The sequence below is a fragment of the Chenopodium quinoa genome, unplaced genomic scaffold, assembly GCF_001683475.1.
Source record: "Chenopodium quinoa cultivar QQ74 unplaced genomic scaffold, ASM168347v1, whole genome shotgun sequence".
NCBI classification, from domain to species: domain Eukaryota; kingdom Viridiplantae; phylum Streptophyta; class Magnoliopsida; order Caryophyllales; family Amaranthaceae; genus Chenopodium; species Chenopodium quinoa.
In genome coordinates, this window is record NW_018743021.1 from 1,947,253 (window position 1) to 2,059,644 (window position 112,392).

Sequence of the window (112,392 nt, forward strand, 5' to 3'; positions counted from 1 at the left end):
CTCTCCAGGCCAAACCTTCAAATTCATCCTAAAATGGCGACAACTCTATACTTCATATAGGAGTTGAGCTTGTAATCTTGTCATTGAATTGATACTCCTGAAATACACTCTTGTATGTACTTTGAATAAGTTTGCTCCTTTTCATTGTTGCCCAAAAACCTTTTAGACACTCTCCACTATAGAGCAAAAATGACTATTCGCTTTTCAATAGTGGTGGACGGATGATATTAGTCGTTGTCGTCGACGTGGTGGGTCATGTGGATCCGGCACCTAAAGACCTTATTCTTGGTATACACCAAGCTTTCTTGGTTGATCCGTTCCCTCAAAGTACGTAATGTTTGTGATAGCAAATGTTCATTTTAAAATGAGGGACCACGAATATGTACCTGGTCTCAAGACCAACCTTCAACAACTGCTTCTTGAATTACACCTTAGTGGAACTATAAATAAGTCAAATTTAAAATTTTAGGTTGTTGCCTGTTGGATGCACCCAACATATAGCTCTAGGTGTTAAGGCTCATTTTTGCCTAATAAAATTGGTCTTCTCTAATTTGCAATTGATTTTTCTTTTTTAATTTTTTATTCTATTGATTTGAATTAATAATTTTTTTTTTTTTTTTTGAAGAGAAGTAGCCCGAGGGCTAACTAGCTTTCATTAATAGGGAGGTCCAAAGACAACAAATTAACAATACAAGAAGGAAAATTATCAAACCAAAAACGACTACCAACCACCCAAGGCAAATGAGCAAGCTCATGTGCCACTTTATTACCCTCCCTACGAACAAAACTCCAAGAAACAAAATCAAGAGAAAGACAAACATGATAAATATCATCAAGGACAAGGTGAAAACAGCTACTACCCCTTTCTCGTGAATCCAAAGCGTTAATTAGGCCGAGGCAATCACTCTCCACAACTAGGCATTTATACCCACACTCCACCGCAGCTTGTAATCCCATAAGAAGCGCCTTAGCTTCAGCAATGACAGGCGCCCATTTCTCCTCCCCCATCCAGGTCATACACATCACAATTCACAGCAGCTCCATCCCCTCCACGAATTACAGCACCAGCGCAAGACCCAAGTCCCTCAACCACACCCCCATCAACATTTAGTTTCCATTCATTCCTTCGAGGAGGCTTCCAACGCTGTCTAGCAGCAGGGGCAGCACATCCACCCCCTTTCTCTTCCTTCCCACCCAACTCAACCATGAGCTTATTAACATAAGCCATAGAATCTTGCGGATTACAATACTCCCCCTCAAAAATCCACCTATTCCTCGCATTCCAAATCGCCAACATACTGTCATGAAAAAGCCATGACCCGATTTTGGCGATTTCTCAAGATAAGCCAAAGCCGCATCTCCAAAGCTACCATGCCCAACACCAAAGACATTCTCCAGCCCACTCTCATCCCATATAAGTCTCGCCACAATGCAGTCCCTCATACAATGGAGCTCGGTTTCCTCCTCCACTCCACACAACCCACACACCCTATCATCATTTTGAAGCCGCTTGCTTAACCCCACCTTCGTAGGAAGAGCACCACAACAAGCCCTCCAAAAGAATTGATTATTTTCAATATTCTTTTTGTTAAAGTTTTCTCAATATAAATTCCAAAAAAAAAAAAGAGCACTTATACTCCATATAAATTTACCTCAATTTGAGATTTGCTTTTAATTGTGCCATGTTTCTTTAATAATCGATGTAAATCTTTGATTGCAATTTTTTTTAATTTGGCATTACCTAAAATTATAAAATGGGATATCAATACAAAACAATATATCAAATCAAATTTACGAATACTCTCGTAAAAAAAATACGAATTACTAAATGGAAAGATTATTATTGTGAAACGAAAGAGCAGCCATCTTAAAAATTAAAAGAATTATCACCGTTGGTATTATTAGATTTGACGATCTTACGATTGACAATTTATTCGTCTCATTAATTTAAAGGTCTATTCTCTCCATCTTAATTTCCCTTTCTAATTTCCTTTTCTAATACGGAGGCCCAACATACGTTTTCAAGTTTTTTTTTTTCCTTTTGTTTTGTCTTTTAATAACTTTTACGCTCTCCTCCCTCTCTAAATTCTCCCTTTCCTCCATTGTAGCGCGTATTCTGAATCCTCCATTGAAGCGGCTTCTGAGCTTTCTCTCCTCCATTAAGCACCTTCTGAGGTTAGTTTTTTTTTTTTTTTTTTAATCAAATCATTGAATATCAATTTCCCAATCTAGGGTTTACCGTTCATTTAATTGTAAGTATAGTCAATTTAGGGTTCTTCTAAGCTGGATGATTGAACTTTCGGTTAAAGTAACTGATGTTATGATTTATTATCAATTTCTCATTCTAGGGTTTATCGTTTATAATCGTTCTTGCTAGAATTTTGTTATATGCAATTTACGTTGATATTCCTAAGCAAGAACAATTTAATGTGGATTTTTGTAGCTTAATTTGATGATAATTAAGCCAAATCTGGGTGCAAATGTGTTGTAGGCTGTTTCCTGTAAGCCTTAATTAGTTAATTGTAGGAAGGAACTATGAAAATGGACCTTTTCTCTGGTTCTCCCTGTACCTGAAGTCCTGAACTATGAAATTGTTAAGTGAACAATGGTGATGACAGTACCGACTTCTTCGTCGTTGAAAGAATACTTGGAACTATGAAATTAAAATACAATCCTTCTGTAGTTTTTGTTGGTATAGGAAACTGTTATTAAACCAACAGTAGTGATGGCAGCACTGAATTCTTCGTCGTTGAAAGAATACCTGAACTTTGAAAGTAAAATACAATCCTTATATAGGTTATTGTTGGTATTGGAAATTGTTATTTAGTGAGCGGTGGTGATAGAAGCACCGGCTTCTTTGCTGTTGAAAGAATACCTGAAGAAGTTTGAAAGTAAAATATAATCCTTATATTGGTTTATTTTTGGTTCAGGAAACAATTAAGTGAAAAGTGGTGATGGCAGCACCGGCTTCTTCGTCGTTGAAAGAATACCTGAAGAAGTATGAAAGTAATGCAGCAGAGGAGGAGAAGAAAAAGAAGAAGAAAAAGAAGAAATCTAAACCAGTTGCAGTAGCTGCTGGTGTACTTGTTGTGGATGAAGATCCTGTATGGCATAAGCCAGTTAGTTTTGATGAAGAGGAAGAGAATGATTCACCTGGTAAAATTTCCATGTCATAATGTATGTTTTCATGGACTATGACTCAATTTTTTTAGTTTCTGCCATATCGTATTTTCCCTAATTTGTTCTTTTTGGTTTTCATTTTGTAGATGAGAAGCCACAAGTTGATGAAGACATTGAATTTAAAAGGATGAAGAGGTTGGAGGAGCTTAGGGCTAGGCGTTCTTATAATGAAATTTCTGAAGATGGTAGTGGCTGGGTTCCAGTTTCTGATGCTCCTAAGAGCTCAACTACTCATGATTTATCTTCAGATATTTCTCCACCTCGTAATCGAAAAGCTAGGTTTGATACACCTTCTCCTGAGCCTGGCATGGATGCTTCAGATTCAGGTAGAGAAGTTACTGACCTGTCACCACCACGACAACGTCGCCAACGCAATGACAGTCCCTCGCCAGGACCTGATGATTTTGTTAGAGAAAGCTCTGATCTGTCACCACCTCGACAACGTAAAAAAAATAATGATTTTCCATCATCTAAGCATGTGTCAAAGTCCTTGGCTGCCGGTGAAGAAGTGGATTTATCACCACCACGCCAGCGTCGTAGACGTTATGATTCCCCCTCACCTGAGCGCAGGACCAAGGTTACAGATGCAAAACAGGACAGTGATATGTCCCCTCCGCGTCGGCGGGGACGAGTTCATGGCTCTCTTTCTCCCATGCCTCAGAAAATTTCTTCAGCTACTGGTGTAAGAGATTCTGGCTTGGATGATCTGTCTCCCCCTCGCCGTGAGTGCCCGGCTTCATCAAAACTAAAACGAGTTTCAGAGGATCTTTCACCTCCAAGGAAAATCCAGAAAGGGATTGATAAAAGGGGTCGCAGAGCAAATGGTGCTCAAGAGGAGTCTATTGAGTCAGACCTGTCTCCTCCTAGAAAAAGCAAACAACAGCAGAAAACAGGCTTGATTACTGGCAAAGATGTCAGTACGGAGATTGAAAAAATTAAAAAAGATGAATGGACGAGGTATAATACATCAATATATTTGGCTTCTTTATAAATTGTTGTTTCATGTCACTTGAGTGTTAAATTCTTGCTAGGTACATGTGTATAATTTTATTACTGTTGCTAAAACAATGTTTGCAGTTCAGCTGTTCAGACGGGAATGCTTTAGTCATATTCTCTATTTTTATTTTTGGGAATGGGTTGTTTTCTTGAGTGCTTGATATTCTCAGTTTTGGCTTATATCTCTCAAATATCAGTGACTTTATCTCATAAAATATGTACATATTTTTAGATTCAATGAGATGGATCCTTCTGCAAGTGGACGGGGTGCCGAGCCAGTGTATCGTTACAAGGGTTAGTGATCGATTACTGCCTTCGTTGCTCTAAGTTGTTATAGCTTCTGACCTAGGCTATATTTGTATGACATTTATATCATTATATGTTTGTAACTTAATGGCACTGAACACTATATTGCAGGAGAACGCATATCAAAGGATGAATACTTGAAGCTTACCAAGAAAAAAGAGAAGCCCAAGGTAGCTAAAAAAATTCTATAATGGCTTCTTTATGAGTAAATATTAGAGAGGAGTAATTACTATTACTGTGTTTTTTCTTATTTACCTATACTTATTGTGTTTACAAACTACATTTATTTTCCCATGTCAAGGTTTTCTGAAACTTTTTTATTTTTTTTATTTTTTATGCTTGATTTTCCTTTCTTTTATCTGCCCTTGCTCCTCTTTCATAAAAATTTCTTAAATTTTATCTTCTCTTCTTGGATTTTCACTTGACACTGCCCTCGCTTTTTATTCACTATTTGTTTTCTTGTTTTTGTCCACTTTCATTTTATCATGTTTATTTCTTTGTTTCATTTTTTGCGGACTGTTCCTTTTTGACGAAACTTGTCAGCCAACCCCAAATCATGTGGGACTCAGGCTTTGTTGTTGTAATAATTGCTATTGCTGGTTTTATGTTATTTCTTAGGTCTACATTAAGCACTAGATTCCTTCAAAAAAAAAAAAAAAAAAATATACTATGTAAAAGAACTCAAGCACTAGATTGTAATTTGTATATGCTATAGATTACTTGAGATGAGAGATTAATCCTGTTTAACAAGAATTATGTTCTGTCCTTTATTCATTGGTAGTTGCATGTGGTCATGTGTATGCCTAATATGGTTTTTGCTTCTGTGTCATAGTTTGTTCCTTGGGAGTTGGGGCCAAATCTATAGTCTAGCATTGGCAATTTCAGAACCCCATTTTTAGGCTACTGTTTTGAACAAATTGAATCTGAATGGTTTTACTAATAAATATATAGTCTAGCCAGTGTGCAGATGTGCTTCACCTTCTGACACAATCTTCTCCTAATCCTTTTTTTGGAGGCAGGGGTTTGGTAGCTTAATAATAAATGTGCCTAAGGTCTCTTACCATTTATAACTTGTGCTTGCTCTTCTTATGACTGTTCAAGCAATCATATTCTAGCAACTTCTTCAGTTTAATAGATGCACGGTCAATTATGAGTCACTTATAAATTTATAATTAATTTAATTAGGGAAGAGCTGCCCAAGTCGAGCTCCAAAGCGAAAGATTTTTCAGATTTTGGAGCTAACTTCTAATGCAATCCTTTTTTTTTTTTTCCTCTGGGTGTTGCACGGAGTTAGATTAAAACAATCTAATCCTTGCACAAAGCTTAGATCTAAAAAGGAGAAAGCCTTTAACGTGGTTGTGATAAGGAATGTTCTCTTCTTCCAATTTCATTAAAGCACAGTTGCAAGCTTATATACTTGAGCACCTTAATTAAGCAAGAGAAAGGAGCGTTGATTTGTGCGAATTGACTAGGAAACTTCCATTGAATCCCAAAATCCTATTTATGCAGTATGCACTAGAGAACCTTTTCATGATCCATTTTAGGAGTCTCTTCTTGACTATAGGGAAAGTTTAGCTTGTATCGCTTAAATTGCTATTTCAGCTTCTCAAATGCTTATTTATTATACTTTAGCATCCTAAGCAAGGGAAGGGAAATTTGATATTTGAGAATTGACTTGGAAACTTTACTGAATCCCAAAATCCTACTCATGCACAAGAGAACCTTGTCATGGTTCATCTTAGGAGTCTCTAAATGATAATAGGGATAATTTTCCATGTCAAAGTATGGTAACTTTAGATTTCATCCATGGATTGTAATCCTTAATTTTAACCTAAACCTTAGACTGCAGTCAGTAAAGCACTTGAAAAGTTGAAAGTTTTTCCTTAGTTGTTATAGTAGTCATTTGATAATTATGCATGTCCTTTTTATCATATGCTACAAAGTACAAACTTATTATTGGTTCAATTTCTTTGGATGGGAAGTCTTCAAATGAGAGACGCATGCCTTGTAAAATGAAAAGTTTGAAAGGCAATTTATTTGGTGGTATGGGAACTAAGGGGGTCTGTGGTCTGTCAATGATCACTTTCCCTTCGTCCTTGTAGTGTTGGAAAATATTTTGAATTCTAGGAAATATATATTAATGTGAGTATTTCTATAGGTGAGAAATCAAATTTTTTCCCACAAAAGAATAACCTGAAATGATTGTAACTCTAAAATTGACAAGAATGGGGCAAGCAAAATAATTTTTGGTCCACTCAGATATGCTCAATTCCTTGGTTAGGTTGCTGTAGTAATTTATCTGCCTCTTTCTCTGGATGAAATTTGCTCAAGATCCGGAATCCTGGATCTGTTACCGTGACGGTGAAACCCCTCTCTTTATAATTTGGATTATATATATATATGTATATATATATATGTATATTGTCATATTACTCTTTCTGAAATTCGTTCCTTATTTTTGACATTAATATAATAATATGAATTGACTGTTGTGTTTCTGTCTTTCTTCTCACTATATCCCCCACAATAGCCAATGCATTTTTTCTTTGATTCTGTCAGAAAAACAGTCCTAGCAATATTGATGCTTTTTTTCTTTGAATTTCTGTTGATTAGGAGGAGGAGAAGAAGCTGGAATGGGGCAAGGGCTTGGCTCAAAAACGTGAAGCTGAAGCTAGGCTTCTTGAAATGGAACTTGAGAAAGAAAAACCATTTGCACGGTCCAGGTAAAACTCAATTGGATGCTGATTTTTTTTATTGATAGCTGATAGGGATTACGTGTTTTGAATTTTTTTTTTCATTGTTTCATGTATACGACTACACTAAAATTTTGAGCTTTTCCCTTTTTTTTTGCTTGGGGACCGGAGAGGGTGGCGTTGTGGGGAGAGGGGGGTGTTGAGAATTTGTATTCTATATTTTGCAATTGTGTTTTCTGTTTGTGTGATCATGTCACCTTTGTCTACTACGGAGTACTAATTTAAATTGATGTATTAAAAATTTGACATACGAGAGGGATGAGAAGGAAGAATATATGACTTTATATTATGAAAGTGACTTATTGAATGTCAATGTCCCAAAGTAATATGCAAGGACATTTGAAATTGGACAGAGGTGAATATTATCTTGCAAAAAAAGTGACATATAAAGAATTTATAAAGAATTTTGTGTATCGCATAAGTTATGTTCTATTATGCGTACTTTTTAAAAATCTCACGTTGCTTTTTTTTGACAGAGATGATCCAGAACTCGATAGCCTGATGAAGGATAGACTTAGGTGGGGTGATCCAATGGCACATTTGGTCAAGGTTATGATCTGTTAGATTGTTATATGAAATTCTGTTGCTCTTGCAATCTCATGAAAAATCACTGACTGTTTTGATAAATTGCAGAAAAAACAATCCGACTTGCTCCTTTCAGACTTGGGAGATAGTGAAAAGATGAAGGAATCTGGTTTCATTATTCCCCAAGATATACCTAGTCACAGCTGGATCAAAAGGGGGCTTGACTATGAACCTAACAGATACGGCATCAAACCTGGGAGACATTGGGATGGAGTTAATCGTAGTACTGGTAAGTCTTGTTAATAAATCCTTGAAATTCTTTAGTTTCCTTAATTTATCAAGAAGAGTGAAGCTATCAATTGCTTTGCTACTTGATGTCACAGATCATTCGTTAACTAATTTGAAAGATAAGTCGCAATGTTCTCATCCTCTTTTCACTGCAATGTAGGATATGAAAAGCAGTTGTTCAAAAGAACAAATGAAAAACGCGCTACTGAGAAAGAAGCCTATTTGTGGTCTGTATCAGACATGTAAAGATGCATTAATGATGCAGAGGACACTGTACTGGTATGTGGAAGCGATGACACTGAAGAATTACATTCCCGGAGTTCTTTGATTCTGGAAGCTTCTTTTTCGACTTCTGAAGAATTGCAGTACTTTATTGCCTTGTAACTTGTAAGTTGTAAGTTGTAACTGTATTTTTTTTTTCCTGGATGTGATTGTGTAGGTTCGGTACTTGCCTAGCCTATCCTCTCCGGAAAACAAAGGAAATTGGTATGGGAGTTTTTGCAATCTTACTCCGAACTTTTTGATACTAATCTTTTCTCATAGTTCACTTCTAAATTTGGATCCTTTGGTGGAGTTGGATCAGACGTCTTTCAGAACAAATATATACTAACCTAGTCTAGAAAGTTGTGATGTTGATGATTCAAATTGTATTATTGTAAAAGAAAATATTATTTACGAACGATAATGTTATCATACATACAACAGAATCAGATTCAATAATGAACATGTAAGAGACTTACAATGGTAGTACAATGTATGAGAAAAAGAAATTTGCAAGTTTGAACAGAGTGTAAAATGTCACGCAACACACAGCATAAAAGTAAGGAGGGGATGACATTGATTATTGAGTATAACTATCCATTCCATGCAAATGAATACTCGTAGTTGTTTGTTATAGCTTTCTCTAAGAGATGCTCCAGCGATAGCGGCTCTGGTGAACCCCGGGCTTTGGTTTTGAAGCGAACATTTCTTTCTTTGGTGGTCGTGCTTGGGTGGTTTGAGAAAGGAGGATGAGCGCCACGAATAGCAGCATAAGGACAGTTGTTGCAAAATGAGCAAAACTAGTGTTCTTCATCATCTTTGATCTCTTCTTTGTGTGTTTATGAGTGAGAATGTGAGATTATAGGTTGAGGTAATTTTGGGTGATATTATCTCAGTGATGTTCTTTCAACTTGTAACGTACCCTTTATATACAGGATTTTATGTTTTTTAAAATTTATTTTAAAAGTTTAATCTGGCAAGTACTACTCTCTAATCCATATTTATCTTCCATTATATTCTTCCCATTTGAGTTCTCAAAAAAAAAAAAAAAAAAATCCTTCCCATTTGACTTTGACCAAATGTAAGTGTATAAAAGAAATTACTTCCTTTTGTTTTTACAAATAATTGCAACCCTTTAATCAGATACTAGGTTAAATCCCGTGCAATGCACGATTGTTAAATATTTTTTACTATTTTATTATAAATTTTTTAATATAATGACTTGAGTATTAAAAAATATAGAGTATATTAAAAATAAAAGCATGCAAGAGAAAATATTTTAAAAACATGTAATAGTTATAAACTTATAATGGATAGTTTAATCTTTTAGGAAAAGATTTATATTTTATAGTATAAAACAAACACAATTATGTCATAATTTATTTTTTCCTTAAGTAACAACAATTTATTTAGAAGGTACTTTTGGCGGGAAATTTTTTGATAATACGTTGACAAGTGTGTCTTAAGATTCGCTTTTAGTAGTATGTAATTGATTGATAGCAGGCTTTATTTGACTACGCACAACATTAAACATGGATAGTTATAATTATAGAGCAACTATGTTAGATCCCGTGCAATAATGCACGGTTGTTAAAGTTTCAATATATGTCATATTATATTATTATAAACTAAACTCTTGATATATTGATTTAGTACAATTAAAGCAATTTACATTTTAGCCAATCTTTATTTATCTTATTAAAAATTTAAATTAAATAAATTTTAACCAAAAAAAAAAAATCAAAACTAAAAGACACACCAGGAGACGACAAGTGTCATTGCTGGTGTGTCTTTTAGTATATAATATAATATAATAATTATTGATTGATTGATAGAAGTTTATTTTATTTTTTTAAAATGAAATTATGGAAATGTAAATGAAACTAATTCAACAACATTTAACTTGATAATATTTGCTTTCAATAAAAGTAAAAATTCGTGTTCAATTCAAACTGTACAAATTTATAATAGTTGCGCTGTAATAATCTTAAAATGAGGTGTATATTGGTATATATATGAATTGTATGACAGTATGAGTATAAGAATTGATGATAAGTATCCAACAAATTTGGTTGACAAAATGCCATCCAAATTCCAATTGCATTAGCAAATACTCTAGTAATTTAATTATGTGAATTTAAGAGAGGGTTTGATTAAAAAAAAAAAAAAAAAACGTAGTAAAATAATTCCAACTAGCCTTGATCACATGGAACAATGAAACCTTCAATTTGGTAGGTATATAAATGTTAATACATGAAAAAATCATGCTTTAATCGGTAGTATAATAGTGTTTAATTTGTGTTTAATATTTAAACTTATAAAAGCCGCATATATCATTCCCCATTGATTAAGAGACAAGTTTTGGTTTAAATATACCAATTGGAAGCTAATAAAAGTGGTAGATACAGATAAGGGTGAGAAACATTATGTATCTTACTAAGGTGATAAATGATAATCATGTTGATTAAGTAGAGAACATGCTACAACATTATGCAACAACACTCAAAGGAATAAATTATGTGTTCATCAAATGTCAAACTAATGCAATGCGACAAACAAGAAAAACTTAAATTAGGCGCTCATAAAATGTCAACTTAATTTGAGTGTTTTGCTTATAAATGTGGTCCATAAATATTTGTATCATTTTACGATATAATTACACCGAAAAAGTTGGGCAGAAACTTCATCCAGACCTGGAATTCTCCGTCCGATCAGCAGGAAGAGGCCATCATGCAATTACATTTTAAAAGTTCGACTTACTTATTATTCATTTAGTCAAAATAAAATAGCTTTGATCACATTTTATGACTTATACAATAGAAATAAATTAGCATGTGGGATCTTATTAGATTCCCCTTATTATAACTTTTCCTATCGCTTCATATTAACTTTTTATAATGTTCACTTAAATATGGACGAAAATATTCATGATTAAAGATGTTTATTGGAATTGCACATAGTAAGGGCCTGCTATAATAGACTGAAATCAGCTAAACTGAACTGAACTGAGCTGAACTCAACTGAATTGAAATGAATATTTTATAATAGAAGGAAATTGAGAACTGAACTAAAGTGAACTGAAAAATAAACGTATAAGAACAGGCCCTAAGTCGAACTTTCAGAAACAGAAGGAGTACATTATAAACCTAATTAAACCACCCACCTCTTCACAAACTCAGACAAGTTCATATTCATCAAATTAATCCAAGCTTAATCAAATTTATCATCTTAGGTAGCTAGCTAGGCTTTCTTCTTTCCTCATCCCATCGAAGCGATCGAGCTGTAATTCAAGGTCAACTCACAATATAAAACATGTGATCTAACGTCCAACTTAAGGACGACTAATTATTGAGCCCTATGATTCCGGCAACGATTCCGGCGACAATGGCGATCCATAATAATATTTACGGTATAGCTAGTATATTAAAAACCTTAAATGAAAATCAATAATTCATGCACTTAGGTAAAAAAAAAAAAACGTCTATAAATAGAGTGCAAATTATACAAAGGAAATACATCTTCATAACAAAAAAAATTTCAATATACACTCCCTATAAAATTACAAACACATAAAGAGATCGATAATGAAGAAGACTAACTTTTCAAAATTCGCGAAAACTATAATAATGTTAATAATTGGGCTTATTTTGCTTTCTGAAACCAAAAGCAGTGAAGCTTTTGCACGGCCGTGCATGTACGCGGATCAGAAGCCATGCAGCAAAGGCGACAAAGGCAACCGCTGGAGCATCTCGTAGATCAATCTATCAATTCAAACATCATATATAATATATGGAATGTATGGGACCTTTTATTTACTGTTTAATTTGTTGTAAGCATGTTTTTTTTTTTTTTTTGATGATGAACTCTTTATTTATCTCAAGAGTTAGAGTGGTTTATTTTATTCTACTCATTATCTCAAGAGTTAAGAGTGGTTTATTTTAATAACTTAAAGTCCATAATAAAACTAAAGTACGTATGTCACAGAGTTTATTTATTTGCATTTTATTCTCATCTTAATGAAGTTTTCATGCATGTTTAAAATACTCCGTTTGGATGATACTTCATTCGTAGTATGGTGTATAAATAAGTGCTATTTATGAATCAATAATGTCTATAATGTATGTTGTTTATTTGAATTTGGATCTCTTTATCCTTTATAATTCCTGGTTAGACACATAATAACTAGTGCTATTGAATGAGAATTTTTACCTCTCTCTACCTTTCTCACCTCCACATCATATTTTTGTTGAGCAAACATATAGTAATCGTTTGAAATATAACTACCACAATTTATTTTTAAAACTCGAAAGCTATAAATTGATGATTTTTAAATTATTTTTAATGGTAAAATTAATCAAAATTTATTTTTCTTATTTTAAGTATTCAATTTAAATACTAACACATTATTTTATTCTTTTAATTCTAATTATTTACTTGCATCAAAAAAAAATTCTAATTATTTACTCTTACGTATTTTATGCACAATTCATTATACATCCTTTCATAAACCCGGAAGGTTAAGGTCTTAAGGATAACTTAACAAGTGAGTTTCACACCCAACATGGTCTAGTGGGATTATTTTAATTTTTCACCATAGTCAATAACAAACCCTTCCCACTAACACCAACCTGCCCTAAAAAATAACACCAACCTTAGAACCTGAAACACGAACAATGCTTAATTTCATTTTAAATCGTCAATTCTAAATTAAATGTGGCAATTTAATTTATATACTAGTATATACAGATCAAAGCGAAAGAAAAACTTATTCATGTGATGTTATAATTAATGAATAGCCTTGTAGATTGTTGTTCTGCGAATATAACATACAATTATCATAAGCTTATTAAGAAACTAGCAATAGCTTAGGTATCAAAACTATTTTTCCTAAATTTCCTTACAAAAACTAGAATAAAATCTGTTACGAAAGTTTTCTAATACCTAACAAATTGCCTAGCAACATCTCCATCTCGCTTCCCATAAGGATTGCTTTCATTGAATCTCCCTTCAACTTTACGGCTCTTCTTCCTAAACTTCGAAGCATTGCTGTGTACGTTGAGATTTACCCTTGGTGGGCAAGACAAGCAGAATGAAGCAGCTACTGCCTGCAAAAGTGAACCAACATCTAATCTTGGTAAAATAGACAGCAGCAATAAGATCTATAGAAAACGCATTATCTGACAAACTGTTTGCCTCGTCTTTCATTCACATATTATATTACCATACAAAATGAAATTGAATTGGTCTTTAAACAGGATCAGCCCTATTCTAATAATACAAAAGAAAAAAGTATTACCTGTAGATCAAGTTTGTGTACATCAAACACATCTTTTATGGAATGTGAGCTATATGATGATATATAGGTCCTGAATGCGTCTTTAGCTGACTTGTTCAAGTAATAATTATTTGATACCAATTTCTCCTGCAAAATCCTACTATGTAAAATGGTGCTTTCATAATTCGGAAGGAAAAAAAAAAAAAACAGAAATAAGAAGATTTAGTACCAGAACCGACTGCACTTTTGCCAGCTTCTTTGTATCAAAATCATACTCTTTTACAGGAATCTTCTCACTCTGCATTATAATTTTACATATTGAGTTAGAAATAAGGGGCGAGATATACACGTAGAAACAAATTGATCCACTTAGCACAACCAACAAGTTTAACATAACTGAGCTTTAATCTGCAGTCAACACTCAGTGTAACAAAATATAAATCCAAATTATCTCACAAAGATTTATGAATACATTCATAAAGTTTTAAGTCCAAATTAAATACATACATCTGACTTCACTTTCATCATTGAAACTTCAAAGTGTAGTTTGTCGGCTATATTCATACCTTCAAATAACTAAGAAGCTGCAGCTCATCTGGAATAAGAAAAAGCAAAGCATTACCCTTTGCACCTTCCCCACGAGCTGTTCGTCCAACCCTATGAACATAATCCTAAAAGGGATAACATATCAGCTAACAAAATCACATAAAGCTCGCTATATTCAGGAGAGAGGGGGGGGGGGGGTCAAGTCGGTAATGTGAAATACCGTTGAGGCATTTGGAGGATCATACTGCACAATCCAATCCTACAAAAAGCCAAGAAAATAACAGACCATTCAGATAAAGGTGCCTTTGCTAACTTGCTGTACCAAAACCTGTATTCTGTTGAGATTACACTAATTAATGTAAAAACAGCATATAAGACACTAACCACACCAGGAATATCAAGTCCACGAGCAGCAACATCAGTGCAAAAAAGTATGCCTTTTTCTGCTTTGCTGAAGTCGTCAAATGTTGTAATTCTCTTGTTCTGCTTTTGTTTCCCATAATAATCAAAGCAGTCAATCTGAATATATTTGAAGAGTTCTGAATGGAATTTTACTGACATGCAGGAAGAAAAGAAAACCATGACTTTCTTAGTCAGATTCTTCTTCAGAAACGAATAGAGAAGGATAAGTCTCTTATCACTAGGAATAACACAATAGCCCTGCTGTAGTCCTTCATTGGTAACCTATGATAACCAGCATTGGATAAGTTATTCCATCATATAAGAACCAAGGATGACAGGTACAAATAATGGAACCATCAATTTACAGTTTTCACTTACCTTAGTCCTCCCTTCGTCAACATCAATGTAGATAGGACTAGACTTGAATGACAAGCGTGCAAGGTCCTCCACCTACATACCAAAATTATTATATCACTAACTCAGCACATATACACATAGTAGCCAGTTCTACTCAGTATTACATCTCCCTCTCTCCCCTAAACATGCCCCCTTTCCTGAACAGAAATACGGCAGAAATTACAAAAAATTGACAGCTACCTTCTGAGTTTGGGTGGCTGAAAAAAGAGATGTTTGCCGTTCCTGTATGCCAGAAAATTTTCAATCGAATAATTATTTCAGAAACTTCATGGCCTTGACAAAGACATAAAAGAGCATAAAATTTGGAATAACATATACAATTTCAAGAACCACAAAGTAGAAATCCGGCATCAAAAGACCCTAAACATCACAAAAGAGACAAAAGAAGATAATCCATCCAGAGCACAGTAAAATTCAAGCTCAATCATATCAACTGTTCATATCAGCTGTTCATACTAAATGAATACAATAACTTTTAAAACAAAAGAAATTTACTTTTGGATTACATACACTTCCAAATTATATAAGTAGCTACCTATGAGAGAGTAAAGTAAAATTATTAGTATTAAAGTTAACATTTACAACACATATCAAAATGTCACGTATTCTTAAACTCAATAATAGAGAGTATATTTGACGCTCATAACTAGCCCTTAGGCTGTGTATATCGTAGCATTAAATTTATCAAGGTAAACATTTGTTTATAAAGCACCAGCTTTCCATCTTCCAAAATGCTACAAGAACCACAAACTATCATACTTTCCAAATTTCCTTAATACGAAGTATCAAGGTAAACATTTGTTTATCAAGCACATTATCAGTATATCTGTAAAAAAAGTTAATTGAATACATATTACAGCCCTTTTTTCTGGACATAGAGTTTTAACCACACATGAAATATAAAAGGCATATTTCTGACCTTTGGCAAAATTTTTAGTATCTGCCTCATCTCTTCTTCAAAATTAGCCTCCAGAATCCTGTCAGCTTCATCAATCACCAAGCACTGCAAGCATAAATATATTAGAGATGACATTACCCTAGTAAATACAAGCATTATATGTAAGGAAATACCCACAATATAACTCCTCTTGTACCATGGTTTTGATCATCCATTCAGCAAATATGAAACCCGAGAAATGAGTATCAGGTTGAGTTTACATTCTTCATTATATTATATTCACTTAGGCTATGTTCAATTCAACTAATTTTAACAGATATTTGCTTATTCAAAATTGATCAAATCAGACCATACTTGCTTATTTGTGTTTGCTTATTGCGAAACATTATAATAGGAAGTTACACATTAATTCGATTCCAAAGAAGTCACATTTGATAAAAAAATTTTCTTAAGAAATAGTGTACAAATATTGTCAGAAATTAGTCAAATTAAGAAATCAAATCAGGATCAGATCATCAGATCTTAGAACAAATAAAGTTGGAAATACAACACAAAAAAAGCCATGTTTCAAGTAAAGTTTGATATAAATGCTACAAATCACCTTTAAATTTTTGTATATGAAGCCCTTAGTATTTTGAAGATGGTCAAGAAGGCGTCCGAGAGTTGCCACTAAAAGATTAACACCTTTGGCAAGTTTTTCTGCTTCTCTCCTTCGGGCTGCACCACCAATGACCAAGCCAAGGGTTTGTGAATGCTGCTTCAGAAGTTCTTTAGCAACAGCGTGTGACTGCATCATAAAGACAAAAAATAGTTCTGTGAGACTGCCCTTTAAAGCAGAGCAAACAAAAGGAAGCAAGTCCCGAGTTAAACCTGAATAGCAAGCTCCCTGGTTGGACAAATAACAACAACACCAAGACCATTACGAGGAGTAAAACGTGTCTGATGCAGCAATTCCACAGCTGGAATAAGAAAGGCAAGGGTTTTACCAGAACCAGTCCTTGCAGCTCCTAGCACATCTTTGCCTTCCAAGAGAGGAGGTATAGCTCTGGCTTGAATCTTCAAACATAGTAAAGCAAATAGCATTAGCTAACCGAGAAATACTAAATTCAAATTCCATCTATTGAAGTTGCATTTTGGGATTCTAAGGGTCTTGGTAGACCAATTTACAAGAAATTACAAAATCGATAATAAAAGCTTCAGAGCCACTTGTCCTTAGTTTTAAAGGGCGCAAGACACACCAAGGCGCAAGGCAGGCCTAGGAGGTACAATTTATTCATATAGAAAAGATATACGAAGTAATAGTTTCCAGGGTCATGTGATCAATAGCTAGGATTCTTCAAATCGAATTGCCTCTATGATAAAATTATAGGTCTTGGAGCCTTGTAGAGCTAACGCGCCATCTCTATAAATTCACTCACTAAGTACTTATCCATAGCTACCCCTTGACTAAATCTACACCCTCCCATTCTCAAATTATGTCACAAATTCATCATTAAGAACACAATATCCAAATTTAAGTTTTCGAAAGCAAATCACAACATAAATTACATACAACCCCTTTATTCAGAACCATTGGGATAATTAAATTCACTGATATATTTTTTGGAATTATAAATTTATAATTAGGTTGAAACTAAACAATGAATCAAAAACCAATGAGTATTATATACTCCTGGAGTACAATGGATCATGGTACTTCTTACAAATATGTTTGAGTTATTTTGTGTACACTTTTTGTTATTTTGCTTAAAAGTTGTGTTATTTACTTATTTTGTTACAACAATATGTTATTTACTTATTTACTTCAACCTCCATTCATGTCATTTTTAATTTACAAAGTAACAAGTACTTATTTATAAATAACATGTATATAAATTGAAATAATAATAAGTTTTACATCAAAATAACATTAGCAGCTTTGAGTTTAAAGAGAATCGAACACTTCAAGAGGTACTAAATTTCTTGACATGAACACATTTGAACCCTTAAAGGGCTTTAAATCAATTAATTTCTAAGAAACCCAGAAAATTAGAAGAAGAAAAGAGGAGAGAGAAAGTGTGTTTGATTTAGAATTGGAGTAGTGAGAGGAAGAGAGAGAGTGAGAGGTTGATTTTTGGGAAACCCAGAAAATTGGATGAAAAAGGGAAGAGAATGTGTGTGATTTTATGGGAGGAAGATGACTGAGAAAAAAAGACAAAATAACATACATTGATTTAAAAATAACATATATATATATATATAAATTGAAATAATAAGAAGCTAATATCAAAATAACATGAATTTATAAAATCTGGAGTACCATGTGCACGGTACTCCGGGAGTAAGATAGAAATTGCGTCAAACGAAGAGAACGAACCTGTGTCATGTTAGAGAAGCCGATATCCTTAATAGCAGTTTTAGTAGGGTCGGAAAGTGGTAGAGCAAAGAAAGATTCATCACTCATTATTCCAACCTCACCACTACTCCTTTTCTTTTCAACTTTCCCGCCATTATTTTCTCTTTCAACTTCTGCTTCTGATTCGTCGCCGTATGGCCGTTTCCGTCTTACCATTTTAGGGTTTTATCTGCAACACATTAACAACCAAAATTCACTCAAATTCAAATTTATCAAATTATATTACAAAAAGATATTTTGAATTGCAAAACTACAGCAAAGTTATATGATTGTAACCAAATTTTGATTCAATTATTGCACCAAACTCGAAAATCACATAATTTTAGAGAAATATTTTTAAATTATCAAATTAGGCTCATAAATTTCTTCTCTTGAAACATAATCTCTCTTTATGATCATTCATAAACTTAGTAATTCCAAATAAATTCGAAACCTAATTGTACTACAATAAATCCTAGATTGTGATGTTTATATTTTTTTTGTAACCAAATTTGATTCAATTATCAAATCAATTAAGCTCGAAAATCACATAATAATTATAGGGAGAAAAGGCAAGTTTAATTCAACTATACGGAGTAAAATTTTCTGGTTATGATCGTTCATAAACTTAGTAATTCCTGATTAATTCGAAACCCAAATTTACTACACTGACTCAACGATAAACCCTAGATTGTGAAATTGATATTCGATGATTAGGAAAAGAAACCACTTACAAGTTACAACAAGAAACAGAGACACCGAGAGAGGAGGACAAAGTATGTACTTACGTTCGTCCGTCTTTTTACTTTGGGTTCAACAATACTTAATTTTATTACACGACTATATTTATATTTACTTACGTTCGTCCGTCTTTTTACTTTGGGTTCAACAATACTTAATTTTATTACACGACTATATTTATATTTATGTATAGGCAATTACTAGCTACCACTACTGTCTGTGGTGTAAAAAATTAAGAACACATAAAAATAAATGAGCATTCAGTAATAAAAAATGAATACATTAAAAAAATTAAACATTCAGTATTTAAAAAGTGAACATGTTAAAAAAATGGTAATTCAATATAAAAAATAAACATGATAATCATAAAATTAATGGGCCACAACCTTAAAAATGAACATTTAGTGTAAAAATAATTATGAACAGGTAAAAATAATAATAATAATAAAAAAAGAACATTTGTTAATAAAAAATGAACATGTCAAAAATAATTATGAACATTAGTATATTAATAATGAACATTTATCATACAATAATAGAATAGCTAGACCACACCAAATAATAAAATGAACATTTCATAAAAATATATGAATATATTAAAAAAAAAACTTTTAGTATAAAAAAACGAAAACATGAAAAAAATTATTAACATTTAATATATTAAAAAATAAGCATGTTTTTCTTATATTCATATAAATTCAAATTCATTGTATATATTAACGGAAACTAAAGATAAAATGAATCATTAAAGTATGTTTAGTTTTTATGTACCAAATGTTCATTTTTAGTGTACTAAATGTTCAATTTTAAAGTACACCGTGTTCATTTTTTTCTAAAAATTATGCACAAATATTAGCAACTCAATCAAAAAACCGAAATTCATTATAACAAACAAATTAAAGATGCAACAATTCAAAAATTCATCACAAAAACTCATTAATTAAATTAATATTTATAAAATATTCAAATATTCAGTACTAGATTCATTAAAAAGTATATTAAAATTCATCAAAATGGGAAATTCACTAATTATAAAATCAGAAAAATCAATACAATTTTAGCCCAAATCTAACCTAATTAAAACAAATTAAAAATCAGCAATACAAAAACTAACCCGCATTGATGATCTCTTTTGAATAACAACCAAGTCCATAATATTATAGAAAATTGAGGAAAAAGAAAATGGTGATGGTCGCGACGAAGATGATAGAGAATGCTACAATGGTGAGGAATTGGATAATATTAAAAATAGGAGGATAAAGAAGTTTAAAAATTGAAGGAAAGTGAGGTAAGAAAAAAAATTTACTTATAAGCAGACCTGGGCACCGTGCCGGGCCGTGCCGCCGCGGGCCGTGCCTGGCGGGCCACGGGCTGGTTCGTGCCGTGCCGGTTGTGCCGGCGGGCCCAGGATTTCGTGCCGTGCCGTGCCGGCCATTTTCACAGGCCAGCCCACGGCACGGCACGGCCCTCGTGCCTGGCGGGCTCGTGCCGTGCCGGCCACGTGCCGGTCTGCGGGCTGGCAGCGGGCTGGTGCAGTTTTCAAATAATTTTTTATATATATATATATATATATATATATATATATATATATATATATATATGACAACATTATAAATTAATAAGTTTATAATGTATATAAGTTATAAAATTATAATTATAAGGTTATAACTTATAAGTTTATAACTTATAAGTTATAAGTTATTAAGTTATGAATTTTATAATTATAAGTTGAATATTTATGTTTTATAATTTGTATATTCAATATTTATATTTATATATTTACTTTATACTATTACTTTAAAATTTAATGTTTATGATTTATTAGTAATTGGTATAATTTTTTTTTTTAATATGAATTTACAAATTGTAACAAAACGGGGAAAAAAGGCAAATTGGACTTTAGATGTGAATAATGCGTACTTTATATTATTATTACTTGAGTTGAGAAAATTGTACAATGATAAAAATCATACAATGATGGTATTAAACAAAAATTGAAAAATGATAAAATTGATATTTTTAAAATCGTACAATATACAATAATTGTCTATTCTTCTTCTCCTTCTTCTTGCTCGTCTTCGTCTTCGTCTTCGCCTTCGCCTTCAAGGTCATCGGCTAGTTGCATAGATTGGGAACTAGCCGAACCCGAACCGGAAGCGGAGGTTCCTTCTTCGTTGTCGTTGTGGTCGTAAGAACGGTCTTGTGAGCGATTTTCCGCATCCAACCAATCTTTGAAACACACGCACATTTTTAGTGTTTCGGGTTTTAGACTTGTTCTTCTATCGTCTAAAACCCTTCCGGATGCGCTGAAAGCTCGTTCGGAGGCGACGGAGGAAACTTGGATAGCAAGAATGTCTCGTGCCATTGCCGCCAAAGTTGGATGCTTCGAGCTTTGTTGTTTCCACCATGCAAGGAGGTCGAGGCTGTTTATCTCATCGTCGTCCATGCCTTTGGTGAAGTCGTAACTCTGGTACATCTGCAACTCCGAGACGTCGCTTTGCGTTCTCCTGATTGATGAATCACCTGAAAACCTTGAAATCAAGTTAGTAGCTTGTGAAAATAAATGTTTGGCCTTCTTACTTACGTTTTTGGATGGTTGGGAAGACCCTAAGCGAGGAACGGTGCCATATTTGGCTTCATAGACTCTATATAAAGCAAAAAACTGATCCTTCACATTAGTCTTATAGTTTTCTACATCATCGTCAAGAAACATGCATTGAAAGTAAATGTCAACTAACATAAATGTGTTTTCATACTTTTGCCTAGGATCTAATATGGAAGCAAAAATATAAATCAAAGGAATCTCACTATAATATTTACGCCACTTTTTTTCCATTGCTGGAAGATACTGATCATAATCACTTTGATGGAGATGATCAGCGAAAAGTTGGGCGAGTAAGCATGCATTAGAAAGAAAGTTTTGAGCACAAGGATTGTAAATAGTAGAAAAACAATACGTCATGTTATATAATAACTGTAAAAATTGCATATATCTTTCACAGTTATTCCAATCATCATCATACAAAGCATTTTGTGGAAATTTTTGGTTGTAAAATAATGTTAACAGGCCCTTGTACTCAATTGCCTTTGTTAACATGTCATAGGTGGAATTCCACCTAGTTGGGAAATCGGTTCTAATTTTTATTACCCTTATCTTTTGTTGTTTTAGAAAAATCTTCCATTCTTGGTATCTCATGTTAGAGCTATTAATAGACATAATAGCATCTCTGATTTTGCTGTAGTATTGGCCAATTGCCCGAACTCCATCCTGTACACATAAGTTAAGTACATGGCAAACACATCTAGTATGAAGAGCTTCACCGTCTAATAGTACATCGGTTAAGTTTTGTTTGATAAGATTAGCTGTGTATGTCATAGAGGTTGCATTATCAAAAGTCATAGACATCATTTTATCTCGAAGGTTGTATTCGTCTATTGCTTGCATTAAATGGTGAGCAATGTTAATGCCGGTGTGTGGGTATTCCAGCATTTTGAAATGTATTATTCTTTTTTGTAACATCCATTGATCATCTACCCAATGGCAAGTCACACATAAATAGTGATATTTATAACCACTATCCCAAGAATCGGCTGTTAAAGATACTCTACAGTTAAGGTTACTCAATTCGGCTTGTAACCGGACTTTGTACTCTAGGAAATTTTTCATTGCGGCGGAACGAACGGTTTTCCTAGAGATTCTTTTATGTTGGGGTTGTAGTGCTTTGTTAATGTAGGTGTTGAATGCGTCACTTTCCGAGAAAAGAAAAGGTTGTTCGGCGTGTACTATCATTTTTCCTAGTTCATCCCTATCCCTCTCATAGTTGTATGTAAAGCCGTATGGATGGAATTGGGAAATTTTGGGCTGGGTTGGATCACTAGCTGGTTTTGCACAAGCTTTCATGTGTCTAGATAAGTGTCCCGTCCCGTTTTTGGTAACTGCCGTGAATACACTATTACATGTTTTACATTTTGCCCATTGTTCACCATCTTTACTTAGGACAAAATAACGCCATACCTCACTCCTTCGGTTTTTCAAAAGTAGCATCTCAGTTTCGGTTAACCATTCATGATGTGTGTGATGGTTAGTAGTGGGACTAGTGGGAGTGGCAGTAGAAGGGGTAGAACCGGAGGGAATTCAGGTACTTTCTTGGCTACCTTGGCTAGAACAATAGTTTTGTTGATCACCGATATAATTAGGTGGAAATTGGTATGGTGGTAGTGGAAATTGGTTTAGTGGTGGTGCTGGAAATCCCGACGTATTATATGGCTCATAGCCCGGGGGGAAGTAAATGGGGTCATTGGTTTGACTCGTAATTTAGGGGCTCGTTGTATTTGGTGGTTCCCTAGAACTACTACTACGGATAAGTCGGCCTTTCCCCCTAGACCTAGATGATGGGTTGTTCGATGCCATAATTAACAATTAATTTTTTGATAAAAAGTGGTTAACTATAATAATAATAATTAATAACAACAATTTTAACAATAAAAATATCAATAATAATAATTAATAACAACAACTATAACAATAACAATAACAAAAAAAATAAATAATAACAACAATTGTAACAATAATAATAATAATTAATAACAACAATTATAACAACAACAATAACAATTAACAACAATAATAATTAAACAAGATTATTCTAATAATAACAATAAAACAATAATAAATTTAAGATTAGTTTAGATCTTACAACCGTGCTTCAACGCTCCACTAATTACGATTACGAACTTTTTAATTTTTTCCGATATTAGGAAAATAATTAGAGAATTTAAGAGAATAATTAGAGAATTTAAGAAAATAAGGATTATTAGAGATTTAGAGAATATAAGAGATAAGAAGAAGAGATTGTGATTTTGTGATTTGGGAATGAAATGGAGGTGAGTATTTATAGAATTTTTGGGGAGCAAATTGGCAAAAAACTAGCCGTTTTTTAGCCGTTTTTTTGGCTTATTAAGGAGCTAGAATAAACGGTAACATTACCGTTGGCCCGTGGGCCGTTCCGGGCCGTGCCTGCGGGCCGGCACGACGGGCCAGCACGGCGGGCCATGGCCGTGCTCGTGCCGGGCCGTGCCTGGGAATTCTCAACCCTGTCCGTGGCACGGGAGTTGAACTTCGTGCCGTGCTTGAATTCGGGCCGTGCCGGGCTGCGCCGAACGGCGGGCCGTGCCGGGCGGCACGCGGGCCAACCCGGCCCGTGCCGAGGTTTACTTATAAGGGAAGAAAAAAGAAGAGGAGAGAGAAAAATTAGAATGGAGAAGAAAACAAAGAGAGAAAATTAATGGAGGTTGTTTCGGGGTTTCCTGATGTCCTGCGGGAGAGTTACAATTCCGAGACTGGAACCGGACGCCTGTACCTGCAAAATAACGGAGACTCCTGAGAGCTCCGCCTCCAACGGTCAAGTTAGTACCTGATTAAGGAGTAATTAATACGGAAATTAAAGTAATAAGGTCTCTCTAGGTGAGAGTGCTTAGTGTTGGTAATCTGCTTTGTTAGCGAGATCAGCCGGTTATTACTGTGTGTAATTAATGTATTTTTTATCTTGTCTCTTTCTTTCTGTCCGTCTTGTTTGTCTGTCCTTTTTCCTCTTAATGAGGATTAAGAGGAGTATTTATAGTCTTGAGAAGCGTGCCACTCTCTAGGTTTAGGGTAAACCTAGGGCTGATCGGGCCTCTAAACAGGATTGGGCCTTGGTGGCCGGTTTTCCCATTTGGCATGGGTGGACACGTGGCGTGTCTCAATTGGTCCGCAGAGGACGAATCTGTGATTGACACGTGGCAGGCTCCTATTGGCCTACGTGAAGGACACGTGGCGGAACCTGGTTGGTCCACTTGTCAGAAGGTGATTGGAGGATAAAAATCCCCTAATCATTTGCCCCTCACAGGTGGCACGTGACTGGTCACGTGTCGCCTGTGACAGGTGTCGCATGGTGACAGGCGACGGCCTGCTACAGGTGTCACTTTGCAAACGGCCGAGAGATTTTCCCGCCCATATTTTGAATTTGGAAGCGACCCTTCGCCTTCTCACTTTGCCTATATAAGGAAGTGCTGACTTCGGTCATTTTCACATTTGAGCTTTGCGAGAACATTCGGACCCCTGAACTTGCTCTGACATTTCGGACATTTTCTGCCTACCGCCTGTTCTGACAAGCCGACTGACCCGGATTTCCAGAACTTCATCAACCGTCACTCGTTCAGGTAACTCAGTTCTCTTACTCTTAATTTTCTTTTTATTTTTTGAAATGGCACCACGGAAGCACACGACACGACCTAAGTTAGTGATCAGCCGGTCACCGGGGACGGCTGAATCTAGGACTAGGAGTGCCGCCTGCCCTTTTCTGGACCCATCTTTGCCCTTTATACAAAGTCCGACTGTATCTGTGTCTATGCAGAACGTGATGGCCAGAACAAAGAAGACTGCTAGGATCTCAAACTCGGACGGCTCCTCCCAAAGGGTGCCTGACAAATACTCTGTTTTTTCACGCCTTGTTTACTTGGGATTTTTACTAACTTTGCTGTTTATTTCTTGCAGCTGACGCCATGAGTAAAATAACAGCATCCAAGACTGCGGCGGCCATGTTGCGGGCCTCTCTCATGAAGCAGTCTTACGCCGACTCCCCCAACAAGGGGGCACCCTTGGTAAGCTTCGAAAACTCTTCCTCTTTGAGTTGTCTTATGCATATACTAACTCTTTTTGTTTTCAGTCTGGCACTCCAAGGGCTTCTTCCTCGCAACAGCCGGACCCCAAGGCCCGGAGGACGACTGTTGCAAGTTCTCCTGGGTCTTCCAGGAAAACTGTGGCGGCTGAGAAGCAGCCGGCCACTTCTTCAAAAACCCCGGCGGGGCCGCCTAGAAGTATGGACACACTTGTAAAAACTCACCCTTGCTTCCTTCTTGACTAGGTCTAACTTGTTTTTTTTTCGCTTAATGCAGCCGGCCCTCCGGGGCTTGACTTGGTTGAGGTAGCCAAGTCCATGGTTAAAGTAGTTCCTCCATCTGAAAGGGAGGCGGTCAGGGGTGCCGGCACCCTTGACCTTGATGGGATTTCAGGGATCCTTGCTGAGGTATACTTAGCATATTTTTGAGTTTTTGAGTTCCAGGACGCCTGTTATCTTTTTGTTTGAAAGCTGACGCCTGTTTTTCTTTGTACTTAGGCCCTGCTCCGAGTCAACAGCCTTCGCAAGCCGATTGATCGGAAAAACAAAGAGGTAAAGGCCGCAAAAGCTATGGCCGCCTCCAGCTGTGATAAGGCAATGTTTCAGATTGCCCAAAATGAAGTACTGACCATTGATCTTCTTTATTATCAGGCGCAGGCTACCGCAGCTGTTCGGGCTCAGTTAGAGGCGGCCCAAAAGAAGGTTGACGAGCTGGAGGCGACCGTCACAAACCTTAAGGCCGAGCTGAAGCCTCTTCGCCAAAAAATGCACTCTTACGAAGCCATGGAGAAATCTTTGGCCAACGTAAAAGAACGCCTGGTGAACCAAGAGAAGAGTCTTACCCAAGAGCTCTCGGAAAAGGCCGAGCAAGAGAAGAAAGAGCTCGTCCGAGAGATGGTGGAAGACTCCGCTCAAATCCAGCGCATGACCTGGGAACGACTGTTCCCCAGTGCCGACTTTGCCTCCTGGGAAAGAACGTACCGCCAGTGTTCGGAAACATATAATCAACAGATCCTGGCGGCTGCTGAAGACGAGGCATTGGAAGGTGCGTTGGAGGAGGAAGAGCCGGTTGTGGCGCTTGTGCCACTTGGGGGTAAGGCATCAAAAGAGGGTGCAGCTAAAGCCGAGTCCAGCAAGAAGAGTGCTGACCAGGCGGCAGCTGCTGATACTGAACTGCCCCCTTCTTAAGCTTTAAGTATTTTTTCCACGGCCTGCGTGCCGTTTGCTTTGTAATTACCCGGCCAGGGGGCCGGGGTTTTGAATATTCTGCTGGTCCTTAATGACCGGCTCATTTTTAATCAAAATTTTTTAATCAAGTATTCCATATCTAATATCCCTTTGTTCACAAGACCGACTGTTGTGTATGGCCGAACGTTAAGACAGGTACAAATAGTAAGTACGCCGCCTATGCCCCTGGACGACTGGTTGTCTGTTTCCAGGATAGACGATTAGTCGGCCACTTATTCAATCGGTATTCGAACTATTTATTCAATTGGTCTGACCAAGTAAATAGTATTACCTAGTCGTCAAGGAATTAAGTAGGATAACAAGCGGCGGGTGCCGGTTGTTTCCCTTTATTGCCAATGTTGGCTTTTAACTCGTGAGTTGTTAACCTAGCAAGAGTAGTGGTTGAGAGCCCCTGATTGTTAAAAGCAGGCGGACGACTCATACCTTTTAGGCTCCATACTAAGTTTGAGTGACTATTAAGTTAACATAAGAGTTACTTAGTCTTCGTCACAATCTAGATTGAGTAGTAGAGGTACCAGGCGACGGGGGCCGGCTGATCCTCTTGATTTGCCAATGTTTGTTGGCTATTAACTCAATAGGTTACCTAGTAGGAATGGGGTTTGAGTGCCCTTGTTTGTTTAAAACAGGCGGACGACTCAAACTATTTAGGTTCCATACCAAGTTTGAAGGAGTGACTATGAGTTAACGTTGGAGTTACTCAGTCGCCGCCACTTATGTTTGAGAAGTAGAGGTACCAGGCAGCGTAGGCCGGCTAGTCCCCTTGATTCGCCAATGTTTGTTGGCTATTAACTCAATAGGTACCCCCTGCATTTATCCCAAGTAATACAGGCGGTCATCTGACTCAGATGTCAACTGCTACCACTGGTTTGGTCAGTGATAGAGTTATCCTTGTCTCAAAAACGGCTACGTGGTTGCCCTTGGGGACAGTCGTATAGGTGCCGTGTAGTTAGTTTATAGAACAATGTTCCACCCAAAAGGGAGCTGCTCTCTGCGAAGAATTTCATCCGGAGGGATGCCGTCGGACGCCTGCTATGATGTTGGGACAGGTCGTATTAGATTTGTAAATTGATCAGGTGGCTTGGCGCCTGGTCTGATCATTCGGCCGGTGGCCTTGGTAAGTTCTTGGTGAACGTAGGTGCTAAGTCAAAGAAGGGTAGCCGCCTGTTAGGCACAGGGTCGGCCAGGCCCTAATCTTTTTAGCTAAGTATTGTGAGTAAAATACTCAATGGAGAGTAGCCGACTGTAAAGGAACAGGCGGCATGCCCCTCTGAAGATAGAGTGAAAAAACTCAATGGAGAGTAGCCGACTGTAAAGGAACAGACGACATGCCCCTCGTAATACAAAATTGAATAGTAAGTGCAAGCTTTATTAAGTAGCTCTTTACTTTACATCCTTCAGAAGAAATATTTTTTGAGGTTATCTACATTCCAAGTTCGAGGCAACGGTTGTCCGTCTGGTGATTCCAGACGGTAGGTACCGTCCCTGACTTCCTCATAGATTCGGTAGGGTCCTTCCCAGTTGGGAGTTAGTTTGCCAGACTCATTAGCCCTACCAACTGCTTCCATTTTTCTAAGTACAAAGTCCCCTACTTTGAGTGGACGCCTGTGTACTTTTTTGTTGTATGATCTAGTCATTCTCAGGCGATAGATCTCATGGCGCAAGACAGCATTGCCCCTCTTTTCAGGAAGTGAGTCTAATGCCAGGCGCATGGCTTCCCAGTTTGCCTCTTCGTCATATAACATTACTCGAAGAGTCGGCTCGTAGTGTTCTATTGGAAGAACAGCTTCCGCACCATAAGTTAGGAGGAATGGAGTTTCTCCAGTCGCCCCTTTTTCAGTCGTCCTAATGGCCCAGAGAACATGTGGTAGTTCATCCGCCCATAGGCCGCCTGCTCGTTCAATCTTTTTCTTGAGACCGTCTGAGATGATTTTATTAAAGGCTTCTACCTGGCCGTTTGCTTGTGGACGGCCGACAGATGCAAAGTAGTTTGCAATTCCTTGGTCACCCAACCAGCTTTTGAGAACAGGCGTCTCAAATTGGGGACCATTATCAAAAACCATAGACATGGGAACCCCAAACCGAGTGATTACGTTTTTCCAAATGAATGAAATTACATCTTTCGTCTTTATTCCCTTTACAGCTTCCGCCTCTACCCATTTAGTGAAGTAGTCAACGGCAACAAGTATATACCTTCTGCCGCCTGTAGCAGGCGTATATGGACCCAGAATGTCCATGCCCCACTTAGCAAACGGTAGTGGGCTGTGAATAGTAGTGAGGTCAGTAGCCGGACGGTGAATTAATTTGCCAAACCTTTGGCACTTGTCACATTTTTTCACCATCTCCATAGCATCAGCTTCTAAGGTAGGCCAGAAGTAGCCCTGGCGCCTTGCCCGTTGAGCAAGCGTCCTTCCACCTATATGTGAAGCACAGTAACCAGAGTGGAGATCGTCTAGTATCTCTCGTCCCTTTTCAGGAGTAACACACTTTAAGAAGGGTTGTAGGTACCCCCTTTTGTGAAGTTCTCCCTTTATAATTTCAAAATTGGTGGCTCGTCTTTTCAGTGCTGCCGCCTGTTGAGGATCATCCGGCAGTGTACCGTTTGTCAGATATGCCCTGATTGAATCCATCCAGTTTGAGCTTCTGTCTAGGATTCCAATAGGGTTTTCCTCGATGCTTCTCTTCTCCATTACTTCCCAAAAAACAGTTCGAGGAGTATCAGAGGAGGCGGATGATGCTAACTTTGACAGTGCATCCGCCTGGTTGTTTTCTGATCTCGGCACTTGGATCAGATGGAAATCCTCAAGGGAGCCGACTGCTTGTCGGACCGCCTGTAAATACTTGATCATGGCCGGATGGGTTGCTTCGTATTCGCCATTGTACTGACTGACTATCAATTGTGAATCTGAACAGGCGTCTATTTTTCTTGCCCCTGCCGCCTTGCACATGCGGATCCCGGCTAATAAAGCTTCATATTCTGCCTCATTGTTTGAAGCCTGAAAACTGAAGCGTAGAGCATACTCAAACCTGTCGCCCTCTGGAGATTGACATACGACGCCTGCTCCACAACCATTTGAAGTAGAGCTTCCGTCCACATATACCTTCCAGACTTGGTCTGGAACTTGAGAGTCAGGAGGACGAGTCATCTCTACAATAAAGTCAGCAAAGGCTTGCCCCTTCACTGCTTTTCTAGGCTCGAAAGTAACTTCGAGGCTCTGAATTTCTATGGCCCATTTGATCATCCGTCCTGACGACTCCATGATGGTAAGGGGCCGTTTGATTGGTTGGTCAGTATACACGACGACTGCATGTGCCAAAAAGTAGGGCTTCAATTTTTTAACAGCCATGAAGAGTGCAAGACCAAATTTCTCCACTAGGGGATACCTCAACTCGGCATTTTTCAGTACGTGACTGACAAAGTAGACCGGGAGCTGACAGCCGTCCCTTTCAGCAAGGAGCACAGCGCTTAATGCATGATCAGAGACGGCCAGGTACATGTAGAGATCCTCTTTGGGCAAAGGGCTGACCAGCCTCGGCAAGGAATGCAAGTGAACTTTTAATTTCTGGAAGGCGGCCTCAGCATCCGGCCCCCATTCAAACCTTGCCTTTTTCTTAATTGCCTGGAAAAAGTATAGGCATTTGTCGCCTGATCGGCTTAGGAATCTCCCCAAGGCCGCCAGACAACCTGTTAATTTCTGAACCTCTCGGACGGTACGGGGCGACTGCATGTCGATGACCGCCTGTACCTTCTCAGGGTTCGCCTCTATTCCTCTCTGATTGATAAGGAATCCGAGAAATTTCCCAGACTCAACTCCAAATACACATTTCTTGGGATTGAGCATGACATGGTGCCGCCTGAGTGTGGCGAAAGTTTCTCGGAGGTCCGACAGATGATCTGTCTGAAGTTTAAATTTGACAATCATATCATCAATATATGCCTCGACATTTCTCCCAAGTTGATCAAAGAACACAGTGTTTATCATACGTTGGAAGGTGGCCGGGGCATTCTTAAGACCAAACGGCATGACCGTGTAACAGTATAACCCCTGATCAGTGACGAAGGCCGTCTTCTCCTGATCTTTCTTCCACAAAGGAATTTGATGGAAACCAGAGTAGGCGTCCATAAAGCTCATCAAAGCATGGCCGGCTGTTGAGTCGACCAGGCTATCAATTTTAGGCAGAGGGTAACTGTCTTTGGGGCACGCCTTATTCAAGTCTGTGTAGTCTACACACATTCGCCAGGTACCATTCGGCTTTTTAACAAGAACCACATTTGCAACCCAGTCTGGGAAGTAACACTGCCGAATGAACCCTGCATCAAGTAATTTTTTAACTTCGGCGGCTGCCGCCTGACTTCTTTCTTCGCCATGGTTCCGCTTCTTTTGCCGTACCGGCTTCTTTTTCGGATCCACAGCAAGTTTATGTACCGCCAGATCAGGACTAATGCCTGGCATTTCATGGACTTCAAATGCAAAGATGTCCTTGTATTCTTTCAACAGGTTGTGAAGGTCGTCACCAAGGTTTCTCAGAGCAGTCGTCCCAACTTTGACTGTTTGGTCAGGACGTGAGTCGTCTAATATCAGGTCCGCATGCTCACCAGCCGGCTGAGGGCGGAACTCATCCGGCCGCTCCTCTGCCAATGATTGCTATTTTCTTGTTTTTCTTGCGGACTCTGTCTGGTACGCCTTTCTCTTTTTGTCGCCTGTTTCTTGAACAGGCGCACTCTCCTTGACTTTGTCAAGGTCTGTTTTTCCTCCACTTGACCCAGTGGCCATAACAGCGGGCTTGACATCCGAGAGATAACACTCTCGGGCCATCCTCTGATCTCCCCTTAGGGAGCCGACTGTTCCATTATCCCTCTCAAACTTAAGCAGCATAAGAGACGGGATTATAACAGCCTTGGAATTATTCAGGGTTGGTCGACCCAGAATCATGTTGTAGGCCGAGAGTTCCTCTACTACTAGGAACCGGACTACCATGTGTCGTCCTTCCCCTTTTTCGCCCAGGCGAATGGGTAAATCCACTCGTCCCAGTGGGTGGACGACTCCTCCTCCAAACCCTATTAAAGGGTGAGAGGCCGGATGTATGCAGTCCGTCTGATATTTCAGTTTTGACAGACATTTGCTGCTGATGAGATCTGAGGAGCTCCCGGTATCTATGAGGATTCGGCCAACCCTCTGGTTGGCCACTTTACATTCAATAACGAGAGGGTCGTCATGCGGCCCCCTTACCCCTCCTAGATCCTCTTCAGTGATAACAATCTCAGGAAAAGTATATTTGGACGGCCGTTCTTGGTGAACGGAATTTACATCTAACCGCCTTATATTATCTTTGTTGCCCCTAATAGTGGGGCCGCCTCCTGAGAAGCCGCCTGCAATGGTGTAGACGACTGCATCATCAGTGTCGGAACTGTCGGCCTGTTGATTCTTTTTGGCCGACTGCTTTTTTGAGGAGGTGTTCCCCGTAGATTTCTTGACATAAGTGTCAAGATCACCTTGCTCAGCCAAGCGGTCTAGGTACCGCATGAGACTGATGCAGTCATTGGTGTGATGACCAACGTCATCATGATAAGCACAAATTTTGTCTTGGTTCCGGTTGCTTGCAGAACCCTTCATGGGGAGCGGCTTCTCAATTGAGAACCGTCCCTTTATTTCTTTTAGGATAAACTGGTTATCCTTGTTAAACACATACTTTGGGGAGTATGGTTTGAATTCTTTTTTCTTCTTCTGGGCCGGCTGTTTAGAGGAATCAGCCGCCCAGACCTCTTTTCTTTTCTCCTCTTTGTTAGACGACTGTTTCTGTCGTCCTTCTCTTTTGTCGAACCTTTTCCCGTCCGACTGTTTTATCGTACACAGATCAGTCGCCTGTATATAGGCTTCTGCTTCAATCAAGGCCTCTTGAAGAGTCGCCACCCTTTTTCGAACTAAGTCAAATTTGAAGGTAGACCCGTCTTTGAGACCTCTAAAAAAGTCAGTATAAGCTACCTCATCCGGTAACCCTTGAATCTGTATTCTCATCAGGTTGAACCGCCTGATGTAAGAACGAAGCCCCTCCTTCTCACCCTGCTGAATTGTTCCCAAATCAAGGGTTGTTTTCTTCGCAGGGATGTTCATGGCGAAGTTGGAGGCAAACAAGTAAGCAAGCGTCCTGAAGCTGTTTACACAACCAGTCGGCAGGTTGCCGAACCATTGCTGTGCGATTCCCTTGAGAGTCGCTGGGAAACACTTGCACCAAGTGGGATCATCCAACCCTTGAAGGTACATCAGGTTGGTGAATGCCATCAGATGGTCCTCTGGGTTAGTAGTGCCGTCATAGGCGCCTACTAGTACATTTTTTACTTTGGCCGGCTGAGCGGCTTCAGTAATTTCCTTGGAGAAGGCCGACGGCTGTTCACCAAGTCTAAGCAACCGTAGCTGCCAGTCCATAGGTTGGACGTTTTTTGCTGCAGGTCCACCAAATGGAGGTGGCTGCATAAAATACTGTTGTTGCGGTACAAACGGTGGGTTTGGTACCGCCTGGTCGCTATGAAAACCTGACTGACGGGAGGTGCCGCCTGACTGACTCTCATGATACGACTGGGTATGCCTCATCGAGGTATTTTGTAAACTTTCTTGAAAATTTGAAGTAGAGGCCGACTCTGACAGTCGGTCACTCTTCTTCTGTTCTAACAGCAGACGAGCGTCTGTGTATGTTTTCTTCGACCCGTCCGCCTGAATGTGACGAACAGGTTTCATATTTCCCGTAGGATAACGGAATTTTGTGAAATCAAGAGCAAGTGGCTCCCGCTTCCTGGATTTAGGATGAGGAGTCGCCTCTCGCCCTTGAACTGGCTTCCTCTTCAGTGAAGTGGAAGGTTTTTTGGCCGACTGTTCTCTGACTGAAGCAGGCGGCTGTTTGTTGATCAATTCTTGAATCTCTCCCTTGAAGCCCCTCATGAAGGTCATGAGTTCGTTCCTTGTGATGGGAGCAGACCCATCAGTCGGCTGTTGCCGAGCAGGCTGGGCGCCTGCTGGCTCGCTTCCTGTTTGAAGATGCTCCCGTTCCCTCCTTTCGGTATGACGGGTACGTCGGGCCCTTAGGGTCCCGTCTGGAGCTGTATGAGTTTCAACTTCAAATTCACTTTCGGTATCATGGTCCGACTGAACTTGAGGGTCGTCTAGGGGACGCCTCTCTTCAGGAGTCGGTACAGACTTGGATGCCATCTCAGAAGTACTCTCCCCACAGACGGCGCCAAATGTTTCGGGGTTTCCTGATGTCCTGCGGGAGAGTTACAATTCCGAGACTGGAACCGGACGCCTGTACCTGCAAAATAACGGAGACTCCTGAGAGCTCCGCCTCCAACGGTCAAGTTAGTACCTGATTAAGGAGTAATTAATACGGAAATTAAAGTAATAAGGTCTCTCTAGGTGAGAGTGCTTAGTGTTGGTAATCTGCTTTGTTAGCGAGATCAGCCGGTTATTACTGTGTGTAATTAATGTATTTTTTATCTTGTCTCTTTCTTTCTGTCCGTCTTGTTTGTCTGTCCTTTTTCCTCTTAATGAGGATTAAGAGGAGTATTTATAGTCTTGAGAAGCGTGCCACTCTCTAGGTTTAGGGTAAACCTAGGGCTGATCGGGCCTCTAAACAGGATTGGGCCTTGGTGGCCGGTTTTCCCATTTGGCATGGGTGGACACGTGGCGTGTCTCAATTGGTCCGCAGAGGACGAATCTGTGATTGACACGTGGCAGGCTCCTATTGGCCTACGTGAAGGACACGTGGCGGAACCTGGTTGGTCCACTTGTCAGAAGGTGATTGGAGGATAAAAATCCCCTAATCAGAGGTAAAGAAGAAGAAAGAGAAAGAGGTAAATATTAAGAGGGGAGAAGAATGAGATAGAGAATTAATGGAGGTAAGGAAGAAGAAGAGAGAGGGGGGTAAATATAAATAGGAGAAAAAAACGTATGTTCGTTTTTAAGTACTATATGTTCATATATAGGGTTGTTGCAGCTAGCTTAGCTACGTAAGTGTGTAGCTAAGAACCTGTGATATATAGGGAATAACCGAATAAATATTAGCCTTGTCTAGACTTTGTATCTAGGTTGTGGGCTTCGGCTATTCTACTCTTTTCGTGTCGTATTGGGGCTTTTATTGAACTAAGCTGAAGTGATTGGAGCTGAACTGAACTGAACTGATTGGAGCTGAATTGAACTGAACTGAATAGAGCGAAAATAAATATTATATGAGAGAAGGAAATTAGAAGCTGAATTGAAATGATTGGAGTTGAACTGAACTAATTAGAGCTGAATGAACTAAACTGAAATTAAGCTAAAATGAACCGACCATTAATCGTAATAATAGGTATTATACAAAATTTTAGGGAATATTTATAGGATAGGAATCATAGGGTTAATTTTTTAATATAAAATATAGTTCGTAGGAATATACTACCTCTGTTTCATATTATTTGCAACAATTAAACATTTTTCCTTTCTACTTTATGTAATGTGTTAGATTTTGGTAATTTAGTGTTTTCTTGATGGATTTTTTTAGCCCTAAAGGCATAAGAGCTAATAATGAATGCTTTTTAAAATTCAGACATAAGAAGAAATTAAAATTCAGATATAAGAAGGAATTAATATTTTATAGTTAGTTTAATTACTATGAAACACACGTTGATTTTGTAAATGTAATGTTATGTGTACTCCGTAATTCCGTATACGTTTAGCCTTTTATAATATACTTATAATTTCTTTAATTCAATCGGAGTTATTTTTTTTTTCAATTTCTGTGTTATTTAGTATTATTATGATATAAATTTTTTGAGAACATGTTATTATGATATAAATTGAATGTACTTGTTTAATTTGCCGTCTTGGAACTTATAATTAGTGTAGAATTAGTATAAACTTACTACTTGAGTTTCATTAATCAATCAAAACCAATATATATACAATGCTCACCCTAGAATTACCAACAAAAATTTAACAAGGCTCTGAATCCTTTGATACCATATATAATTAGTATAAACTTACGGCTTGAGTTTCATTAATCAATCAAAACCAATATATATATACGATGCTCACCCTAGAATTACCTTAACCTAGGTAACTAGAGATTAGGAAACAATATAAAAGATAACCCCAAATAACTCCCAAAATATCCCATAAAATATATCCTCAATAATTAGTAGACTTCTACAACTTTATGACATTATGTATTTTTCCATTGACAAACTTTGGCGTGACAATTAAAATTTGGATTGTGTTGATGGGAGCTCTACAAGCAGGTGCTGATGTGAGCGTGATTGAGATATTTGGAGAGGGTGGTGGTGACAACCAAGCACAATGATGATGTATGTGCAATACATTTGGGTGTTTCAGGCTGGTGGTTCTTTCACAGTTACTAGGAATATTAATGGACAACCTTTAGGCAGGGGTACTAAGATCACCCTCTTCATCAAGGATGACCTGGTATAATTTCCATACCAATCTTTTGAACTATTAATTGGTTTTATGTGTATGATTTTACTATGGTTTTGGCTAGTCGAAATTACCGAGGATGATCGACTAACCAATCATATGTTTATTATGGTTGTTGGGTATGATTCAAATTTTATAAGCCTAATATTTTGGTGGAGTATTGCGCATATTCTAGAGGCTTCCGGAATCTCTAGAATAATATCCTAATTGAATGTTCTAGAATATTATTGACATTGGAAGCTATTAGCTAGAATATAATACATGGTTCGTGAATTTTCTAGAACGTTATGGATCCAAGAATGATGGAGGAATTTCTAGAATATTCCGTCCATTTCCTCCAAGCTCCATCATAAGTCAGGGTCATTCAATCATTGTATACAACAAAACACAAGAAGCCATACCACACATAAGTCTTCCTACATACTACACCAAGCCATACCACACATAAGTCTTCCTACATACTACACCTCCTGTACTATTTACCTTCTTTACGACTCCACTATTCCTACTTTGTAATACTCTTTTGTGAGTAATATAGAGAGAGTCATATTGTAATATAAACACCTCCTTGTACTATTTACTTTCTTTACGACTCCACTATTCCTACTTTGTAATACTCTTTTGTGAGTAATATAGAGAGAGTCATATTGTAATATAAACCCTTGTATTCTCCTATTTTTAAATAGTGGAAGAAAAGTGTTCGTCGTAACATAGAATCGTGCGTTCATTTATATTAATTATTTTGTCAATTATCAATTCAATTTATACTTCTCAATCAAACATATCTTCACTACCACTGAACAAAAGGAATTGGAACTAACAAAAGTGTAGGTGGAGGGTATCGATCATATAAGAGAACTTTGCATAATCTCCAATTGTTTATAATTGTGTAGGCCATCAGAAAATTTGCTGATGTTAATCCTCTCCCAGATCCACCTATTTGCGAATCCCCCTGATGTTGCAGAATGGCCTTCAAAAGGAAATGTGTCAACTAAAACAAAACTTCCTAAAAAGGAATACGTGTCAACTAAAAAGAAACGGAGGTAGTATATTACTAAAATTATCAATTTATAATTAGGGGCGTTGAAGTAGACGAAGAAGTAGAATCACAAAGCCGAAAATTGCTAAAAGAAAAGGAGATCATCATTTATGAGGAATAGGTTGGGGGAATTGAAACAACTAACTGATAAGACATATCGTACAGATGAGGCGCCAGGAGTTTGGAGAAACATTAGATCATGTAATTGTTCATAAGAGACAATATGACAAACCAGTTGTGTTTCTACGCAAATTTGAAAATCAGCCTGTGTTGTTAGACATTCCGAAGAGTAGCATTACATCTAAAAAAAGGGTTGATCAGATAATTCATTTCTATAGAGCCTCCCATGGAAGCAAAGAGCCCTATGATGGTGGGGAATCTCCCTTAGACCCATGGTTTGACTACATCATTTCATATAAAGATCAGAGCTAGAATATAGAGGGGGAGAGGTTGAATATGGTGTTGTTGTCGAGGAACAAGTGATTGAGGAAGAAGTGGATGAGGAAGATAGAGACGAATGGGATGCATTTACTCAGAATCTCAAGTATATAAATGTTCTACCACTGCACAATCAGGAGCAGGAGCAGGAGCAGGCGTTCAAGTTTCCAATGGCAAAATGAAGACGCATTGTATAGATTCATCTACATAATCTTACTTTAGCCACTTTTAACTAACAAATTAATGACTTGGTACAGATATAAAACGGATTGTTTATACCTATTATAATATAGTATAGTTTTCGTAACTTGTTGAACAGGCTGCTTCACATTTATCAATACACTTTTCATTCTTGAAAAGTATGGATGTAGTAACAGATCTCCTACAATAGGGAATGCAGAAATATCAGTTGCACATTCTCCATATTGATTTTAATTAGACACAAAAAGGGCATAAAACTCGATCTGTACTTGATTAGTAAGTTAATAATTCAAATTACATTGTTTTGATACAAGTAGTTTGTATTTATACAAAATGGTCAACTTTTGGTGTGCAGTCTCTTAGATTTGGTTTTATCGTGTGTTTTTCAGAAAAATATCTCTGAATTATTCAACAATAAACGTTAATAGATTTAAGAGGAAAACGACAACAATCTTTGGAACTGATTTCATTCTCTGGCCAGGACAAGATTGATGGAAATTACAAAGGTCTTCTACTGGGAAAGGGATTGTGATAGAAGTTATAAAGCATGAACATCATTTATATCATCAAGAGTGCAGTTTTTCACATCAAGAATTAGTTTTAAAGCATCTTGCTTTGGTAAAACACATTATTTACTTTATTATCACACTAATCTTTGGAGGTTTTTGAAAGGGTTCCTTGTGATTGTAGCTACCAAAGGATGATGACAGAGAATCTGCAGAACGGGTCTCACATCCTGTTGGGTTGGAGTGGACAACATTCCGTGGTTAGGTTCAAAGATATTAGCATGGTCAGGCATTCGTATTTGAGAGCTTTAAGTGTATTTATGTGTGGTTTGTGATTACCAAGAAAACAACTTTGGGACTACATAATACATATAGAGATAACGAGCTACATCAATCCTTCTGCTTTTTATATGTATGACCTTTGAAAGCTGTAATTCTTATAGTCTTGTTAATTTTACACAAGCCTTGCCTTCTCTTATCTACAACTCTAAAGCTCACCTCGTAAATGTTTAGTACAGTATAAGCTATATACTTGACAACTTTAAATTAATGAACTTCATCCCACTATGTCTTTGTATGCTTTGCTGCACAAGTTTGCAATTGAAAAAAAGGCGCCTAAAATGTTTGAATTCAACTGACACCAAATGGATAGTTGCTCGTATGTTAGTAGCAAAATATTGATTTATACTTCGTGTTTTATTAAAAAAAAAAAAAAAAAAAAAAAAGTTTCATATTGCAATTCCAATAAAACCAATCATCTCTAATAAATTCAAATAAGTTCGATTAGACCATTAGAACAAGGGAGTAGCAAAATCAGTCACATTCCCGCCAAACCTAAAAAAATGACCGTTAAGAAAAACCTCTTCAAACCCATAACTTCCTTTACCTTCCTTTCTCCCCAAAAACGCCTCAAATTTCATCAATTTCCCCCCAAACTCTCATCCTCAAAACTCTGGTCCAATCTCAAATTTGGATTTTCCCCAGAAATCAATTTTGATGATAGAGAACAATACAAATTAAATCTAAACCACCCAATTCTCCAGAAAGTAGATTCATGTTCCAATCTTGCTCAATTTCATCAAACTCAAGCTCAGCTTATCATCTTAGGCCTCCTTAATCACCCTCTCGCCGCAAGCCGGGCTGTGAAGAAGCTCTGTTTTCTTCCTTATGGGTTATACCAAGCTGTTTCGCTTCTGGAAAAGATTGATCAAGTTGATGCTTTTATGTGTAATACCATTATTAGAGGTTTTTTGAATCAGGGTTACCCAGAAAGTGGTCTTGCATTTTATTATGATTATGTGATTGGTGGGTGTGTTTTGCCAAATCATTTTACTTTTCCGCTGATTATTAGGGTTTGTGTTGATGTTGGGGAGGGTGTAGAAGGAGAAAAGGCGCATTGCCGGGTTTTGAAGTCTGGGTTTGGGTTGGATTTGTTTGTTAGGAATTCGTTGATTAGAATGTACTCGGTTTTTGGAAAGATGTGGGATGCAGATAAGGTGTTTGATGAAAGTTCTGAGTGTGATATTGTGACTTGGAATACAATGATTGATGGGTATGTGAAGAATGGGCAGGTGGGTCTTGCCCGCAATCTGTTTGATGAAATGCCTGAGAGAGATGTCTTTACTTGGAACTCAATGCTTGCTGGGTATGTTGGGGTGGGAGATATGGAGTCGGCAGTGGAGATTTTTGGGGCAATGCCTCACAGAGATGTTGTTTCTTGGAATTGTTTGATTGACGGGTGCGCTAGAACGGGGGATATCTCGGCTGCTCGTGAATGTTTCAAACGTATGCCTGACCGTAATGTGGTGACCTGGAATTCCATGTTGGCCCTTTGTGTGAGGTGTAAGGAGTATGATGAGTGTGTGACATTGTTTGATAGAATGATACAAGGAGATGCTCAGCCTAATGAGGCTACTCTTGTAAGTGTGCTAACAGCATGTGGCTATTTATGTAAGCTGGATTTGGGTAAGTGGGTCCATCACTATATAGAAAGTAATAGGAGGATTAAACCTGATATTTTGCTTTCTACAGCTCTGTTGACTATGTATGCTAAGTGTGGGGATATGGACATGGCTAAAGTTGTCTTTGATGGTATGCCAAAGAAGAGTGTCGTGTCGTGGAACTCGATGATTATGGGCTATGGCTCGCATGGTCTTGTAGACAAAGCCCTTGAAATGTTTCAAGAGCTGGAGAATAGTAAGCAAATACCTAATGATGCCACTTTTGTATGTGTTTTAGCCGCCTGTGCCCATTCAGGCAAGGTCTTGGAGGGCTGGTGGTATTTTGATATCATGAATAGAGTTTACAAGATTGAGCCGAAGGTTGAGCACTATGGTTGCATGGTTGATCTTCTTGGGAGGGCTGGTCTGCTCAAAGACACAGAAGACCTCGTGAGGGATATGCATGTGAAGGGAGGACCTGCTTTATGGGGAGCCTTACTCTCATCTTGTCATACCCATTCGAATATACAGCTTGGGGAGTTTGTTGGGAAGTGGCTGGTTGAGCAAGAACCTGAAGACATTGGGGCTTATCTGTTATTATCAAACATATATGCTTCCCAAGGGCGATGGGAAGATGTCGATACAGTGAGGAGACTTATAAAGGAGAAAGGTTTGCACAAAGAAGCAGGGTACAGCAAGACCTATTTTGGACTGGGCGAACTAGATTACTCTAAAAAAGACGGATCCCTTCATAGAAGAACTATGATTCATTCAATGTTGAGACAAATGAGTTCTCAAGTGAAGCTGTCTGGAATTAGCACGGCAGACTTGTGTAATACAGACTCTAATGCTGAAACCAAAGAGTGAAGGGACCATGATGGTGTCAAGGCATTGGCAAAGAACTCCTTGGAACAGGTACTTTTGTGGGGAAGCAGTCCTAAAGAAAATTGATAGTAGACTTGTTATATTCGTTCTTTGTGCAAACCTTTCTCCTGATAATGTTGGCTCACATAGACAATAGACTTGAAATTGCATATGATTCAGATATCGGATTATTATAGACTTGTTTCTTCAAAAATATTTTGCTTTAATAATCATGATGCAATTCACCCCACCTATGTAAAATATGTATTAGTGGAAGTATTGTCAACTATATTGAAATAATATAACATAGCTTTCAACACTTTTAACCCTCTAGATTTTGCTATTCTTACCTTAAATTTCTGGCTGTACAGTAATTTTGAAATGATATTATCTTAATCTTATTGTAAAGCCAGTCTGTGTTTCAAATTTATTTGCATTCATATTCTGCTATGTCTCCTGCTTCATTAATCTATATCTATTTACCAAATTATGTTAGTTGGCGTTAGCAAAGTTCCTTCGCTTGTGTGCTTCACATGTTGACTGGAATTCATTTGGTCCACCTGAAATTACTTCAACTGATTTGATCTGATCATCTTTCTAATCTGATCTAGTTCTAGATTCGTGAAATCCAAATATTATTTTCAGAGTTAGTATTCTGATTGAACACAAATATTGTAGTGATGTTGGTTTTTATTTTGGCAACAGTGATGGTTTTGATGTATATTAGTTGGCATGTTTTATAACAATCCAAAATTGCTTGTAATAAATTAAATTTGTAATAAATTAAATTTGGTGCATGAGTGATGATCTCTGCTTTGTAAGATGTTAAGCTAATAAGGGGGCTTAGCATTATTATAAGAAATAGTATCTTGAAACTCAAGATTTTATTAGTCATTGAATGTAATGATGGATTGAAGTTTATAGCCTAAGCTTCAATCTATTGAAAAATAATTCCAACATAAAATAATCTATAGTATATATAGAGCCTATTTTCATTGCAAATCTGATTAATGCAGGATACTTTTTCCTTTTAGCTCACTTGTACTCCAGAGTCATATATGGCTTCTGATTTCCAATCTTGAGGTATATTATTGACGGGAACAACCCAGGTATCATCTGCGTAATCACCATCACTGAACAACATTCTTATGGACAATGGTCCACTTGGTGGAGAAGTACTTGTCCACACAGCTCCATGATCCCGTTGCAGTAACTTGCAGGTAAAATTTTGTGTCTGCACATATCAAATTCATGTTAATACCTGATTCCTCAGCCTTTTATCTGTATTTTGTAGTCCTAAATATGGTGTAATAGAATCACTAGATAATTGATTAGAAGATAGAAAAGGTAAAATAAGCTGAGGTGAATTTTTTCAATGGATAATAGAATTGAGACCTCGCATAGTTGCACAGCAGTGATGTCCTTTTCTCCTTGTTGGTAATAGATAGCAAAAGCTAGATAACTAGGGTAGTTGCTGCTCTCGTCAATCTTGAATGTTATGTTTTTACCTGGGTAGCTGCATGAAATCCTGTTTTGAAGAGAGAGGTTTTGTTAAGTCATTTGAAGTTCTAATATAGCAATCCCCAAATTTAAGTAGACAGGGGATTGCAACTAGTAACGGGAAACTCTTTTTTTTTTTCAAATTTAAATTGTCTATAAAGAAATGTAAATTGTTTATAAAGAACTGTTATAACTGAAAAGCTTTTTAATAAAATACCGTTGATACTCTATGTCCACTACACCAAGGGATCTCAAAGATGCAGCTGCATCTGTTGTTTGAGCCATCTTGCTAAAAGCATGCTCACTGAGAATAAAATCAGTATGCTGTTGGTGCATTTTACCTATAGAAATAACAGTTGCAAGAATAAAGAGTTTGTAAAAAGAGTTGGAAAAAATTAGATTGTGGAAGCTTTCCTTGTGTCATCTGGTATAGTAATTTAGTTACCTACCTGATAGCAAGCACCACAACCTACTCCATCACGGTAGAGTTCTGATGCAGTTGATACATCTCCTCCATTGACTGTTGCTCCAAATGCCCCGAACCCACAAGCTCCATCTGCATTACATTTAAAAGATATAGTCAATTCATTTGTCATATCTAAACTGCTGGAATGTAATTATAAAATTAAAACATATATTTGACAGCATAATATTCTTGCATATACTCACTATCTGTTCCCTGTGCATCAGAGTTTGGATAATATGATGCACGCGAGTGAACAAAACAGTCGCTACAGTTTTGAGCATTAGCTACACTTATCAGGAGAAGCAAGCAAATTGAAAGATAAAGCAAATTTTGCAATGAAAAAGCCATCTTGAGACAGTTACAGAGACGATAATGAGAGTAAGATCAAGAGAAGACGTGTTAGTTGGTGAATGAGGATTATGTGATAAGCGCGACAGTATTTATAGACTACCAAAGCAAACAAGGCTTCCCTTTAGAGGTTGGTAAGATCGTAAAAACTTTTGACAGTCAATATGAATAGTAAATTATCAACCTGAATATAAAATTTTTATTTGTTGTAACTAGTTGAATGCTTTTGACCCAACATCCCTCTTAGACTTCAGACTTTCCTTGAATCAGATGACGTTAACAAAACAACTCTTGATTCCTTAGCCTCCTTCCTTTCACATGTTAAAACTTTTCTTTGCAAGCTTATCTTGTGCCTTGATTGGCTGTCAATTTCGACGTGCAATGCATCGTGCAATGCTTTCATCAGTATAGTGATATGATTTGATCTATACATTAGACTTGGAATCTGGCCATCATATATTTGTTAGAATTAGAATATGAAGTCTTATTGGCTTGGAAATTGAAGTATACATTATTTCAATTTTCAATTTTTATAAATTGTAAAGTATCTATCAGTTAGGCACTTCTGCACTAGTGCTTCAACTGGTCCCTGTGGGCTGTAACCCAGGGACCTGCTTTCTTCCATGAGGAAATTGCTCTGAAATGAACGATCCTTTTATCCTGCTTTATATTACACATTTGTTGAACATTCAAGCTCTCCTTTATCTAAAATCGCGTCAAAGATGGAGTAAGATGTGAGCCGCCAATAGATAATTTTTTGAGCCCTTTTCATGCATACCTTTAATTAGTTGTTAATTAACCTGAAGAGATGATAGGATCTTTTCATACCACTAAAATACTAGACATAACAACATGATGTATGTAAAGTATGGAAATGAAGAATAAACAAATGGTTACCGTTGCTTAGAAATGATTAACAAAAACGCTATTTTAAGAGAATGCAACAACTCAATTTGATGTCAACATCTTTAGTGATAATGGGGAATAGTGGCCTGGACCAATGTAGCTAGTATATCCATTATCCTAGTATTTGCCTAACATTGAGAATCAGACAATCAGTGGGCAAATTTGGTTAGCCTAGCCCTGACTTGAAAGCAAGAACAATTGAGTGTGAATACCGACATAAGGGGTTGAATCCCCGACTTTATGAGTCGATTGGTATATGGGAATAAAAACTTGATATACTACCTCAGTTTCTTCTTATTTGCAACAAAAGAAATATATTTTATATCTCATAAATAAATAAATAAATAATATCCTAAAATGAAATCAAAACTTCCAACCACATGCTCATTGTCCACATTCCAAACAATCAAATACCACAACATAGAATAATTGGTGTGACGAAGGATATGAAAATGTACCAACAAAAATGTTAAATTCAAAACCAAAACAATATGATAGATCTATCTAATAATGTACAAAGTACTTGTAATAATTCCCTTAAAATAAATAAAAAAAAAATTAAAAAAAAAAATATAACACTTGTACTTAATTGAGGGGCTCTGCTTTTTAGTTTTTACTTTGTCCTATTGCAAGAAAGTTAATTGAGGGGTGAGAGGAATATATCCCATCAAATAGAAATTGGGGTGATGGCGTGATGCTCCAACCAATTGGGAATTGAAATCTAACGCTTGATTTTGTTGGATGCTTTAACAATTTGGTATCATAATGTTAGGAGGCCAAAATTTGAAAATTAGATAATACACCCGGGTGCACCATACACTTATGGTGCACCCGAGTAACAAAAAAGGCGGAAATAACATATAGTGTTTGATAAAGAACATACATATGTTTGACAAAAAACATACCTTTAATATGTTCTTTGAGTGTGATTAGTGTATTTTTTAAATAAAATTATACGAAGTATGTTCTTTACATTATAACTTATGTTATTTAACATATGTTGATAAACATATACCAGTATGTTTTTTTTGGGTTTAATAATACAAAGTATGTTCTTTGAATTTGGTGTGTATGTTCTTTGAGGTCGTAATGACGCCCAAATTCTATTTTTATTATCATATGTCATATTTTAATTACTTTTATTATCGTATATTCTTTGAGTTTGATTAGTGTGTTATTTAGGTATTAACTATATGTACTTTACAATATAAATTATGTTCGTTTAACACATGTTATTTTGATATTTGGTATTGAAATCTTAAATTAATTTTAATTGAAAATAATATTAAAGTAAAAAAACTAAATTATTATGGGAAGTTGAATTTTTTTTTGGAGATATAGAAAACTATTTTTGGGGGAAATGATAACTTTGGTAAGGATTTTTTAAGTGGTGATCAACATTGGCATGACTTGCTTCCCGAACCGATCCGGCCCGAAATAGGGTGGGTTTGGGCAAACCTAAAAATGCATTTTTAGTTAAAACTCGAACCGGGTTCGAAAAAAGCCCGAAAACCCGCTACTTTTCTACGGGTTTGGGCACGAGAAATTATGATATGGCTCGGCCCAACTCGATTTTTTACCACCTCTAAATTTTTTCCATTAATAATGTGTAATTTTTCAGAAATTTTTATTAAGTTTTTATCTCGTTCTTTTTATTATATCTTTCTGTTCTTTGGTAATGCATGTTTTTGTCAAATGCATGTATGTTCTTTCTGAAACACAGGATGTTCTTCCGCCTTTTTTTTATTTATCCGGGTGTATGATGAGCACTGTACACCCGTGTGTATAAACCATGGATTACCAAAAATGAGCAGCGATATGGCTAGAATATTATGATTAATTGATTATCATATTTTCATGTGCTTCGCATATATGTAATTCCTCCAAATATTTTAATTTACTGCATGATTAGTATAATTCGAGAATAAGGGCCTATTCTGATTTACTGAGATGAATTGGACGGTTTATGAGAGAAGAAAATTAGGAACCGAACTGATAATTGAAGCTGAACTGAACTAAACTGAGCTAAACTGAAATTAAGCTGAAACGAAAAGCTCTAAGACATCTAAAAAAAAGACCGGCTAAACATTTTTTTTAAAACATACACGACCATGGCATGTATTAAAGAAGGTCAATTTCCGAAGGAATCAAGCAAATAAATTTGTTATTACTCAAAAAAATAAAAAATTAAAATTTGTTACAAGCTAATCCCACCTTGTAATGAGGTGAGCCAAAGAGTTACCTGACCGCTTAACTATATATAAGCTATATTCTACTTCGTATTTAGGAAAAAAAATAATAATAAGTGCAATGAAAAATAAAGAACTTTATATGAGATTTTATTGCTTCAGATGAAGTTTTTTATCAAAGCGATTGTTGATCGAATCTGCGATGTAATTAGTTATAAGTGATTAGTACTTGTGTTGGAATTTTAGATTTCCTAAAAACAAATTAATATGGTGTAGCCAAACAAAAAAAGCAGGAGAACAAGAACCAATAATCAACTTCCTAGCATTTTAGCAACCACATAGAATGTGCTTAAAGACAATTGGCATAAATCCTACTAGTATATTCTCTTTTTTTTTTTTTTTTCTTAATTTTTTTTTAAATTTCCACTACAATTTCTGAGGACTATTCTTTTCAACAACATTTTTCTTTTAAATTATTTACTTAAGATTTTCTTTCTCCCTCCTCAAATCACATCATACCAGATTCTCAGGCTCAACTAATCTGCCTTCCCACAATTCGCAATTAATTTGTTGATTGCCATCTTACCAATTTACTATGACTGCTGATAATTCTTCCTCTGACTGGTAAAGTTCTTCCCTTTTCTTTCATTTTTTCCGTTGATTTTGAGATTTTGATCGGAATCTGATGTGGGGTTTTCTCGTTTTTATCTAATTTGTTGTTAGATTGTATATTGGTCCATTTAATTTCAGTTAATCTTATTTATTGGTTTGATGAATCTGAGTGATTGGTGAGAGAAGAATGATCATTTGGTTGATCTAGTCTAGATTCTAGCATTTGTTAATTAAGCCGGGTTTTTCTATAAGAATCCCATTGTTACAAGTTGCTGAAGCATTATTATTTTGAATGAATTGTACTCCGTATGTTTAAACTATGTTACTCGGACTTTTCATTTCAGGCAAGGCACACGGATATTTATTGATATGTTACATAGACACTTGACGTGTACCTTATGACCAACTTAGCTAGCAGACACCCAAATACTCCTCAAATAGTGAATTTGACATCTTGGTGACGGTTTACAACATTTGTGGGTCAGAGTTGCTCTTTCCCATATTTTACTTAGTTTCAGAGCAAGCTAGCAAAGTAGAAATTGTAAGAAGTAGAAACTTCATTTTTTGTAGTGTACCTTGTTATTACTTCAAGTAATCTGACATGGATGTTGATATCAATGATATGTTTTGTGCAAGTATTGTTGATGCCAAATTAAATTAGTTATTGGAATGATCATAGATATTTTGATCCAATCCTACACCTAGCACTATTTTAGGGAATCCATGGAACAGACATGACCAAATAAATTCATGGAAAAATTGTACAGGTTAACTGACTCTTGGTTTTCGACTCAACGAGTCTGCTTGTTGCCTGTTGTTATTTTCACCATCTAGATGTACATACATACTTTTTACTTGCATAGATATGTATGATCCACAACTAATGATTGTTGAGTGACCCTAATAATGACTTAACTCATCATGTGAATGACAAAGTATCACTATATAGAACTAGGACATGCACCCAACACATTTAAACTTAGATTTTGTTGGATTCACACGTGATTATGTGAAGGGTTCGTGTCCCAAATACTGCCAGGATCCTCATGGGAAGAATCGGGGCAATTGTGTATTTGATGTGTAGAGTTTGGACATTACTTATTGGAAGGTTTGAATTTTTATTCTTACATACTTTTTCTGTTGTAGCAGCAAATCTGCTCTGCTCAAACTTGCTCCTGTGGAAGCTGTCTTATTTGATGTGGACGGAACCTTGTGTGATTCAGATCCTCTCCATCACCATGCTTTCCGTGAAATGCTTCAGGAGGTACATCTATTAAATTAAAAGTTCTGACTTTCTAGTAACTAAATCACCGCGGTGAAGATATGAAATCTCTCTTGTGAATCATGTCAATATTCTGATGTTAAAATGAACAGCTAGCATCATTGCCAGATAGTATAGATGATGAGAGAGTGAGAGACACAGGCTGTTTTTTAAAAAAAAATTAATACTTTTTCTTGTTTTAAATAGATCGGTTTCAATGGTGGTGTTCCAATAGACGAGGAATTCTTTATTAAGAACATAGCTGGAAAGCATAATGATGACATTGCCAGGGCTCTCTTCCCTGATGACTATGAGCGAGGCTTGAAATTTACAGATGATAAGGAAGCCTATTTTAGAAGGTAAGTTTGTGTCATTCTTTGGTTTAGCATTTAGCTGAATTCTCTAGTAGCTGGCTTATGCAATGTGGTCTTTGTAAATCAGGCTGGTGGTTGAACAGTTGAAGCCTATAGATGGCCTAAGCAAGCTAGTGAAATGGATTACAGATCATGGCTTGAAAAGGGCAGCCGTTACTAACGCCCCTAGAGCTAATGCTGAGCTCATGATCTCAATGCTCGGCCTCACTGAATTCTTCCAGGCTGTTATAGTTGGAAGCGAGTGTGAACATGCAAAACCACACCCAGCACCTTATTTGAAGGGTTTGGAAGCAATTGGTGCATCAAAAGAGCATACTTTTATCTTTGAGGTTTGCTTGGCTTTTCTCTGTTTTTCATTTTGTGTTTATTCTATATATTGAATTTATATACCTCATAAAGATAATGTTAACCCTTAATTGCAGGATTCTCCTTCTGGAATCAGAGCTGGTGTAGCTGCTGGAATGCCTGTGATCGGCTTGAGTACTAGAAATCCCGAAAACCTTTTGATGAAAGAAAATCCAGCTTTCCTCATTAAAGACTACGAAGATTCAAAGTTGTGGTCTGCTTTAGAGGAGCTGGAAAAAGAAAACGGTGTTAGAACTAAAGCAGAGGCTGCTTGAGATTCTTTGAAGTAGAAGGTGCAGATTAGCTGTAGTGAGGCTGCGGAAAAATCATATTGGTATAATAATGAAAACTAATTTTGGTGTTTGATTTGATAAGCATGCAATGCTGCATCTCTTGGTATTTTGTAGTTATGCAGCTCATCTATTCTTACTGCTGGAGGCAGATATATTTTATTCAAGTTCCTGTAATAGGTACAATCAATCCACCAGGCTTGGTGCAAATAGGTATTAATTTACCATTGTCACAGTACAATCAATACACATAATCTTTAACGTCGCTTCAAATACATTGTCTTTTTACTACATCCATCAAAATTTACCATTTGACTTTTGTGGTCAACGTTTGTTATCTTTGGCCATGAAATTATTATGTGAATAATTTTTATTGTAAAGTTATTATCTTTAGTTCAAAGTTATTTCAGACATATTTTCTTAAATTTATACTGCGCGCTTCAAATTATGAGAAGAGAATTGTCAAAGTTTGATCTTGGAGGTCAGGCAAAGTTGATTGTGAAGTTAAATATGAGACGGAGGGAGTACATGCATTGCTTTTGGCCTTTATCGTCTAGACCAACAAATATGAATTAATAAAAAACTATTCTCTTGAACATTTATTAGCTGAAGCAAGATGTCCCTAATGATATGTACGGGTTAGTAATATGAATACCAATCTACTCTGAAGAAAAACATCTAAGCTTATACTATACACAGCGGAAATTTTCACCACGAAAAATGATCTCATTCAGTCCATGAGACTGAATCAATATCGTCTCTTGCAGCTCTGTATAGCTCCAGCCTCTTTAAACATTTCTCTCTCCTTTCCATTAGCTCAAAATCTTCATCCAGTAGACGAGCAAGCTGCTTACCCTGTCACAATCATCAATGAGCAATGACTAATTATCACTTTGAGAAAATTTATAGCAAACCAAACCAGACTGCAGTCTGCAGCAACTTAAACATGCAGAAAATGTGCCTCAGGTTGACTGTTAGATTACCTCTTTCTTGCCGAGTTGCAGGTAAAACTGATTCAGTAAAGACTGCTTCGCCTGCCTAACCTGGCAATACACCACAGCCTTGGGAATTGAGTTCTTCAGCGATTCAGACACCATATTGACATAAGAAGCCACATTCGAGCTGATCTTTAAGTAGTAAGCCTCTGTATACGGAACCACATTTGTGGCAGACAGCTTCCGAAAGAAATCAGGAGTGATATATGAGGATTCCATCTCTACTAAGCGCAAAGTGGTCTTCTTGCTCTCTTCACGAAACCTCATCAGTGCTGCATTTGCAGCTGATGCTATCTCATATTGAAGAGTAGGGAAGCGCCTTAATTCCTGTGTCACAAAACCATAGATAAAAACCCTTTATATGTGCACTGTCTGTATATTTCTACTAAGATACGATGATTCTACAGAAAAAAAAAAAAAAAAAAAAAATCAAACCTGAGTTCCTACAATGGCTTTCCTGACAAGCTCTATCAAAATTCTGTGGACCTGAACATACAAACACGAGTTGAGTGGTTGCACATCGCAATCATAAGTATAAGCATTAGATAGTGAAACAGCTTTAAACTTACAGTTTCTACTGAAGCTAAAGCTGGATCTTTGAAACAATTGAGTGCACCTTCAATAAGCCGCCTGTACCCTTCCTCGGGTGCAATAAGATGAGGCTGATAACCATCAGCCTGTGAGACAACCTTCTTTACATTTTGTAAACATAAATGACGTTCAAAGGGAATTTTCTTCACGGCCTTGGGAAGCATAGTGCCGAAAACTTCATATATACGATCACCACCTGACCGACTGCAAAAGGTTTACAGAAGGTGATCAGGTACTACTAATTGACACAACCTCAGTGGCCAATAACTTCAAACAAACTTACCCTCCCTCTAGATGCTCTGCAAATGTCTGATCAAATGCGCGGCAGAGTTCTAGAATAGTGTATAACTGTGCCTGCAAACAACAATACTCGTAGTCAACACAACATATGAAAAAAACATGTCCTACAAGCCTACGACTCAGCTCATATGAAAGGAATAGACATGGTGGAACTCATTACCCCTGCATCAACGGCGACTGGTCTACCAAGCTGATCTACTTCAGATTCAGCTTCATCAATGCCTTTCTTAATCAAAGACGCGATCCCTGGTATTCGTGCCTTGATTACATTCTCTAGATCCTAACAATAATATGAATGTCTAGTAAGACACATTGCATTGTTCAGATCTCACAGGACTACGAAATTGGAGAAAAGATCATACTCTTGATAGAAGTTTTGCAAGATATTCTGAACCCATTTTGCTAGCAATGTGTGCATAGTCTGGGCTAGTGGCAAAAAATTCACGTTCCCTTTTCCTTGCAGCAAGCATATCAACGTTTGTATTGATATCTGCTTGGGATCGGTTCACAGTTCCGACCCAAGGACGTTGCAAACGAAAAGATTTTCCTTCAAGAACCTATAAATAGCAAGGGCAGTAGTTTAGATAGATGACAACATTAAAATAAAATGAAAGAAAAAGGTAGTAGAGTGAACACAATTTTCCAACATACATAAAATACTCCTTTTGTCCCTAAATAATAGGCCACATTTCTATTTTAGACCGTCCAATTTTTGACACTTTTCTAATAATATTAGTACATTTAACATTTAATTTACCTATATTGCCCTCAATAATGTCTCAAGTGAAGGGTAATTGTTACAATTTAACTCGATTTTATTATATATGCAAAAATTGGCCTAAAAAACCAAGTATCACCAAAAAAACAGGTATATTGGGAAAAATCTAACCTCTAGAGCATTTGTTCCCTTATCCATTAGATCAAGCTTAGTCAAAACACCAAATGTTCGTTCAGCTGGCAAAAGATCAATTGTCAATAAACAAGAAATACATAAAATCAAACAATATTACTCCATATTCCGAAAAGAAATCTTAGTCTAGATTACCTGCTGGATCAACTTCTCTGGCAAGCCTGATAGCATCAGACGTAGCAATATCTTGGTTTGCTGGTGTTATGGCTAGTATGATGCAGTTAGGCTACACGGCAAGAATAGAAATAGAGAATTACAATATTGAGTACAAACGACACAAAACCTTAGATAGATCCATATACTACTGATAGTAGATGTCGCATAACTTTTGACTAATGAAATGAGTCTTGGAAATCATTCATCAGTATTTTGTAAAAAGCCACACTAAAGATGCAAATTTGAGCTCAGATTAAGTTGTATCGTACAACAATCCTCTTAAAATGATTACCTTCTCCACATATGAGCGGACCAACTTCTCAATATCCTGTGCAATGGTCTCTGGTTGCCCCTCTGTCAACAAAATGTTAACAGCGTAGTCTCAGAGAGATCAGAAATTCGTAAAGAGGAACATAACAGGAAGATTAGAAAAACTACATTATGCAGCATCATATAGAGGCCAGAGTTGTCATACCTACAGCTACCTTTGTTAAACCAGGTAAATCAATCATTGCCAAGTTAACAACTGCAGTAGACAGTATTACAGGAAAAAAAATATGTCAGAAACCTATTAGACTTATCAGTTCAAACTGCAGAAAATAAGAAAACTATATTCAAATGATCATTCAAGATACCATTGGGTGAATGTATGCTAAGTTGGATTGGGACTGAAGAAATCTGCCTCGAGTTGCTAGTTATCTTATCAGTTTCGTCTTGAATTTCTTTCCGAACCATTGCTGCACGAATAGTAAGATCAAGCAGCAGCAATGAAAAGTTTTCAGCTACAAATGATGCATATCAAAGCATGATGAAAAAAAATTTAAAAATCATGAATCCAATAGAATACAGCTCAGACAAAGCTAACATCTTCCGAAGAACAAAGGGTAAGGAAATTAGCATACAGTAATCTGTGAATCGTTGTTTTGGTAAGTGAAGAAACTCTGCATACTCCTCTTCTCCTGAATCGATATTGTGTAGCTGTAAAAGCAAAGGCCTTCGAGTCACGATACCTGTATGTGTACATTGTAACTTATAAGCTACAGAGACGGATACTCAGCAATTACAGATGATATTTACCATATTTTGAGACAAAATCAGTATAGAATTGTGTCCTCCATCATGGATGCACCTATTTTCAAGTAAATCCGAATATATAATAGACATGTTGAAAGGAATTCGCCCGTAACAAAATTCAGGATCAATAAAGTTGCATCTCATTAGATTGCAAATAAAGAGTCATGGTAATTAGCCATCATGTTGTATTGATAGTTTTTCAACTTCATTTAGTTAAATAATTTAGGTGTACCTACTCTAAACGTTACGTGGTAATATGTTAACTTCCAATCAACACTAATCTCAAATTGGACAATGCTATAGTGAAATCACCCACATACTACGTTACATCGAACTTTAATTTTTCACTAATAACAATCCAATTTAAAATTACTTGGAATCGGAAGTAGCATTTTTTTTTTCTTTTGTGTTCCACCCGATTCGCTCTTTGACCTAATTCGAATTTAGGGATTAGTTCTAAGTAGTTAGATTTCAGTTCCCTCCCGATTATAATAATTAGTAATTAGAATATAATGTACAGCATATCCTAATCCATGAAAATAAATTTAAACTGTCATGAATGTTGTTCGACTAAAATCCCTAGAAAATTAAAGAATAATAAAGTGGGACCGATGATGTTGATTTGAAAAGTTGAAAAAGTAAACCTGAACCACGGGGAAGAAAGTCACGTCCAACGATACTCTCAAGCACAGATGACTTTCCGGAACTCTACATTAAATTACATTAACCATCAAAATTAAATCATCAATATAAATAAATAAATAAATAAATAAATAAATAAAACTACACCTAAACTCAACGATGAATTTGATAGTGTCGATAACTCGAGGTAGAGGAAAAAACAACACACCTGGCCGCCAATGGCGACGATAGAGGGGAGAGAATCCCAAAGAGAAGGCAATGGGTCACTACCAAAGTCACCTAACTTGGTACATGATTTGTGTAATGTGCTAACCAATCCGATCAATCCTTCCATTAAGGTTTTTTCGACTTGGAATACTAATGAAATTAATTGAATAACAGAGAGTTTATCACTTATGATGATGTTCGCAAGTGATGAGTATGAGTGAGCACTTGAATGAATATTTGAGGTATTGTAACCGTTAATGATTAACGTCAGAATATTTCGGCGTTGTTGTATATGCTAACTTATGTTTTTGCGGGTGTTATTGGTTATTAATGTTATATTTTTGCGTCAATACTTAATAGGGTTGGACTCATTGGTCTTCGCCTCTTCGGGTTTAGGTAGAAAATCGAAATTTTATTTTTGAAATATTTCTTAAATCGGAAACCAATATATGAGTTGTAATCGACTAAACTTAACATAAAAGTAGATAGTTGAGTAACATTGTTACACTATAAAAGCTGAGATCGGATAAATATACTTTCCTCCATTTTTAATTTATTGCACCATTAGAACTTTTACACTATTCACTTAATCTTCTTAAACCATCATTTGTGATTTGTACATTAGGAAAAATAGGGTCATATGGGATCTAGTTAGATTCGTATCAAACTCTACTTTTCAAATATCAAATTTTTATAATTTATAATTGAAGATATTGATAGCTAAAGTAATGCATTGACAAACGTGAAATCCAAAAAAGGACGGAGAAAGTAGTACATTTTCACATTTACTATACTGAACTGATTGAAAATATTTTATGAAAGAGGGAAATTAGGAGCTAAATTGGAATGATTGAAGCTGAGCTGAATTGAAATTAAGTAAATGTCCCGTCAAAAAAAAAAAAAAAAAAAATAAATGTGAACATAGTCGTATTAATTTTTAATTTAATTTGATGGATCACCTTTAAAGTATCAAAATTTGAATGTGCTGTTTATTATAAATAGTGATGATCATATATTTAGAAGAATATATAATCCAAATTTAAACAATTTCTAATTGTAAATCGGTGTACATTAAGAAAGTATGGAATAGTAATTAATAAAGAAAATAAGTTCACACATCATTTTAAAAAAGGGAGTTGTACATAAATACATACATATACTTCATATAGATTATAGTAGCATACTACTATTTTGATCTTGGTCTACATAGTTTTTTTTTTTTTGTTTTTGACAAGAGTACATATGTACGTGATCTATCTTATTATTCATGAACTAGACTAGATGCTAGTATTGCTATTGAGCTACAAGTTGTGCTGATGTAAGGCGGTGAGGCTAGCTCAGGACCTCAGGTGGCGGCCTCATCAACGTCGTCGCCTTCATCGGGGCTGTCCTTGGTAGCGTGCCCACCTTTGCGACCCATCTCCTTGTACCCTTCTGTCCCTAGCTGTTCTTTTCTTGTTTGCCCTCCTTTGCTCCTTCCTGCATGAACAATTAATTATGCACACTGTATTAGGGTGTGTTCAATTCAACTGTACGTATTTCTCATTCAAAATTATTTATCATAAACTTATTTATCATAACTTATTAGCTTTAATTTGGTTGTATAATGTGAACTAGAGACCTATGTGATCAATTTTAAAAAAATTAAATGTTACATGTATATAGGGATAGTCCATATGACAGACCTTTTTTTACCAGAGCTTTTCAAAATACTTCTATTTTTCTAAAAATTTTATAATGATCGATTGAAATATGACTACCATCAAAATACATATATACAAATAAAAATACGTATCATTATTAGTAGAAAGATTAAATTGGGATGTAAGGAGAACAATAAAAATAAAAAAAATAAAAAAAATACTACCATCATTAATGGTTATTTACAACTTTAAAATTTTTTATATCTCGCAAATAATACCTAAAGTTGCAGATAACTATTAACGGAGGTAGTAGAACGAACCTTCGGCAAGGTGTTGTTGGGCTTCAACACTCTTGCCACCAGTACCACCAGGTACTACAGTCTCTCCTTTCTTTGCCTTTTCATCCAAGTCTTCTTTTTTATGCTGTTGTCTCGTCGCCATTTTTTCTTATCTCTCTACTTTTGCTTTCCTTTTTAACTAGTTTTTAATAAACTTGTTATTTTCAAACTTACCAATTTTATACTCTCTAATCTGATAGATAGATATACAACTATACAAGTATATATATATATATATATATATATATATAAGTGCATACATAAAACAATCTAAGGTGCATGCTACGTTGTCGTTTTGAACCTCAACATGCAAGGTGAATAATCAAGCATAATTGCATGTATAATTATGTCACTTTGACACCTGCGTCACCGAATTAGACTTTCTTGACACGTACACTTTTATGTTCATCGTATTATACTGATAAAATTCGGATTATATTTCGGATAAGTGTAGCATGATATTTTTTGCGGTTGGATAATAATGTTCTATTTGGGTTGTTTTGTACATTTGTACGTGTATGTATGAATTAAGTATGATACTTTGAAATTTGAATTATCTGATCTACTAATATATATACACATATTTATGTACCTTTTGAAATCGAATTCTCATTGCTCGTGTTTGAGTTGTTAGTTCCATTTACATGTAAAGGTTTTTATACGAAACACAATTCTACTACTAATGGTTTACACCCGGCCTTTTGTCTCTAAATTTTTGCTCTATTTATATGCGTATATACTTCATTTTCATACACATTTAAATTATAAAAACTTATTACTGATAAAATATACAATAAGACGAATCTAATAAGACCTCACATAACTATATTACCTTTTATAGATTAATTACAAATTATAGTCAAAGTTTTTAAAGTTTGACTCATATAATGACAATGGGGTAAACATAAAGAAACGGAAGAAGTATTTCATTAGCAGTGTTATATGTGACTTGGTCAAACTTTTTAAAAGCTAAATGGCCATAGGTTGAGTGGTTGAGAATATGATAGTAGAGTTACATGTTTCAAGCAACAATACTACGGATCGGAGTACTAATTTCTCAAAAATGATAAAAATTACAACAATTATTTTAATAATTAAAACTTCACTAATTCCTTAATCAACACATTTCTGTGCTAGCAACTAGAGTTACATCAACCTTTTCTTTTCTTGCCTTATTAGCTTCGATATTGTCCAAGTAATGCTGATAAATATAAGAAAGAAACCCCCACATAGCAAGCACCAAAGATATCACCTTCACACCATTCATCTTATCATGGAAGAACACGACTGCGAAAATCGGAATCATAGGCAAACTCAAGGTGCTAATCACATTAGAGAAGAGGGAAGAAACCTCGAAAACTAGTCCTATCAACCCTAACGATGAAACTTGCCAACTTATAGCCGTGAACGTTAATGTTAGCACGTAGGGCACTCCACCCGTCTTATAATCCCTCATTTCTCCCTTTAATGTTCGCCATTCTCCGCTACCAAAGAGCCCTATGACACAACCACAGGTTGCCACGATCGAAGGATAAAATTGCATACATATGACTGTGTTGTAAGACTCATCCTTAATCACCTTCTCGAAAGAGAATTGTGTCAATGACAATAACAAAGAATATGTCGCGGATGCACCAAGTGTACATAAAAATCCTATGACATATTTGCCCCTCGACACATTATTAGTCGTGTTACCTTCGTCATTTGCATTGATGGCTAGGAGACACACGGAGATTGTAAGGATTACAATCGAGTTGAGTACTAGGGCAGTGATTTTTTGCGCGTTGATGAAGAAGGATGTGACCGCGTTGAAGGCTAGTTGAGAGGCACATAACAAGGAATACGTAGAGACAGGAAGGTAAAGTAGTCCATAAGAGTACATCAAGTTGTCTCCGGTTAAGATTAGGCCGAAAGCAATGTAGATGAGGGTGAGCCTAAGGACTAAAGGGCGACGAAAAGTAGTTGATGATGAGAAGAAGAATAGGAAAGGAATGAAGATGGGAAAGCCGGCTGATTGTACAAAGGTGGCCATCCATTTGCTGTTTCCACCCTTGTCGAAGTAGAGTCTTCCTAAGAGAGTCGCGGTGGTTTGGCCAACGAGGAGGAAGAGGATGTAAATGGTGATTCGAAGCCATTTTTTGTAGTGTTTAACTTTTGGCAATAGAAGGTTTTTGTTGTTGATGTGGTTGGGTATGGAATTATGATGAACAATGTCCTCTTTTGGTCTTGGATCAATTTCTTCTTTGCCTACAAAATTGCTAATTAAAACTTCACAACAATGATCAATGAATGATTATCAAATAACACTTGTATAAGGTATATGAATTAAACAATAACATGTCCTTATAATTAGGAGCTAGACCTGTTAAACAGTTGAATTGTGAGTTATGGACTTATGGTGAGTCCACTCTTAAGGTCTTAAAGCCCGAAAAGTCATAACTAGCTAGCTGATCCAACAATGTGGGCCATATGGCCCATAGTCTTAGTACTACATTTTTATTTACTACGTTTTATTTTTATTTTTATTTTTATTTTTTTTGAAAGATATTTACTACTTCCTCCGTTCTTTTTTACTTGACCTGCTTTGACTTTTACACTATTTACCACCCCTCCTTTGACCGTGTTTTGTGAATAATATGTAAGAAAAAACATATTTATGTTGGATCATTTTGAATTCGTCTCAATAAGTACTATTATAATATATAACTTTTATATTTTTTAATTATGGAGAATTAAAGTTATTGACCGTTAAAGTTTTTCATTGGCAAGCGTGATAAAAGAAACAGGTCAAGTAAAAAAGAGGAAGTATTATGTAAGGTGATATTTGAATATATTAAATTATTAACGTCCGTGGGATGTATGGTATAATGGTAGTAATAATTTATTTATTTTTCCAAAATTAATTAGTGATATTTTATACGTAGTATAAAAATGAGGCAAATTATTTGAAAAAAAAAATACAAATAATAAGGCCAAATTTATTAAATTTAAATTTGATAAAAAAATTATAATTGTTGTGTTGAAAAACTTTAAAAGTGTCATACGTATTGTAATGTACTTTCAAAAAATAATCTAATTAGAGCATGTTTACATTTATTGAATTGATTTGAATAGAACTGAAATGATTGGAGTTGAAATGAATAGAACTAAACTGAATATTTTATGAAAGAAGGAAATTAAGAGCTGAACTGAATATTTTATGAGAGAAGGATATTAAAATCTGAACTGAACTGAAGTGAACTGAAATTAAGCTAAAGTGAACACGTACGAGTAACCAAAATAAATAAATAAATAAATCTTAAGGATGATATTATATACTTTGCATGAAATTTTTTTTAATGGTAGCTTGATATGTGTAAAAAATGATGCGTGTTTTATTTAGTACTCTATTATTTAAATAATATTTTTTTTGAAACGATTATTTAAATAATATTAACAGTAAATTAGTTAATAATGGCTATAAATTCGATAATTTTCCTGTCAAAAAAAAAAAAAAAATCGATAATTTTAAACATTCAGATTTTGATATATCATAGCTGATCTGAAGTAGCAGCTACTCATTCACTAAAGGATTATCCATTTATCATCGATAAAAAATGAATCGGAGCACCAAAAAAAATCAAAAACAGGGAAATATATATTTTGTAGATCGAAAATTGGCATTTGTATCTTTAATTTTTACTCATCATATAACAATTAACAAAAAGTACATGTATGTCTAATTATTTATCGATCAAAATAAAATACATTTTAAAACAGAAAAATTGGTGATTTGAGTGGCTTACCTCGACTTTGGTTAACCATCTCTTGAGCAGCATCCATCGAGAACCAAGAAAGTATCTCATAAATTGTGAAAGATATTTTTAGTCAAAAAAAAAATGATAGATATTTGTTATATGCTGAAAATGAATATTACTGTAAGATATTTAGTCGATATATAATGGTTGTGCTGCCAAATTAGCCATCTGGACGGAAACTTTTATGTTGGAAATTTTTTCCAAGATTTTATTGTGTTTGTTTTATTTTGAAGTAATTTCAACAGGGTAGTTTTATAACAAGATTTCTTTTAGATATTTATTCAAGAAAATTTTAATCAAACAAATATATTTTCTACTTCCTCCATTTGCAACAATTATGAAGTTTTACAAATGTTGCAATATTTTTCTATTTGCATATGTTTTCTCCTTTTCTCTCTCTCCTATTTACATGAGTGTCAAGAATAGGTCAAGTGGTTAGAGCTCTTTTAACGGTGTCAAAAATCTTGAGATTGATTCTCAAATCACTTAAATGTTGCAAGTATTAAGAAACACGGGTAATATTTTTCTTCCGCTTTTCACTCCTGGACTCCTTGTCTAATTGTCTATTATAGGTAGATAGTGTAAGCCAACTCTGTTACAGGTAGATAGTGTAGGCCAAGTCTGTTAAGAATTAGTTCATCGTGGATTATCGTAGATGATCCATATTATTTCAAATTTCAATTCCATATATAGTCAATTATAGTGGCTGCCCAATTCTTTTCCTCAACTAAAAGTTTTTGCTTATTGAGTGTGAGCTCTTCATAAGGATTAGTGGGTCGTCTTGTTTGATATCACAACGAGTCGTATTAGATTAGAAATGCTGTTACTAAATTCAGTTACTCCATACTGAAGAAAATTAGATTAGATTTTTTTTTTTTTTATCTATTTTAATGATCAACAAATGTTTACGTAAAAAAATCTTATCCAATCAATTAGCAATTAATGATATTTAGAGGCGATAAAATTGAGCCGGGTTTTAACATCATAAATCATATCCGACCTCGTTTAAAAATATCGGGGTTTTACGGGCCTATACAATTTATTTAGGCTTGTTCAAACCTATCCATTTTTCGTGTCAGGCCATAGACCCATAGTTGATAGCCATCTGCGTTTCATTGGTTTTCTTACCTAACATACAAAATGTTATAATTACTCGTATTAGCAATCTACAAAGTACTCTGTAAATCTATTATTCTAGGCAATAAATACAAGACACGTTATTATTAGCTAAAACTTAGGTCTATTATTCTAGGCAATAAAACTTAGGTCTATTATTATAGGCAATAAAAACAAGACAAATTAAGATTATATATAAGGGCCACATACAAATATACAACTGGAATTTGTGATATACACTTGAGTATACCATACAGCCATAAATATTCTATTTTCATTTAATGATTGTTTTTCATTTAATCATCAAATAAAAATCAAAAGTCGGGGCATATAACAATCTCTCACATACAATGTCGTATGTTTAGCCTTTATTGGTGAATGGGTGACCAAATCCTAGTTTACACTTTACACTCGTATTATTATTAGCTAAACATGCAAGTGATTACACTACTTTTAGTCTGACATAGATAATGTACAGTACACGTGTGTAAAATGGAACACCTGGTGGGACCGGGAAATTGGAAATGAGACAAATTAAATCGATTTAATGAAATTGTATTTTGTACTTGATTGATGTGGAACAAATGACGTGAACGAAAGACATCGATTAAAGATTAGAAGACCACTCATTGTGTAGAAAAAATCATCTTGGACTACCTCTTCTCATCAACTATACGAAAAGAGAGTGTGACAATAATTGTGTTCTGAATTAAAATCTCTGTATTATTAAATTGTATGTGATGAGAATTATTGGTTTGTACTCCTATTTATTGATAAACAACAATGATGAATTAATGATGGAGGTGACTCTTGAATTCGTCTGATATGTAAACTTTAATGAGCCTTATCAATCATAGAGGCTTTCAAGATAATAAGATAAGCTATGAAAACAATGTACAGAATAAAATTTGGACTGCCCACCAATATTGATTTTATGTTGATTTTAACGTTTGAGAAATAAAATATGCTACAATGATGTGCGCGGTAACTATTAGGAAGACAAAATATTTAAAAAAAAAACCGAGTGTGCAACAATTTAATTAATGTGTGACGGGAAGAAAAAGAAAAATATAGGTAATTTTTGTGACACTATAAATAGCTGTTGATAGTTGTTTAAAGCTAACTTATTTGTGAAATTTATTGGCCCAATATTATCCAATATTAATCGATTTATGTGCAAATTATCTATCTAGGCCCATTGACAAGACTATAAGAAGCTCATTTGAGTTGCCTTCATCTTGTGAGTCCTATGATAAGGTTGTAGTTAAAATATCTTCATACTCGTGTTCACTTGAACTTCTTAAATCCTATTCTCTTACTTGAGTTACTTCCAAGGAACTAACAAAATTTTCATCCAAATTTATGCACTACTAGTTTTATTATGGAAGCTACTCAAGATTTGGCGCACCAAACCATAGGTAAGCTATTAACTACTTACTACTCAAGTACTCAATCATCAAGTTCATCACTAAGGAAGTAAGGAGTAGCTGCTAGCTAGTTTAATTCATCAACTACTTTCTAGTTTCTTAGTCCTCCTGTTCTTTCTAAATTTAACCAATAATAAAACAAAATTTTGATCTCCTATTTTTCTACATAATATATACGAGTATAGATTGTATGGTCTTTCAACTTCACCAAAAGAAATTCAAATTGTAACCTTATAGTTTTAAAAAACTTATACCACCTTGTAAAGCAAATGCTCTCTAAATACTAGTATGAGTAGTATCCTTACCAATAAGTTAAAATTAACTACTGTAAATGATGATCAATAATAACATCTTCAAAAAAAAAATATGTGGGTTTATATTATCTCTTTGCCAAATTGAACTTTGTCTTGTTTTACTATGTAAAGCAACATATTTATTCAATATTTTCTACTTAAGCGATCAAAAGAACACTTTGAATGAATGATTTTCTCGACTCTTTTTCCTTTCCATAGTAATATTTGATGTCTTATTATTTTATCTATTTAAGTGGTAAGGAGAAATCCTTGCAAGTAGGGGAAAAATAGGGATCCCACTTGTTTGGGATGAGAATCGAACCCCTCTAACAAGTAGGGTGGAAGGGGAGCCACCAACTACTAGGTCAACCTTGATTCTTATTATTTGATGTCTTATGTCATCTAAGTTTTAGCATGTTGTTAGTTCTTATGCGACAATTGTTTTTTTGTAGGCACCAAAGAAGATGGTCCAAGATCAAATTTAGCCTTGACAAACCTTAAACACTACAAAATGTGGCTTAGAATCATACCTTACATCCTATTTCTTCTCATAGGCCAAACCACCGGAATTCTCTTGGGAAGGCTCTACTTTGACAAAGGTGGAAACAGTAAATGGATGGCCACTTTTGTACAAACAGCCGGTTTTCCCATCCTCATTCCCCTCAAGTTATTCCTAGTCTCCTCACCAACGTCTCTTCGTCCCCCGGTTTATAAGCTCACCCTTCTCTACTTTGTTTACGGCCTTCTTGTGGCCGGTGATAACTTGATGTACTCTTATGGACTACTATACCTCCCTGTGTCTACGTATTCCTTGTTGTGTGCCTCCCAACTAGCCTTCAACGCGGTCACATCCTTCTTCATCAACGCGCAGAAATTCACTGCCCTAGTGCTTAACTCGCTTGTAATCCTTACTATCTCCGCGTGCCTTATAGCTATCAATGCTGATAATGAAGCTAACACGAGCAATAATACCGGGAAGGGGAAATTTGCCTTAGGGTTTTTATGTACCCTTGGAGCTTCCGCGGCATTAGCTTTCAACGTGTCCGTGGCACAATATTCTTTCGAGAAGGTGATTAAGGACAACTCCCTTAACACCGTGGTATGTATGCAACTTTACCCTTTTATCGTCGCGACTTGTGTTTGTGTAATAGGGCTCTTTGGTAGCGGGGAATGGCATACACTGAACGAAGAGATGAGGAATTACAAAATGGGTGGTGTGTCCTATGTGCTAACATTAACTTTCACGGCTATAAGTTGGCAACTTGCTTCGTTGGGAATGTTAGGACTAATTTTTGAGGTTTCATCCCTTTTCTCTAATGTGATTGCCACCTTTAGTTTGCCCTTGGTTCCGATTTTCGCAGTCGTGTTCTTCCATGATAAGATGAATGGTGTGAAGGTGATTTCTATGATTCTTGCTATGTGGGGGTTCCTTTCTTATATATATCAGCATTACTTGGATGATATTGAAGCTAAAAAAGCAACAAAAGTAAAGCTTGATGCTAGCACAGAATTATTCTGATACAGAGTATACACAGTTTAGTTCATATATTGTGACTTTTTCTTTTATTTTTTTTAACTTGATATTTAAACGAACTTCCATCAGTTTACTATAAGAATTGCGGTAACTTCAGCACTATCTCATGCATGTCTATAACCAATTGCTCATATGCGAGAACACAACCAACAACATCGAGAACATTAAAACATCAGATGAATATCACACCTGCTATTTAGAAGAGGAGGGAATTTATCTCACCGACTGTTATAATTAAACCTGATATACATAACATATACGAAGTATACAACAAAAACAAAATTGAAAAAAATACATATCTTGAGAATTGAGGATGTGAATCACGCTAGCAAGCATTAGCTCCGTATGCTTCCAAAAAACAGAGTGTGGCAAAGGAAGCTAACTGTCTCTTTGAGCTAACAAGTCATATTCATATCTGAAATACGTAGGAGTTCAGACAAATAATAGCATAATAAATCGAATATTTCTACGTCCTTTAGTCCCTCAAATTCTCAAAGAACAATCTTTTACTCTAGCAGGAACAGCACAACATTATCACTATGATTACTTCAGAGAAGAGAGCAAAATCTTTCTAGAGTTCAAGGCCGAAAGTACAAAAAGGTACACAAAACTAAGCAGAATGCAACTTCCATGGAGAATTATGAGGTAAGGTCAGCAAGCACATCCACTTCCCTGGGACTGCGACTGGGGTGCACTAGACGTGGACTTGAGACTTACATCAACCATATCTTCTTGCTTCGTCGAAGAGAGTGTCTCCATTCCCGGTAATGCAGCAGCAATTTTCCTAAACAGCGCCTGCAATTTTATCTTATGTTAATATCATGGTATGCAATATCTTACTTTGCAGGGAGACCGGAGAAGAATAAATCACAATAATATGATGGCCTGTCAGGTCAGGCTCTCAAACATCAAAACACAATGTCACAACTACAGCTTTAAAATATACTGCCACCTAAACACGGAAGCACATTTTCCTGTGCAATGCCAAACAAAGATATTGGAACTGAAGTAGCCTGGTTAAACGTACATTCATTTAACCAAAGCACCAAAGAAAGTACAATAGCGATGAAAAGAAAAGGATCAAAGGACCATCAAGAGCTGACAGCACAAAAGCCAAATGGAGAGCATCAGAAATTAATGTGTGCTCCAATATTTGATTGATAAGAGCAACCAGCACATTGATAACTACAGCCAGAGTTCCATCAGATCAAGAGAGTCTAATACTTGCTTAGGTGCTCTAATTTGAACATGTGAAGCAAAGCAAGAGATATGGAGAAAATCTGTATAGAAATAGGAACAGAAAACAACATTTGGCAATCATAAGGAAATCATTCAACAACTGACAAGGATAATGTGAAAAGGGTAGGTTAGTGCCAAAGGCAAACACATCACCTAATAAAAACTTATTTCATACAGTCTCCAATTATGCTACAAATGCCCCAACCAAATGTAGACAATGAGCTTTGACATCATCCAAAAGTGCAATTTAAGCAGAAGTTTAACAATCGTGACAAAAGTCTCATTAAAATATGGGTACGTTGCTAAATGATTTACTCTGGTCATCAGTTCACCCTAGAGTGCAGCTTAAGCAAAAGTTAAGGTAAAGATGTACCTTTATGTTAAAGCCAGCTTTTGCACTAGTTTCAATAAACATAACATTGAGATCACGAGCTTTTGCTTCTCCTTCTTCTATGGAGACTTGCCTGTAAAGTGAAAAATAAATAAATAAACAGTGAAACAACAGCAATGGGTATGATACTATGATAGAACTACTCCCAAGATTGAAAAAAGGAAATATAAGGAAAATTAGCAGCACACACCAAGTCAAGTAATATTCTGGAGAGCCACCTAATTTAAAAATACAGTTAATAAAATAATTTTGGGGATGGTACAATATTTGCGATTGTAATCAATCTACCTCATTGGACTTCGTGGATCCCCTTAAATAAAAGCTAATACTTGTATTTGCAATGTCAACTGCTTTTGTCAATTTTCATCTGAAAAAAAGACATCAAGTGCCCAATTCGCATCTTCCTTATTTATACCCCTCCAGTCCTCCCATTTACTCCACAAATTCCTCTACACTCCTTCCACCACACCAAACAGGCAACCGCCGCTATTTTTTACTTCTTAAATTGCACAGTGGCTTATCCGCTTATATTATACTAAGTAAGTGATTCCCTGCAAACTTTCCAAACAAAATTGAAAACATATGCTACAAATTACTCCATAATGATAAGCAATCTGATCTATGATTCACTATTGTCCTCAGCTCTAACCATCCAACACAAAGCATACAGACTTGACTTAAAAACAATAAAGCAAGCAGTTATAAAGAAGCTAAAACATTTTCGGCCATCATTCATGAAATATTTAAGCATTTTCTCTTTCAGCTTGAAGATATTGAATAAGGTTGTCAAACACTAATACAAGCATTTAGAACTTTATTCTTCACAGGCACCTAATATCCTTTGCAGAAATGCAAGTCAGGTATTTTTAGATCCAAATGGCTCACTAAAGGTGAGAATCAATATACAATCCCTATGTTCAAGAAAGAAAGATAAGACTGAGTTTTCTAACCAGAGAAAAAATATATATTATGAACATTCCAACTATCCCAGATTTCCATTTACCATAAAGTCGAATCAAATTAAATTTATGCACTCGCCATGTAAGCAATTTAGCATCTGACCTGTCACTCAGACAGACCAACTTATTAATACCTATGATTCAAATCTTTGGTACTACAGATTGAAGTCCTCAAATTCACAAAAATTACCTAAGCATTGTGTGGGGAAACACTAGAGACTAAAGGAAAATCGGATCAATAAAATACAATAGTCTAACAGACAGCTTAGTCAGAATGTAATTTTAAGGAGCCACAATGACAGAAATACTCCCGTCATCCCTTATTGTTTGCACCGATTACTTTAACAAACATATAGTTGAGTATAGGTAAAAATACAAAAACTTTTGTATACATCCGGTTTACACTAATATTAGTGTACATCGAGTAGTATAAGGGTAACTTTTAGCTAATTTTAGGGTAACTTTTTGCCTGTTTTTGGGTAACTTTAAACATAATACAATTTTTATATAAAAAGACAACAAGAAAAGTTTTATATAGGTAATTTAATTACATTCAATCATTAATAATTGATTTTTAGTCATTTAAAATGTGATTCTTTACGAATAAAGTGTAGATAATTTTTATTTGAATTGGGTTACTTTTACGCATATAGGGGTAACTTTTATTCATTTCAGAGGTAAATTTTAATCACTTTAAGCTATCTTTATATTGGATGTACAATAATTATTGTACACCCGATTTTTTTTTTAAGTTTGTGGTAAAAATAATAAAAAGCTGATAATGTTTGTCCAAACCAATGTAACAGATTCCCCAAGACTGTAATTTTTCTTATACTCCATATACAGTGGCGGACCCACGTGTAGTCATAGTGGGTCCGCGGACAACCTATTATTTTCTATAAAAAAAAAAACTAAGTATCAAGAGTTTTAGCTTGTAGTCTGGTGGTTTGTTCCCCATCCTACCACATATGAGATACGGGTTCGACTCCCATTACTCTCAAACTTTTTTTTTTTTTTTTTTTGGGCTTTACAACCTCAATTTCACGATTTAAATTATCCCCAAATCCCCAATTCCCCCAAATTGAAACCCTAAGTCTCAAAGTCACCCAATTACCCAAGCCCCGTCGCCGTTCACCGTATCGCCGCCTCGCCGGCAGCCCGGCAGCCTTTTCGTGCTTCTCCGTCAGGTATGAGTGAGGCGTCCGTCAAATCGTCAATCCGTCTGTGAGTTTGTTAGCGTCGTGCTCGTGCAGTGGCTCCCCAAATTCGATTTTTTTGAGGTTAGTTTTAAACTTTTAATTTATATAATTACATTTCAATAAGATTATAGAGATTAGATTCTATATTTCTATATGAAATCATCAATTTAAATGTTTAAATCAAAATTATCAGTATGTTTAATATCACTATATCAGTGTATGAGTTTTTTTTTGTTTTTTTTTTTTTTTTGGGTGAAATTTCTTGATTTGATTAGTGCTTGATTATTTGTATGACTTTATAAAAGCTTGAATGTCACCACTTGATTATCGTCACTTGATTACCACATGAGTTATTCCTAAAATATGAGTTAAAGTAGTAGCAATTTTAATACAAATTTTGACAAGTAACTAAACCGTTACAGCCTTGAATTGGTTCTCTAAATTTTACTAATATCATGGCTATCTTTATTGCTAATATCGTCATCTTTAATAAGAATAGTTGTGTTCTAGATTCAAGTGTATTAGAGGGAATTTATAATAGTTGAATCTGTGATGTGAATGATTTGTCTAAGTAGTACTCATTTGATAGTATGACTTGTTAGGGAATCAAATATCTGTGTCTATGCATTAGCAAGAGTCTTGTATTTTAGCAAGTGTGAATTATTAAGCCTTGACTGCTATTATTAGTCCAGATTTGACCTTACAATGCAATCTGTATGGAGCAACCTCATGGGTATATCTGAAAATAGGAAAAGATGCCTGCATCTATCAAGATATTTTGTTGAATCTTAATGCCATTGCACTTTTACAATGATTTTGTTGAATCTTATTGCCACTGCACTTTTACAATGATTAAGAATCTTTAGTTCGATATAGTTTTAGCTTACTTGATGTATACAAAAGTTCACATGAGCACAGTTGTTGTGGAGTCTATAGCTATTTTATAATGTGATATTATATCTCAGTTTCTATATATAGTGGCCTATATTTATTGTAGAGTATAGTATGCATGGTTGTAGATATAGTTGCAGTTTAGATAATGGTATGTGTATTAGCCTAATTTATTGTAAAGTATAGTATGCATGGTTGTAAAGTTACTTAATAGTATGCAATTTGTTCACTTAATGCAGCAGGTATAATCTAATCCTAAGTACATTTATTAGCTATTGAGAATGGTGATTGCTAATTTGGAGATTTGGGGTTGAAGGGTGGACTGAAATTGAGGTTAATGGGCGTTTTTTTTTATGATATTATTAGTTTTAATAACCTTGAGAGAACCCTACTTGTATGATTTATCTAATTCAACCTAACTTCAATTTCAGAATGAAAAGAAAAATAACTCAAGATATTTCAAGTTTTTTTACTAAAAAAGTGCCTACTCTAAATCCTCCTCCTCCACAAAATGATCCTCCTCCACAAAATGATTTACCCTCTCAAGAAAGTGAACCAAGTACTCCTTTACATCATGCTAGTGAACAACATTCTTCCCCATCTCACAATTTCCCTCAATATGAAGATGGGCAATCTTTTCCCCAAGGTGGTTCGGATCCTAGTGCTCAAATTGGTGAAGGAAGATTAAGTGCACTTGATATTATTAATCTTCCACAAGACCCCGGAAAAAGAAGAAGGATGTGTGATTTTCATCCCGATGATAGGGATTTAGTGCGGAGAACATACATTCAAAGAAAGCCATGTCAACCTAAAGATCATGTGTTTCCTCAAACACTTTTTGGGCCGAATAAAAAACGCCGATTTTGTGTTAAATGGTTTGATACTTGGCCAACATGGCTTGAGTATAGTGTTGAGAAAGATGCTGCCTTTTGTTTCATTTGCTATCTGTTTAAGGATGGTAACACAGCGGGAGTGGATGCTTTTGTTAATGGAGGTTTCAGATCTTGGAATAGAAGAGACACAATTGTAAAGCATGTTGGTGGACACAAGAGTGCTCACAATAATGCCGTGATTGCTATGAACTTTTTCATGAATCAAATGAGTAGCATTGCCACCGCTTTATCAAAACAAACAGCGGAAACCATGAGTGCCTATCGTAAGAGATTCGAAGCTTCAATCGAAACCATTAGATGGCTATTGTTCCAAGGGTTGCCTTTTCGTGGTCATGATGAAAAGGAAAGTTCATTATCTAGAGGTAACTTTCTTTCGTTATTAACTCTTCTTTCAAACCATGATCCTGAGTATTCCAAAGTTGTTTTTAAAATGGCCCCTGGTAATTGTCAACTTACTTCTCCAAGTGTCCAAAAAGATATAATCAATGCTTGTGCTAAAGAAACAACTAAAGCAATATTAGAAGAACTTGATGGTGGATTTTTTGCTATTCTTGCTGATGAATCTGCCGATGTTTCCGATAAGGAACAAATGGCACTTTGTTTGAGATTTGTTAATAAAAAGGGGGAAGTGTGTGAGCGTTTTCTTGGTATTGTGCATGTTCCTGATACTAGTTCTTTGACTCTCAAAGCTGCTATTGAGTCATTACTCATGGAACACTCTTTAACTTTCTCTCAAGTTCGAGGTCAAGGTTATGATGGGGCAAGTAATATGCAAGGTTCAATCAATGGCCTTAAAACTCTAATATTGAATGAATGTTCTCAAGCATACTTTGTTCATTGCTTTGCTCATCAACTTCAATTGACACAAGTTGCACTTGCTAAGAAAAACTCAGATTGTGGTTGGCTTTTTGTTGACGTTCTTGCACCTCTCTTGAACTTTGTGGGAGGTTCACCTAAGAGGAAAGAATTTCTTCGAGAAAAACAACGTCAAGGGGTTGTAGAAGCATTATCTTTGGGTGAAATTGAATCGGGAACTGGTTTAAATCAAGAACGTGGCTTATGTAGACCTTGTGATACTCGTTGGGGATCTCACTTTAAAACCATTTTGAATGTGCTTGATTTATATCCTTCAATACTTTTGTCACTTGATTCCATTGCAGAAGTATCTGATACACTTGATTCGAATAAAGCACAATCTATTACACACTTGTTGATGTCATTTGATTTTGTGTTTGTGGCACACTTGATGGTTGATATATTTGGCATTACAAATGCGTTGAATGTGGCATTGCAAAAACATGATCAAGATATTGTAAATGCAATGGTCATGGTTGATGTAACCAAGACTAGTTTGCAAAAGTTGAGAGATGAAGGATGGGATTCACATATGGAAAAAGTCACTTCTTTTATGGCTAAATATGACATTGAGGTTCCAAACATGGAGGGGCGATATGTGGTTCCTGGGAGAAGAATGTATAGAGGTAAAGGTCCACATGTGACTAATCTTCATCATTTTAGAGTTGAAGTTTTTCTAAGTGTCATTGATCTTCAATTACAAGAACTTGAAAATCGATTTCCCGAGGTAAGTAAGGAATTACTTGTGTGTATGTCTTGCTTTAATCCTGCAAATCGGTTTCATTCTTTTGACAAAAGAAAGTTAGTTCAACTTGCTAAATTTTATCCCGGTGAATTTTCAAGCTCTGAGTTATTATTTTTTGAACATTCACTTGAAAATTTCATTGTTGATGTTCGAAATGATGAGAGATTTTGGAATTTGAAAAGTCTAAGTGAACTTTCTACGAAACTTGTTGAGACGGGAAAGTTTGAAACTCATGACCGAGTCTACTTACTTTTGAAGTTAGTGTTGATTCTTCCCGTTGCAACGGCAAGTGTAGAAAGAGTATTTTCTGGAATGACGCAAGTTAAAGATAAATTGCGTAATAGCATGGGAGATCAAATGTTGAATGATTGTTTGATTACTTATCTAGAAAGAGATTTGTTTTACAATGTTAGCATGGATGATATTATACATCGTTATCAAAATATGAAAACTCGTCGAGAGCAATTGTAATAAAATTAGTACTTTTTTAGTTGTAATATGAATTTGAATTACTTTATGAAATGAACTTTTTATGTATTTTTTTTTTGTCCATCATTCAAGCTTTGACTATTTTTTGATATTTTATGCGGTCGGTGGACGATGATGGGATGGGACAACCTATTATTTAAATCCTGAATCCGCCACTGTCCATATATCAGATAAATTTCATGGTCAAAATTGATGAACTTTGACACCAAAAATAGAAAATGGAGCAAACAAAAAGGGGAGGGAATAACAATCTCACATAGAACAAATAGATTCATTTAAAAAATGTAAAACTTTTTTTCGTCATCTTACCTCTTATCCACAAGATCAGTCTTGTTTCCAACAAGGACAATAATGACATCACTACCCCTCTCAGTGCGGACTTCCTCAATCCACTTCGCAGTGTTAAGGAAAGATTGTCGGCCTGCACAAAGCATAATATGTAAATAGGCTAAACAATGGCTCAAAAATAAATATATTTTATGAAAGGTCAAGCAGCGTTACTTGCAACATCATATACAATGACTGCCACAGACGAATCCCTTATGTAACTTGGTATAAGACTCCTGAATCTCTCTTGCCCAGCAGTATCCCTGTACACAAAAAATAGTAAATCAATGGGATATTAGATAGTAAGCATACAGTGCAAGCTACAAAAGTCAATTTAGGCTGAAGCTTACCACAACTGTAGTCGTACAGTACGATCTTCAAGATACATGGTCTTTGATAGAAAATCAATACCAATTGTAGCCTGAGAAACATCAGAAGAGTCACATAAGCCTTAACCACTGCCAAAAGGGAGAGGGGATGAGATCACAAGTGACAACAAAAATATGAAAGCAGTAATTTATAACAGCTGATGGGCATATAAAATTCATCACTGACTAACGCGCATTCCTCAGCCACACTTTCACGCCATTTAAAGCCACCAGGCATCTATTTTAATCCTTGCTGCTAGTCTAAGTCTAGCAATCACTTCAATTTATCTAAAGTGTGCCTATCTTGTCTCTTTGGTTTGATCCCCTATCTAAAAACTTCTCACCCTTCTAATTCTACAGCCTCCTCAGACCCCTTTTTGTATCCAGCATTCATTACAAAGACCTTAAATCAAGAGCTCAAAAGAGGCAAAAGGTAATATATAACCAAAACACCCTATACGATGATAGCTTGAACACTATGAAGTAAAGAGCAACTCTTCAATTCATGAAGCATCACATTTCAAAAGTCTTCTTGATGAGCCTAAATGCTCTTTCCTCTTAACCTCTCTATCATATTTTTTTATACTTATAGCTGAACTCTTCCACTGACTTATGTTAAAGCATTATTTCCTCCATCGCAAATAACTAGTTAGTAGCTACATAGTCCTTTTTGGACATCCTAATGTAATTGCCACATTCCTCTGATGCAATACTTTTTTTCCAAAGTTGGTTCCGATATCCAACCACCCATTTTTTCTCTCCACTTATTCATCACTTAAAAACCACATATAAAGTACAGTATATGTAACAGCATAAAAACCACATATAAACCACATATTTGAATTGATCCATGTAAACATTTTATTTTGATTAGTATAAGTCAATGCACGCTTTAATCATTCTTATATTTTCAAGGTGCTACACTTGCATCAAATTCTAAGATAAGTCCTCTCTCCAACCCTTCTGCTTCATTCTTGATTGAAGGAAAGACATGGACGAGACAAGCATGGATCCTAATCTCTAACAAAGTGGCATGACACAGCATACTTTCTTAAACTTCCTTCTAATCACTGTTTGCTTGCTTCCCACAGTGGTCCTTCTGCAAAACAAGGACTTCTAAAGTTGCAAATACCTTTATCCCGACTTTTGGCCATTATAAGAGTTCAACTTCAACCAATCACAAGAAAGCAATGTACTCATCTAGTCCCCTTTAACAGTTGACAGAGAAAAGACCTCATTTTAGACATGTATCACACACAAACAGCAAGTGATCAGCACATTCGATCCAACTAATTCCTCCTAAAATATCATCAAACCGCTGCATTCGAACACAACCACAATGCAGTAACAATGCCAAAATTTCATCACAGTTCTACAACTCCCTCACTATAACCACTACATAAAGTGATCCTTTTGCTAATTTTACTCAGCTTTACAACAATTCTCAATCAAAATTACAGATCTAAATCCCACTCCATAAAACAATTTCAGAATCACAAAATTTCAAGATCATAATTCAAACATTAAAAAGAATCCTAATCAGATTCATATAATAAGATCACAATGAATTAAACCAGCAGAAAACAAAGAATCAATAAGATAAAACCCTAAAAACGATTAGATCCGTCAAAACCTAACAATCATTCAAATCGTAAATTGATGATGATCAAATAAACATTAAAAAGAAAGGAAAAAATCACCTGATAAGTATTATCAAACTTGTCATACATAAAACGAGTGATTATACTGGTTTTACCAACAGATTGATCTCCTAAGAAGACGAGCTTGTATTTTGCTAAAGCTGAAACTGGCGCCATTTTTGGGGATTTTGAAGGTGAATTCAAGTGAATAAAAACACAATTTCCGCAGATCAAGATGAAATTCGATTGAATCGTTGGAGGAATTTGTTTGAATTTGAGATGAATCCCAGAAAAAATAAGATGGCGATTGGAAGATTGGAGTGTGGGAAATTTGTCGTTTTCGGGTTGGAGGGGAGGAGAGAGAAAGAGCTGCCGAAATGAGGGAGAGACAGCAGTGAGTTAGGAAGCTAACCAGCCCGGCTAACGCCTCAAAGTGGACTTTATTGCGACATGTGAGAGTGCACTGATCATTATTTTATTTTATACATCTGAGAGCATGATTCGGGTTTGAATTTTTGAAATCTAAACTTTAATAACCAGTACTTGTCTTTGATTTTTTTTATTAGGTTTCAAAGGTCCTGTTCACTTCATCATATACTTGTTGAACTGCAGAAGTGTGGGAGAGACAGCAGTGACTTGTGAATTAAGGAGCTAACCAGCTTGGCTAACGCCTTAAAGTGGACTTTATTACGAGTTACGACATATGAGAGCGCACCGATCATTATTTTATGCAACCGAGAGCATTATTTGGGTCTGAAATCGTATTTTTTAAAAACAAAAAATTTAATATTTCCTTGTTGACTATCAACTTATTTGGATTTTTAATTAAGTGTTTAACGCTACGTTCACTACATTTAATATTTGCTGAATTGAAATTAATTTTCCTAAACTAAAATTTTTTTTACTTAACTAAAATTATTTTTAGTGAACTGAAATCATTTTTACTAATTCTCTATTATATTTTCTTACAATTACTGATTTTTGCTTAAATGAAATTATTTTTACGAAACTGAAATTAATTTTACTGAACTGAACTTATTTTTTATTGAAATGAAATTATTTTTACTAAATATTGTTTTTAAAAGGTAAACTAAACAAGGCTTGATTTCATGGTAGCCAATAAGTAGATGAATTTTACATGTCATATTTTTAATAATTTGTACTTCGTTATTTGTATGTGCCACTTCGGAATAAATTAGTAGTTCTTAGTCCTTACAACATCTTGCAATTGATCATTGTCCTTTATATGGAGAATCACAATTGTTTCATCCTTTCATGTATGTGTTTTTTATTTGGGGGTAAGTAGAAAGTTTGTTCTAAAATACAAGTAGGAGGTTAGAGAAATCCCTCCTAAAATTAAATATTATAAAACCTTAAACAAAAAAATGCTACCACACACCACCCCTCAACAAATATGACACTACACCTGTAGACCTGTAGTACACCACATCCTAAGTGATATAATCTTAGTTGGACATGAAAAATATGTTAAAAATAATGTCCATAAAAGATGAAATAGAATATTTGGTTAGTGATGCAAATCACCCCTGGATGTATAATCATTTGGTGTAACTATATTAAATGTTAAACATCGATGGGGTTTATATTGTGTGTTGATTGATATTGGGTGAAGGCTTGATTGCCTAAGGTTACAGAGTCAATGTTAGATCAAGTTTACTTTGAAGAAATTTATAGAGTCATATTCGAGTGATGAGTCATTCAGTTTGATATACAAAATATAATGATTTTCAAATACGCGATCAATGAATAATATCAATACTCGGTACTCCATGTAACACGTTTAATAATTTCATTCTAATTACATTTACAAGTTACCCTCATTAGATCAACCAAATTAAAAAATAAAATAAAAATGTGATGTAAAAATTTAAGTTGCATAATTTGGTGTTGTGTCTCATCTCATTGGCCAAATGGCGTGGCAACTACTAGTAATCTCGTACTATAAGTTTTTGCCTTTGAAATAACGCCTTGTCCAATTTCCACTTCATTTCATCACCACCTTCATCTCTTCATTTCTTCTTCCTTAATATTTCGCAACACCTGAACTACGTTTGCTTCATTCTCTCTCCTCCATTAACAGGTATTCGCAATAGCTTAAGCTTTCCTTTGTTTTCTGCAATTCAGCTTAACTTCAAACTTTTGATTTCTCATACAACTAATTCTCAATTTGTAGTTAGTTCTAAGTTCGATCTTTGATTTTGTTGAAACCCTAATTATTTCCTCATTTGATAATTTTTGTCGCAATTGTTATTTTCTGCTTTTGATTTTGTGGGTTTTCCTCTTGATTTCGTGTAGAATTGTTCCCGGATTTCGCGGATTTGACATTTGGAATCGGCAAAGATGGCGTCATTCGAGATGGATGATAGAAAAAGTAAGCGCATACTTCCTTTATTTTTGGAAATAAATTGTTATTTTGATTAATACACTTTTTAAGAATTTTTAATTGATGTTAAATGAGTTAGTTTAGCTAGTTATTGTATTTAAATCATGCTTATGCAAATTGGGATGCTGCTGATTGTGAATTAGATAACAAGGTGGATTGGCGGTAATTTGGGTTTGAGTACAACTCTAATTGATGTTGATTAAGTTGATTGTTGCTATTGTTTTAAATCATGCTTATGTGATTTGGTATGCTGCTAAGATTTTGAATTCAATAACGCGGTGGATCGTGGCAGTGAATTGGTTTGACTATCACTCTAATTGCTGTTATTTGAGGTGATTGTTGCTATTGTTTTATATCATGCTTATGTGATTTGGTATGCTGCTAAGATTTTGAATTCAATAACGCGGTGGATCATGGCAGTTAATTGTGGTAGTGAATTGGGTTTGACTATGACTCTAATTTCTGTTTTTTTTTAATTGATTTTTAATCATGCTTGTGTGATTTCATGCTTGGTGGATCATGGTGGTAAATTGGGCTTGAGTTTCTGGATAGTAGCTATAGTTTCTAATCATAAATGTGAATTTAGGAGTAAATTGGAAGAGAGGGATTGTTGTTTGCAACTCTTTATTAACTGCTTGCTGCTGCTTTGTAATTCCGTGTTGGAAAAAGAATTGGGGTTTTGGAGAGGACTGTGGATCTTTGTGTCAAACCTTTTGATCTCTTTCCTGATTATAATCTAATCGCCTGATTGGAAGACTATAGGTTTGTGTTCAAAATCCAAACTTGGGGTCAGCAGTCCTTTTTAAGTGATAAATATACTTATCATGTGTTTCCAATTAAGACCTTAGAGTGACAATTCCATGGGCAGGGATATCATAGAAACAGAGCTTTTTACTACTTGGTGCTATGTATTTATAGTTGGGGTCACAAAGTCATGCACTAGTATGTAACTTAGGGAGTCAGGGCAGCACCACCAAGGTCTAGTCTGTTTATGAATCTACTTTGAAGTGTGAGAATCATAATTCATAATTATGTGTCTGCAAGTCAGATGTGGGTTTATTTAGGTGGCCGTGTATGTGCTACATAGTAGGATTGTTCCGTCCTCATTAATTGAAGGCCTTTAGAACACAACCCTAGGTTTGATTGCTGCCTTTGCCTGAGAGAATATCTTTCTCCTTCCTCTGTATCGAATATGAACTTCTTTTGGATTGATGTGAACTACTGAAGAAGCTAATTATTGTGACTTCTTGGAACATGAAATTTGACAGAGATTGGACTGGGATTGACTGGGTTTGGCATGTTCTTTACATTATTGGGAGTCATATTCTTGTTTGACAAAGGGTTGCTTGCCATGGGTAACGTAAGTTTCTTATCTCATTCTTGTAATCTCATTTTTGTTCTATGGTCTAATTACCATGTCCACTTCCTTTTGATGCTTATTGATGTTCTCTAATTGAAACATGTTCTTTCAGATCCTCTTCCTGGCTGGTGTGACATTGACCATTGGGCCAAAATCCGCTCTTGGTTTTTTCATGAAACCTCAAAATTTTAAGGTTCTGATGCATATCCCCTCTTCTTTCCCTCTCTATCTCTCTCTCTCTTCCTCCCTCCCTCTCTCTCTGAGTCTCCTCTGTCTGACTGTGCTACTCAATGATTGTTCATGTTTACCCAGGGGACGATATCATTTGGTGTTGGCTTCTTCTTGGTTATTATTGGCTGGCCTATTATTGGCATGATTTTGGAATTATATGGATTCATTGTACTTTTCAGGTCTGTTGATGCAATAAATTTCTGCAATTTATAGCTTTCTAGTGTTTGAATGACAACTGATTGGTTGATTATCTTTGCAGTGGCTTCTGGCCTACTCTGGCAGTTTTTATACAGAGGATACCTGTTCTTGGTTGGGTTTTGCAACATCCACTCTTTAGATCGGTAAATCATCTGACTATATCTGAGCATGGTAGTTCCAAGCTTTGGCAATAAAATGACTTGTTTTAGACCTAGCATACTGATGATATATCTATTTTATGAAATTTCTCTGTATCTACTACTCCCTCTGTCCTAATTTCATTATTTGTTTGCCCCATTGCTAATATATGGGTCAAACTTTGACCATTAATTCTCGTTAATATATAAGAGATTATATAGTCAAGTGGGGCCTTGTTGGATTCATCTCGTTGTATTTTTATATGTGTTTAAAACGCTTCTTGGAGATTGTGATAAGTCAAATGGGGCAAAAAATAAGGGACGGAGGGAGTAACTAAGAAAAAGTGTTGGTCTGCTTGATTGCTGCTAGATATTGTGAAGCCTTTGTTTTCAATTTTTTTCATTACCACATTCTGGATGCAGCCAGTGCAAGACTTAATGGTTTCATGCTATGTTTCAGGTCCACATAACCTTTAGAATTAAAGTCAATACTTAATAGGTTAACTGTGCCAAAGTTGATCAAATCACAACTTCACAAGGCCAAATACAGGGTTCGATAAAAGAGAGAGAGGAAATTAAGAAACTGAATGGACCCTGAATCATAAAAAATTGGTTTACAAAGTCTTCATAATGGGGTAGTTGTTTTGGTCACTTTTGTATGTGCATTCACTGCATTGCATGTGACTGAGAAAGAATCAAGATTAAATAAAATTTAAAAAGTTGCAAGTTCCATTGTCAAATTGTTTCCAAACTTCCATCTTAGTTTACTCTTGAAAAGTTGAAAGACCAAGTCTCACTATGAGCTTAAAATGATCTTTTTTCTATATATAATCTGATTGGGTACAATGGTTTGGGTGTCTGATCGCTCTTTTAGAGGTTTTACATGCCTACACTGCAAGGAGACAAAGAAGTTGCTAAAGAGTAAAGATGGAGGTCCTAGAGCTGATAGTGATACTGGTTATGCCATTCAGTTGGGCGGTCTATTTGAGGACTTAAATAATTGCTTCTATTCAAAGGGTGTCTCTTTGTAGGAGTTAGAAAGCTTGAACAGGCTTGTGTTTTAATTTGTTGCTTATTAGGTCAATGATGTAGCCTTGACTGCTGTGAATTCACCATCCAAACCTCCTCATTTTCTGAACTAGATACACACTTACACAGACTCTGCAGCCTTAATAGATAGGAAAGAAAGGTAAAAAAGTCTATTAACAGCTTAAGCCAATCGCCAAATTGTTGGGTTTTGGTGGTTGTGTGAGAAGAGTCACATTTTATAATTTGTCACTGAAAACACATATGAAAATGGACATCTGCTAGATGTGTTCATCTTATTTATTTATGTTATACATTTTTTTATGCTTGCTGGTTGAGAATTAGGAATCCTTTACTTATAACTTTCTACATGGCTTGTGGTTAATTAATTTATCACACACATATACCATTTGACCTTATGTTGCTTATTTCTGTGTGACAGTTGATAGACAGATTCCGCGGGAAACGGGTACCAGTATAAAGCTAAGGATGAATGGGAAAAAGTGAAGAAGCTGAATTAGCATGTTCTTTGTAAGTGTTTTGGGAAGGGGGGAACTGTTCAAAGGTGTAATATTTTTAGATTCTTTCAGTAGAAAGTGTGTCATCTTTTGTTTGGCTCACTTGTTCAAGGTTTTGCCCACTTTCTTAGGAGTTTCCATTATCTCTTTGTACAGATCAAACTAACAAAAGCACATTTTTGTGTGGTTAACTACATTACTTTATATAAAAGATAGTTGTATATGTTTTGTTGTAGAATAATGTTCCAACTTTTGTAACTGCTCAACAGTGGAAAAATTATGTTTTCATATCAATTTCCTGCCCTCATGTACTAAAAGTGACTTGGTCAGTGAGAAATATTTTTGTTGAGTTTCACATTGGGTTTCTTATATGTATTAATGTAAATTATATGTTAGTTTAAGGTATCAATAACTTAAATCGGCGAAGACCAGAGATGGGTACTACTTTGTGCTTAAATTTGGGAGGCATTATTAGCGAATATTGATAACAGAACACAATTCCTTAGATAAGTGGAGAAACATAAAGTTAATAGAGACTATTTATGTTACTTATTGAAGCTAGCTTAAGACCATGAGTTCAAATCTGAGCTAATTAGGTCGATAATACACAGGATTATGCCACACAACTGACTTAAGGTATTGTTCTCCCTTGTAAGAGGAGATTCATTACTCTCCTCCTTGAAGCCTGCTTCACATTTGTTAGTTGCTTGCATTATTTCACTTACCCATAAATATATAGCATCATGCTTCTTTCCAGACACATATTCGCCTATGCTCTCTTCCAATTTTATGTTCATTTCTAGATATAGCTCCATGCAGGACTCCAGACAACTGCTGCAGCGAAGATCAGACTCATTTTTGGTTAACATGCCACTTATGATCCAAAATGTGTTGGTGGCATTTTCTAGGGCTAGCTCCAGAGCAATCAGCCCAAGCCCTGCGAGGTCAGTGGAATGGCTAACAGGAACTGCAGCAAGTGATGAATAACAGAAGTCATAGCTGTAGTTGGATGAAGTTTTTTGGGCACATGTTTCGCATGTTTTGTTGATTATATCTGCTGATATATTTTCTGTAGGGGTGACACATTGAAGGGGAACTAGTAGAGAAAATATGAAGACAAAAGAGTAGAGGAAGATAGAGGATGATCTCATATTTCTGTTGCTTTGTTATTTTTCAAACAAAGATATGTGTCCATGTATATATAGTAGTATGCATGAAGCTTATGGTAGAACCTTTTCTGATTTTCTGAAATTATGTGATGTGGTTGGAGTCGATGGACCCCGTGCTTAAGTAACGAAAAAGATTTAACATGCGGTATTAGCTATTCATTTCTCCTCTCAGAGACTAGAGGGTGGAGACTGGAGAGGATGTTCAGTCACACACATCAGCACAATTTCCGACACACGCACGCAGTGCCTGTTTGGGTCGTTATCTTCTACTAGGAAGGTTCCTTGGTAGTACTTTGAAAATGGGTACATTTCTGAAGTCGTAGAGGGTTGATGTAGGGAATAAGCCTTTTACGAAGCTTCCTTTTCTTGTTTCATGTGGAATTATTGATATTTTTCCTGTCCTATGCAAACTACTCCCTGGTTAATTATGACATGAAATTTGTCTAGTGAAAGTAAAAAGAATTCGCAGTCATGAATCATGCTGCTTAGTTGGCCTTAGAGACATTCGGAAATCTGGTAGTAAGTAAAAAAAATCAGGATTTAGAGACATTCGGAAATCTGGTAGTTCATAGCTACATGATACTTCGTATTAGAAAAGTAAACTTCATTTATTTTGTGGTTAATCAAAAGTCCTGTTCGCATTAAACCTTGGCATTGATTTAATTTTTTAGCAATGCTTATTAAAATCGTCCGTGCCTTTTGTAGGGAGGAGAGGTATGGTAGAGACAGGAAAGGCTTGATAGATAGAGTCCATAGAGACATGCAACTTTGTTTTTTGTTTTTTGAGGAAAGAGACCTGCAACTTAAGTTGTCTTTAGTCAAAATAAATCAGAAGCAAATGAAGAATGATCAAGGCTTACAACTGATGTAGAGCTTCTGGAAGGGCAACGGTCATAAAATGGTGCAAATGGTAGAATTGCTCTCCAAAACCAACATATGAAGTATATTATTTGATTGATGCATCGCATAAATAATAAGAATGCATCAGAGCACCAAACTTGAAATGCAAATCATATTCATAACCATATCAAACAAAATGACTTCAATATTTCAAGATGATTGAAAGTTACATTATTATCACAACATCCAAAGCTCACAATGAAATTTATCTCTGAGTCTGGGTATTACACCTCAAATGTACGACGCTAACAAAAATAGAACGACATTTGGAGAGCATAATAATGGGGGAAAAGCTTCATGATTCAGAGCTCCTTCCCGTCGTCATCAGTTCGGAGGACTGTCAAGCAAAAAAAACAGCAAAGAGTGAGTATAACGGAAACTACAAAGTGCTATTCTATACAAGTAGATTCTATCACCTTATATAGCCATAAGAAGGCAACAACAAGCCAATGCTAGGCTGCTAGCACAAGAACATTCTAATAGGCATGATAATAGTGTATAAAGAACTCAACATCAGCATACAAATATAAGAATAAGAAGAAAAGACTACACAAGTTATTTGGAGACAAAATTTGTTTTATTCACAATAAAAAAAACATTTTGGTTCTTCGTCAGGGCTGCTTGGAACCAAGTGGTTGTAGGAGAAAAGTTACAAAGAAAGATGGGTTGAGATGAAGGTGGCAATAAATTAACCCCAACAAGTAGGTAATACTTTTCCCCGTCCTTCACTCCCCCAACCAAGGCCACTTCAATGAAATCTATTACCTCTTCTTATAGTATTTAATAATCCCCTAATTGATTACCCCTTGCCAGTATAAAAAGGGTCGGATAGCAAACCCTCAGTAAGTAGGTGTTTCACTAAATCATTGACCAATTAGCTAGTAGCTACGCCTAAAACAGAACAGAAATTCTACAAACTAGAGACTTTGTTCTTTGGCATTTCCATAAAAGGGAAATAACTACCATAAGAGAGGGGGGGGTCTGGCTCTGTAGCCGGGCAGGCGAGCATTAGAACTTCAGCCAAACATGTAAACTAAAAAAGAGATAGTTTCTAATGACGGTATTAACATGTAAGCACCCCTCAAATTCTTTACTATTGTCTGTGTAAGTAAATCACCAACAATGTCAGCTACAAGAGACTAAACAAACAAATAAATGGCATGCTCATCAAAATAAAGTTTAATATGTCCAAAGACTTGCCCTTGTAAATATCATGGAGATAATTGAGAGCATCTATAATTGATGCCTGGAAACTAGACCAGTTAAAGCAGGATTATCAACAGGTCAAGTTATCGCCATCCCCAGCCGCAAAGTTTGCACATTTATCACCAAGCTTCAAGATGCAGAATCCCTCCCAACAATATAATTATGCAAATCGGAGGATCTTTCTATGCTACACTACCATGCATCAATTATTTAATAAGCTCAAAACCACAAAAACTTCTTATACTCCAGTAAATGCACTGCAATTATATTACATTAGATTAATACACAGCCACTCAAAAATACTTGCCACCATTCCACATAAATTCTCTATAAAAAAAAATGCCACTTCACCTTTATGAGCCAAGTAACAGCAGGCAACTTTTCAATGCAAAATTCCTCAATCAATATAGAAAGAAAGCACAAAGTTGCAACCAAAAAAAAAACACCTAATTTATGTGATATATACAATTTAGATAGAAAAATGGCCGCAGTAAAACTAGAGTAGGCAATCATGTCATGTCGTGTTCGTGTTAAAAATTAAATGGGTTGGGAAACCTCAACACTAACCTGACTCATTAAATAAAATTGTTGTATCATGTTGACCCGTTTAATTAAACATGTCGAAAACCCTTGACACTAACCCACTTTTTTGTGTCCAATTCGTGTCATGTTATACGAAAAACATTAGTCTCATTCTATAAATTTATCAAAACTTCCATAATTTATTAGGTTTTTTTTCTTAGGCAGGTTAAGTCGACTTAATTCATGTTTAGGAATCCCAACACTAACCCAGCCTGTTTGAGTAAACATGCCGTATTGATTCATTTAATTAAACGTGTGGAAAACCCTTGACAATAACCCAATATTTTTGTTATTGGTTCGTGTCGAGTTGTGTCAACTTTTGCCAGCTCTAGGCAGAATAGGGCAAGAAATGGGGATTTCGATTCAAGGAAGAAAAAGGGAAAAATCAACCAAATGATCACATTATTCAATATAACCCGCAGTCAATAGAACACATTCACATTCCATAGATCAACTATTCGATGTTCACGACACCAATTTCAACAATTGAATAACCTAATCGTCTAAATAAATTACAGTGAACAAATTTGTTCGAGAATGAGCAAATGAGCAAAAAATTCAAACAAAGTTGACCACATATGGATGAAGCAAAATGTAAATCATATGGAAGAAGAAAAATGTAAACCATAATCAATCATCATATTAGAAACCCAGAAAAACCCAGAAACCCTAGATCTCGATTGATTGAATCAGAACAGATAACACCAATAAAATTAGGGGAAAACTAGAACAATCAAAATCGATAAATTGAAAGTGAGCAAAACGAAGAATTGAAAGAATCATACTTGGCTTCTGGGGTTTGCCATCTTCGAATTTGGAGATGGAGTAAAGAACTTTCTCCCTAGCAAGAGCTTCAGATTTGAAGGGCTCCTTGAGACAATTTCTGACCAGATTAGCGCAGATGTTTGAGTAGCTAATGTATGTCATCCCTGCTGCCCTCCAGAATGGAACTGCTGCGCTGCTGCTCATCTTCAATTCTACTTTCTCTCTCCTCTTTCTTCTTCTTCTTTTTCTGGAAAAAATGGAACCTTTCTGTGCAAAAGACCTAGAAATTTCAGTGAAAATGAGCAGTGGTTGATGATTGTTTTTTCAAGTTGGTTTTGTTTTTGGGTTTCAGTTGAGCTTAACGGATGTTCTGGGTTGGGTATTGGACCAGTATGTACATGGCCCAACTTAAGAGGGGTGACACATCTTGAAAGTTAATTACGAGTACGAGTTTCTCGATTCACTTTTAGTTGTAACGTTTGAAAATTTACACTACTCATCTATTTGTATTCATATTACTTCGTATTACTTCCGTTTCATATTATTTGTAACGATTTGACAAAAATTATACAAGAAAAATGTCTAATATTTGCAAATAAAATAAAACGAAGGTAGTATATCAATTTATCACCTTTGTTGATTTATATGTTGAACAAAATACAGTCGTGTACAAATTTTTTAGGTTTGTCTCAATTTAGATTTTCATTATATCAAAGTTTTTTATATTTTTTTTTTGAAAGATCAAGGTTTTATACATACGTTAACTAAAGATATGAAATGTTAGAATTATACAATAGCAAGTATGAAATTCTAAACATTGCAAATAAATGTAAATGCATAAAATATAAAAAGACATTTCGTTGCTCAAATTAGCTTCCATGGTGTCACATTCCTATATCGGGTAATGTGTTAAATTACTTTCAAGCGTTCCAAAATTATTACTTGTAACCATCCGCCTTGAATTGGTTGTCAATTTATTATATCTGCCCAAGCATTATGTTTCACAATTAAGTTTATGACACTGACCTCCAAAATTAAATTATGGTGTACTAAGTCATTTTCATCACGGAGTTACTAAATATTGAATTTGCGCTCTTAAGTCAAATCATTTTGTTTGTGTATGCAAGAATTTGTAGTTTTTGGGGATTCTCTTTCTTAAATTCTATATTGCAACATTATAATTTGAACCTCTATACATAACTCATTAATTATTTGATAAGGTTATCTCAAATTGAAATCGAGGCCAACATCTGGAACTTTTATGATGTAAAAATCATCATTGAATGTTCTAACATTTATGTTAGAGTTAGATGGTTAGTCAAATAAGTTTATTTACTAAATTAAAGGAAAACATGTTCTCTTACAGAAGGTTTTGCGTGAGACCAAACTCACCGTGAGTCTAATATGCCTGACAACGATATTTTAATATATTTTTTTTGAGGGGGGAGATTAAAATTCATTAATAATAAGCCATACGGCACTTACATAAGAAATCGTAATCGTACAATACAAAGACCAATGAAACAATTTCAAGTTCGAAATAAAATAAACTACAATTGCACGCACAAAATGACTTTCTGATCGAAATACCCTTGAATCATATAACGCTGTCCTATGCAGCCTCTTGCAAGGGGGTCTGGCAATAAGCTGTAGTTTCTGACGTGAACCTTCATTGACTCAGAATCCTGTACTCCTCGACCTGAAATCAAACTTGTTGTCGTACACTTCACCATTGGCAATACAATCTCCGATTCAAACACAAACTCTAGCTTGGAAGCATAACCCTTTAGCCCAAACCAAAAGAAGATCAAACCAAAGCCCCATAGCCAAAAAACCCTGTTCAAATCCTGCACCAGAAGATCTGCACACCCCATAGCACACAAACGCACCACACAAGAAGAAAAAATAACAAACCCGAAAGAACAACACACACAACGACTAAAATAAAAAACAGAAAGAAAATTAAAAATGAGAACTACAAACGAAACCCTAGCAAACGACCCCCCAACCAATCCGAGTACCACCATCCAAGCACCGAGGTTCACCAACCCAACCCACATACCACCGTACAGGAAAGCCCGACTCGCAGGGACCCGCCCGAGAAGCCCAAACCCCACACACCCCTGAACCGCGGCAACGACGACTGGAAACACCAGACTGAGAACGGCCCTTCGCGAGGGACTCAGAGGGAGATAACTCTCCCTCCCTGTTCTCCTGCAAAACATCGCAACTACGGCCAAGGCGGTGGAGCAGAGACACGGCGGGGAAGCGAAAAATAAGAGCGGCGGCAAGCCGGCAATAAGGCTGGTGAGGAATAGCGGCGGCCGAAAAGGGGGAGCGGCGCAAATTGCTAGGTCGACCGAACAAAAAACCAAAGCGAAAAAAGAAAGAAACACCCTAAGGAGGTAGATCGGAGGCTCGCCGACGTTATGGCATGGGCAGTGAGCCGCACACCCGCCGGCGAGCCTCATGGTCGGAGCGATTTTGAGAGAGACGGTTGGGTTTTTTGGGGGAAAGAGAGAGCGCTCCAAGAAAAGATATATACAACGATATTATAATATTTGACAATGATATTCTAATATTTGGCAGTAATAATTTAACACCAAACAATATTAATCTAATATATGTCAATAATAATCTAATACCAAACAATAGTAATCTAATACTCGTACCTGACATTATTATCCGACAATGTTATTCTAATATGTCTGACAATAATATTCTAATATGTTTCTCTCCTCAACCTTTAGATTTTACATCATCTTTAACAAGCACTTACAATTCATCTTCATCCGACACCGTAAAGGATGGAAGTGGGTTGGACGTGGAGGAGTTTAATGACTCAGAGGGAGTTTTGGACGGCCCATTTTAAAGTGAAGGCGCTCTCGCTGCTGAGATCGACAACGGGTCAACGAGAATAGCGATTTTCCTATGAGGTTCGTCACTAGCGGTGGAAGTGGGTAACGAGGTGATGATTGTTGGATTTTCAATGGCTATTGGACGATTGAGATTTGGTTTTGATGGTGAATTCATTTTATTGAGAGTTAATGAATGAATGGTGTTGTGAGTGTCAGCGGCAAACTTATACTGATTTCATCTCACCCCAAAGTTTACCTATCATCCTGTTTCACAATAATTATCTATGCAAGCCCTACACTACATGCCCTAAATTTTCAAATAAAATCAAAGAAATCGGATAAATTTACACAGCCCTACTAGTACATTTATGGCCCCACCCCTTACATCACCATTTACCAATAATATCACCACATTTCCTCACTAACCAGTGACCACCATCTCCCAATAGAAAAAAAGAGTGTAAATCTAAGAGCATGAGCATTGGTGAGGTTACTCACCATTATCCACCTCACTTTCAACTATCTTTTTTATTTTATTTTTTCCAAATCATCTTCCACCTCACCTTCCACTATCATAAGCTACTAGTGTGAGTCACCTTATTTATTTATCTACAATGGTGAGGTTACTCACCATTCTCTCTCCTAACTACCCCATCATTTTCTCTTTCTCACTCTTGTTTTATTTTATATTTTTTAAAACATGTATTAATCTCTATTATTTATTTGTAATTTTTGAACTTACATAATTAATTAAAAAAAGTTAGACATTCTTTAGTGCAATATTAATAGTCATTATAAATAGTACAATATTAATAATCACTTATGTATGTAAATTGAAACAATTTTTTTTCTAATTTTTGAAATAAAAAGTACAAAAATAATACAATATATAAATAACATAGTTTATTTAGCAAAGACATCCATTAAAATTTAAAATACAATATTCATTAACAGCGACTTTTGTCATCTCTTCATTCGTTGCCGAAACGTCCCCATATATGTTTAACCAAGTCATTCTTTAGTGCAATATGGGTCTCCCTATCACGAACATTATTTCTATTTTCCATATAACCATTTAGATTGAGCCTATCCAATCGTCCATTTCTCACAGTAAATGGTTGGTTGTTGTTACTAGTTGATGATTCAGCTACATTTTGGGGTTGGTCATTGATAAATTCAGTTGCATCATAATGCAAATATCCATCTCGCTCATCTTCAACAATCATATTGTGCATGATAATACAAGCCATTACAATTTTCCATAAAATTTCGGTCGACCATGCTAGACTTGGTTGACGTATTATTGCAAATCGAGCTTGTAACACTCCAAAGGCACGTTCAACGTCCTTTCGATAACTCTCTTGCTTCTTGGTAAATAATTAGTGCTTACCAGTTTGTGGATGTTTGATTGCTGGGATAAATGTTGCCCATTTCGGATAGATACCGTCTGTAAGATAGTAACCCATATTGTATGTATTTCCGTTGACATTGAAGGTAACCTCTGGAGTTTTTCCCTCACATATATCAGAGAACACCGGTGACCGTTGGAGGACATTTATATCATTATAAGAACCCGGGGTTCCAAAAAAAGCGTGCCATATCCACAAGTCTTGCGAAGCAACAGCCTCCAAGATAACCGTTGCTGTTTTACTTCTACCTTGATACATTCCTTTCCATGCACGCGGACAATTTTTCCACTCCCAATGCATGCAATCAATGCTGCCCATCATACCAGGAAATCCACGAACATAACTTTCACGGAGGAGCCGTTCAGTATCCATAATATTTGCCCTCCTCAAGTACTCTGGTCCAAATTGAGCTACAACCCCTTCAACAAAGTGAGCCAGACCTTCTCTTGCAGTACTTGATGCGATTTTAAGATACTTGTCAACTGCATCGGCAGATGTACCGTATGCTAACATTCGAATTGCTGCAGTGCATTTTTGGAGGGGGGATGCACCTAGTCTTCCGGTGGCATCCGGCCTTTGTTGAAAGTAAACATCACTTTCGCTTAGTTGATTAACAATGCGTGTGAACACATTCTTACGCATGCGAAACCGTCGACGAAACATATTAGCAGGGTACAATGGTTGGGGACTAAAGTAATCGTTATATAACTGAATATCAGCATATTCTCGATCTCTTGGTACATACCACCTTTGGTACGTAGGTTCAAGAGTGAATGGGACCTGATAAGTTGATGTTACAAAGGGAACAACAGTTGTATTGATCGCTTCCTCGATCAATTCATCTTCTTTTTGCCTTTGGGTAATTGATTCATGCCATTCTACATAGTCGTTCACCATGTAATCAAATAACCCTAAACTAGATGAACTAGAAGAATTTGAATCAGAGTTCATTTTGTAATATTTTTTTGTAAAGAGGAAGAGAGAATTTTTTTTTTTTTTTTTTTTTTTTTTTTGTAGAAATAATACTTATATTTATGTATTGAAATATGAAGTGTATCCCCTTATTTATAACTTCTAAAATAATTCAAAAAAATGACTATTTCTGATAAGGTTTGTAGATATATGAGATATGATTTTCGATAAGGTTTGCAGATTTTCTACATTGGTAATTCGTTGAATGGATAAACAACTCAAAAAGATTACATTTCTGATAAGGTTTGTAGATTTGTTTTGTATGACAATTCAATGTATGGGTACACAAAACAGTAAAAGAAGAGATTCTCTGATATTATTGCTTACAGATTTCTTGTCAACATGTGACATTTCAATGTAGCATTGCATGTCGGTCATATTTTACAACATTTCTCATTATTGAGCTAATTTTATATTATTATTATTTACAAGATATAATTTATTGGGTAATAAACAAAGAGCAATTATATTTATTAAAACATTTACTTCAATGCATTAAGAAAAAACAACAAAATATTACAAAGGAAATTGTTAAAGCAACATAAGTAACATACATTACATCAATTAAAACTAGAATAATACACATGTAGTTTGACTACCTTAATTGATATTTAAACTAGCCTAGAAGATGTGCAAATTCTTGCTTTAATTTTAGATATATTTCTTTTTCTTCTTCAGATAGAATTGGTTTTGCAAGGAGGACACTAAATAGCTTGAACCTTTTTTCTTCTTGTTTCTTCCGAGCTTTGATGGCATCTCGCTCCTTCTGATACTCTAGCATACGTTCTGCTACATCAATTCGCCTTTCATCAACATCTTTGTGTTGACCTTTCATTACATTCATCTCTGATAGGGCTTGAGTAAACGACTCTAAATTTTTAATTTCAGAACTACCCCCAATTTGAATTCCAGAATTGAAAACAGATTTACCTTTTCTTTTGGATGCTTTCACCCCGTCAGGACGACGGCGACGAGTATGAGTTTTTGGACCTTCATCAGTTGGAGTATCTGGCTCTGATCTTTTCAAATTGCCACCATCACTAGAAGGTAAATCCAGGTCTATTGGCTTCCATTTGTCTAACTCTCTCAACATCTCCCAACAACCAATTAAACCAAAGCGTGAACCATTACATGTTCCTCTATATATTTCATGAGCTTCGGTCATTTCATCATGAGTGTTGGTACCACTCATATATCTTTTTTTTGCTTCACTATAGCAACCAACCCATATACTCACATCTTTATTTATTCTTGCCCACCGACTTTTAATAGATCTTAAAGTTCTAGGGCGCATGGTGGATGGATTTTCTTCTCTAGCTTGATCATAAAGGGATTTTTATGTTCCTCCACATCACCGCCAAACTTTGATCAGTTGCCATCTCTAGATCTTCAACTGCACACTCTACCCAAGCCGAAACGAGGGCATCATCTTCTTTTGCACCCCATTTTTCTGCCCTTACATTAGTGTTGCTCCCGTGGGGACCTTGAACAACATCATCATCACCAACACCATCAGCATCATCATTGGCTTGTTGTTGAACCCTAGGATCATCGGGTGGGGTTAAGTTACTGCTTCTTTCTCCCTCGGGAGTTGCTGGACTGTTTTGAATTATTTGGTTCACACCATTTACTTGCGACATTGGGAACATAAAACCAGAAGGATAATTTTGGGGAATTTGTTGCAAATTTTGGTTTAAAAATTGGTTTGAGAATTGTTGGGTGTAATTTTGGTTTGGAAATGATTTGGGAATTGTTGTACAAATTGTTGGTTTGGATGCGTTGGTTGGTTAGGAATGTTATAAAATAACATCCTTTGAGCATTTGGATTATAAGGGTTATTTGGATCAAAATGAAAATTACTTTGAAAATTTGGAGAATTGGAAGATTGGTTATTTGGATTATTTTGAGAGGAACCACTTCCGTAATTAGGATTATTAAGATCCATAATCACAAATTATTTTATAATGAAAAAAAGAAGAGTGAAATTTTAAGGGTGAGAAACTATATCAATATTAGGCTCTATTTATAGATAAAATTATAATTATACCGTTGGTGAAATTATTTTTTGGAAATATGTTTAAATGAAGTGAGAAACTAACGTTGGAGCATTATAGCAATACTAACTGTTAAAAATTAATATAGCCTTTGCATTCTACAGCAAATAGCAAACATTAAACACAACTTGCAATATTCATGACAAGTGTCATGTGATAATTGGACCTAAAAAAAAATCAGATTCTTTGGTTTAGAAAGTCAGCAACTCAAGCTCATACTCAGTGCCGCTTCAGACGTTGCTACTTCATACTGTGAGTAAGTAATGAGTCAGATATTTCAATGGTAAGCTAACTCAAAAAAAGTGAGAGATAGTTCTGAGGAGGGTACTGACTCACCATTGTACATGCTCTAAAAGCACGTGAGTAACGCGTGACCCACCTCACCTTATTTTCATCGAGGTCACAAAAATCCAACGCATTTTCTCTCTCCTCATGACGTCTCACAACACCAGCATCCTCCTTTCTTTTCATCTTCCCCAATTTTATTATTCTTCCCTTTCCACCAAACCCTAACCCTAACTTTCTCTCTCCTCTTTCTCACACTTCTTCATCTTCTTCTTCCTTCATTTCCACCATTGTTAATCTCCCCCTCTCTCTCCTCTTAATGCGACTGTAATTCCGAAACCCTAATTTCCATCAATCGCCATGGATTCAACCCCGAGCAATCTCTACGAAACTGCATCGCAACCCGATACTGGAACCGACGATGCTTACACTTTCCTCGAATTCAACACTCAGGGTGCTGGAGATGATGATGATGACGACTTCTCTTACCCGCAATTCAACGAGCTTTCGCAACCGATTCGTGCTTCGCCTTCGACGTCGTCGTCTTCTCCCGCTTGGCCTACTCCTTCTGATTCCATTGTTGCGGCGGAAATTAAGGAACCCCATCAAGTTTCTGAGGCTCATTCGGCTTCTTCATCTGGTGGGCCTAGTAAGGGTCGTGGAGGGGGTGGTGGGGTTCAGGGTGTGGCTTCTGTTGTGGACTCGTTGGCTGCTGGAATGAGTGGGTTGAACTTTGAGGAGACGGCGGGTGATGATGATGGGTTTGTTGATCAGTTTGGGAAGGGTGTTGGGGATTTCTCTGAGCATGCTTGTAGGTATTGTGGTGTTCAGAATCCTGCGTGTGTTGTTCGGTGTAATGTACCGTCTTGCCGGAAATGGTTCTGTAATTCCAGGGGGAATACTTCTGGTTCTCATATTGTCAATCATCTGGTGAGTTTTCCTTTTCTTTTACCTTTTTTTTTCTCTTCTGGTTTTTTATATTGAACATTCATGGTTATGACTTGTGTGATGGTTATTGAATTTTGTGTTATTCTAGTGTTTCGAAACAGTATTAAGGTGTATTACTGTAGGATGCTAGGGAAATGTAAGGCACCTTTATTTAATAGTGGTTTTGGATTGCATCTGGCAGATGATTTTTACTTAGAATGATTGAAGGGTAGAGTGTGGGAATGATTTTAATGTTGCAAAGGATGTTTTAGGAAAATCATAGATAATAGGACAATGTGGCAAAATTGTGTTTGATTTTAGATGGATGGAGTGGTTTAATTTTAGAAGTGGGGATGCCTTACTGTGTATATTAAAATTTGAGTGCATTTACCTTTTAAGAACTGGTTTGGTGTAGCTTGAGAAATGGTGCTGTCTACTTGATGCTGATGATTATACATCTACTTTGTGAGGCGAAAGTTGTTTTTGCTTAGCTTGAGACCTGTGGCTGTTTGTCATACTAATGAAGCGATTAAGAATGGCTGGAGCCTTTGGCTATCAAAGAAAGGGGGTGAGGGAAAGGATGTTTTTGTGTAGCTTGAGCCTTGTGGCTGACTATGATTCTAGCGGATAGCGTGCAAATGTTGTAAATATTGGTAACCAAGTCAATAGAAACATTTTTGTCTTGTAGCTATAATAGAAATGTAGAACATTCTAGCTGAATTGAATTAGGATAATATTGCCAGCCTATGTGTTAAACACTAGCAATGACTCTGAAACACAGTGTTTACTTGGGATTTTGAGCTGTAGGCTATAGGATCTGTTTTTGGATGAGTTTTGGACTTTTCAAGGTTATGTGATATTATGGTACTGGCATGTGAACTGCTAAGCAGGGTATTTAAGTCTAGTGGGGCCTTTTTTGGTTGTAATGAAGTGTACTTCATTGTGGTTCTGTATTAGGTGATACCCTATGACTTTACGTCAGGCAGATTGGATATGTCAGCATGTTACTACCCTGGTTAGGCATTGTATAATGGTACCAGATTTGGTTGTTCGGTTCTTTATCAGGCAATGCTTTACAACCTTTTACAGCTTGGAGATTATTGCCTGGCAAGTTAGTGAGCTGATACATGTGTTTGGATACATTGCAATCGGATGAGATGAACCCATGCATTACAATAGGAATTTATTTTAGGAGGATTTGCAGTTGGACTAAATGCCAATTTGCCAAATATGCATGTAATCCTGACACAATGAGACTTCATATTCGTTATGTGGAACTCTGAAAAGACCTTTAGATGGGATGTAAATGAAGATTCTGTATGTTTTGGTCTGAGTGGCATTTTGTTTTGTGTATCTATAGCTGGGAAGGAATTGAAGAAATCTGTATCCAAAATATCTGACAAGCTGTTATATATGCTGATCCACGATGCGATGTTATTCCAAGATGTGTCTTCCACTTTTTATCCTGCTATTGGAAGTATTGTTTGAATAAAAATTCCCATGTAGGAGATAAATGGTGGTGATCTCATATTGTCATTAGTATTGGTAAAGCTTGCATGAATTGTTCATTGAACTGTAGCTCACTATGGATTGTACTTCAGTATGCTGTGCAAGCGTCAGATGTGGTCTCATTTTTCTCTTTAATTTCTCTTTGTTGCGGAAGCCGGGAAGGGTATTGATTCAAATTATATACCATTTGTTTGTTGTAAAACAATTACTACAAGCTTTCTTATCTGATCGTTGATAGAGTGTGTTGTCATGGTGTTACTGTAACCTGTTGCGCATGGTATTGTTAAGATCAGGAGTCATTCACCCCTTGTCAAGTTTGGTTTTCTTTGCTGAAGGTAGATTGGGAAAGAAGAGTTCATTTGTGGCTCGTAGTGTTGTTTGTTTCTATATTAATTATGGAACTTGACTTTCCTATCTCCGAGTTAGCCAATCCTGAATTGCATGTTGATTTAAGTAATGTTTAGTGAAACTTAGGGCTGCTTCTTGATTTATATATATTTTAAAATTATGTGTTGGTACAGGTACGTATAATCAAATTTTTTTATTTTGCGAACTTTCTTACCAAGTTCTGTAAATAACTCTCATATCATAGAAGTTAAATTTATCCTGCTTAATTGAGCATGGTTCGGATTTTGGTGAAAGGGTTATGAACAGAAAATATAATGCAGTGAAGTTGTATAATTTCCCAGAGAACTGATTTTTAGATATGTGACAAAATCTTAGGTGTAATATGTGTTGTAACATGGTTATTGATGGTGAACCATGAACATAATGTTAAACTGCTTTGATGGAGTATTGGGAATGGAAGAAGGGGAAGGATATTATACTGGAATGAATTTGAACTGATTTTTAGATATGTGACAAAATCTTAGGTGTAATATGTGTTGTAACATGGTTATTGATGGTGAACCATGAACATAATGTTAAACTGCTTTGATGGAGTATTGGGAATGGAAGAAGGGGAAGGATATTATACTGGTATATGCATGATCTCCAATGAAGTGAGGAGAATGAATTTGAACTCATTTGACTTCTTTTGGTCTGTGGATGTAGTATACAATATACTACCCAGATAGTTAACATCCCCAAAAATACATGCAGATCTTTAGGCCTAAATCTCAAATTCTAAACAGTTCTTCTATACGTAGTGAACAGCTTAGCTTTAGCAGCCGGTAAGGTATTTTTTACAGTTGTAATTGTTCTCTGGTTTATAGTTATACACAGGTCAAGTGTGTTTTTCGTCCTCTTACGTTTTAATTATACATCGTAGATTAGTCCTAGCAACTTCAGTACATGATTGTGTGGTATTCTTTTCCTTCTAAATACCTTTTGATGTTTTACATGCACTTAACAGGTAAGTTGAGTGTCTTAACAAGTTATTCTGAATGACTGACCTTCTTGGTGGTAAAGTCTTATTTTGAAATATATATTAGACAATACTATTTCTTTTCACTAAATCGCTCTTCAAAATTGATCCTTTGCAGGTTCGAGCTAAACACAAAGAAGTCTGTCTGCATAAAGACAGTCCATTGGGAGAAACAATTCTTGAGTGTTACAATTGTGGTTGCCGTAATGTTTTCCTACTTGGATTTATTTCTGCCAAGACCGAGAGTGTAGTTGTTCTTCTTTGTAGGGAACCGTGCTTAAGTGTGAATGCATTGAAGGACATGAATTGGGATTTGAGTCAATGGTGTCCTCTAATTGATGATCGCTGTTTCCTTCCATGGCTTGTTAAGGTAAGTAATGTTCTTATTTATCAGGGAGGTTAAATGTGAATATTTTTTTCTTATTTATTGGTTGCCTTTTGCAGGTTCCGTCTGAACAAGAGCAACTTAGGGCCAGACAGATTAGTGCACAGCAAATAAATAAGATTGAAGAGCTATGGAAAACAAACCCTGATGCATCTTTGGAGGATCTTGAGAAACCTGGTGTAGATGATGAGCCTCAGCCTGTTGTTTTAAAATATGAAGATGCTTTTCAGGTTTCTGAAGTTTTCCTTGCTTCCTGCTCTTCTTGGAAGGCAGGAAAACTGTGCTTTTTTCCTTTTTTTTAGAGAGGGTGGGGGTGGGGGTTCTGATGATGTGAGAGGACCTTTTTCTTATGAATTATACGTCTACATTTGAATTTTTGTCTTATTTGTTTAAATTTAAAAGCAATTTGATTTCCAATCATGCCAAACCGTGGTAAGGTGAAGTGGTTGTTCACACTGTCTTTTGTGAAATAAGGGGGGGGGGGGAGGGTCTAAGTATAATTAATGTGCAATGACCCTTTGAAGTTGTCCTTTTGGGTGCATATTAGTTATCAGACATAAATTTGTTTAGTTTTTTAAAAAATAGATAGCTGTTTGAGTTATTTGATCGTTTGAATATTCTTTGTATATATATCTGGTTCTATAATTCTATTGTTTATTTGCAGTATCAAAATGTATTTGCCCCGCTCATCAAGCTTGAAGCTGATTATGATAAAGTGAGACTCTTGTCATCTGTTTAATTTTTTGTGCCCTGCTCCTGTGTTCTGTATTTATGTTTTAGAAATTTTTTTGTTTGTCTTTTCATATTCATTTAATGATCACCTGTCTTGGATGCCCTGCAGATGATGAAAGAATCTCAAAGCAAGGACAATCTCACAGTGCGGTGGGATATTGGTTTAAATAAGAAGCGTGTTGCATATTTTGTTTTTCCAAAGGTGTTTTTTTTTTAATTTATTTATCTTTGTGTAGTTCAACTTTTGTCCACAGTCCTTATGGATTAATACTTTTAATACTTTTGCATTTATGAAAAGCAGGGGCGTCATTTGTTTAAGTTTCTGTAGCATGTGACGTTTTCTCATTCACTTCTGTTATTATATCATGTGTCTAAACGCGTGATATATGGTTTTTCTTTAGGAGGACAATGAGCTGCGTCTTGTACCTGGTGATGAGTTGCGGCTACGTTACTCAGGAGATGCTGCTCATCCTGCATGGCAGTCAGTTGGTCATGTGGTAATCACCATATCTCTTGTTGTCTAAGAAGTTACTTTTCTTTGATTTGAGTTTGCTCTATGCTGGTTTTCTTGGGAGAAACTTTCCTAGACCTAATTTTGATATAACCTTCCAACCAGTATTAGATGAAGTGTTCACTTGCAATGTTTTGTTTTGTGCTTTCAGATTAAGTTGACTGCACAGGAGGAGGTGGCACTTGAGTTACGTGCGAGTCAGGTGATAGTCTTTTATATTTTGGCAATTTGCTAGGGTTCTACATCTGTGGGTTCAAGTTCTCAACCTCAATCTTCTTCGTTGATTTCAGGGAGTTCCAGTTGACATAAATCATGGTTTTAGTGTTGATTTTGTTTGGAAGAGCACAAGCTTTGATCGCATGCAGGGTGCCATGAAAACCTTTGCAGTGGATGAGACTAGTGTCAGTGGGTGGGTTTACCTTTAAATCTTTAATCTGATTCCACTTTTAGCATGTATTTAATTTGTGAGTGGGTTAACATTGAAACTGTAGATGGGGCTAGCTCAGAATCTTTGGTTTATGGGTCGCATAGGGGTCAAGACTGTCACAAAAGAATATGAAGCTTTCTTTTTAATTTAGGATGTTATTAACTAGCTAATCCTGTTACATATTCCTTGGACTTGATTTAAGAATTTATCCTAGGATGCATTATGTCATTAGATATCTATATTTTACATAATTTTATTAATTAATTGCATTATCTTCATTTGACTGATTTTCTTATTTTATTGTTTAATGTGTGTTATGACTTAAATTCATGCTTTAAGTTGGCTGTGTTGGTTCTGTTATATTGCTGAGGTGAATGGTAGTGTGTGGAATCGTAAAAATTTGTTAGTATTCAATTTGTTTCCACTTTTGTTGCTTGACAAATTTAAGTGTCTTTGAATTTGATTTAGGTATATTTATCACCATTTGTTGGGACATGAAGTTGAAATGCAGATTGTTCGAAATACTTTGCCTCGTCGATTTGGCGCTCCAGGCCTTCCAGAGCTCAATGCATCTCAGGTTTTCTTTCCCTGTGTTTTACAACTATTCTTGTAGGTACATGTCATAGTATTCCTTCCGAACTTAATGCCCCGTTCCAAAAAATTCTGTTTAATTTTTTTTATTTCCAAACCAAGCTTTGAGATCCTATGTTATTGACGATCATTCTGTCAAACTATTTTTTAGTGTTCTTTAGTGTAGGCATTGTGTTGGTAATTCTGGACGATTTTGCCGGTTTTGTATTTAAGATGATATCCAAGCAACAAGGCTTTCGTCTAGCTTGTCTTTTTTTGTTGCATCAGGTGGTATAGCTGTTGATATTTTGAATTTATCTTTATTTATTGTTAGGTTTTTGCTGTAAAGAGTGTCCTTCAAAAGCCTATCAGTTTAATTCAAGGACCCCCTGGCACTGGGAAAACGGTTACCTCTGCTGCTATTGTGTATCACATGGCCAAACAAGGACAAGGACAGGTATTAGTTTTGGCACTGACTTCTGTATTTTTTGTATTGGACAATCTTTTATTAATAGGTTGTTGAATTTTCCTTCCTCTGAAGGTGTTGGTTTGTGCACCAAGTAATGTGGCTGTAGATCAATTGGCTGAAAAGATAAGTGCTACTGGTCTGAAGGTATTTTGTCTTTCTCTTTACTTATCTTAACAATGATAATATTTAAAATCATGGAATTGTCTGTTGGTGTGTAGGGTGTACTGACTTACACTACTTCTCATTGTTTATACATCTTTGGGACAACATGCACTCCGTCAGAAAATGTCTATTGTTCAAGATTTCTTGTGTTGCATCTATTGTTTATAAATTATGTCTTAAATGCAAATTTGTTGCTCCTGTCAAACTCTCATTCTTTCTTAGTGTTCCAGGCTTAATTTGTGATGTTCCTTAGCTTTTGTAAATACATGCCCATCTTTAATACCTTGGTATCTCTTGTAAGAACAAAGTAGATCTACTGTTAAATTCATCAAGGGATATAGATCATGAGCTACACCTTGAATATGTGAGTGTCATGTATTGAGATGGATGTTTAGGAACACATTATGGGATGGAATTCAGGAATTAGATCTTTGGAGGAAAGATGAAGTGTTTTTTTTTTTTTTTCCATATATTTATTTATTTTTTTTGACGAAAAGATGAAGTTGTGGATATTGAGGATAAGATGAGGGAGAACTATTGTGGAATAGTATTCGGAATGTAGATAATTGGATAAATGTTGGAGTTCCGGATGAGATTTAAGAGGATTTACTAATTTGGTTTGGGCATGTGAGACATTGACCCTGGTCGCCCCTCCCCCACACGGGAATCGGGCCTACGTGCCGGGGACGAAGCATAGAGGCCACTTCTTTTGGCAGATGGAAGTCTTTGCAGAGAAGCTACCTATTCAAAGCGAAGGACTCTTTTAAAATAATAGATGCTTTCCTTGGCGAGCCAAAATGACTGACTAAGGGTGATTAGGCCCTACCTACGATAGGTGGCACTGGTCTAGAAGTTGGAGGGTCGAGATAACAGATATTTTAAAAGACAACTGTGGAGGCTTAAGATAATTTGGATGGAGGGATTTTCAGAGCAAGTTGGCATTGGATGAAAGCGAATTACCAATTGATCGCAGTAGATAGATTTTTTGGTTTATGCATTAACCTGATCCATTTGGTATACGGTGTTTGCCTTATTTGTGTTGTGTGCTAGTCTGTCAACTGACCCATGTGTTCTGTGACTGGATCTCTATAAATTTCAAAGTCATTGATTGTATTTCATTTGGCTGTGAAGATCAATTAGCATTTGCTCAATGGTGAGGATTGTGATCTATTGTTTATCTGATTCTGCACGGTTGTTTTGATTAATGTATGCACTGTACTCTTGTATATAGGTTGTCAGACTCTGTGCAAAATCTAGAGAGGCGGTCAGTTCTCCTGTTGAGCATCTGACACTTCACTATCAGGTTTGCTTTACTTGTTTTTGCTTTATGTCTCTCGTTTTATTCCGCAGCTTTGCTGTAATGTAATGTATATGCTTCTTATCATTTTCTCTTAGGTTCGGCACCTTGATACATCAGAGAAGAGTGAACTTCACAAATTACAGCAACTGAAGGATGAACAAGGTGAAGTTCTGCTTTATTTTATTTACATCTCCTTTCTGTGGTGATGAAAGGGGTTTAATCTGTGGATAAATTATATTATTCTTGGCGCTAATATTAGTCTTTGTTTTCTAAAGGAAGAACCGGCTAAGAATGTTCATTCTTCACTTGTTAGCTATTTTTTTCTCCATTCTTTTGGATGTGTTGGGTTTGAAATCTGTTATCTGTTTTTTCAGGAGAATTGTCTAGCAGTGATGAGAAAAAGTACAAAGCATTGAAACGAGCAACAGAGAGGGAGATAGCTCAAAGTGCTGATGTCATATGTTGCACTTGTGTTGGTGCTGGAGATCCTCGTCTTGCAAATTTCAGATTTCGTCAGGTATGATTGCGTAAGCCTTGAATTGTAATCATTCGGATAATGTTGGTGCATCATTGTTACTCACTTTTCACCTTTAGGTACTCATTGATGAGTCTACACAAGCGACAGAACCTGAGTGTCTTATACCTCTGGTACTTGGGGCCAAGCAGGTATGTTTGTGCTCAATTTGATATGTTTTTGCACAAACTGTCTCATCAGTTGCTTGTTCATAAAGACGGTTTTTGCAGAATGCTAATATGTACGCTTCTGGGAGTCATTCTGAAATATTGTGTTTACCTATCAGGTTGTTCTTGTTGGTGATCACTGCCAACTTGGTCCTGTTATCATGTGCAAGAAAGCTGCTCGAGCGGGACTTGCACAATCTCTTTTTGAACGCCTTGTGTTGCTTGGTGTAAAACCCATCAGGCTGCAGGTTTGACACTCTATTCATTTGTATCTCTTGTTTCATTATATATTTATATGCGTAATAATCATAAATGCCTTTTTTGATTTTATCTGTTGTATTTTATAAGGGATTGATCCAATCCCTGTAACTGGAACTATGAAAATCATTATACGTTTGTCGTTATGATTTATTGGTGCTTCCTAGAGATGAAACGTGGTTGATATTTTTTTAATTGAACTTCAGGTTCAATATCGTATGCATCCAGCGCTTTCAGAGTTTCCTTCCAATAGCTTCTATGAAGGTACACTCCAAAATGGTGTGACAATCAATGAAAGGCAATCTACAGGAATTGATTTTCCATGGCCTGTTCCAAATCGCCCAATGTTCTTCTATGTCCAGGTGTGGATTCTGCTGTTAGGTTTTGATTTGTATGCTTTGGCAAGGAATCTGAACTAGTAGTTTATAGCCTAGAGTCTTTGACTTAGATATAATAATGAATAGTATTTATTTATTTTTATTTTTATTTTTTAATGATTTAAAGATGGGGCAAGAGGAGATAAGTGCTAGCGGTACATCATATCTTAACCGCACTGAGGCTGCTAATGTTGAGAAAATAGTGACTTCTTTCTTGAGAAGCGGTGTGGTTCCTAGTCAGGTATTTAATGTTTCTGTTTACTCCACTTATTTATTGCAAATTTCTATTTTTCTGTTCTTTATTCTACTTTTTGTTAACCCCTCTGATTTTGTTAATATGTTCTTGTGGGGTTTTTTCATGCTGTAGATTGGGGTTATTACACCTTATGAAGGACAGAGGGCATATATTGTGAATTATATGTCGAGGAATGGAGCTCTCAGACAGCAACTTTACAAGGAAATTGAGGTAACATATGATAATTAGTTTTTAGTTCTTTGTGCAGCTCTATTGTATTCAGAAATTTAATCACTCTTGTTGTCTTTCCTTAGGTGGCAAGCGTTGATTCATTCCAGGGAAGGGAAAAAGATTACATTATTTTGTCTTGTGTTAGGAGTAATGAACACCAGGTTTGTTCATCATTCTTTTACTATGTCGAATTCCTTTTGATTGGTTTTTATGATGGTGTGACGTGTGAGTGTGCATTCAGCGCGGTGGAAGGCTATTTGTTTATCATTATGCTTACAACGCTCTTTTTTTTTGTTACAATACTCTATCTTCCAGTCCATTTTTTGTTGACCTTTTGTCTTTATTTAATTTTTATTTCTGTGCTTAATAAATTTATTTGTGATGAATAGGGTATATGTGTAATGTGTACCTGCCAGTTGTTGCCTTGCATTTGTTTGTATGTTAAAATCTTTGGTGTATACTATCAAGAATTTAGATGCATCTTTCCTGAGGCCTTGTATCTTTCACTTTTGAAGTTGTTTGTCCTTCTCCGAAACCCTATGTTTTAGCATATATTTTCTATTAACTGAGTTGCATATGTATGGCCAGGGAATTGGATTCCTCAATGATCCCCGCAGGCTCAATGTTGCACTAACACGTGCCCGATATGGTATTGTCATCTTGGGGAATCCGAAAGTTCTGAGCAAGCAGCCACTTTGGAATGGCTTATTGACTCACTATAAGGTATATCTCAACTTGCTGCCTGTTAAGTATTTTAGTATTGACTTTGATCTAATGAGGGTAGCATTTTACATAAAACATAGCTTGCATTAGCAAGCTACGGTATTTGTCTCAACCTTCATGGAAATTACTATGGTGCCATTTCATTATTGTATGACTTTGTGGGTGGTCTCAAAATTTGTAAAATACTTCATTATTGCTTGGATGCAGTTAACTACATTTGCTTATGTTTGGCTTGCAAATTTTTCCTTTGTCTGATTTAGGAGCATGAGTGCTTGGTTGAGGGACCACTCAGTAACTTGAAGCAAAGTATGGTTCAATTTCAGAAGCCCAAGAAGGTAAGGGTTCCCCCCCCCCCTCCGTTTTCCGGCTTTCTATGTTACTAGCAGCACGTCTTATGGTTGTTGTGATACTTGGCTGAATTTTTTTTCCCTATTGTTCACAGATTTATAATGACCGTAGACTATTCTATGGCGCAGCAGCTGGTGTTGTGCCTAAGGATAACGTTTCATCAGTTTCAAGCACCGGTGCTAGTGCTGATAGAAGAGGTAGTCGTGGTAGAGGTATGCGATCATTTATATCATTGGTTCAACATGACTTTGGAAGTTATCATTGCTCTTTATCTAAATCATTCTGATGTGGTTTCTTTAAGGTTACATGCCACCTGGAGTGCCCAATGGTACGCACAAGCCTGCAGTGCATCCTTCTGGTTTCCCCATGACTCGAGTTCCTCTTTCTCCCTATCATGGTGCACCACCATCTCAGCCATATGCTATTCCCTCTCGTGGTGCTGTACATGGCCCTGTTGGAGCAGTTCCTCAAGTTCCTCAGCCTGGAAGCCGTGGTTTTGGTGCTGGACGTGGCAGTTCTGCGCCTATTGGCAGTCATTTACCACACCAGCAAGCTTCACAACAACCTGTTGGAAGTCTTGGGCCTAATTTCAACTTTCCTCTGGACAGTCCCAATGGCCAACCAACTATTGGTGGTCCGTTGTCACAACCCGGTTTTGTTTCAAATGTTAGTATCTCCTTTATCGGTTTGCTTTCTTTGTGAAATTTATTGTCTTTTTTCTTATGGTGAATTTGTGTTTTGACACTTTACAGCTGCCTGTAAAAGGACCTAGCCAATCTTTCCGTGATGGGTTTTCTATGGGAGGAATGTCACAGGTATAATACCCACTTGATAAACTTTCGGAACCCTTTGAATATGTTCTGATTTTGAATGCATTCATATGATAACCCTTTGAATATGTTCTGATTTTCAATGCATTCATATGATAACCCTTTGAATATGTTCTGATTTTCATTTCAATGATGTCTAGGACTTCTTGGGTGATGATTTCAAGAGTCAAGGATCACATGTTCCTTACAATATTGCAGAGTTTTCAACACAGGTATTTTCAGATAATGGAATTTGCATACCATGAGTTTTTTGCCGTTTACATGCATATCTCGTCATCTTCTTTGTGCTGAATATTTGTTTGTCTATCTTTCCTCTGTCTTTTTATTCATGACATGGTGTGAGCTTTAGGTTATTTCTTTGTGACAGTTGGGTGTTTTTATTGCCCCTTTAGTAACTGAAGAGTTTGGTAGCTGATATGTTCCTTTCTCTTATTACCAATTGTTTGTGGTGGGTTTATATGCAAGAGTTGTAGATTCATAGTATTCTCTTATTTTCTTTTGTTTGTTTATTTTACTTAAATTCTCCTTTCATTTAAAGTATTTTTTATAGGATTCATTATATTCTGACATGATTATGGACACGAACACTTTTTTCTGATCGAATTACTGTAAAGTTTTTGTAAATTAGCTGAGTTTGGCATTGTATGTGTGGGACTGGTGTACATTATAGGCTGTGTTAATTACTGTTTCCACTATGGTAAATCTGTGTGTATTTTATTATTTGGTGGTGACAGGCTTCACAGAGTGGATATTCTGTTGATTATGCCACACAAGGACCACAGTCTGGCTTTCCAGGAAGTTTCCTGAACCAAAACTCACAGGCTGGATATTCTCGATTTGGTAGTGGGAGTGATTTTATGTCTCAGGTATGGAGAAGTAGCTGTGTCTCCTTTTGTTTTTAGGTTGCGTTAGTTTTCTGTACTTCATACTAATATTGTTTTTTTTTTTTTTGAATTTTAATTTTTTTTTACAGGATTATATGGGGCATGGTTCTCAAGGTCTTTTCACTCAAGTTGGCTTCAATGATCCATCTCAAGATGACTCTTCACAAGGCCATTTTGGAGTAGGAAATGTAAACCCCCTTCAATCACAGGTGTGATACTGCTTTAAGATGGCGAGTTTATATACTAGTAATTTTTTTGAAATATAAACCATGTGTTAAACTTGCATTGTTGATTTGGAAAAATGTTTTGAGGCCTGACTTTCAAAATTTTTGAGCCCTTCATTGTGTCTAGGGAGGGAGGGGAAAGGTTCTCTTTGTACATTATTCTATATGTCGCCCTTCATTTTTTTCTTCTGTAACTTTATGTTACTGCTTAGATATATTTATTTGTATATTTTGTATTCTCATATAAGGCTTATTTTGCAGGGCCCTATGAATCCTCTATATTCCCAGCCTTTCACACACTACAACTCGCAACCTTTGAAAATGCAGAATGCTCAGCACCAGCCGCCCCAGCCTCAGCAGCAGGCTGCTCAGCAGGGTCTGAACTCGCAAAACCAGAAAGTCCACTACAGTGGTTGAGAGTGTATGGGAAATGTTGGCCAAAGATGGGTTAGTCTTCAATATCAGCGACTTGGTTTGTCCACCCTTGTGCCACTGCATAATTATTAAAACGGAAACAACAGTTTTTGCTCGGATGAGGTTTTCTATGGTTTTTTCCACTACCTCAATACTAAGTTGTTGAATGATGATGGGAGTCTGAAGGAGGACTTTCAGTCGTTGGCTATGGAAACCCTATTATGGCACAGGTGTCCCAAAATAAGGCTGTGAAGGAGAAGGATGACCCCCTTTATCGGTCCTGAGGTATTCTCTTGAGAAAAGGCTGAAATTGGTCATTTTTTGTGGGAGAGATCATTACATGACATGGTCTGGTCGGAAAGGGTTCGTAATTGATAGCGAGCTTTTGAGGGGCGTGCAGGATAAAGCCCTGATTATTCATACAGAAACAGCAGTGAAGTACAGGATTGTGTACAGCAGTGCAGGGAAAGGATTCCATTTTACCATACCCTTTCAGCTCTTCCTGACATGTAATTATACTCTACAACAAAATCAATGATAATAGTATGAATAGAGATGATGGCGATTATTTGGTGTGTTTTGGGGTGCATAATCGTCTTGACCAATACAAGTTTGTAAAAGTTTAAATCTGAAAATTTGGTTAATTGAGTGTTTACTCTTGCTTATGGTGTCTAATTGTCTACCCCTAGAGTGTTGTTTTGATGTTTTCTATAATAAGACATGGACAGTTGAAAACACATAGCAGGATATAAATTACAAGGCTTAGAGTGTTCCTGTTGTGACAAACTGACAAAGTGTTGATTTGCTCTTAATTGAAAACAATGTCGTCAAAGTAACTTTTAGTAAAAAGGACAAGGACAAAAAACAATAAAGAGACAATCCAAACACTAGTATAATATATTATAATGTAGAATTAAGGCAATGAGAGTTTAATTATTTTAGGTTTAGGAAACCAACATAAAATAATGTCCTGAAGGGTATTCATATGACCACATCCTTCATCAAACTTGCTGCACTGCAACTCTGTAACATGGAAGTAGCTCTCTCAAATTCTCTATGATCCCAGTAATCCCACCAAGTTACAACACCAAGCCACTCCCATTGCTGCACGATCACCCTGTGCAGCCTTTGTTCTATAAAAACCCGAGGTCGGGCAGCTACATGATTCAGTAAAACCTTGATTCCTGCCCTTCTGCATTCCTGCTTGTTGCTTTGCAACAAGCTTGTAGGTTGCAGCAAGCTGTCATCCTCTCTGACCACGTCGCTAACAAAGGGTACATGCGCTATATATTAGCTATATTATGTTCCCAAAGGTTCTAGCTGACTGTAAGACCCCTTTTAGGCCATGCGCGGCATGGCGTGCCCAGGCAAAGGCACATTGTGGTTTGGCTATGGTGCTAGACCTTGTACATATTATTGTAAGACCCTATGGTGTGGTTAATAAGTAAATAAGGGCATATGGTTGCCTCTATATGTTAGCTTGGTAAGCTAAGGTTGTTTGGATGGGCATTGGACCCAAGGGTTGGGGCCAATAGTCCATTATTGTGTTACTGTCACTGGCGTGTTCACTAGTATTATAAGCGTATAGCAATATAAAGCTCTTTAGGGGAATGGTGCAACCATGGACGCACCATTGGCTAGGGCCATGGTGCATGGTTCCAAGGATAGTGTGGGCTATCTAGGACAAGGTTGGCTTGATACTAGTGGGCTAAGTGACTTGGGTGTGAGCAAAGGCTCGTGGCGAGCCTTTGTCAGTTAATGCTTGGCGTTGGCTGCGAAGCGACGCGTCGGTTGGGGAACCAACGTCATTGCGGAGCGTAGCAAGCCAACGACATGGAACAACGAAGCGATGCGTCGCTTGGGTCATGGTGCGGTTTGGTGAAGCAACGGAACGCTTGGCTAACGAGGCGTCGTTGCGAAACAACACGTCCCTTGGACTCTAACACGGTGCTGACGAGGCAACACGTGGGTGCTGTGCTTGGTGGCAGTTGGCACGGGTGTTGGGAGTTAATCCTTATGTGAAGAGGTGCGATGGAAATGCGAAGCAAGGCGTTGGTTGGAGCAAGGAGCAATTATGCGAACGGTTTCCTTATATGGATAAGTATTGGATGCTCAGCCAAGGCGAAGTGACACTTCACATTATGGATCATGGATTGTGGGCAAAGGCATTTTGGATGAAGCGAAGAGACACGAGTGATGATGGTGGCGATCCGCAACGATTGGCTAGGATTGTTGATGGTGGCAATCCGCGACGGTTGGCTAGGAATGCTATATGTGATGCTTCGTTAGGATTGCTGACTTGTAATAGGTTACGGTTAATTGCATGAGTGCCACTTGGCGCTCATGCGTGCTTAGTGTCTGTTCGCATTGGAAGGGGTTGTCCTCCTTTGCTTATAAATAGATGACTTTGGGGTTTGTCCAAGGCATCCAGAAACTACCGTGTAAATATGTTATTAATGATATTAATAAAAGTATGCTTTGTGATATATTCTAAGTGTTCCATCGTGTTCTTTATACTGTGCATTATTATATAAGTTAGTGAGTGAGTTGGCTGGTTAGTGAATCAAGCGCCATCATAGTTAGTGAAAAATTAACTGTGACACTGACCATGACAATTGACAATCAAACCCCAAAATACTCGAGAGCGGGTGATCAGCCTATTTTATATATATATTATTCCCCGCCCCACGGTCATATTTGTCCTTATTTGAGCTCTACGGAGCTATTTTTATTACTAATATACGTTTTCTAGTGTTTATGTAGTGTTGATGTTATTTTGTAGGAATTTGCAGAATTGTGACAATTTTCAGAGCTTATTAGACTACTACGAAGACATTGGAGTTTTATCGTATTTTATGACCGTATATTTAAGCCCAAGGTCGAGCTAATTAAATTTGGTTCGATGATTAAGGGCTCGATATATGAAGAGGTCCAAGAATTTACAAGTTATTATTACGGACCAAACAAGTGAAGAACTTGGGCTAATGAACTCTAAAACACCAAGTCCAAGAACAAAAGAGAATTGAACATTGAAGCTCAACTCCAACTGACCAGGGCCAGGGGAGTGCTTGCTGTTGCTACTATAAGCCGCTTGGGCCTTGTTTCAAGAAGCCCAATATGTGTTGAAGCGGTTAATAGGCCAATATACGCTTTTGGAGTTTTATTCTTAGTGGGATTTGTGGGTTTCCTATAAAGAAGAGTAGTAGTACGTAGTTAATGGGGGGCAAGCTTTTAGATTAGGTAGCTTTTTAATTAATTTGTTTTTGGTTTGTTTTTAGTTTTAGTTTTTAATTTAGTTTTCTTTTCTCTTTCTCTCTCTAACTTTTCTCTCTCTCTCTCTCTTTCTTTTGCTCTCTTAATTGTTTTCTTATATTTCTTTCTCTTAAACCTTTGTTCTTAATCTACTCTTAATTCCAGATTTATTTTGGTAACGATTTCTCTTCTCTTAATCTTAGTTGTTTATTTTATTCCTTTCATCGTAACTTATTTTATTGCTTTGATTAGTTTAGTTTTTAATATGTGTGAGTAGTTTTATTTCTAGGGTTGATGGGGATCCATAAATAATATGAAGGGGTAATTTATTGTTGTTAATTATCAATGCTAGATTAATTTCCTATTGATTGATTTAATGCTCTGTGACTAGATTAGGCCTATCTTTTATGCATGAGTTTGACAACATAACATTGATTCGAGATTCGACAGATGAGAATTAATGTTTAGGTCTAGTTTCAATAGGCAGATTAATTTATAAATGGTTAAGTCGAGATTCGAGAGATGAGATTTAATACCGGTAAATTAATTGTGTGATTGTAATACGTAGCGAAAGCCCTTTACAATCTGATTAATTGATGCTCTGATGGTTGACTATTATTGATTATTGATATTGCATGATAATTTCCTATTGAATTGTTTTAATGTTTTACAATTGCGGCTTGTAAAAGTATAGCAATATTAAATTGATGAATTGAGCAGATGTTAATTTGATATTAAAGGCTATTTTCAATAAGAACTTAGATCTAGTAAATTGCGAGAGCCTGTTAGATCTATGTTGATTAATAAATTGCGAGAGCCTGTTAATCATGTTATTTATGCAATGTCAATGATTGATTACTATGTTTTACCCTGGAGTATTATTTATTGTTGAACCTATGCCCTAGATCCTTTTATATATTATTTTCTCCCTATTCCTATTCTTTGTAGTTTAGTTTCATACTCAAATATAAATATTGATTACTTAGGTAATTTAGATTATAATAATTAATTAGGAGTAAATATATCTTTCACCCTCTCTCTTTTTATTTTATTTTATTTTATTTTATTTATTTATTTTTCTTTTGGTGTGCTTAGTAGATTTTATTGCTTTCTTAGGTTAGTTTTATTGCTTTCAAAAATAAAAAAAAATCCAAAAATATATTCCAATGAATTGTAAATCATGTTACCCTGTGGAGATCGACCCTACTTCCCTATCTACTTTAGTTAGAGGATTTAGGTATTTACTTTCGATTAGGGGATACGACTTTACCCTGTCAAAATTTGGCGCCGTTGCTGGGGAAACGGTTTTATTTTTATTTCTAATTATTATTAGAGTCTAGATTATTTTTAATTTTTTTTTTATTATTATTATTATTTAATTTTTTTTTATGAGTTGAAAGTATCCATGCTTATGTCACTACAAGAATTATATAATTTTTATGCAGCACCTAACTACTGTAGTTGTCAACGTCTTTGTCATGAAAATCCTGAATGCCCTTATAGTGAGTTTTTTGTGCGTGCTCCGGATGATTTTAGAGTCTTTCCATATACATATGATCATATTCGGAAACGATTAGTTGCTAATGAAAGTTATTGGAAGGCTTTTGATGAAAAAGTCTATGAGCACTATAATAATATGAATGTTATTGAGGATGAAGAACCATCAGTTATAGAATTTGTGTTTGAAAAATCATTGGTTGATGAATCGGTGATTGAAAAATCATTAGTTGTAGAAACGGTGGTTGAAAATTCCTTTGTTGATAATGAGGTTATTCGTAAGGGTGGAATTTTCAAGTCATTATTGGATGATAAGGACAATGACTACCTCCATGTCCGTTCTATTAATTCTAAATTTTTAACGGAGGAAGTAGAAGGTTGTGGTGTATTTTCATCTCCCTCTTTTTATTTTTCCTTCTACCTTGAGTTCTCTTTATGTGCTCCCGACTTTTTCTTTGTAGGGATAAATGTGCTTGCTATTAAGCCCTGTATAGTGCTTAATGAAATGTTTGCAGGAGCGTTTGATAAGTTACTCAAGGCATTGAATTCTTCCGATTGAGAGAAGGAGTATGGTCGAGCGGGACCTTGATAAAATAGCGCTTTGCGGGAGGAAACCCGTACTTTAATTTGCTTTTTAGTTTAGTTTTTCCTTATTTTCTGTGTGTGTGTTTTATTTATTTTATTTTTTTTAGAGAGGTAAGGAGAGTGTAACTAATACTTGTGGGAGTTTGTTTTTGTGCAGATTTTGATCTAGAGAAGGCTTCATTCACGCTGGAACTACACTCGTATTCGATCGGGCAGAGCTCGCCCGATCGGGCGCGCGTACGCGTCCGCAAACTTTGTCAACTTCGACAGGCCATAACTTTTTGCGTTTCTTATTCGATTTTTGCGTGTGACCTGTCGTTGGAAAGCTCTTCGAGTCTAGTTTCCAATGCAATTGGAATCACTGTATTATCATTTATATATCAAAAGTTATGATCAGAATAGTGCACCTGACTCAAATTTGAACTTTTTCCCACTAACACTTTGTTTTTTTCTTGCCCAATTTTGTTCCAAAGAGATGCATTGCAATCCTCGGGGCTTTGGTGACATTGATGTGGTGATGATGAAGAGTAGTCACCTTGACTACTAGCTTCCCTTTAAGACAATGAGGACATTGTCTAATTTAGCTTGGGGGGAGGTTCTCGTGTGCGCTTGGTATATCTTTCACCCTCTCTCTTTTTATTTTATTTTATTTTATTTATTTATTTATTTTTCTTTTGGTGTGCTTAGTAGATTTTATTGCTTTCTTAGGTTAGTTTTATTGCTTTCAAAAATAAAAAAAAAATCCAAAAATATATTCCAATGAATTGTAAATCATGTTTCCCTGTGGAGATCGACCCTA

General features: G+C 36.2%; 13 protein-coding genes, 1 long non-coding RNA gene and 1 pseudogene across 17 annotated transcripts; 6 read left to right on the forward strand and 9 right to left on the reverse strand.

Annotated features, from left to right (window-relative positions):
• Positions 1–1,912: 1,912 nt before the first annotated feature.
• LOC110730241 (BUD13 homolog) lies at positions 1,913–8,768 on the forward strand. 2 transcript variants are annotated; one of them, XM_021910025.1, is made up of 10 exons: positions 1,913–2,175; positions 2,931–3,156; positions 3,267–4,137; positions 4,409–4,470; positions 4,594–4,652; positions 7,096–7,205; positions 7,712–7,784; positions 7,869–8,049; positions 8,209–8,327; positions 8,488–8,768. In XM_021910025.1, the coding sequence occupies exons 2-9, from the start codon at positions 2,955–2,957 to the stop codon at positions 8,292–8,294; spliced, it is 1,644 nt and encodes a 547-aa protein (XP_021765717.1). In that variant the 5' UTR covers positions 1,913–2,175; positions 2,931–2,954; the 3' UTR covers positions 8,295–8,327; positions 8,488–8,768. The 2 variants fall into 2 exon arrangements, with proteins under 2 accessions (XP_021765717.1, XP_021765718.1); XM_021910026.1 differs by lacking the exon at positions 1,913–2,175 and having other exon boundaries at positions 3,037–3,177; positions 8,209–8,768.
• A 4,797-nt stretch (positions 8,769–13,565) lies between these two features.
• Positions 13,566–18,405, reverse strand: LOC110729995 (DEAD-box ATP-dependent RNA helicase 51-like). Its single transcript, XM_021909780.1, has 11 exons — positions 18,204–18,405; positions 16,718–16,903; positions 16,449–16,634; positions 15,869–15,952; positions 15,130–15,171; positions 14,911–14,982; positions 14,515–14,814; positions 14,351–14,389; positions 14,151–14,255; positions 13,814–13,882; positions 13,566–13,731 (listed from the first exon to the last, which is right to left on the reverse strand). The coding sequence occupies exons 1-11, from the start codon at positions 18,396–18,398 to the stop codon at positions 13,573–13,575; spliced, it is 1,437 nt and encodes a 478-aa protein (XP_021765472.1). The 5' UTR covers positions 18,399–18,405; the 3' UTR covers positions 13,566–13,572.
• Positions 18,406–38,861: 20,456 nt separating this feature from the next.
• LOC110730242 (pentatricopeptide repeat-containing protein At2g44880-like) lies at positions 38,862–41,637 on the forward strand. Its single transcript, XM_021910027.1, has one exon. It carries the CDS (start codon positions 39,351–39,353, stop codon positions 41,313–41,315), a length of 1,965 nt encoding a protein of 654 aa, XP_021765719.1. The 5' UTR covers positions 38,862–39,350; the 3' UTR covers positions 41,316–41,637.
• A 530-nt stretch (positions 41,638–42,167) lies between these two features.
• Positions 42,168–43,990, reverse strand: LOC110729996 (annotated as a pseudogene).
• Positions 43,991–47,015: 3,025 nt separating this feature from the next.
• LOC110730243 (haloacid dehalogenase-like hydrolase domain-containing protein Sgpp) lies at positions 47,016–49,876 on the forward strand. 2 transcript variants are annotated; one of them, XM_021910028.1, is made up of 5 exons: positions 47,016–47,345; positions 48,480–48,597; positions 48,802–48,953; positions 49,036–49,297; positions 49,391–49,876. In XM_021910028.1, the coding sequence occupies exons 1-5, from the start codon at positions 47,317–47,319 to the stop codon at positions 49,586–49,588; spliced, it is 759 nt and encodes a 252-aa protein (XP_021765720.1). In that variant the 5' UTR covers positions 47,016–47,316; the 3' UTR covers positions 49,589–49,876. The 2 variants fall into 2 exon arrangements, with proteins under 2 accessions (XP_021765720.1, XP_021765721.1); XM_021910029.1 differs by having other exon boundaries at positions 47,019–47,345; positions 48,483–48,597.
• A 90-nt stretch (positions 49,877–49,966) lies between these two features.
• Positions 49,967–54,618, reverse strand: LOC110730244 (dynamin-related protein 1E-like). Its single transcript, XM_021910030.1, has 15 exons — positions 54,480–54,618; positions 54,274–54,337; positions 53,458–53,565; positions 53,191–53,292; positions 53,031–53,081; positions 52,848–52,909; positions 52,535–52,625; positions 52,379–52,443; positions 51,852–52,046; positions 51,650–51,769; positions 51,473–51,543; positions 51,168–51,393; positions 51,034–51,084; positions 50,587–50,925; positions 49,967–50,458 (listed from the first exon to the last, which is right to left on the reverse strand). The coding sequence occupies exons 1-15, from the start codon at positions 54,603–54,605 to the stop codon at positions 50,330–50,332; spliced, it is 1,800 nt and encodes a 599-aa protein (XP_021765722.1). The 5' UTR covers positions 54,606–54,618; the 3' UTR covers positions 49,967–50,329.
• A 957-nt stretch (positions 54,619–55,575) lies between these two features.
• Positions 55,576–56,697, reverse strand: LOC110729997 (em-like protein GEA6). Its single transcript, XM_021909781.1, has 2 exons — positions 56,442–56,697; positions 55,576–55,957 (listed from the first exon to the last, which is right to left on the reverse strand). The coding sequence occupies exons 1-2, from the start codon at positions 56,560–56,562 to the stop codon at positions 55,824–55,826; spliced, it is 255 nt and encodes an 84-aa protein (XP_021765473.1). The 5' UTR covers positions 56,563–56,697; the 3' UTR covers positions 55,576–55,823.
• A 661-nt stretch (positions 56,698–57,358) lies between these two features.
• LOC110730246 (probable purine permease 11) lies at positions 57,359–60,621 on the reverse strand. Its single transcript, XM_021910031.1, has 2 exons — positions 60,245–60,621; positions 57,359–58,706 (listed from the first exon to the last, which is right to left on the reverse strand). The coding sequence occupies exons 1-2, from the start codon at positions 60,279–60,281 to the stop codon at positions 57,577–57,579; spliced, it is 1,167 nt and encodes a 388-aa protein (XP_021765723.1). The 5' UTR covers positions 60,282–60,621; the 3' UTR covers positions 57,359–57,576.
• Positions 60,622–62,484: 1,863 nt separating this feature from the next.
• LOC110730247 (probable purine permease 11) lies at positions 62,485–64,728 on the forward strand. 2 transcript variants are annotated; one of them, XM_021910032.1, is made up of 3 exons: positions 62,485–62,629; positions 62,747–62,790; positions 63,545–64,728. In XM_021910032.1, exons 1-3 carry the CDS (start codon positions 62,622–62,624, stop codon positions 64,609–64,611), a joined length of 1,119 nt encoding a protein of 372 aa, XP_021765724.1. In that variant the 5' UTR covers positions 62,485–62,621; the 3' UTR covers positions 64,612–64,728. The 2 variants fall into 2 exon arrangements, with proteins under 2 accessions (XP_021765724.1, XP_021765725.1); XM_021910033.1 differs by having other exon boundaries at positions 62,488–62,790.
• A 173-nt stretch (positions 64,729–64,901) lies between these two features.
• LOC110730248 (ras-related protein RABH1b) lies at positions 64,902–75,068 on the reverse strand. Its single transcript, XM_021910034.1, has 6 exons — positions 74,683–75,068; positions 72,965–73,035; positions 72,789–72,877; positions 72,597–72,708; positions 66,239–66,329; positions 64,902–65,421 (listed from the first exon to the last, which is right to left on the reverse strand). Exons 1-6 carry the CDS (start codon positions 74,797–74,799, stop codon positions 65,278–65,280), a joined length of 624 nt encoding a protein of 207 aa, XP_021765726.1. The 5' UTR covers positions 74,800–75,068; the 3' UTR covers positions 64,902–65,277.
• Positions 75,069–76,581: 1,513 nt separating this feature from the next.
• Positions 76,582–80,813, forward strand: LOC110730250 (vesicle transport protein GOT1-like). Its single transcript, XM_021910037.1, has 7 exons — positions 76,582–76,723; positions 76,939–77,014; positions 78,295–78,386; positions 78,499–78,579; positions 78,699–78,796; positions 78,877–78,958; positions 80,421–80,813. The coding sequence occupies exons 2-7, from the start codon at positions 76,984–76,986 to the stop codon at positions 80,457–80,459; spliced, it is 423 nt and encodes a 140-aa protein (XP_021765729.1). The 5' UTR covers positions 76,582–76,723; positions 76,939–76,983; the 3' UTR covers positions 80,460–80,813.
• Positions 80,814–80,945: 132 nt separating this feature from the next.
• Positions 80,946–81,694, reverse strand: LOC110730249 (putative invertase inhibitor). Its single transcript, XM_021910036.1, has one exon. The coding sequence runs from the start codon at positions 81,645–81,647 to the stop codon at positions 81,060–81,062; it is 588 nt and encodes a 195-aa protein (XP_021765728.1). The 5' UTR covers positions 81,648–81,694; the 3' UTR covers positions 80,946–81,059.
• Positions 81,695–82,654: 960 nt separating this feature from the next.
• LOC110730251 lies at positions 82,655–85,471 on the reverse strand. Its single transcript, XR_002513015.1, has 2 exons — positions 85,139–85,471; positions 82,655–82,902 (listed from the first exon to the last, which is right to left on the reverse strand). It is a non-coding gene; the product is annotated as an uncharacterized LOC110730251 (long non-coding RNA).
• Positions 85,472–90,973: 5,502 nt separating this feature from the next.
• LOC110730037 lies at positions 90,974–91,549 on the reverse strand. The gene has a single exon (XM_021909817.1). The coding sequence runs from the start codon at positions 91,547–91,549 to the stop codon at positions 90,974–90,976; it is 576 nt and encodes a 191-aa protein (XP_021765509.1).
• Positions 91,550–92,822: 1,273 nt separating this feature from the next.
• Positions 92,823–106,934, forward strand: LOC110730252 (regulator of nonsense transcripts 1 homolog). The gene is made up of 29 exons (XM_021910038.1): positions 92,823–93,626; positions 96,617–96,868; positions 96,943–97,113; positions 97,548–97,598; positions 97,725–97,817; positions 98,017–98,112; positions 98,278–98,328; positions 98,417–98,535; positions 99,022–99,130; positions 99,458–99,580; positions 99,665–99,736; positions 100,986–101,057; positions 101,150–101,216; positions 101,429–101,571; positions 101,649–101,720; positions 101,855–101,983; positions 102,200–102,355; positions 102,498–102,611; positions 102,738–102,836; positions 102,920–102,997; positions 103,425–103,559; positions 103,820–103,894; positions 104,002–104,119; positions 104,209–104,573; positions 104,660–104,722; positions 104,878–104,949; positions 105,472–105,603; positions 105,711–105,830; positions 106,107–106,934. The coding sequence occupies exons 1-29, from the start codon at positions 93,057–93,059 to the stop codon at positions 106,260–106,262; spliced, it is 3,873 nt and encodes a 1,290-aa protein (XP_021765730.1). The 5' UTR covers positions 92,823–93,056; the 3' UTR covers positions 106,263–106,934.
• The last annotated feature ends 5,458 nt before the right edge of the window (positions 106,935–112,392 follow it).

Excerpts from the sequence above, each read along its gene's own strand:
- LOC110730242 (XM_021910027.1), top strand. The coding sequence starts at position 39,351 with ATGACCGTTAAGAAAAACCTCTTCAAACCCATAACTTCCTTTACCTTC.
- LOC110729995 (XM_021909780.1), bottom strand. The coding sequence starts at position 18,398 with ATGGTAAGACGGAAACGGCCATACGGCGACGAATCAGAAGCAGAAGTT. Across the intron at positions 15,953-16,448 it reads TCATATACAAAAATTTAAAG|TGCTTGGTGATTGATGAAGC; the intron begins GTGATTTGTAGC and ends TTATGCTTGCAG. Across the intron at positions 13,883-14,150 it reads AGCTTCTTAGTTATTTGAAG|AGTGAGAAGATTCCTGTAAA; the intron begins GTATGAATATAG and ends ATTATAATGCAG.
- LOC110730249 (XM_021910036.1), bottom strand. The coding sequence starts at position 81,647 with ATGAGATCATCCTCTATCTTCCTCTACTCTTTTGTCTTCATATTTTCT.
- LOC110730246 (XM_021910031.1), bottom strand. The coding sequence starts at position 60,281 with ATGGATGCTGCTCAAGAGATGGTTAACCAAAGTCGAG. Across the intron at positions 58,707-60,244 it reads GATGGTTAACCAAAGTCGAG|GCAAAGAAGAAATTGATCCA; the intron begins GTAAGCCACTCA and ends GCAATTTTGTAG.
- LOC110730250 (XM_021910037.1), top strand. The coding sequence starts at position 76,984 with ATGGCGTCATTCGAGATGGATGATAGAAAAA. Across the intron at positions 78,387-78,498 it reads GGTTGCTTGCCATGGGTAAC|ATCCTCTTCCTGGCTGGTGT; the intron begins GTAAGTTTCTTA and ends ATGTTCTTTCAG. Across the intron at positions 78,959-80,420 it reads AACATCCACTCTTTAGATCG|TTGATAGACAGATTCCGCGG; the intron begins GTAAATCATCTG and ends TCTGTGTGACAG.
- LOC110730243 (XM_021910028.1), top strand. The coding sequence starts at position 47,317 with ATGACTGCTGATAATTCTTCCTCTGACTG. Across the intron at positions 48,954-49,035 it reads AAGGAAGCCTATTTTAGAAG|GCTGGTGGTTGAACAGTTGA; the intron begins GTAAGTTTGTGT and ends TTTGTAAATCAG. Across the intron at positions 49,298-49,390 it reads AGCATACTTTTATCTTTGAG|GATTCTCCTTCTGGAATCAG; the intron begins GTTTGCTTGGCT and ends CCTTAATTGCAG.
- LOC110730248 (XM_021910034.1), bottom strand. The coding sequence starts at position 74,799 with ATGGCGCCAGTTTCAGCTTTAGCAAAATACAAGCTCGTCTTCTTAGGA. Across the intron at positions 72,878-72,964 it reads ACTGTACGACTACAGTTGTG|GGATACTGCTGGGCAAGAGA; the intron begins GTAAGCTTCAGC and ends TTTTGTGTACAG. Across the intron at positions 65,422-66,238 it reads AAGCTGGCTTTAACATAAAG|GCGCTGTTTAGGAAAATTGC; the intron begins GTACATCTTTAC and ends ATAAAATTGCAG.
- LOC110730252 (XM_021910038.1), top strand. The coding sequence starts at position 93,057 with ATGGATTCAACCCCGAGCAATCTCTACGAAACTGCATCGCAACCCGAT. Across the intron at positions 99,737-100,985 it reads TAAGTGCTACTGGTCTGAAG|GTTGTCAGACTCTGTGCAAA; the intron begins GTATTTTGTCTT and ends TCTTGTATATAG. Across the intron at positions 102,998-103,424 it reads TTAGGAGTAATGAACACCAG|GGAATTGGATTCCTCAATGA; the intron begins GTTTGTTCATCA and ends ATGTATGGCCAG.
- LOC110729997 (XM_021909781.1), bottom strand. The coding sequence starts at position 56,562 with ATGGCGACGAGACAACAGCATAAAAAAGAAGACTTGGATGAAAAGGCA. Across the intron at positions 55,958-56,441 it reads CCAACAACACCTTGCCGAAG|GAAGGAGCAAAGGAGGGCAA; the intron begins GTTCGTTCTACT and ends TTGTTCATGCAG.
- LOC110730037 (XM_021909817.1), bottom strand. The coding sequence starts at position 91,549 with ATGAGTGGTACCAACACTCATGATGAAATGACCGAAGCTCATGAAATA.
- LOC110730241 (XM_021910025.1), top strand. The coding sequence starts at position 2,955 with ATGGCAGCACCGGCTTCTTCGTCGTTGAAAGAATACCTGAAGAAGTAT. Across the intron at positions 3,157-3,266 it reads GGAAGAGAATGATTCACCTG|ATGAGAAGCCACAAGTTGAT; the intron begins GTAAAATTTCCA and ends TTCATTTTGTAG. Across the intron at positions 4,653-7,095 it reads AGAAAAAAGAGAAGCCCAAG|GAGGAGGAGAAGAAGCTGGA; the intron begins GTAGCTAAAAAA and ends TCTGTTGATTAG.
- LOC110730247 (XM_021910032.1), top strand. Across the intron at positions 62,791-63,544 it reads TTTGGCGCACCAAACCATAG|GCACCAAAGAAGATGGTCCA; the intron begins GTAAGCTATTAA and ends GTTTTTTTGTAG.
- LOC110730244 (XM_021910030.1), bottom strand. The coding sequence starts at position 54,605 with ATGGAAGGATTGATCGGATTGGTTAGCACATTACACAAATCATGTACC. Across the intron at positions 52,444-52,534 it reads CAGAGAAGTTGATCCAGCAG|CTGAACGAACATTTGGTGTT; the intron begins GTAATCTAGACT and ends ATCTTTTGCCAG. Across the intron at positions 50,926-51,033 it reads AAGCCATTGTAGGAACTCAG|GAATTAAGGCGCTTCCCTAC; the intron begins GTTTGATTTTTT and ends TTTGTGACACAG.